A 138,876-nucleotide genomic window follows, 5' to 3' on the forward strand; every position below is an offset into this window, starting at 1 on the left:
TATTTGACACACCAATTAGGTTTTACTATCACAATAACAATTATGATGTTGGATTACCAAATTTGTCAGGGCTTGGCCCATAAAGCCTTCTCTCGATGTATCCGGTATTTGCATTGACAGTTCACCACGTTTTGTGTCTATAGTAAAGATACCTCTAGTTGCAGTGACAGCAGTGCCTGGCTGGGGGGCGCCACTAGAGCAGTCAACTACAGTACGTCCCTTGAAGTTGAACTTGTCACGTTGAGTCACTTGGTTTTGGTTATTCGTCACCAACTTTCACTGTCACACTTCCTCTATTAACATTCAGAGAGAAACAGAGTGGAAGTAAGGACTTTTGAGTTCACACTCACTTACTCAGACAACAACAAAAAACATCTCCTCAAATCCAACATATCAAATCTAATGACAGACATATGAATTGAAAGATGTGATTGACGATCTTGTGCAGTTGGAAATAAGAGCTAAGAATTCATTCATCTCTTAAATTGAATCAAATTCAACAGGAATAATTATTGGTCTCCAATGTAACGTTTTATACATTTTCTAAGAACACAATTATGTACTACTACTATATAAAACTTGAATACCGTTAGTACAAATGCAGAACTCTGAGTTCACCGGGTCAGAGATAATTAATTTATCTTTAATAGCACAGAAATTGACCTTATTAAAAAGGAAAACAAAAAGAAAAGAAATTGACTTAATTTTTACATAGATAGATAGATAGATAGATAGATAGATAGATAGATAGATAGATAGATAGATAGATAGATAGATAGATAGATAGATCGCTTCCTCTCTGCCTATGTGGAGGCCAGCAGCCAGGGGGTGGAGGCTTGTCCCTGGAACAGCCATGCCTGCAGAGTCACTCACATTCCTGGCTGGGATTCAATGACTGAGCCAGACACACAAGCACGGAGGGGAGGGGAGCGCGCGCGCGCGCGTGCGTGCAACCGAGAGACGCAGACTGGGCGAGAGAGAGAGAGAGCGAGAGAGAGAGAGAGAGGAGGGGGAAGAGAGAGAGCTCATCTCCATACAGTCACAGTGAACTGCGGGGGCCGACGGAGCGGTCCTGGAGAGCGGAAAGAGCAAAAGTAGGATTTGAATCCAACTAATATTGACTTTCTACAACCGCCTTTAATTTGTTTTTGCCCTCTATCCTTCGGAATTGGGCGCAGGGAACTTTTTGTGGGGTCTTTTCGGAGTTTGGAAAGCCAGACTCCCTTCTATCCGACATGGACAGTCCGAGAACCACTTCAGGGATCTACTGACCGGCGTTTATTCACTCGTCACGGGAATATAAGTGCGATCTCGCCCACGGAGACTTTTCCCCCCCTTCAAACTAAATGTTTGATGAAGTGCTTCAAAGTTTTGGCCAATTCTCGGACGCGGTGGATTTATCCGTTTCAGGCGCGACAAGCCTCTCGTGGTCCCGGGTCGAAGACAAGAGGGGTGTTCGCTGGTAAAGTTGCGGGGAAAACATGGAGACTGTAAGTCGGCAGAGCTTCCAGCCTCATCCGGGACTGCAACAAACTCTCAAGCAGTTTCACCTCAGCTCTATGAGCTCTCTAGGGGGGCCGGCCGCCTTCTCTGCCCGCTGGCAACATGAGCTCCTCTTCAAGAAGGACGGGAAGGAGCCCGAGCCGGTCCTGCAACATCTGCCGCCGCCAGTGATGCCCGGGCCGCTTTTCATTCCGTCGGACCGTTCCACAGAGAGGTGCGAGACAGTCTTGGAGGGCGAGACCATCTCGTGCTTCGTGGTCGGAGGGGAGAAGCGGCTGTGTCTCCCCCAGATCCTCAACACGGTGCTGCGGGACTTCAGCCTGCAGCAGATCAATTCGGTGTGCGACGAGCTGCACATCTACTGCTCCCGGTGCACCGCCGACCAGCTGGAGATCCTCAAAGTGATGGGGATCCTGCCGTTCTCGGCGCCCTCCTGCGGCCTCATCACCAAGACGGACGCCGAGCGACTGTGCAACGCGCTCATCTACGGGGGCGCGTATCCTCCGCGCTGCAAGAAGGAGGCGAGCGGCGGAGGAGCGCTGGAGCTGGAGCTCACGGAGAGGAGCTTCAAAATCTACCACGAGTGCTTCGGCAAGTGTAAAGGCTTGTTCGTCCCCGAGTTGTACACCAGCCCCAACGCAGCGTGCATTCAGTGCATGGACTGCAGACTCATGTACCCCACGCACAAGTTCGTGGTGCACAGCCACAAGGCGCAGGAGAACAGGACTTGCCACTGGGGCTTCGACTCGGCCAACTGGAGGGCCTACGTCCTCCTGGGCCTGGATTACACGGGCAAGGAGGAGAAGAGCCGCTTGGAGCAGCTCCTGGACGAAATCAAGGAGAAGTTTGATTTCGCCAACAAGTACAAGAGGAAAGCATCGTCCAGGGTGAGTTGGCGTGATTCAGGAAAAAGCTCCGATCTGTTTGAACATGATGTCTGTGCACGTTTAATTGTGCTTGTAATGGAGCTCATACTGTTAATCGAGGGAGTGGCACAACTAATGGTGTCTTCAAAGGCTCTTAAAGTGACATTTGCAGCAATTTGCATCATCTACGTCAACATCAAATAGATGGGTGGGTTCAGGGTGCATGTTTTGCTCTCATATAACCCAAGAACCTTATTACTCTTAAGACAAATGGAAAGTTAACTCTTACTAATGCATTGGTCAAAAGTTGTGCGTGTGTGTTTTAATGAGTGTTTGGCCATCATTGGCACGTTATTGCTAATTATGCCCTATACAATGATGACACTAAAACACCTCTGGTGGCAATAAAGCCATTATTTGCAGGGGGAACACCTCTCAGGCTCAGTTTTATTGGGCCTTACTGTAAATACAATCCCACTTACCAACAAATGCCTCACGAGGACTGTGTAAACACAATATCTGTTTCAGGTGAAATGAAAGAAACCACTTTCTCTGCACGCCAGTGGAAAACTTTATATCCCTTTCATTCAGTAGCTTTGAGTTTTGTCGTGTCTGTGTGTGTATAGTAGTTGGAACTCCCGTGGCAGTTGTTATGACTATGATAGCAAAATATAAGAGACTTGCCGTGAGTAAGGTATAGTGTTGACGATAAATGTCGAGTATGAGCAAATTGACAGACGTGTGGTATGAGTGCATTATAATGAGACAACTGATGTGCCGGTAGGAGTTTGCAGGGAGGAGAAAGAGAGAAGTTTGTGTGGGAGATTGATAAAAGAATCCCACCCCCACCCCACCCCTAGAAAAAAAAAGACTAGTGATGCCATTTGCATGAACTGTTACACATGAATGGGGTTGATGAAGCAGGGTTTAGAAGTATTGTGGTGGAAACATAATATGATCCCAACAAAGAGAAGCATTCAGCAAACATCGGGCCCACCCCTCCCCCAAACATCCACCTACCCCAGGCCAGCGACCCACCTCTGACACACACAAATACGCAACCCACTCAGTGGTCCTCCCCCTCTCTTACCTTCTTTTTACTCCAGTCTGCTTGCCACCAGAGTGGACTCGTGGGGCAAAACACTTGGTTTGATCAGACCTAGAAAGCAAAGTGTTTGTAAGCATCTCGCCTCTTGTCCTGCTCAGAGGATTCTCTCAGAGGAACATGCGAAAGAAAGGGAAATCCGAGAGTCCCTTGATGTCCCGGAGAGTGCCAAAGTCCTGCCATGCATGGTGAATACCCACTCTTGGCACACACGTTCATTCAGGCTAGAGTGGGCGCACCTCAAGGATCCCACTTTCTAGGGCCTCTTCTATTTTTTATAGAAGAGCCCACAGGGCACTCGAATGTTATGCCAAAGGCTCATTTGCTTTTTAATCTGACTTCTTTATCCCCCCCCCCCTCCCCAGCCCCCCAGTACCCTGTTTCAAGAAACGCTAATGAGGGAATACATGCTGGGTAGGAGTTGAGGAAAATTGTTAAACTTACGGCAACAGCGCTCCCCTTTGTCAGCACATTTAAGCAAAGATGAGGGAGGCACTTTGAAAATGTTCTTGGAGCATGTGAGCAGAAAGTGCCAGACTATGCTGCCTTATGCCTTTTTAGCTCCCAAGAAACACTGTCATCTGTGTGCTGTCAGCAGCGGAACTGTACAGCCTCTGTGAATATTAATGAGTCTGTTACAGCAGTGTTAGCAGCAGTCTCGAATGCAGACAGACACAGGAAATGATATTGCCACACTCCTCCTCCCTTGCAGACTCTCCTCTAAGAGCTTCCTTCCGAGACACACGCATGCACAAGTCTGAATAGAAGAAAATAGGCCTTTACTTTCTGGAAGTTGAGTTTGAAGCTTGTGTTTTTGTACAACGTCATATTTGGGCCACATATTAAAATATATACATTTTTTTAGAGGAGGAATAATATTCTGAGAAAAAAAACTCACAAATTTGTGAGAAAAAAACAGGTAAATTTATGAGAAATAAAGCCCCAGATCTGCGGAAAAAAACCCTCCGAAATCTGCAAGATATACACGTAGCATATCAGATGTTTGTGCCAATATTTTTCAGTCGGGTTTTCAATCCGCTAAATTGATGTCTTGAATCTGCTGTTCTCAGTCATTCACCTAAAGTCTGCTAGCTTCTGATTGGTTAGTGTTAGTCAGCTGACAGGGGGTCAGGAAGTGTTGTTACTGTAGCTTGCCATGTGTAACGAGTAAAGTTTAGAAATCCGTCTCTATCCTTGCCTTTTCATTTGATAAAGATTGTTCCATTAACCACCAACGAATCTTCACGTGGTGGACAAAAGCCAGCACCTCGTCCAGACTATAGCTACTCTATAGTTTAGCTATATATATATATATATATATATATAAAACTCTGAAACTGAGTTTTTTTCCCTCACAAACATGAGAGTTTATTTCTCGTAAATTCGCATATGATTTTTCCCCGCAAATTTGCCTAATGTCACAAAACTTTTAGTTTATTTATGGGGGTTTTTCTCAGATTATTACACCCTCTCTAGAAAAAAAATCTTTATACATGGTTGTTGTATTTTTGTAATGAAAATGCAACTATTTATTGTCATGATAAGATAAGTGTAAACATCACAGCTAATGAAGTTAAAACAAGTGAATTTAGTAGTTGACTAGATTTCTCTCTGGTTTCTTGCTAGTTGACATGTGGGAAACACTCCTAAGATTTGTGTGTCCGGTACTGGTAATGATGAGGCTAACATTTAGAGTGTTTCTAGAAATGGAATCGAAAGTTCTTAGAGGGCTCATAATCTGTGTCTGACTGCACATGAGACCAGTAGTTGACCATGGTCCGAATCCCGGATTAGGGTCTTTCTGTGTGGAGTTTTGCTCTTCTGGATATTTGGCCTCTATCTTAAGGGGCCGCTTGTTTCAGGGGCGAGGTTGGGCAGTGGTGCTGCTAGGGGCTCAGAGGAAGTGAACTCCCAGAGGGGACAGCAGTCTATGTCCTATTTCATATGCAAGGCACAGTGTTGGTTAAGCCTGCTGACAGCCAGCCATGTCCACACAGTGGACAGGACAACAGCTGGTGGTTGTGCATTTCAATGGCGGCAGAGGGAATATTTCCATCCTCCTTTTGCTGCAGATCAGCAAATATGACAGTTGCAAACGTCTGCTGCAAATGCTGAATTAGCGGTTGTGTGGATTTGATGCCGTTTTTTACTTTCCCTTCCTTTATTTTTTTCAGGAAAGTAGTAACATTTTGATGTTTTCCCTATATGCTTTGAAAAGGAGGAAGCCACTAATTCAATTAGCTCTCAGAAATGAGTTGCATGCTTGACGAGGCTGTCAGTCTGTGTTTGTAATGGAGGACTGACTGTCAGTCCGCATTGGTCGGGAAACAAAAATGAATGCTTCAGTGGCATTCAAATGTATTTACGTTAAACATGAGTGAAGACTCGAATCTCTTGAGGTTGGTCCGCTCTGAAACAAAGTAGCCTACATTATAGGTTTTAAGTGGCTTAATAACGTCAGTCAAATTATACATTGAAGGGACGACATTCTGAAAACACATTCTTTGCTAAAAACAAACAAAAACAAACAAACACCCGTTTTCAATTACTGAGCTATAATAATTAAAATAAAGCCAGTAAAAAGAATGATATGGTTTAATGTATGTCCTCAAACATTTCCACATTCATTTACAAACATGTGGCTGCATTTTTCTATAAGCATATTTACAACCTTGTCCATAGAAAAGCTCTATTAATATCAAACAAACATTTTCTGAAAATGGCAATTCCTCACTGTGTGTTTTTGCCAAGAGACGTTCATTTCAATGCTTCTTTAGTGCATGTGAACTAAAGCGTCTATTTCATTAAACACAATAGATTGAACATTAAAAGTGATTATTGTGTCCATACTTTTTAAGTGTTTTTTTTTTATTTATAATGCTAGTTCAAACAAGCACAATGGTAAGTACCACGGATACATTGACAGAATTTGCAGTGAATTATTTTAAAAGATATTAAAAGGAACCTTGGCTGTATGGACAAGTTTGCTCTCTCTTTTTTTTAATTTAGTTGTTACCAACATAACTATGAGATTCATTTTTCAAAAATCATTTCAAGTTTAATACATTTTGTAGAAACTTTTTGGACGTACGCCACCATTGTTATTTACGTCGCAACACATTCAGTGCATAGTGACGTAGAATGGCGGCAGGCTCTCTGCCCAGCAATGTGAAATGCTTTTATAGAAAGCAAGGTAAGCCTCCTTAGCGTTCCTAAAACTTTTGAATGCGTCTGGTGAATGACGAGAGCACGGCGTAGGGGAGGTTGGCCCTCCTGATAGCATGTTGTTTCTTTAGGAACGCTACGAGGCTTACATTGTTTTCTTTATAGGCGTTTCACATTGCTCGGCAAAGAGCCTGCCGCCATTCTACGTCACTATGCACTGAATGCATTGCGACATAAATAACAATGGTGTATGTCAGCGTACGTCCAAATAAAGTTTCTACAAAATGTAATAAACTGGAAAGGATTTTTGAAAAAGGAATCTCATAGTTATGTTTATAACAACCAAATAAATAGCAAAGAGCAAACTTGTCATGACAGTTGGGGTTCCTTTTAAGTGATGTAGTCCATATTTAGTTATTTATTTTTATTCAATTCTTTTAAATCTTCCACCAAATAATTATACATGTACAATGGTGCAATGCTTGATTATTACTTCTTTTTTTTAAAATAGTGATATTGCCCAATAACTGTTTAACATGGGCTTCGGATGTATTGTCAAAGCACTGGTTTTATTAAGTTGTATTTTTTTAAACAGAAAAGGGCAGTCCTGCATTAGTATACATGTCAGACCCTACTCCAATCTGCTGGTTGCTCCAACTGACAACAGTCCTCTTGTAAAGCAGACACTACATGTGAAGAGTATTCTGAAAAGGAGCTCAAGCATGTATACAACTGGCTAGCTAGTTTTAGTCCATATCGGACCAATTTCCAGACAAGGCGTTGATAATTGAACTAGGGCGCCAACGCTTACCCCTATTTGGCCATTTTAAATAACATGGAGGATAAATGGCTTGCCATAAAGCAATGCATGACGGCAGTGTTATAGTCAACCATGCATACGAGCTGTCTTGGAATGTGCTGCACGCAAAGCTCAGTGCACATGCGTTTCAGGAGCAAAGAGCAAGCGTGGAAATAAAGTATTTCCTCCCACTAGGTGAAATCCCTGTCAGAATATTCATAGCCCGCTGCTAACAAGCACATTCAGCTCACAGTGTCTATTCTTAAATCTTCGAAGGACCTTAAGCATGTCTCATTGGGATTATTGTAAACGCAGCACGGAAGGAAGAATTTAGTGACCTCCTCCAGGTGTTGCGTGAAAAAGAAGCTCTAGCTCAGTCAGATGGTGCAATTTGATGACTGGACTGTCTGCTGGCTTGTGAACAACACTGTCATTTTTTTTGGGCGAGCATTCAATATTGATGGTAGGTTACCGTAGGCGTTGAGGTCCAGCTTGTTTATTTAATGAGTTGGTCTTTGAAATATTCATCGACACACATGGTGCTTAAGGCTGGCTATAGCTGCAACTACTCTACACAACATATCTTTCTGTTCAACTATTCAACACGGTAAAGCCATTTCCTACCATGAAATGTGGACAATGTCCGAACATGTTCTATGGAGATTATAAAGGATGAGGATTACTCAGGATAAAACACGATTAAACAATTAATTGGTTAAATAATATAATGCTTGTCAGTTCAGTTTAACGTAAACCACCAAGAAAGGGTGCAAATCTGTACTAAAATTAAACATTTATTGATAAACTTTTGTTCTTGACCTAATCAGACACGATGTTAGATGTCTAGAGGCATTTTATTTGGTTCAGGCAAGGAGTGGTGCTTGGCTGAGCGGACGCTATTGACATGTATTTTTGGGGATATTCTTGGGTTTGGATGCTGGTTTTCAAGGGAAAAATCTCCCAGCCACATGCTGCAAAACAACAGTGAACCCTGCCACAACAAACTCAAGCAAACATGGTTTACAAGCTGTGGACGTGCCTTGATGAATTATGTTTTGCTGCAATTCCCAAGCCTCTAAGCCAGTGGTGGGCAACATTTTTCGTTCAAGGGCCACCTAGAGAAAATCAGGATCTATTTTTTTCGACACCCTCCCTTCTTGCTTTGACCAAACATTTTGTTATTATCATTTTAACCGTGCCAAATCCAATTTTTAGTATAGTATGTCGCGGGCCACTGGAAAAACGGCAGGCAGGCCGGAAAAGACCCCCGGGCCGTAGTTTTGACACCACTGCTTATAACCCAAAAAAGCTCAAGAAAATACTGTTTGTTATCTAGCAGACAGTGTCTTAATAATCCTTGCAAATTCATATAAGAACAAATTCTTTTGTGTCACCATGAAGTGCTGAGACTGGCTGACGGCGCTGTATTGATATTTGAAAGGTATCACATCAGATATGCTTAGTTTAGGCACGTCACAATCATCCTATTGTCTTCCGCACGGGAGGTTTTTGTGCGTCAGCAGTCGTAGGCCCCCAAAAGCTCCCGACTTTGACAGGCACGATACACATCATCTTCAAAATGAATTCCTTTAAGAGCTGCCAGACCGTGGAAATGACATATTTTGCGACAGACATGAGATGAATTAGTGTGTGAGTACGTGTGGCGGTGGGTACTTGATACTTTTTTGCTGCATCAGCCCATTTGACAGCATTGCTGGCCTCCCCCCCCCCCCCCACACTCGTGTTCACCCATATGTTTAGAAGAGCAGTCAGCAACACGCAACCTTTCCCTCCCCTAATAAAGAGGTGACCCGCTTCACCCTTTGCCTCTATTATATGCCCAGCCCACCAATCGCGTGCTGCTGTGCAACTCCCACGAGGCAGATGGCTGTCTGAAACACACACACAGACACACAAAATTGTATCCAACAAATTAACATTCACTGGCAGTGTGATGTAACAGAATTAATGTTTGCATGGCGAAGTTGCACTTAGATGTGTGTTCGATTAATATACATGCATTGTATTTACTGTACAAAAACATCGATGCAACACTAGGGAGCTTCTAAATGGCTAAAGCATCCTGTGCCTCATTGGGTGCGTGATTGTGCATCAGTCTGGCCTAGTGTATTATTGGTGGTGTGTGTGTGTTTGCCGCTTGGATCAGCTGTAGGAGCTGTAGCAGGAGATTAGCATGAGCTCACTGCCTACTCGTTTCCATCCCCATCTGCCTGTCTCCCACAGTCATACAGTTTTACCCCCTGCCCCCAACCACACATACACACGTACGCACGCACACAAATACACACTACTGTCAACGTGTAGCACAACATCCGCCAGGAACAATCCCCCACAGTGTCATGTCACAATCCAGTGGTCCATGCCCGACTGTTTGGACAACACTCCCACGGATGGGCAGTTTTGTCTTAAGGGCATTTCTTCAATTGAGTCTAATTTTGGAAACGGCAGGTAGACACGAGCAGATTTTCAAGTTAATGCTAAGCTACGCTAATCTCATTTCTGTCTGAACTGACTTGATTCCTCAGAGGACAAAGCTGCCAAGTCAACCTTACAGCTTTGCAAAATCCCCCCAAGTCAAGGGGATGGGCTGTTGCGAGCAGACAGTCCCTTAAATACTGTTCAGCACTTAGTCTTTATCACGCAGTTTCATTTGGTGGGATAAATATTTAGGTCATGTGCAGACATATTTTGTGTGACAGAGATGGCATTGGAACAGTTTGAGAACTTTTTCTCAGTACTATATTTCACTGATCATTTAAAATCACAGATGCTAAGAAGAATAATTTTCACTAGCGCTGCCTTTCTTTCTTTTTTTTTGTTAGTTTGTCTGGGAAAAAAACACACGCCATCTCCCAAAATGAGCATTTGGGAAAATGCTTGATGTTTAAATATCCTTTGTTGTGCATTAACATAAGGATGAAAAAGTAAGTTGGGCTCACACTGGCTTTGACTCAGCCATGTGGAGTGGTCCACTCCCATGAGCTCAGGGAGGTATTGTTTTGAGAGAACTTGGTGGGGTTGGGGTTAGTATCTGCGCACTGACTGGTTATTCTCACCCCTTTTGTGTTCGGTATCAGCTGTGGGTCTATGATTGTTAGACAGATAGAGGTGATGACCCACCCCCTACCACTGGGTGATCAGGGCTCCCAAAGCGCCTGAATCCCGAGCTACTGCCCATTGTTTGTCTCGCCCCTCCTCCATTCTCACTTGCATCTATTTGCTTCTTTTCCTGGAAGCATCATCGGTTTCCTGCATAGACAAACAAAGTCAGAAAGCTTAGTCATTTATGTGTAAGATTGACCATTGCGCTGATTCCAAATGTATGTCATGCACAATGGCTCCGCCCCCCACAGTTTTAGAGAGCCTTTCATGTGATCAATGTTTTTTTAATAGCTTTTTCCATTTTTAGGGTTTTTAATCTAGTTGATGCCTTCAATGTTATTGTTGACACTCCAGCTGGTCCTCTCTTTTCAGAAGACCCCAACCCCCTTAAACCGGAACATTTATTTCACACACCCATAGTCAAAATGTTCTTAGTTACGATCAGGCCAAGAGGGTTCATCTTTTTTTCAATTTATCAGGAGCTGCCTTAATGATTCTTTAAAGCATTGTCCCGAACACTGACAAAGCCATTATATCCTTCCGTAGATCTTCAGTAAAGTTACTATTGCATTAAAAACTCTTATGGTGATCCCATTACAGCTTTGACTGTAGAAAATACCTTGATACACCAATCCGACGTTGGGAAATGTCCGGGCATTGGTATACACCGTGTGATTAATATATAAAATCACCGTCATAGCGTTGCGGCCGTTGGAGAGCATCTGGAGGGCGTTTTCGGCAGATTCAAAATCCTTGTTGCATTTGATCACTCTGATTAGTTGTTAGCTAGCGAATCGGCGCACAAACAGGAAGTGATGAATATGGATAAACAGCGATGGAAAGCCTTTACAATTTTGCTCATCAATCAATTTTCGCATTTAGACGTAATTATATAGTCCGTCTAGACAGAAGATGATGCAACTGGATATACAAGGTAGGATTCACTTTTTTATTACACAATATTCTGTAAAGGGGAGTACACTTAGTGAAAAAGTTGTACCATGTGAGTATGCATTATTTACGTTTCCATATCCGCTGCCGATGGTATGGAAGGGTTTTATTTCTCACGCATGCACAGAAGATACTCTATAGTCTGCGTCAGTGTTTGTTTGTTGCGGTGTGCATTTCCGTCATTTTTCCGGCCTGATGTGCCGACGGTTAGACCGACACCACAGGCGGTAGGCCTCGGTCACAATTGGCTGATGTTGGATTGGTGGACAGAGGCCTTAATAGAACAGAGCTGCACACTTTTAATTGAGGATGCCCGGACAGAAAAGTTCAAAAATCTAATTGGGGCTTCTTTTTGGGGCAATGATGGGGATTCTCAATTTCCTTCTCAGGAATGAAGTGCTGGAAAGAGGGGCTTACAAAAGGCTTAACATCTTTCCTGCCTCCTGCCTGAGAACCCTTCCTCTCAAAGTCACCCATCTCCTGAATTAATACGTCCCAGCCGCACTCTGAACAATGAAGCATCTATGCAGATGTTAAATAAAACAACACGCTGAAAGTTGATCCCTCCTTTTAGTGTCTCTACCTGCCTTCTTGGGTTCCTGGTGTTGCAGACTTTTTAAGCCAGTTCATTTTCATTCAATCTTCTGTCCTTCCCATCAGTCACATTTCTTGTTTTAAAGTACACACAACGCTCTATATAGACAGGCATAGCTCAGGTATATTCCATCCATAAAATACGCACACTCTTTCTACTCAGAACAGACAATAGACTTCTTCACGGCTGTACCATATAATTAATGTAATTTTAGATGTCTAAGACAAGGTAATGTGTAGACTGTGTGTGTAACCACCAACCACCTTCAACCCACTATGAGCACAAAGAAGTTATTCTCAGCATCTTCCTTCAAAGAATCTCAGCCAAGGCCATATTGAGCAGTCGGACATCTGTTTATATAAAGCTGACTGCCATTTATATACGTCTGCTGTCAGAGTGTGTGTGTGTGTGAGGGGGGAAGGTTGGACAAGCTGATTTATCCCATGTGACCTCTATAGTCTTCTCAAAGGGCTCATCTGTCTGCCCTGTTTAATTATCTTCCAACACACACGCGAGCACATGCACATAGACACACGCGTGTGCGCACACACACAAAGGTCAGTGCTGCAGCTGAACCTCGCCACACCATTGCTACACCCCTGCCGCTCCTTCCAACCTCCTCCCTTCCTCCCCCCCCCCATCTCTCAATTCCTTTGCTCCAGTCATGGCAGGCTGCATGTCTCTGCAGAGGATTAAACCAATTTGACGTAAGTTTGTGCCACTGCACATAAGTTAACGTTTACCACCAGTGTTTCAACATGTCCACAGTGACTCCCCTTGCACAAATAGGCAAAGTGACGCATCATGATTGAGAGCTGCTTAGAAAGAGTTTGCATACAAAACGGCAGAAGGGATGAAAGTTCTTGAAAAATGAATGCCATCCTGTCCTAACCACGCGTGTAAACCAGACAATAATTGCACCCTCATCACTGAAATGCTAACATAACGATCCTATTATAATCAAGCAACTCAAGCATAACTCTGACGCTAACAATTCTTCACATTATGTTAAGCAGTGTCTGCATTCACAGGTGATGTACTCACTCATGTTAGCAAACATCAATTCACATCTGGCTGGCCCAGATGCACTTTAAGCAGAGTTTAGACCAAATCAAGGTCCAAGGTAGACAGCAGCGAGTTAGCTTCATTTTCCTTCCAGGGAGGTTGGCGTTCGAAGAAGAAAATAAGCAGGGAGGTGGTGTTTAGTCTTGGCCCAAGGACAACTCTTGAGGTGTTATGTCTCGCTGTCTCTTTGTCTCTCAGCCTTTCATGTTTTCATGAACCAGTTACTTCCCCTGTGTCACATCTCCTCCCCAACCCTGCCAGAATCTCACATCTCACCGATTTCACTGTCAGCGGCAAAGCCATCCACTCAGGAAGCACCGTGAAACATCAGATTCAACTTCCTGCAACAATCAATACAATCTCCGGCAAGACACACACTCACAACTCCATGCACACAATGCAGTCGCTCTTATAGTACTTGTACTCTTTTCATGATTCACACTTCATGGACACATCGCTGTTAGAAACACTTAAAAACAACAACTGGATCAGACTCTTGCAATAGAGATGTTCCAGTGATGTGTAGTCAGCTGTCAGTGTCCTAATCAATCAGCCACCATCTTTAAGTACTTAGTGCGGAAGCATGTGGCTAGTGGAGCCCCAAACCATCATGATATCCAGTCATCAGATTTTCTAAGGTGAGCAGAAGACTTCAGATGGCCCCCTTAGAAAATACATATTTGGGATGTTATCAAGTGTTGCCCAAATTAACAACAATAACATTTTATTTTCCTCATAGTTCATTGTAAGTAAAATGAATGAATAATACAAATAATGCAATGTAAAAAAGAAAAAGAAAAAAAAGCCATGAGCACATGTTTTCGAATTTCACTGCCTTTCCCCATTGTTAGTTCTCATTCCACATGAGTCTTCTAGCATTCGTTGTGGATAAATGGATGACTTAATGGATCAACTGGTGATTTAGCCGTCGCTCCTTCCCTCTTTCCTCCCCATGGCAGTAATGAAATGATAGATCTTTGATGTTGATGGAGGCAGAAGTGAAGGGATGACCTCACAGCCACCTAATCACCGCAGAGGGACAAGCCGGCGGCTAATGTGTCCATTAGCCTTGCTTCTGACGGAGGAGAAACCAGGCTAGCTGTGAGAAAGGATGGAAAGGAGGACAAGAAACTTCACGGCATCAGTTTGGTCCCTTGACAGACTGATGCTTTAACTCACCTCAATTTGATTCACATGCTGTACTGTATATTCGGCTACTTTTGAGGCATACTGCCTTTTGCTATTGGCCCATATTTTGCATTATTTTCAGGATTGTTGTTTAATTTTGAAATCAACTCAGTATTAAGCCTGTGAATATTGTCATAATCCAGGTCATTGAATGAACCACCTATCCCCCTTCTTTCGTCTATTCCAACCAAACTCAATGATTTCGCCTGTAACAAATAACACAAAGAGTTTCTCTTGACATTTTTTTAATTTGATTTTTTTTACAATTAAATGGAATATTAATAACAATTAATGATGTATTCCAAAGGGATCATACCATGCATAGGTGGGTTTTCCACACCAGCTCAGGCTGGTCAGTCCCATTCTACCTTTTGCATGAACTGATGAAGCCGACTCGGATGAGAGGGGAAACACCGATCAAGTCAATCACAACAGTCCAGTTGCAATCTATTTAATACCCTGAGAAACTCAGTATTGGGGACACTTTTGATGATATTTACTTGTCCCAGTTTGTTCCATCAATTATGCAGTTGAAAAATGATGGCAAAGCCTTTCTTTAAAATCTGAGAGATTCGTGTTGTGCTGCCCACCAGCCCCCTTTGTGTTTGTGTAAATTATCTGCACTGCTCATCAATGGGGTCAGTGAGGTTGTTGGTACTAGGAGTTTGCGTCCACAGAATGCCATACCAATTTTTATCAGGGTGTAATACTGCGATGACCGACACATTGGGCAAAAAAATAAATAAATCAATGAAAACAACTGACCCTTTCCAGTGACACACTACTAAGACAAAATGAGTACAGTGCTTGATTATTAATAATAATAATAATAATACTGCGATTGGCTGACAACCAGTTCAGGGTGTACCCCACCTACCGCCCGAAGCTAGCTGGGATAGGCTCCAGCGACCCCCGCGACCCCTGTGAGGACAAGCGGTTAAGAAGATGGATGGATGGATGGATGGATAATAATAAATACAGACGCTCCCCACCTTACGAACGAGTTACGTTCCGGACGATCGTTCGTAAGGTGAATTTGTTTGTAAGTTGCTTCAGTGCTATATTTTGTATTATAATTTATGTTTAAAGCCTATATAAGTATATTGAAGGTTTATATAAGTATGTTTAAGGCTTGTACAAGTAACCTGCATTGGTTTGTACTGAAAAAAACTTAATAAAATGGAGAGAATACGTACAGTACTGTACTGTACTACGTATGTTAGAGAGAGAGAGCGAGACACACACACACACAGTATGTACATGTACGTAATAAGATAAATAAAATGAAGTTTAACTTACTTTTGGAAGATGTACTCGATGCTTAAGGAGATGATGGAGGAGGAGGAAGAGGAGGATTTTATATCATGAGAGATTCTTCGTCGTCGCTGGAATCGGCTTCAAAAGTTATTTCCTGCTTCATGGGGACCGGCGTTTCTTCCTCCTCCTCCTCGCCACGTTGCTCAGCCTCCAATGAGCTCTCACAGCGCCAATCGTCGGTATTAGCGGCGGAAAGAAGCACTACGCGCAATACAAAATCTAACTTACAGCATTTCTTTCCAAACATTTTTCGACATACTGTACGCGCAGAAATGTTCGTATGTACCGTTGTTCGCAACTCGAATGTTCGTAAGTAGGGGAGCGTCTGTAATAATAATAATAATAATAATAAAACAGCAGATAACTCTGTCAATAAAGACTGAATGAAAATTTGCCCAAACCTGGGGGCTATTTGTAATTTTCTGTTACAGTAACATTAAAATAATTTGAGCCAACGTATCAGACACACAGACCGCTGAATTAAAATGTTTAAAGTCAAGTCAGTCGAAAGAAGTGAGTAAAAGTAAGTCAGAAAATGATGTAGATTGCCAAGGGGAACGAAATGCTTGCTAAATTCAATAAACTTGGACAAACAGCAGACCTCTCTCTGGGTTCAAGGTCCTCTCCCTTCCCTTTAGAAACCATGTGGTTTGACTACTGAGTTAAAGCTCTCCCTCCTTCTCTGCATGTCTCTTTCGCACTTGCTCAGCTCCCAGAGTTCAACAGTGGAACAAAATGTCCGGCTTTGGAGTGGAAAGTGCCAGTGCGTGCTGGCCAGCCAACTTGATTTTGAGGCTTCCCAGCAACCTGCATTGAACCAATGGGCCTCTTTGTGCTCTGCCTTCACAAAGATATACACCACACTGAAAAACAACAAAACAAACAACAAACACTTCTAAAAATGCAGGTGGGGGACCGCCTGAATTCATCCAGGGTCCAATGAGGGGACCTGCCAGAATAGGAGGTTACAAATAAAACCCAATGAATAAGACCAAAGAAAACAGGAAGAGGGTTTTCAGCCAGAACTGAAAAGGCCCCACGTGGTTGACTTCCCTCATTCCTCTTATTAATCTACTAGACCATGATGGCTGGGCAAGTCCTTGTGTACACGGCCAAAATACACACTCACTCTCACCGTTTAGAATAATAACAATCGATATAATGACAGTTGAAAGACAATGTTTGATCAAGTTCACTTACATCCATTATCACATAACATTTTTAATTGTTCATGGTGGAAATTATCAAAACCGGCCATTTCAACATAACTGTGTACATTGTTTATATATATGGTAGTTAGGGTGACCATATTTTCACTTCCAAAAATGCGGACGCTCGGCCCGGCCTCGAGATACTCGAGAGACTCAAAGTTTACTCAAAATTTCCAGACATGACACTTTTAACGTATGGGGAAGAAAATAAAACAAAAAACATAACTCTTTTTTGAAGTCTTATTTGCCGAATGAATACATATGAATAAATAATGACTTTTCGAATCTTTCTTGCTCCCACGATCGACATCTTTTTCTTTTTGTTTTGTTTTTTAATGGGGTGGGCGGGGATCAAACCCATGCCTCCTTCCGGTTTTTGAGAGCGGAGTATTATCAGTGAGCTAAACTGCTGGGCCACTGACAAAGGACAGTATTGGAACACTCAGGAAGTGATGTACATAATCGCTGACCTACATTTTTCTTTTAGAAAAATAAAATGTTTTTTAAATATACAACAATAATAACATGCACACACCTTGTTATCGACTTGGGTGCAGTGCACTCTGGCTCCATTTTGTTGCGCAATGAAAAAACAAAAGTGCACTCTGGCTCCATTTTGTTGCGCAATGAAAAAACAAAAAACAAAAAAACAAACAAGCCTGGACACTATGTTAAAAAATAAAGGAGGATGTTTTGGTCACCCTTATGTTAGCAATGCTTGTTGGTTTTGAACGAGGTAATCTGTTTGTATTACAGCAATACATGAAGAGCTAAATTAGATCTTGGAAAAATGTTTTTGCAATTTGTTGAATATTTACTGCTTACTGCAATGACCCTGTGACTGGAGGTTCACAGATTAAATGTTCAATTATTCAATAGTGCAAACAAGGTTAAAACTGCTGACCAAAAGTCTTTCAGTAGAAAAAACAAAATCCATCGTCGACAAGCGCCTCTGACAATCATGAAGAGATAGCCAGACACAATCTATCATGTTACCACCGCTCAGACTAGGCTTTATTGACTCAGAATATGTCTGCGTGTCTTCATACAGTGGCGCTAATGAACTTTGAGCCTCATTATGAAGCCTTAGCAGCCGTCTGTGATAGTGGAAACACAGCCGGCTGTTGCGTTGATGATGTTTTCTGCCCTTGACCAAACAACCCGAGTATTCCACCCTGAACTCGTTACTTTACAGCCTCATACGCATATTGCACGGGCCACCTCATTGTTGACTGCCGGCTCTGTGCAGGGTGTGTTGAACAAAGTCCCATTGAGACTTATAGAAATAGTGCTGAGGTCTTTCAGAGACACGCTTAAAATATTTTTGTGGTGTTTGTGCTGCAGAGAACAGCCAAGAGCAACAACCGTTGACATTTCTATTTCAGTCTGATTAGGTTGATTGGGGAGTGTGTGTGTGGTTGTGTGTGTGTCTGGGGGGGGGGGGGGGGGGCTGTAGACAGTCAGACACCACCGTGGCATAGAGAGAGGCAGGGAAAAAGCGATAACGGATTGACTTCAGAGCGTGTTACAAGGTGCCAGACAGTCTCTCTCTCTCTCTCTCAAAGTGGGCTAGCTGGAGCATTAAGGCAAGGCTGTCTTCCTTTCATGCTTGGAGAGAGCTGAAGCATTAAGTGAGGGAGACTGGTGGCTAGTGTGAGTGTGTTTATGCTCGTGAGCCTAATGCACCGCCTCCACGCAGCACACAGCTCCCTGGCCCTGCTTTATCCCAAATGCTGCTGCTGTGATTGGAGCGCTAATGTGGTTGCTAAGCAAATGCAGTCATCCTGGACTAAATCAGAATGGGAAAGACTGCTTCCTGACTGCTGGTGGGCTGGGCCTCAGCTAATATGACTCACACACACATAACACGCACATGGGGGTGGCGTGGCTCAGTGGTAGAGTGGTCGTCTCGCAACGCAGAAGTTGTGGGATTGATCCCATGCCATTGTGACCACGTTGAAGTTTCCTTGAGCAGGTTATCAGTAGATGAATGAGTAGTTGAATGTAAAGCGCTTTGAGGTCCTTGTAAGGTGGAAAAGTGCTATATAAATTAAGTACTATTTACATGCACAGAAGCAGAGGTACCTTAGAAATTATGTATATTAGTTAGCTTACGCTACAAAGCTGTATTTGAAAATTGAAAGAACCCACCACTGGTCAATGAATGAGTGAACAAGCACTTTTTGTGACTTATCTTTTTAGATTGCAGAAAATACTAAATATATATTTTTTCCAAATATCCCAAGAAATTATATTCTCACAAGTAAAAATACTATGCTTGGGGGGGGGGGAGCAGACAAAACACAAATGCAAAGCTAAAACTAGCTAAACCTCTTAAGCCTTAACATACTTAAATGTGTGAGCCGACTGTATAATTCATTAGCTGCGCAAAGTGATTCTTTTTGAGAAATATGAACATGTTGAAATGTAAAAACAGTCTGGTGATAGATAGCCAGTCTAACAGCTGATTTTTTTTTATGTAAAAGTACCAAACTTGAGTTATGCAAAGGTAAAGACACTTAAACTTTTGCCAGTTTCGTGAACCTCGCTACGCTCACTTCCCACCACTCTTTGTTAAAGGTACGCTTATATATGGTATTTCAGTATTTACTAGGGAATTGGTCATTTTTAATTGTACCCACTTTTGGTTGCTTCCCAATCAAATGCATAATCCAAACTAAATTGTGCTGTGTCTATTTATCTACAGTCCAGGAAAGAAACACCTTTTTAATCAATCAAAAGAAGACAGTGACATGTTGATTAGTCTAGCTAAAGCCTGTTCCTGAACTCTGGTTACCTATCGGCCCGCCAGCCGCCGGCTCTTATTTCCGGTAAAATGAGATGGCAGCTCAGGCTCAACTGTCTGTCCGAGTAGGACATAGAGGTATAAGATGGTGGGGCGGTTAGGGTTAAGGGTTGGATGCTGAACGTGGCTTTAATTAGAGCAGCAACCGCTAAGGTTACTAGTCAGCACCACACATTCTTGTTAGAAGACCTGAGAGGTCTTGGGCCAGCAATTAGCCTGTGTTGAAGTCAAAAGGTTGTGATGAGTAGGGCCAGGAGGTACCAACATGGATCCACTTTCAACATGTTTGTGGTAGCATAGGCTACTGCAGAAGAGTAAAGTGTCATCTACTTTTAGCTTCACACTTTAAGTGTCAAATTTCCCCACCTTAGGTATAGACGACTGGCTCAGTTTAACACTTGAGTGAAGATTTTACTAACACGTGCAAACATTGAGTATGTTTACGTGCAGGCAATAACTCTTTTAAAACCTGAATATTGGCATATAACCTAGAAAGTTAAAAGCGCAAATGGCGCTCATTTGCATAATGACGTCCGTTTGTCATGCTTTCAAACGGTTTATTCCAATTGAGGGCCACATGTACATAGTACACGGGAGTGGCTCTGTTTGTAACTTATAAAGTGGGTTATCCCGAATGTTTCATAAACCGGAATTTTGACCTTAACCCGAATATTGACGGCAAACGTAGTCATTGTAACAAAAAAAAAGGTCCATGACAGAGTCTGGTGCGGAGTCCTCCCCTCAACCCTATAGAACACATTTGGGATGAACTAGGATGTCACTTAAGTTCATATGTGGGTCAATTCTTTTGGCAATATAGTGTTGTGTATGGTGCTTGAAATCTTGTGAAAACAAATATTTAGGCGCTTTGTAGATCTTTTGTCTAAACGAAAAAAGTTTCTATATTGTTCAATAACAATATTGTACAATTGATATATTCATAAAAACATTAGGATGTCATATTGTAGGATAGAATAGCCAAGATTACACTTGAACGGCTGTTCTGCAGAAAACAATGAAGAAAAATAATACCTAATGATATTAACTCTTTCACTGCCATTGATGTCAAAAATTCAATATTAATACAATTTCTATTAGTTTCACATTTTTCTCAATTTTTTTTAACAAGAGTATGAAAACCTAGAATTTTTTTATTGTACATTTAGAACAGATATAAAATTTGCGATTAATCGTGAGTTAACTATTGAAGTCATGCGATTAATTACAATAAAAACATTCAATCGTCTGACGCCCCTAATTTTTAATAATCTTTTCTTTTCTTTTTTTAATTAGGGGCATCAGGCGATGAATTTTTTTAAAAATTGTAATGAATTATTTGACTTCACTAGTTAACTCAAGATTAATCACAAATTTTACATCTGTTCTAAACGTACAATACATTTTTTTCCTAGGTTTTCATACTCTTGTTAACAAAAGTAGAAAAAAAGTTCAAATTGATTTTTGACGTCTATAGCCGTCAATGGCAGTGAATGAGTTAATACTTGTGGAAAAGGTTAGTGTTAACCAAAGTGTTGAAGTGTTCTTTTAGCTGGTACCATGTGATGCAGTACAACCCCGAAGAAGTGTGTTCTGCTGTATGAGCTGTGATGACTGCCTCGTGTGGGCCTGACCTGATTCCAGCAGAGCATCGCGTGCCGGACCAGAGCGTCTCTCTGTTCTTGTCCTCTCTTTCTCTTTCGCATCCACCCATCCAACCCACTCTCACTTGCCCACTCTCCCCCTCGCTCGTCCATTCTTCTGTCGCTCTCTTTTCCCTCTCTTTCTCCCCACATTACAGTGTGACTCACCACCCATGCTGCTCAATTCACTTCAACACACTCTCTTTCGCGCACACACACATGCTCCCACACACGCTCCCACACACACACACACACACTGGCTCTCCGGACTTGCTGTGCGCTATACCTCTAGAAACTAAACGAACAATTTCACAGGAGCTGTGCAATGGACAAAAAGAAGGGTCAATGTGTTTTGGTGCTTAAGAAGAGCAGAGTACAGTATATCTATGTTGAGGATTTTTACAGAAAATGTCATCAATCAATGCATACTAACATAATGCTAACTGCTAGGAAAAAATGCTTAGAATCTTATCTTTATAGATATGTGTAGCATATTCAATGAGGAGTCTTGAGGCCCCTGCAGTTAAACTTGCCAAGTTGCCACTGGAAGGGCGCCAGCTTGAAGGGGGAGGGCGTGAATACTCTGTCACGATTCATGTTTCACTGGGCAGGTGGAAGGATCATGTGTGTGTGTGTGTGTGTTGGAGCTGTAATCTGCAGTGGCAGTAGATTTTCAATGTGCCAAAACGTGCCCACACACTCAGTCACCAATGACGTTGATGTTTAAACCACAAGAAGCAAATGCTGTGCTTGGATTGTTAAAGGTCTTATATTTTGCAAGCAAGCAAGAACTGTCATGCGCTTCACATACACAAACATCCTGTGAGTGTTGTAATTTGAAATCGAAGAAGCGGTGGTCCGGTCCAGCTCTCAGGTTGTGTCTGTGCTGTGCCTCATTACAAACATTCAGGAAACCCTTACCCCCCCCTTCATCTTTCCGAGGTCCTGTTGTTGGGGGGGATGATGCAAGGCCTGTCATTCCCAATTACCCAGATGTGGGCCTCTATCCCTCTCTCTAATCCCCTCTCCCTCTCTTTCTTCCCTTTCTGTCTTGTGGTTAGGACACAAAAAGATAGCAGGGCATCAACATCATTGTTTGCGAGTCTTATATAAGGGTCATTAAGGTACATGCTGTATGGATGCTGTCTAATCCCGTTGTTTTCCATCAACTCCTCTTTCATATAGTGTAATTACCAGTGCTCATCATAACTCCGTATAGAATGGTAAAATAACCTCAAAATGACATCCTTGAGATGCTAATTTCCCATGAGTTCTCTTACGGGATGCTAAAGGGAAGCAACAGGTAGCTGCTTCAAAAATGGTATGCCCGTTGGAAATCCAGATGGCGTGGAATGAAAATCAGGACGGTGTTCATTTACTGAAAGCAAGATAATCAGGCAAGCCTTACTTGACTAGCACGGCACAATACTGTATGCTTCAAATTATTTGCTAGGTCACATACTTCCTATAAAGATGGGCCAAGTAAAATGTTGTAAAATGATGTTAAACTCATCTGCATTATTTAAGGATAAATAAATAAAATAAAGCACGTTTTTGTGAGATGAAACAAGAAGAGATAGAAAGTGCCAGCAGGAAGTTTTTCCACTCACAGACTTTCACCTTGGACGACACATCATAAAAGTTTATTGCTTTGAAAGATATGGATACTTTTCCTCTTGTCTTTGCTCTCATTTGAGTGTCATTTCCAGCTGCAAGTCGTCTTTATTGTCTCGTGGAAAGAAGGTCAGCAGCACCAAAAAATAGTGACGTACCTACACAGTGGAAATGTACTGAAATTGTGACCCGGTGGCTTTCTTCAGGGAAACAAACAGTATCAGGTTCAACTGATGCTTTTCTTTTGGGTCAGAAGCATCATGTTTACAGGGAACTTTTCTTACCTGGACTTTTTTGCACCACCTGGATCGCGGGCATCCGATGAGGCTGACCAATGCTGGTTAGGGGGAGAGAGGACAGGCTGCCACCAGTGCTGCGTCTTTAAAAACTCTACCCAAGCTGCTTTTCAGATTACCAGGGCTGCAAACTAGGTAATCGCCCCTCAGCACGAAGGGGCTTATATACCAACTGCAAAGTACACACAATTCATTTCCAGCGCCACCTCTCCCTGCTCGCTGCTTTAATCCGATTCTTGCTTTTTCTGTTTTGTTCTCACTAGTATGTGAGTGGGTGCTGTTGTTTACTGCCTATTTGCGTTTAGATGCACTTACGCATATGGTTTTTGTACGTGCGAGTGGCAGTATACACTATGCAGTGCAAGCAGCGTGTTTGCACTCCTGCCAGCTTTGGCACGTATGAGGTATGAGGTTTCCCAAGCAAGAAGTATACAAAGTTCAGCCAAAAAAACTACAGTGTTGAAAGAAAAGTTGTCTTATTGTATTTACACAAATAGTAATAGCAAAGGAAAAAAAACAGTCCCCTATATTTACTATATCTTCAAATGTTGACACAGGAGAGTAGGGCTAGCCCAGAGAGCAGCACTGGGGGGTTAGTTTTGGCACACACACAACGGTGCTGCTCTGGAAAGGGAAAGGGAGCCAAGATAGTGGGTAGGCAGGCATTACATTTTCCATCTGGTGCCAAGGCAAAAATCTTCAACACCACCCCCCATATTGTTTTACAACACAGGGTAGCTCAAAATATTTGCACACGCAGAGAGCTATTGCTTTAAAAACAGCATCTGGGCAAAGACGAGAAACCTATCATCAAATATATAGTCCAAGTAATATATGAGTAAAACTAATAGTCTTCTGTGCTCCCCTGTCACTGTTTGCTATGGTTGCGCTGTGGTTTCATGAACATTTCAAAGTTGCTGCTCAATTAGAAAAAAAACATCCAGGAAAAAGTGAGCTTATTTTCTTTCTTGTGTGTTCTGGAGACAACACCCCCTTCCTCAATGTTCCTCTCTCAGCTCATATGCTTCCCATCAGGCAAAGTGATCTGCATGACGTCAGGGCGTACGTGTGTGTGGTGTGAGAGCATGGAGAATGGCAGAGAATCCAGCCCTGCTTTCCAGATGTGAGAGGAGAGGGAGGGAAATGGGGAGAACAGGATGGACGAAGGCGAGTGTAAGCCACAAACTGTAATGGAAAAACGCTTGCCCCTGTCGTTTCCATTAGTTTTGCGATCAATGTGGAGGTAGCACGGACGATGTCACCTAATGGTGTTAAATCATCTGTAGCCACAACACATCTTTCCCAACACCCAGGCCTGACACTATAATCAAACCACAATTTCCTCATTTGCTCACTTTGCAAGGAACCTCTTATACAAATATTACTGTTCCTTCCTTCCTGGCCCTTAAATATTTTGGCCTCCTCAGAACAAATATCCCTCTCAGAAGCCACGACAGCTTCTTTCTGAGGCGCTCAGTGTTAACCAGCCTGGACCAGAATAGTGACAACTGTAAGTGCAGCCCAAAATTTCTGTTACCATGTTATTCAACCTGACCCCTCAACGACCTCGCTTTGGCCAGGGTACTTGGGCCGTTAAATGAGAGACATAAAGAAGAGCAGTGACCTCTAGTCATTAAATGACATTTGGCGCAATTAAGCCTTTGAATGCCCCTCCCTTGATGACTTCTCAAGACAGTGTTTGTAGAGTGAGCCTGCTTTACCAACAGCCAAGACACAGTCGACCCACTGTGTCTCCCTGCTTCTTGCTTTTTTCACAGTAGTTCAGTCAAGCAGTCGAGAGCTGGTTTGGGCTATTTGTGAGGTCACCACCTTCTATGTCACCTTGAGATGAGCCGTGCCACAGAATTCTATTGTATTTTTCCAATGGCATAATCAGGGAGCTAATGAGGTCCCAGTCCAACCGCAAGCCAGGCAACTTTGTGCGCTATTTGACACTGCAGAAAAATACAATATCCCCCAGCAAAAGAAACAGTAAAACCTGGTTTTACTTGCTTCAGAAAACGGTCAAATTTTGTGCAGAAGGCTGGAAATCAGAGTATTAATGACAGCACTACTCCAATGACTTGATGAGAGTTAGTGTTTGAAGCCTTGTTGTTTTAGACTCCAGGTTTATATGGCTCCAGGGTCAACTGGTCACTGTTTTACAGGGGTGGAGGCTAGTTCACAGGCAGCTCAGGCCCCACTCATGCCATCTGGCAGTCATAAACTCAACCCAGTAAGACTGACTTTTCTACCGTTTAATGGGACTCTGTGGGGCTGAGCTGAGGTGGAAGAAGACGCACGACTTAGTTGGTCTTGTGCTACACTTTCTATCTAACATTCCAAGTGTGGTCTTTTTTCTGTTTTGTGTATGCATGTGGACACGGGGCCTGGCCTATTAGTGGGTTGTCATCACACAATTTCCTTCCTAACTTCCTTTCTTCCATCCGCCCTTCATCAATTATTGAGTTCAAGTAGCAGAACGCGTGATGGAGTTTCAGTGGATGACATTGCGGCCATATTCAACTCAAATTAAATTCCTTCGTTTCTATGTATAATTTTATTTGCTCGTAAAAGAGTGAAATGTGTAAAACTAATTCAGCGATGAACTGGAAGCAACGGGGGAATACAAACAAATAGGATTAACCATTATTAAGCGGTTTGGTCCATTAAATATGATGGCGTGGGGAGCTGATTAAAAGCATTAACACTTCTTGGGTCCTCAAATAGGTAAAAGGAAGAGGTCTGAATTAGGACTGCAGCTATCCAATATTTTGCTATTCGGATATCCTATTGAAAAGTCAATATTTTTGCGAATTAAAGAACAATTATAAATACAGTAGACAACAAAAAAACACATTTCCACTTAATGAATGATGCAAGTAGTTTTCATTTTTATATAATCAACATTTGTTTACTTAAATTTAAACTGTGCTTTAGCGTCACACTATTTTCCTCTCTACAAACTGTGTTTGCAGCAAATTTTGCCGTCACAAACTGTTGCTACCGACGTCAACAACACAACGTAGTCCTGGAATCACGTTCAGTCTCCAATAAAAGGCGCTAATTAAAAAAAAAAAGAAAGAAAAGAAGACTTAATTACGCTGACATTGTATTGTACGGCACCTGTTGCAAGTGTTTATTGACGGCTAGCATTGCTAGCGATTAGCAGCACTCAAGTGTCAGTTACGGCCGTTGGCTTCCTTTTCAAAGGGAGCTTGATAGATGTAAAAGACTGAATTCATACTTTGATGGTGACAGTCAGACACAGTTGCCATTCCTAACTTCCTACTAATCACTTTTTTTTTTTTTTTTTTTTTTTTACAAACCAGACTTACTCAAATGTGCTGTTTTAGCTAGCAAAATCACTATTGTGGTTCTGACTTTACTTTGTGTCATGGACAAAAATCTTTGGGGAGAGGTTCAATTCAGCCGTTATGCCGTGGCACACTGCATACATGTATTAATTGGTAAAGTAAGGTTTATTTTGAAGTTGTTACTGTGTGTTACTGATTGCAATGTTCAGCTGTACTACATCTTCCTGACAGTATACATGTAAATAAGCGGGTATCGTTGGAAGAAAAAAATGCCTCAAGCTTTTTTGTTTTTTAACCAAGGTGCTTGAATTATGTGAGGGTTTGTTTCACCCCGAGACTGAAGTCCAAGTTGGAAGAAATAACGTTAAAATACCCTCTTCCTCTAGTGTTTTTTCACAACAAAGTCCAGAACCAACAAAAATACTGACGTCAGCAAGCAAGTACTCTATGAGACCAGAATTAGATAACACGCAAGTTGTTTTTCTCTGTACTCATGGACTTGGAGCTCTTTTTTCTTTTTTTGACACTTCCTCTGCTGCTTTCTAGTGGAATCACTTCCACATGCAGCCAGGCTTAGCAGACACAGCAGATAAGAGAGTGAGAAAGGAAACTTTTGAGTATTCTCAGTGCCACTAGAAATGACATCCCCATCAGCTAATAGGTCACAGATCACAACTTCTACTCTCAGCCTCAAAGCACAAAATTAGTCAACGATAACGTCAACTATGGATTCATTTCTTGAAGCATGGAGTCTCCTGGCCCCATCAAGCTGCTGTGTGTCCCGCAAAGGAATTCAGAGGCACTCCAAGCAGAACAAATTTGACCAGTCAGAAATGAGGAGATTCCCGCAGAGGAGCTGACTGGAGTCTGCGGCCTTCCAGAGAGGGAGGCCCTGTGCAAAAAAAAAAAGAAAAAAGATAAAGAAAGAAAGCTTGAGGACAGTGCTTTTGTCACAATTACGGCTAATCCCTTTAGCTGCAGAGAAAGTGAAGACCCCCTGCGAGCCAACACTCACATAGGGGGAGTTATGTGGAAGGGAAACCCAAGCTAATGGGGGGATGGAGTAGAGAAGAGAAATTCAGGAACTATCATCTGTCTTTTGTCTTTGCAATCATCTACCCTTTCAAATGAAAACATGCTACTTTACAGCTTGGGTCTGAAACGTGTTAAGCAGAGAGACATTAGCCAGACCAATCCTGTTATGAGCATCAGCATAAGGGGGGTGGGTGCAACCGGGGTGGGCGCAATCTTCTTAAGTGATTAATCACCATGTGAAAGTGAGACCAACTGAGGGATTTCGCCGCCTCAAAACATCAACCACCCTCATTTTGCTATTGTTTTTTAATTGAACTCATTGTGCATCAAATGTTGTAGTTTCTCCCCCAAAAAATCAACAACTTGACTTTATTTTATTTTTTAAACATGCCAAATAAATGCTAAATGCTAATTTTTTTCTAAGAATTTGTTATCTCCAAGGACGAGGGGAATATACTTTTGATGAGACAGAACTACAGCAAAAACAAATGATCAAAAATATCAAATTTATTTGGTATGAGAACAATTGGGTTTTAATGGACAATTATTACTCTTACGTCAATGAGCTACGCTTGAGTGTGGAGTAAACCCCATCCTTATTGCCGCGGTAGTGTGATGGAGGAAAGGAAACCTCCTTTGTTGCCTTGAGCTATGTATATAGAAAGATGTCGGTGGGGCTCTGTGAAGAAAACCAGAAAAATGAGGAGGTGCTGTATATTGCACTGGGGGTCATAACCTCTCCCTGGAGAAGATAGTCCTGACTGATTTAGGTGTGTTATATGTTCTGTATGTCAGCAGCTAATCCGTGTAGGTGCCTGCACACTGTATGCATGATTTATTGCTAAAACTCACACATGTAAAGGTATCTGATAGTGTGTGGGTACTTAATAGGATATTTGGTTAACATCACAGACAAGACTGAGAATATCCAGGTTGATGGTTACATGCAGCAAAAAGTTCTGTCTTCTAAAAGTTGACCATGTGATATTCAATCGTACCATTGCAGCAAACTGATGAATTGTTCCAAGCTATGTAAAGATGGTATTTGGTACCATCTCATATATTGGTAAAGGTTCTCCTTCCCCCACATTTTATCCACAGAAATGTCCACACCACAGTGTATCTGTGACTGTCATGGCAAAGTTACATTTATTTAACTAAATTTAAAGGGGATGTCAATCTTAAACATTTCTTCACAATATTATGTTATATGTGACCTCACTAATCTAAACACGACATTCTGATGAATATTACATTTTGTGGAATATGAGTTATGTAGCAAATTCCTGCCGTTTTTATCCATCTCAGCGGGCGGCCATTTTGCCACTTGCTGTCGACTGAAGATGACATCACAGTTGCTCAGGGCTCAGGCAACGACCAATCGCAGCTCACCTGTTTTTTTTAAGCAGATTTTGCTGGTTAACTCATATTCCACTAACGCAATATTAACCAGAATACCGTATTTACACTAGCGAGGCTGCATAGAGCATACTGTATTATTGTCAAGACTTTTTGGGGGGGTTGACTTCCCCTTTAAATCTGACAAAAGAATAGAGATGACAATGTCCATGCTAGTACTAAACCACCCTCTCTTTTTTTCTTCCATGGTCCTCTGGCATGTTCCTGGCGTTGCTGACCAATAGGTGAGTGTCCTCCTCTACCTTACTTTCTAGCCCAGCACCTCTTCTCACATTTTTCCATTGCTGCAGTCTCAACACTGTGTGAGATGTAGCAATGGCTGACCATTTTCACCTTGATACCACATTACGCATGCTTCCACGGACACTGCTGTCTTTCACGCGATGGTAGTTTACTCGGGAGATGCAATAAAAGACACCACATTTTACAGTCTGACCAAGATAATCTCGCTACATGTAGACTGTTGGATAATTGTGTGTTTCGGGTGACAATAGCTGCTTTGCTGTCTCACATGCAACAATCACTGTCAAGTGAGATTTTGATGGTAGTTTTTGGAGAGAGGTGTTGCAAGCGTTGGGAGGAAGGGTGCGGTAGTTCAAGTACCATTACAGACCGATGTGGGTTTAACCAAAATAGCTGGCTGCCACAGGTTTCGGGGAGATGGAGAGGGTGTAACCACATGCTTCTGCTGTCTTACATATGCGACAGACAGACTGCTATACATGTACACACAGTAAGGTTTCGTCTTGTTCAGACTTATTCCTTACGATGCAAGTTTGTTCGCCGCCAGGTTTCACGTTCTGTCATCTTTCAGCACCTTCAAAGCTTTACAGAGAGACAATTTTGTCTCTCAGTCATTCAAATTCTGGAAAGATCTGCATTTTGTTACCCTCTTAAAATAACTGCCCAAGTCATTAAAATATATATATATTTATGCCTAAATATCCCCTCATGATGCAAATGGTTAATTTTTTTGGTGTTTCCTGAAAAATCTAAGAAAATGACTTTAAGAAGGCGTCAATTATGTTTAGAAATTTTAACATCATTTTTGTCCTCATATATGCATTAGTTTCTGTTCATTTGATTTTGTGTAAAGAAAGTTACATAAAAAGAATGTTATTTTCCCCCATTGTCTGGTCGGATATTCCTGCATCTTTGTATTGGATATAAATAGCCATTCTATACCAATTAAGAGTGTGTGTTGTTGTTTGTCACACAGCAGATGTGGCTATGGCTCCCTTCTCCAAACAAACCTATAGTCACCCACCTTTAAGTAATAATACATCAGTTCATTTGTGAGATGAGGAGGACCGGGGGGAAGGTAGAAGAAAGATTTGAGGTCAAGGGTCAGGGAGGTCCTTTTTATGTGTGCCATTGCACGGGTCTCCTCTTCAAAATGCAAATGAGACTTATAGTGTGGTCATTGCTATCCTACAAAAGGGGCGGAGAGGTCATGTCCTGTTCTGAAGCAAAAACTGCACTCGTGACAGAGAAGACGTGATGTTGACAAATACAAATGGATAAACTCGATTGACTAGCTTATTGGTCGTATCGAGTACCTCGTTGTCATGTATTTAAAAGCTAGATTTTGGTGTAACAATGACTTTTCCTAATTCCTATAAAACCTACCGCAGCCTTTTCACTGCACATATAAGTAAACCTGAGAAAACAGTAATTTGTCAGATACAGTATAATCCGTATTCAGTTTAATGACACTCTGGATCTCTTTATCCTGACATCTTGCTCTAAGCACTTTCAAGCAGAAAGATGCTACAAGAGATTGCAAAGACAAAGAAAGCTGGAAACGAAGAGGGAACCGTTAAGTGTGTCTCTTTGGTATAACGTGAAGCAGCAAGTTTCTGGGCCTACACTTGTGTGTGCAAACTCACTCGCACAAATGCGTATCTGACACATACATGTAGGCTACATATCACACGTGTTTCTATTCCCTTAGGTGCCCTTTCACTCCACCTAGTGTGTGCGTGTGTTTGCAATATATGTCTGTGTGTATGTGGTGGACGGCACGCCCTTGCAGTTTTCTCCATCACTCAGATCCCATTAATTTTTAATTGCTTTCTCCGCCCAGCACACAGCTCTACTTTGGTTCGTGAGCAGAAAGGAAGTGGAGATGGAGAGACAGGGCTGGAGCCGAGAGAAGGAAATGTGGGAGGGATGGGCAAGGATATGCAAAGACAGAATGAAATGAGTGGTAAGAGAAATAAAATGGAGGAGACAGAAGAGAAAGTGGTCGTGAACACAACACCACGAACTCCTCGAGAAACCCCATCTCACTTTTCCAGTTCCCCGCTGCTCTTCCCCCCCCCCCCCCTCAGCTCTCCCATTCTTTTCTGTATTGCATCCCATAGTCTCCTTTATCACTGTTGGTGAAAAAAAATGAAAGGGAAAGGAAATCCAGCCTTTGATGGGAAACAGGAGAGTTTCAGCACACTCGACAGCCCTCTCTACCTTGGAGCTCAGACCACAGTGCAACCCCCCACCCCACCCCACCCCCCATCCCTATGAAACATCAAAGACAGAGGCCTGAACAAGGTGCTGTCTGCACCGCCAGCAATGTCACACTACTTCATCCTTGTTTAAAGTCGCAGAATATATTTTGCATTCTATTCTCTTTTGCCTGCGGTCTACCGAGGCTTCAAGTTAGGACCAAACGAGAGAAGACCGTACTAAGCTAACACAATTCTATAAAATATTCCAAATAACATGGATCACTGCTGAATAGGCTAGCTGTCATTGGTTATACATGGACTACTATTCTTGAAGAATATTGATCAGATGTAAGGCCGTACCCATGTGATATCTGGAGAGTACCCGGCAGTGCTTCCCCAAAGCAGCACCAATTAAGCAGCTGCGAGAGGGCGTGGATGAGCTGTGCAGCTCCGTGCCTGCCACTTTGAGAAAAAGACTGAACACTACTGTTGAGCAGCCGCAGAGAGAGAGCGAAAGAGAGCGAGTGAGAGATGTGGGTATTAGTGGAGGGGAGGGAAAGGGTGGGAGGGGAGGCGTGAGGATGGAACAGCTGCAGTCTGGGATTCCAGCCTACTGGCTAGACTGCTAAAAGTTATTATTGAGCTCCTGACCAGACTGCCTCCATCATTTGCCCATCCTGCCATCCCGAGGGGAGAAAGCTCACACAGCAGGCCTATGGAACTGCGTGAGACTCTATGAACTGACTGTGTACCCAAAAGTAGAAATATGTGTTCTGCATTATTCCTGTGTATTTCATAATCTTGTGCGTGCTCTGGACTGTGCAATTCTTTTTTTTTTGTTGCTAATCATATCTTTTACTATTACCTCTACTGGCCCATTTTCTTAGAATCATTAATGCTATGGTTTTTGCTGCACATGTACTTATTACTGCTACAACACAACAACAAATAATAATAATAAGAAGAAGAATTAGGGGTGTCAAAATTAGTGCGTTAAATTTGTGTTAATTTCAAGTTCCTTTAATGCCACAATTTTTTTTAACGTGCGATTAAGGACGGGCCCTTGGCAAGCCTTTACTGGGAGAACTCCAGTCACAACGCAGCAGTCACGTCACGTCAAAATTTAGCAGTAATAAATTTAATAATAATGCATATATTTGTGGAGACTAAGGTTTACGATTTTAAAAATGTGCAGAATTTCACAAGTATGAAAAGAAAAATGCACTGAGCTGTCACCAGTCTTACAAATGCAATCATGTCATCTAGTGGCAGAAAAATAACCTCAACACAAATCAATATCAAACTAGTTTTTTACGGTACATTACATCTTTTTAATTCTAACTAAATTTTATGAATTTTTATGTAATTACTGTATAAATGATTAAAAGATGCAGCCATATTTCTTAACTTTTCTTCAATTTTTATGTTAACAAGAGTATGAAAACTTGGAAAAATACTTTATTGTACATTTTGAACAGGTATAAAATTAGTGATTAATCGTGAGTTAACTATTGAAGTCATGCAATTAATTATGATAATAAAAAAAAATCATCTGACACCCCTAATAATGATGATAATAATAATAATAAAAATAAAAAAAAAAAAAAAATAATAATAATAATAATAATAATGATAAGCTCAGTCAGGGTGCCCAATGACCCGCAACATATGTCCAGTTTCCATGCCAAAAGAAAAAAAGTACACGTTAATGCAAAATTACTAGTGGAGAGGTGACAGGGACTTAATAAAAGGGAGTGGAGGGTACGGCGAGAGACTGCTGGCCCCTTGACATGTCCTCACTGTATGACCTTCCTCGTAAATAGCTTGTGTGACTTTCCCCTCTCTCGCTCATTCCGTTGGGGCAAAGCTAGAGAACACCGAAATGATGTTTAAGCACTGCCACAAGCCCTTGTTTTATTACTGCCAGTCTCGCTTTTTACAACAAGAAAGCCAGGTGTCACAAATGCTCATAATAGTGAGTTGCTGGCAACATGCATGAACATCCTCACCCCCTCATTCGTCTTGTTTTGATGTGAAGATGAAAAGCTGCAGAGGCGAATGCAAAGAGAAAGTTCCTTGTCAAAACTCCACATAACATTGAAGTTTCTCGCAAAGGACAAAAAAGACAGAACTATTGCCTCATCGCTCACTTTGAAGTACATACATCACTTAGGTCACAAGACTAAAGACATCTTCCAGAACTTATTTGACTGTTAAATAGAGCAGCCAAATTTAATTGGCAGAATATGACATCATTTCTCTATGGAGACGGGGCCAATACTCAGCCTGAAAAACAGATACAGCATTTTTTTCATCAAGTTAAACCTAAAGAGATGGACTTGAATCACAAATTTCCTCAACACTTGCTGCTGACTTATATCACACCATTCAAGTTTAGTTTCGAAAAGCGGCCTGAGCCAGGTCAGAGTATAACGGTTTCAAAGCTTCCGCTTTCCATGAGCAAAAGAATCTCTACCGTTATGCTGCTCCGTCCGTGTTACCTCTTTGTTACCGGGATTCTGTGAGCGCCGGCCCAAGCAGATGGCTCGTGGATTGTGAAAGGGCAGCTCCCACCAATCCCCACCCGCCAACGCAGAAGCACCCACCTAGTTGCCACCTGCTCCTCTTGCATGTTTGACCCTCATGCCCAACACACTCACACCAACGGACCGCATCGATAAAATGGAGAGAAATTTTTCACCCAGACTCCGCTGACAATTCCTTGCCAACACTCGTTTAGTCTGCTCTGAAGAAGTTCAAAGTTAAGAATTGATAGTTGCAAATTGTTCATTTTGCACGGTGTGTGTTGAAGATCCGTGTTGTTAGTTGTTACTACTATCCACGCTTCGAAGATGTCCGGTGTATGCTATTGCTGGCTGAGTCTGATCCTCTGCACACACACTGTGTGCGTCTATAAGAGACTTCAAGGCTGACCTACATTCAGTAGCTAGCTATAGACGTGTGCTTGTTGTCTCCAACTCACCCACACTGTCTCCCCCAAGGCTTTGTCATTCAGACTCAGTCCTATAGGGAATGATGGGTTCATTTATGTCGCAATATGTAACACAATATTAGACGTTGGTACAATAAATAATGTAATTACTTATTTGGGTGGATTTTGCCATAAAAGATTTCCTGAGAAGCAAATCTATCTTCTTGATAACCCAATAAATCGCTAGATAGTAGAGTCATGCCTTCATTTTATTTAGACTATATCTCTGCAGGTAATACATTGGTGATGTTTGTTGGTTTGGAGCACTATTTTACCATTTGAACATTTGTCGTTATCTTGAAATGACATATCTGAAATCTCCTCCAAACATTCTACGCCTAAGTGGCCGTACACATCTCCAGTTTGCAAGTGAAGCATTGGTGCATTCATGCAAGGGATTCTTGTTGCAGGACATTACATGAATTTGAGGTCCTCTCCTTTACAGTCTGATTTTTACAAGGGAGGCGTGGATTACCTCAGTGTGGGCCTTGAATAAGACTACTTGTTCCAAAACAGATGTGGTGTGTTTGTGCGGCGCTAAAACAGAGAATGAGCTCATTGTTTACAGTCAAACCTGGTGCTAATCTTTTCTGAAATGCTAACAGCTGCCCAAGTGTACCCCCTAGCCAGGCTTGATATTGACTTTCACTGTGTGTGTGTGTGTGTGTGTGTGTGTGTGTGTGTGTGTGTGTGTGTGTGTGTGTCGGGCCTGGCGCATTCTCCAACAATTTTTGACAACACAAGTCTTGGCCCTCCCCTGTAAAATATCAGGGCTTACTTTGACTCATGGGTACGCATATACCCACCTTGTTATCAGGTCTGTTAGCAAAAGCCATAATCCGTTGCTATTGTAGTCAATTTAACTACAGTTTTTCTCTCTGCTAAAGTACATGTACGCGTATTCCATACTACGCTACAATAGGTAATGCTGCTATGCTCCCTGTCATCCTCTTATTATGACCTTTTTTTATAAGCAATTGTTTTACAGATCCCCTGACACGCAATGCTACTATGGCTAATGTTGATTTGGACTCCGTTCCAGATTGAGCATGAGGCGCAGTTTGATTCGACATGCTGTAATAAATAGATTTAGTATGTATGTCAGTCAGACTATGAAAATTGCATTTGGTACAAATTCAGCTGGACTAACCTGTTTAACTTTTAGGTTTATGAATCGACATGAAATTAATTTAAAAAAAATGTATTCATAGTGTGGGTGCGAACAAAAATAAGAGTAGAGAATTTGTAGATGTTAAGCTTCAAACATTGCTTTTAGAAACAAGTGCGCGCGCGCGCACACGTACGCACACGCACTCACACAATCCTTTATTGCCTCAACACATATTTAATGAACTCAGGATGAAGCATGAACAGTTAAGGGATAATTGTCCTGCTAATTGACCAAGGGGTCTTATCACCGCTACTGCAGCTCCATCATCTATTTTCCACATAACAGTGGCCTTTGCATTATTCTCTATGAAGTTTAAGCCAGTATGTGGTTTCACCATGATGGCAGCAGCAAAGACGCACGACTTTCTCTTCCTTTAAATGTATTTTTTATAGGTTATGGAGGCTTTTGGCTGAAGTGCGGCCCCTTGTTTGTGGCCAGTGTTTGAGCTCAAGAGGGTTTGATGTGAATTTCCATCCACTCAAGCCCAGGGGCAGTTTCATGGCGGCCTTACCTCTTGATGCGTTTTTTTTTCTTGTGCCTCCCTTTCCCTTCCCCTTTTTATTTGGTTCTTCTGTTTTCCCCCGTATGCTTTTTTTGTTTTCCCATTCCCCCCTTTTCTGGCATTCAGCAGTAATTAAGGGAATGGGTAAGTGAAGAAAATGGCAGCTTACCTTTTAGCCATAGCGTCAGAATAAGGGCAGCCTTCACACAGTGAGTTTTTGTGTCATTTTCTCTTTTCTCTGTTTTTTTTTTTGTGTATGTTGAAAGGGGTTCATCTTCACATGAGGAAGATAAAATGGTGACACAGCTGTATACGGGGAAGAAAAAAAGCAGCAAAAGCTGGTGCGAAGCTCTTGTGCTGCCCGTCTCAACACTCCCCTCATTTCCCTAATTTAAGACGATAGCAGATGTTTTTTCATATTCTACTACTTATTGTGGCAGAATTGCCAGAATGTTGTATTATAGAATAAACATGGAGTTATTATTGATTCAAAAGTTGTTGTTTTTTAAATAACTATCATCCACTTTAATGTCTCATGATAGTTGCTTCAGGTATCATTTGGACAGATGTGAAGCCATCAGCTCAGGCTATGCAGTTTTTGCAAGAATCATCATTACCTTCCCAATTGCTCGGCAGCGTTGCAAAATTGCATCCTGGCGAGAAAGGCTTTTCTGTCCCCGTCTACAGTTGAGCGCCAGTTGGACAAGCTTTATGGCCATCACACTGCTCCAACACATACAATTTCTACTATCCATGGTACGTTTCGGCACTGACTTCAGGTTGCTGATCATTATAATCTTCCTCTAATAGCCTTTGTGTATGTACAGATAAAGCGTAATCACCACCAGATAGACTTTTCCTGGCTTTCAGTTCAGTGTTTCCATCAGTGATTGTCGGAGCAGGCCTTCCTCTGTGTAGTTTATAAAGAACACAGCCATAAAACTTCCTAAACTGACGCTAAACTGCATTTGGGGACAGAAAAAATGTCGGCAATTTTGCAACGATGCTTACAAAACCTGCAAAGCCGAAACTGCCAAATTCTCATGACCTCACATCTGTCCAAATGATACCTGAAACAAAATAGAAAAAAAAGTGAACTAATATTGACTTTTGCGACACCATGTATATTCTGTATATTATTGGACTGTAGCAAAACATAAGTATGCTATCAATTCAACTATCAAAGAGTTATTGAATGCTTTCCTGTTCCTGTTCTTGTGTAAATGTAACTGAACCAAAAAGACAACCAGGAGTATCTAAGGTGTGATGGCCCTTGTTTTGCGTTTAAATGATGATTAAAGAGACGGTGTGATATTATAGCAGTGTAACATTATCTGGACTTTCTCAGCAGGAGACATCAGTCTGTACATTCAGCATTTGATTGGGAGTATTATTGTCTGTGTGTAAAGGAACAGATGAAAGTAACTTGTGTGTTCCACAGTGTAATAGCAAAACAGACTGTGATAAGTCTGTCTGGGAATCTTGTCTTCTCAGCCACAGACATAACAGATGAGTGCAATGTGAGATTGGAGAGAGTCACGGGAGGAGGAGGATATGGGGGAATGTCACATCGTTTACGAAATACAATTATGTAACTGTGTCATGATGCAGGGAAAGGCGGGTATGGCGAGTGTGGGAGGGATCTGTTGAAGAGTAAAACTCAAAAGCTCCTATTCAACAAAAAGAAATGCATCATAAATGGCATAGTAACTGCATGCTTGCCTTTTTTTCAAAATGAGTGCGTTGTTAGAGACGGAAGCACGTCAGCAATGGATGCTTAATGATATACGGAAAGTGCAGAAAGTAGACAGTAACTGACTGAATCCAGAGATAGCTGACAAAGCCTGGGACATTGTCTGCTCGAGTGTGTCTGGCTCTGTGTGTCACGTACACTTTTCTCATTGCCACGCTCGGTGCCCCCCCAACCCCTTTCCCCTTTCCCCTTTCTCTCCTGCCATTCTCCCAGCCCTGATATCCCAGAGGGCTGGGGTTGGCTTGGGGCAGAGGGGCTTCTTGTCCAGAGCGACTAACGAGACTGGCCTATTGGCCTGGCCTTGCCTTTGTCAGCTGACAGTGATTATGTGTGTTTTGTGTGTGATGTACTGTATTTGAACAAATCGTTGGTAGTACTGACAACAAAGTTAATCGATCCGTCGCATATTTTGACACGCTCTTGTGGGGTTGCTGTCTACAGTTATAAGTTGTGGCACAGTTGTGGTAGGGTGGAGCTAGTCAAACATCTGTTAAGCTCTGTCCAAAATTAATGCAATTGGAAGAAAAATGCACCAATATGTATTGAGCACATTATATAATGTTTATTTACATTTCCAATCCAGCTATTGGTATCCCGAGAGCGTGATTCAGATCAGGCTTCCGTTCTAAACTGTACTACCGTGGAAAAACACTAGAAAGTCAGCTTCATTGTAAATGCTTGAAATCTGGTCAACCCAAATGTCTTGAAAGCTTTTTTCAGGCAAGTACATGATGTCACTTTTTTGTCAATAGTTTGCTTTCACAGAATTTCTTTTTAGACCATTATTTCCTCGCATTGAACATGCAGTAAATCCAATCTCATCTGTCATCAATTACATGAAAGAGTCAGCTGACTTTTGGGAACCTAGCGCATTTACATAAGGTTTGGCAAGTTAAAACATTGCCATAATTTGTTGTATTACCCCGCACGTTCCCAACAGAAAGAAAACAAATCATAGTTACACCATACGATTTGAAAGTTGCTTCCTTTTTCCGCAGTTGTTTTCCACTGATTGAGAAATCCTTTCATATGTGCGGGCTTCAATGAACAGTTTGTGTCTCAGGAAATGACTTGGAAGTCAACCTTCCCTTGTCTCAGGCCAGGAAACGCTAAACGTCTGAGATTCGTCATTTGCTCCATCTGGCAGTGCGAGTGGAGGCTTTAGTGGGGCTGGGAGGGGGGGGGGGGCAAAGACTTACATAACTAAAACAAATATCCCTCATTTTAGGGGATTACATCACAAGAACGGGATCAACTTCATAAGCAAAAGCGAGTGTTGTTTGAACCAAAATTGTGTACTAAATGATGCTTTATAGCAGCTTTGTATCGATACACTCTAATGGTCCAACATGGTTTCTTTAAACATTGTCAGCATTGTCAGCATGTAAAACTCTTAATACATTTAGCAGTCTTGCTGAGTGACGTCTTCGTTCAAAACTTTGTACAATCCCCCACCCTCCTTGTCCTCCTGGAATTGCACGAAAATATGGCTTGAGTGCCCAATGAGGAGCGAAATAGTGGGGGAGAGGGGAGGGTGTCATTCGCACACACCAACTGAATGATGGATTTTATTTGGTCGCTGTTTGCTGAGCCTGAACTTGGCTGTGTCGGTCTGTTATGTCGGTTTCTATGGAGAAAAACATGTTACATGCCAGACTTTCTGAGTACTACAAGGAATAATGAAAAAAATGTGTGCAGGGATGAGGAGAGGGGAGGCAATGTGGTAATGGTGAAGGGGTGGGGGTTGGACTCAATTCCAAGAATTCGATGGGTGTGGAAATAATAGAGCAAGACATAACAGAAATACATTACAGTATATCTGCAGCTGACTCAAGCACTGAAGTAAAGGCAGATCTGCAAAAACCTGCTTCGCATGTATGTAGCAAACGTGCAAACTGTCAGCTGTATCTAGAGATTATTCAAAAGCTTCTCCTGACACACACCAGACACACATTATTTCAGCCTGGACAAGATACTAGATTTACTGTATTTTTCGGGCCACACACTTAAAGTCCTTTAATTTTCTCCAAAATCATCAGTGCTGCGCTTCGTATTACGGTGTGCCTTATGTGTGGATGAATGTCGGCTTTAATTCCAATTCCTTTTGATTTTGTTCACGTTCTCATTCTCATCTGTATCTAATCGCTAGCAGGCGTCTATGTTTTTGTTATACTGGAACTCAAACTACTTCCTTCTTCTATATCTAAGAATCATGGGAAATGTAGACCTACTGTGGTCAAACCAACACAAGCTGAGCATTTCTGGCTGCACCTTTCCAATGCTAGTTACTATGTAAGACCGCGGCGAGGTAAACGACGCAGCCATCTTTTAATAGCTGCCATGACAAAGCAAAAAAAGATGGGCGCTTCTGTTAATCGTCAATTCCCGTCAATGACGATGCCCACCTTTCGCCAAGTGCTTCTGCATATTCGGTGAATGCTTTATGATGCAAAAAATACACGGAATGAGAGGGACCGTCTACTCACCTCGATCAACGGACGTAAACCTGCTTCAGTCGGTGCTCAGTCTGTGTATTTTTTCGAGGCTTCATCTCGTGCACTCGCTGAAAGGTGGTCCTCGTAATCAACGGCGAGTGACGATTAAAAGTGCCCGGCTCTGTGAAAAAGTGTTTGTTTACGGCTGTTGAACTGTCAATCACGATAGCATTTAGCATTAGCCAAATTAATAACACAACCACCAGTCACCAAATTGACTCACTTTTGTTTCCGTCTGTCGGAGGATCCCCTCCTTTTTCCCACTCGAAGCAACAACCCGTGTTGTTGCACGGCTAAGTGCTAAATCCAACAAACATATGGTACAATTAGAATAAACTATTTAACAGACAATGCTTCACAAAGATAATACGCCTTATAACCTTGTGTGCCTTATGTATGAAAATGTTTTAAAATAGACCCGTTCATTGATATTGTGCCTACTAATACGTTGAGCCCAAGGGCCATAAAATGCGGTACATGTATCGTTTGTAACATAATTGAAATGATTAATTTAAGGGGTGAATCAAAAATAATTTTGTGAATGTATATATGTCGGTAGTAGGGTCATCATAAGCAACAATTTGAACACAGGAAATTGTTGCTATCGGCTAACCTCATGCTTATGGTCTCCTCAAATGGTTTGCTATAGGCCAGACTAGCCTACACTGGGATAATACGCATACCTTAGTTTTATTCAACTCTTGGAATGAGTGGAACTGCTGCCACAAGTTTTTTTCTTAACTGTAATCTATTGAGATATCAAGTGAATTTTTCGATTCGTTAACTGTGTGAATCTTGCTCTTTAGCGTGAAAAGAGCTGTTGCTTATTCATCAGTTTCATGTCCGTGAATGAAAGATGGGGCGCATTAGCGCACGCTGATGCGTGATTGATCGTGCATGTGTAAAGGAGAGATGGGTTATGTTAGCAGTGACAACACTTTGATTGATGGAATGAATTTTACTTAAGAGATTGAAGTGAGTGAAAGGTCAGCTGCAAGTGTGTGGCTGATTTTTCTACTTTGCCGTTTCCTTAATGAGTGTCCCGGAGTGTGTTTGTCAGAAGGGAAGTGTGTGTCCACAGCTGTGTGAAAAGAAAGGTTTGGCCTAAGTCAAAGGTTTCGTTTCTGCATAAAACCTTTTAGTTTATCATTCCACATCTGTATAGATTGTTTCCATATGCCCTTGCTTCTTGTCTGTTATTAGTCTATCCATCTTCTGCGTGCCTTATAGAATGCAGCTCACTGCGGTAAAGTGCCCATATACACACTCTGTGCCAGGTGTTTTGGCACAGTTGCAATGTGTTTACGAAACCCATCAGTGGGGTAGTTGGCAAACAAAGGCACAGCGATGCATGTTGGTGTATGCACGCGGTTTCACACTTCTCATGGCTAGTGTTGCCTGTCTGCAAACAGCCGAGGTGAGTCACTTGCAGCCTCTTTGGCCCTCCGTTTGTGTGTGTTTTGTCAGCCCACGCGCACACATTGAAAATCTAGCCAAATCCATTAGCAAACAGATGTCACTTTGACCAAGAAAAAAAAGCAACCAACAACAACAGTGTACAAATCTTTGCTTGCAGGTCACAGTGATCTCTTATCTTCAATGTGTCTGTGAGCCCATCGAGTAAATCGCTTGTGGAGGGTCCATTACAGCATGCTCTTGTTTTGACTCTGTAGCAACAGTTAAGTCTACACTTAACAAAAGCAATGGGTTCAACAGTTGCCTTGGTGACGACGCTGGACTACAGCCTGATTCTACGCTTCCATCATTCATTGCCTGCAAGCTGGAAGTGCTCACTTTCTCCTCAGAGAACTGCCTTGACCCCAGCCACAAGGCAGGCCTGGGCTTATCTTGCTTTGCTATGGCCTTTTATTGCAACTAGAATAAATTGCCCTTCGGGTGTTGCGAGCTTTTCTTTGACCCTCGCCCGACCTCTCATTCTTTTGCCCCTCTCGAATCAGCCTAGTTTCCTCGTAAGCAAAACCCCGTCATTTAAGAAATATCGTGCGCAAAGGCAAGCCCTCCAAGCGAAAGGAATGTTGACTTTTGAAGAGTTCGGACTAAAATGCATATAGTCAAGGGTCGTTCATGTCCACAAAATGCATAGAAGTTGCTACCTGAAGCGCATATGTTAGCATGACTGTCTGAAATATTAAAGGCCAAATGTCAAGACCGTCCTTATAGTTGGAAGTCAGTCAGATGGCCAGTCACTGTATTTCCAGGCTCCAGACATCCCCCGTGTCTTTTTAAAGCTAATCTAGTGTGACTTCTGAGCTGTCTGCCACTCGGAAAGGCACGGCTTGCTAGCCCAGGTGCTTGTCTGAGGGGGGCATATAGCTTCTGAGGAAGGCATGGCACTTGACACATCATGCCAAACAAAAGTGGGTTGATGAGACAGCAGGCAATCTGACATTCTAACTTCCACAAGCAGAAGCTGGAAGGCTGCCCGCTCACACTAGCACACTTAATACAGCAAACTAATTCCATGTTATTTATCTATCAACACCTGCAATTAGATCATCCCCGCATTAACATACCATAGTCCTACTGTCACTCCAGTATAACCGACGTAAATCAAATGATTTTGTCTTCCCTAAATGACATATTGTACTGTAAACGGTGGCAGGTAGTAACATGCTGCGTTTACTTTATTTACTTAAGTAACTTTTTCTGACACTTGTCAGAGTAGTTTTAAAGCAACATACTTTTACTTCACTTGAGCATTTCTGTTAAGATTAAAGACCACTTTTACTCCATTACTTTGAGCTACATTACGCTTAGCTACTACTTTTATTTTCATCAATCAATTTTCTTTGCTCCAGCAGAGAAATTTCTGTCACATGACTTTGTTTCACTTATCCAATGTCACCACTGGCGACGCCAACTCAATGCCATCAATCAAATTAGGCCGGGCAATCACATGAACGCAAAGCCTCCATGGTCTCGCCCACTCAAAAGTACGTTTTTAAGTGACTCTGAAAGTATGGCAGAATTAAATGGTTGTAGTTATACTGTTGGGTAATATTTAAATGTGCAAATTCCCATTTTGTGTATTTGCATATTTGACATTCATGCTCCGGTTAGATGTTACTTACCATCAGTACTTTTTCACTGGATACTATGTATTTCTCAAGTAATTATTTGTAAGGCCATTACTTTTGAGTCATGATTGTAAAGTAACAGTGCTCTTACTTGAGCACACTTCTTGCTACTGTACCCGTCTCCCGACTGTCATGTAAAGCAGTTTGAGAATCAGCAGGTCTCTCTGTCTTATAAATTATAAACCCACAAAAAAAAATAGCCGCAGAGCAACTTGTTTTAAGGCATAAAAAATATCCAACTACAGATGGATACTTTTTTGAGAGTATAATTGTAGCACAGCGAGCCCGTCTTGGACAAACACGTATTCTATAAAGACAATCCTTGTTAATGAAGACATATTCCTGGCTGAGTGGAAGTTGCAGCCTTCCCCAAAACATAATCACACACACGGATCCGCAGCACCCTATCATTTGTCCGTGTTGAATTTCCCTTTCTCATTGCCACTTTCTTTTTATTCCTTCCTAAGTTTGGTCTTTTTCTGTCAAAGGCGTGTGCTTCGAGTAAATGACACACTGTAAAAGAGTGTAGAGCAGTGTACATGTGATTGACAGCCAGAAGAAGAGCTAAAAGTAAGATGGCAGCACTGAAAGACTACAATCTAAAAGCTGCACCCTGGTTGACCCTATTTTTTAGTGGTCAGTTGACCTCCCCGTGAGACAACCTTCCCTTTGTGTTTTACGGTGTCCTTGTGTTTCTTGTCCCTTTTGCTACCCCCTTCCACAACACACACACACGCACACACACAGCCACGCCCTTGACGAGCCATTAGTCGACAGAATGGAAAACAGAAAAACAAATCCCAATTGTGGCTATAAACTTCAGACTTGTTTACGGCGTGGGTCTGCTTAGTCACCTTTGTGTGAACTCCCACGACAGACACCGCTGTCCCCTCATGAAGCAGCAAAGAACAACACGACCCCAACTTCACCCTTCCCAATCTGCCCTTTGGGTGACTTGGGACTGCTGGTTCTCACTGCCATGCAATTCTCGCCTCCAAATTGATCATTTTCAACTTTTTCTCCAAATAATCACATCCTTCCATTGCCCATTTTTTGTCAATAAACTAATTCATGTAGCATATCATAATGATGCTTAGTAGTCGCAGTTCAGTTTCAGTGACTAAACATTTGTGACTGAATCAGGTTTTCTTCTTCATTTTTTTCAAAATTATTTGCCAGGAGGATGGTGATTGGCGCAGAAGAGTTTTGGCACACCATTTGTGTGTGATTTGTTGGTAGCGGTTGGGCGCTAATCCTAGCAGGAGAGTGCTTGGCGGTGTTGTCCCATCCTTGTGTCATGTCATGTTATGTCATCTATAGGTAATTTGTAGACAGTCCTAGCCAGTACCTCCAGGATTTCACGGGCATTTTTTATGATTGTTGCGGGCTAAAATAATCAATAATAGATTTTTTAAAATTGGCAATGATATTAAAATATACGGGTGGCACTGTGGATGACTGGTTAGCACGTCCGCCTCCCAGTGCAGAGGACGTGAGATTGAGTCCGGGCTTCGACCTTCCTGGGGGGGAGTTTGCATGTTCTCTCCGTGCTTGCGTGGTAAAGTCACCATTTCAGCTTTCAAGACACCTTTATTGTGACAAGGTCCAACAGCAACAGTGGCTCTAACTGTGCGCAAATGACATGTTCAGAGCTAGTCACCTCACGTCGTCTTGTAAGCTTACTTCGAGCCTTGGATCTAATAAATAAATTGTAACGCAATGCATTTCTCATACAATAATGATAACGGCGTTTCAAATATAGGGAGAATAATTGGTTAGATTAGATTAGAGTTAGGTGTTATTCCCAACACTTGTTACTTTAATTGATTTATGGAACTTAATATTGCCAATAGGCTAACTGGTTTTGAAAATGTATTCACATATCTTTCAGTAAATTCCAGTTAAAAGTTTTCCTTTCTTTCAACTCTTAAAAAAACTGTCGGTCTGCTTTTCTCAATAGCAATGACGTCGATGGCGTCCTCAAAAAGTAATTTCAAACAGGGAGCTCGTTTCCTTCACATGTTCTACATCTAAGGGCAATTTACAATGTTTTTGTTTCGATGCCTTCCTTTTTTTCCAACTTTGCATGCAAATGTGCCGTAATTGCCTGAGCTCCCCTTACTTAAAGTTGTTCTGTTTTGACATGGGGGCTAGCGCCTGAGATTTTAATCTGCTCATCGAGCCATCTGCCAGCGACGTCGGGTTGGATATCTCAGGGATTAAATCAAGAGGATGTGCAGCACGTGTGTTGTTCTCAGGCATACTGTTACACGCCGGCATACGCACAATCGCCGAAGCACACACTTATCAAGCCGCAACCAAAATAAATGACACATTTTGTCGAGCACATACTGCCGGGCATGCACAGGAATAAGTGCACACATGTTGAGCAATGCACAAGTAAAGAATGTGGGCCACTGCCATTTCCCCTGCAGCACAGACTGCCAAACGACCCTCCGTTGCCTGCAGTTAAAGGCTGTGATTACCATTTTATTACACTATGCCATTATTCTGATGCTATCAATGGAAATGAATTGGCCGACAATTGATTTACTATAACCTGCCCCTCCTCTTCGTTGGCCCTCAGGGAGCCTCTGGCGCTCATTGATTTGTTCACCCTATCACGTTGCGGCATTGCAGAGATTAACAGATTGTTTTCTTGATTTCCGATCGCTCCGTTTTTATGATACAGTAATCTTGTTAATTGATTATTAACAAATAGTGTCTTCTGCTTATTGCTCATTAACAGCAACATGCAATGATCTGTATTGTAAAAAAGAAAGAAAGAAAGAAATACAAGCTTTGCGTGCTCATTTATATACACTACTGTATTTATGTACTTCATATCCTGACAGCAACATCAAAATTGTGTTTCTGTCTATATAAGATGCTTATGAGACCAACAGACTGTTGATTTTGTATTTTTATAAGCAAAACCATTTAAACAGAATCACTAAATTTGTCTGCGCTCAGCATGTTTCTACAAGTTTGCATGGCTGCTGGTAAAATTGTTCAGCGGTCTGATTGGAAGTCGAAGGAAAAACTCCCAGCTAGCCACAGGGCATGCAGAACATCATTATAACCAAGTGTCTAAAAGCTGTCGAAAACATTCTCATCACAGCGCAACTGGAGTGCTCGCTAACAACCCAGGCCATTATGCCTCTGCTCTCCGCGTTGGCACTTCAGCACACATTGCACAAGTAGAGACAGACATTCTCTGTCACCTTAGTCCAGTCCATCAAAGGCTTATGCTAGTTTCTCCAATGTGATGCTTGTGAGATTTTTCCTGGACAGTCTTATTTTATGACGCAAAAGAAGCTGTAGCACTAGTTAGTTAGTTATTGCCACTGCCCTGGTTTCTTGTGGATATGGATATGGACATTGCGATATGGACACAATTTTATAGGTGTTTTTTAAATTTATCTAGATAACAATATATATCACAATACAGTATTTCTAAATTCTAAAAGGCTGCCTACCATTTAAGAACACAAGTTTGTCAGCTTGTTCTGTAATGAAATGAAACCTCTTTTAAAAAAATGTGTTGCTTTTATTTTAACTTTCAGGTTTCAGGTGTTTCACAGGCCAAGAGACAGGAAGACACACTTGTCAGCTCTTTCAGGCTGGAGATCAGCACACGTGTACTTTGGCGTAAAAACGGGCACGTCTTGATTTTCTTGCAGGTGCAAGCCTTGTTTAGTGTGTTTGGGAATTTCATTCATATTACATTCATAAATATGACCTCAGTGTGCATCGTCTCCTGAATCATTGTTGAAAGCAATTCATTGAACATATGATTACTATTATTTGTATTATTATTATTTTTTAATCACCGTGATTGGCCGGCACAGTTACGTGGTTCTGCTGCCATTTGAAAATTTGCGATGTTGATTTGAATTTGACAAATTGTTCAGCCCTACTGACTATTGTTCATATCTTGACCAGCCATGTCAGAAAATGCATCTCTGCACGGCCCACTTAATGCCTATGTACAACAAACAGAGCCATCAGTGGACACAACGGCCTTTATATGCAGTTTATAGGGCGCCACTGTCGCAGGTTTGTGAGGGTCCAGTGTACTCAGTGGTTTGTGCTACAAAGTTGCTGGAGATGAGTGGCAGCGTGTGTCATACGAGAAGCCCAGTCAGGAGAGTGGCGAGCCATGATGTCTGAAACAGCTGACAGACAGAACTAATCCTACCCCGCAGACAGGAAGGAAAAAGGCTGTAGCCTGTAGCCATCTGATCTCTGGTCATTGGAAGACTATGTGCTTTGTGTACATCAAGCAGTTGGTCATTGGACACGTTGCCATCAAGCAACATCACATCTAAAAGTGTTATTCGTCTTGAAGTTATTCCTACAATTGTGAACTTTTTGGAATTTTGGAAGAGGACAATCAGGCTTTGATACGGAAGTCATACGCAGGTAGAATGGAATGTTGCAAGCTCCTATTTGACCACAAGCAGAGTATAATGAAGTTATGTTGAGGCACCGGTGAGCATCTGCCTCCAATTCATTGGTAGGTATTTTTGGGAGAAACAATCACTTCAAGGATTATGTTGTTTCAGCTTGTGTGTTGAAAAGCACAAGACCAATAGAGAACACATTGGCAGGAGATTTTAAAGAAAAGGCTTAAGTAACTGAGGAGACAGCAGGGAGAAGACATTACCATCACTTTTGACCTCCGGTGTTGTTGGTTTACATGAACATGAGCATTGACTGTTCCTGTTGACAGGAAATGCAGCAGCCAAGCAGGGGGTTTGAATATATCAGCTTGAGTGCCAACATAGTTATAGTTTCCAAAGGAGAAATATGCTTGGACTTGAAATGATACCTTACTAATGGACATACAGAACTATAGAGAAGTAATGCTTGGCTGGTGACATGGGGGTGGCGTGACTCAGTGGTAGTGGGGTTGTGTCACAACCCAGAGGTTGTGGGTTCGATCCCATCCCATGCCATTGCATCGAAGTATCCTTGAGCAAGATACTAACCCCCCCAGTTGCTCCTGATGCTACGTCATCAGTAGGTGAATGAGTAGTCGAATGTAAAGTACTTTGAGGGTCTTGTAAGGTGGAAAAGCACTAGGGATAGACTGATAATCGGTCCGGCAGATAATTGGCGGCGATATTCAGCATTTTATGAATTTCGGCCTCCTTTTTTGTTTTGATGGCCGATGTATTAAAAAATGTTATTTTTGCTATGATGGGCGCTTTTCTCCTCCGCCTGCGACTAACCTAATAGCTGTTATTTAGCGGCTATTTGGGAGTTATTCCAGGGATAGCTTGTGGGTGAACAGTTAGCCCACAAGCTAACAGCTCGTGAATTTGCAGCTATTTGGGAGTTAGCGTGCGGGTGAATGGTTAGCCCGCAAGCTAACCGGCTAGCTCGCGAATTAACAGCTATTAGGGTAAGATAAGATAAAATAAGATTAGCCCATGAACTAACTGTTAGCTTGCGGGCTATCCTAATAGCCGTTTTTTAGCGGCTATTTGGGAGTTATCCCGGGGTTAGCGTGTGGGGGAATGGTTAGCCCGCGAGCTAACAGTTAGCCCGCAAATTAGTGGCTATTTGGGAGTTGGCATTATAGTTGGTGCAATAGCTGATGGCAAACAAAAAACCTTTAACATTTTGAAAATCAGAAAAGCTGTTTAATAAACATGTGCTTCAAGGCATTTAAGCAGTCAAGTGCTGGAGTTTTTAATATTTTATTATTAAAAATTTTAACACCAACTTTTTTTTTTCTGCAAATGTATATCGGCTTCAAATATCGGTTATTGGACTCCCTGACTACCGATAATCGGTATCGGTCCTGAAAAAAGCATATCGGTCTGTCTCTAAAAAGCACCATATAAATGAAGTACCATTTACCATTCTTTGCTATCTGTGACTTCTTCAAGTATCTAATTGTCACTGGGATGCACACATTATTTGCCTCTTACCTGTCTCCATACCTTTCAATATCCTCTAAACAGGCATAATTTCACCTTTTCTATCTCAAGTGAGAAAACTCTTGATTGTTTATTCATTCACATCTGAACAGCAGCAGAACATTCCATCTGTGAATTAGCATACCACCTCTCCTTACCATATGATGTTATTCAGATGGAAGGATATGGACTAGACTCTAAACCAAATTTTTGTCCCTTCCTTTCTTTATTAAATTTGATAGATGCAAGTTACATTATGGAACAATATTAATCATATGATGCACTACTATAATTTTCCCAAACTGCATATATACTCGTATATTTTATGTACCGGTATTGTAAATTGACACACTTCCTCTTGCATTGCAGTCAGGGTAAAACAAATTCGGAGCAGTAATGGGGGGCGCCATTGCTCCTCATTATCAATCCTTAAAGTACAGGTGTAAATGGGATGAAGACAGAAAGTGCAAGAGGGTATAAGACTGTAATTGGTGGTCTGTCTAGGGTCCCTCTCTGGAAAAGGCTTTAGCAGGCGTAATGATGCCTGTAAGATGAGAAGGGATTTGACTGCAGGCCCCCGCCCTCATTTAAATCCCCTTCATCCGCTACTCTGACAGGAAGATCCAAGCAGGGCAAGTTGCCAGTGAAAGGACACACGATGCACTCACAATAGCAAACTGTTATTAGCAGCCATTGGTCTGTCCCATTTTGAGACTAGCAGGCATGGAGTGTGCCATTCAAAACAAAAAAAATACTCTGGAGGTTGGATTTTAAATTGTAACATAACACAATTCTTGACCACATAGAGTAAACCTGCTATTAAGGTAATTGTAGTGAAAGAGAAAGTTTGAGTTCAAAAGCTCTGAAGCTGACTTGTCATGACAACCATTCTACAATTTTATAACGGAACAAGCAGACACTGTTCATATATCATGCATGTCCCCCCCCCAACCCCCTCAATACTTCTCGAGTTTAACAGGTTATGACTTGTTGGACAGTCTGTAGTGAGGTTGAGAAGTAGGTGCCGGTGTTGCATCCAGTGCCCCTTAAATCGTAATTGGAAATCAAACCGCCGCTTTGCCTGTGCATGCATGCCCTTTCCCTCCTTGCCAGCTGGCACAAGTGTTCATGCCCACACACATTCCCCACCGCTATTTATGTATTTGCTCAGCCATGCGACTTAACCCTTTCACGAGCAACCTCAACCTTAGGGCACGTTAAACGTCAAGTAGAATTACGCCCCGTGTTCCGCATTTCCCCGTCTTGCACATACACAGACACATTCCTCCTCTTGTTAACCATAATTCACATCTGGCCTCTTTTAAAGGAGGCCAGCTATTTGCACTGACGCAAGGCTAAGAGCCAGCAACATATACTGCAACACCCCCCACCCCACCCAACCTTCTACAACTTTTACAAGGGCTGTAAACAAAGGAATTTTTTCTCTCATCTGTCATTCAACAGTTCCTATGCCAAATGTCATCCTTGTTTATCACCACCTCCCAATTAATGTGAAATATAAAGACTACTCATATCGATACTGCAAGGATCAGGCAAATGATTTACAGGCCCATTTTAAAAGGGAAGGTTTTGTATCTGGAAGAAAAAATGTTTGCAAGCTTCAATTTGTAATCTTATATTAAGAACTAGTCTTTGTAAATGAATAATTAACGACAATAAAAGTAACAAAGTTGTTGTACATACGTATGGTCCTAAATCACATTTAAAACATTGCCACATTTTATATACTGATTAAAAAGGCGGAGAACTTCCGTCTATAAATAAACAATATAATAATAATAATAATAATACAAATAGTAATAATGATAACAAATAATAATCATAATAACAATAATACTAATTTCCAAGAAAATACTTTAAGAATGGACTGTATAATTACATATGCCATAGTCAAAAGTCGTTCATTCAGAAAGGCTGACACATGTAGTTATGTTTGATCCAGCTGGTCAGGCACCTTATTTGAAAATTATACGACGCACACACTTTCGCACACACGCACGCACAAGAAGTTTTGAAACTCAAGATTCCGGTTCAAGATGGTTACACGTCAAAAGTTCATTGAAATTGAAATAGTCCACTTTGAATTATTTAAATGCTTAAATAAATGTGTTAAGTAGAGGTATAACAAAAAAAAAAACGGTTTGAACCGGAAAAACGTGCTTTGATATAAAAAGTGCGAGTGCATCAAAATGAATTGTTCCACTCCAGGAAGTGAATATTTACAGTACTGACAAATGTATTGAAATTGAATTGTAATCCCACTTAGTCGGAATCGTTCCACTTTCAAATCAAATCATCTTCTGGGGAGAGATGCACACCCCAAGTATTAAGTATTCTATGTAATCCAATTATCTTATTGTCCAATATGGGATTTGTTTGACGATGCCTCTTTGGGGTTACAGTTCCTATAGAATGAAAAAAATATGATGAACTATAACTGCAATAATACAATAAATGATGGTGCCTAGTTTGATATACATATTAACATCAGTTATTTCATACTAGACTTTCAGGTATGTTACGTTAGTAAATTGAATATTTCTGCTGGGGACTATTGATATCATATTGCCTCTTGCGTCAAGAGTAATCAAATAACATTTCTGCATTCATTTCCCACACTGCTAATTGTGTAATAGCTGTATAAACATTCAAGCCATGAAGTGGATAGAACCATGTCTTGTCACTTGGGGGTAAGCGATGGAAAAGGAACAGGGATGGAAAAGTCCAGCTGTATTTACTTACACCCTCACCCTTCTGCCTGTCTCTATCTTTCGTCTTTGCGCTTTCCCTCTCCTTGGTAGGCGGTTCCATGCCTCTCTCGGTCTGAGGAGAGCCAGTCTCTCACCATTCCCACGGAAACAGTTGCCAAAGCAAATTTGGCGAGAGGATATGGAGACCCTGCTCTCTTTCCAAACCTTCCCGTTTCTTCTCTTCTGTGTGTGTTCCTTTCTGTGTTTTCCAAGCCTGTGGTACGGGAGTCATTCTATGCCTGTTCACTCTTTTATTACATTACTCCTTCTCCTTTCATTCCTTCTAATACAAAATGTCCATGTTTTTTTCTTACTTAAGAGAGGCGGAAATATGGACCACTTCTTTGATTGATTGATAAATAGACATGCAGTGATGTCCCCCGTTACTTTCTATCGAAGCAAGAATGTGTGTCTTTGACTGTTATAATCTACAAAGATTCACTTCCTGGACAATCTCGAGCTTTGTTTTTGTCTTTCCAGCCCTTGTGACCTTTTTTTCCTTCTCTGTTTTTACTGATGTGGCTGAGAGAGTTGAACTTTCCTTCCTTTCGGGACCAGGGGACTAATGTAGCTTCTTGTCCTCTCATTTGTTCCACTGGATCCCTGAAATGTTTGTATAGTTGTTACATTGGACAACAAACGCTGTTACGCGGTATTGTGGAATATCAAATGAGTAGTCGCAGTCAATCCAGTGTCTTATTTTCATCGGAGATATTTAACCTTTCACCCATGTTACGGCAGCAGTAGCAGCTCTAATTTCTCTTCTGTTTTGTCTACTGGCTCACCGGACGTTTCCTGGAAGTAGAAGCTGCTGGAAAAAAACAGCGGACTCACTGCTGTAAAAATGTTCTGGGAACAAAGGATGTGGAAATACATGTTTAAACATGAACGAGATGAAGCTTTTGTTTCTCGGGTTGCGGTGTCCCTGCAGAAAGAGACGTGAAGGTTATTGGAATGACATTTTCCACACTGCCGTGTCACTATGAAAGATGTGTGTTTGTTTTGGGAAAGTAGTCGATGTTTCCTTGATAAGGGCATAACTGATGGGTTAGGTTAGGATGAGTGGTACAGACAGGTATCTAGCGGAACTCTTGCAGTTAGCTAATAGCCTGAACATCTGTCTGTACCCTGACAAACACACACTCGCAGATATCTTCATCTTCCAGACTAAGCATGTTCTACAAGTTAGTTTCACAAAGTTACAGTAGTTACTTATGTGCTGAGCAGAGGAAACTTTGTAACTGTACTTCTTTTATCAAAGTGAATTCTAGATGAGGTCATTTTAAGTGTAGTCAGCAAATCAGTTCAAACTGATGTCAGGAATAAGCCTAAGCAGCCCAGTCTTGAATAACAATCATGCTTAACATTGTAGAGTGCCAGTGGTTTTATGGTGACTACAGAATGCTACTACTTACTTTATTGAATACAGTCACTGTTCTTCTTAGCCAATCCCCAGCAACTGGAAACATGGCAGGAGGAACAAGTTGCCAAGATTGTCACTGTGCATCTACTTTTGATGGCAGGGGAGCTGCCTTTCCCTTTCTTTTGTTTTGTGGGCAAAACTGTACATAGTACATCCATGCGGTTCTTCACATACGTCAAAATGGTATCTCTGCAACAAAACATGGAGATGTTGAACAGACAATATATTCTTTCTCAACCCTTTGGCCTGCCAAATTCGTGTTAGCGGAGGAACTACATCCATGAAATCTGTTTGCCAATGAGCAAGAGGTAACCAGCTCCGTCATTTTTCAACACCATGGGGCCCCCATAATAAGACAAGCAAAGGTCAATGTTAGGTCACAGGCAGGGTGTGGCTCCTTTCACCCTTCAGAGTCAAGAAAGAGCAAAGAAAACAGGTTTCTTTGGCCTTTTCACCTCGGCCTACAAAGGGGGATGTTAAGCAAGGCAACCAGTTTAGCACCATACCAGAAAGGCTGTTTGCCACTTACAGTACAGTCAGGCAGTCTTAAGTCACATTATGCGGTCAAAGCAAGAATTGTTTCCTGTTTAAGGAAATCGTAACTGCGGTCAGTGGAATTTTCAAGCGTGCCCAAGAATTACGTTTTAAAGAGCATCATGGGTCACTGTTAAATTTTCTGTGTAAGATCTGTTGTACTCTTTTTATAAGAATACTATGCTACTTGAAAACAAATGTGATGTTACTTGCTTTCTGGGCAGACAGAATCTTGCTTATTTGTTAAGGACATCCTGTAATCTATGACACAGGAAATGGTCTCAGACAACTTCATGTGGGAGGGGAGGCCCTGGCAGAATATGAAGCAAGAAGGGAGAGGTGGGGGGGGTGACAGAATGTGTCAAGAAAGAGACTGCGTTACCTCATAAAAAGCTGTCTGTCACAAGAGAAGTAGTTAAAGCCACTGGGATTGGATGGCATTTTTGACACCCCGAGCAGTCTGCAAAGTCCTCGCTTGAAAACTTTCCTTAGGCTCTGCCGTGAGCATATTCCCTGAAATGGAGTTTTCAGAAAACAGGAAATCTTCTCGGGCCCTTTTGGCATTATGCTAGCAAAGTTGAACGGATGTAACCTTTCCTACATGTCGGTTGCTTTTCTGACTGCTGGCAAACCCACTGACAAAATTCAAATTCAAATCGATTGTCAACACCCTCAATGCCTGTCTCTCTCACTGTCTGTCCCACCCAGCTCCCATATGTTGGAAAACTTCCATATTCACAGCAAACAAACAAAGAAACAAACTGCTTGTGGTTGTCTCGTGTTTACAGTATCTCTGATGTTACGCAGCACAGCTAATGCTGTACTTTGTGAGTGGTTTGACTTAAAGCTATAACCTTTAGCATGTATCCCACCTCTCTTGCCACGTTAAGATACCAAGGTTACACTGACTGACATCTATTTCGTCCACTTGGGTTTGGTCCTTTTTATGCAAAATAATCCTCACAAGTGCTAGTCCTGTTTGTGGGAGGCTAAAAAGTTGCTGATTATAACACCTGGAGTTGGTGGGTGACCAGTGTTGCAGAAAGCTACAGTCCAGGAGGTCCAAAGAATGCTCAGAGTGAGATGTTCCTTGATTGTATGCTATCTTTACATGCTTGGCACATTACTATTATCATGCCGCTTTTATTTAGAAGGCTAGACTTCACCAGCTACAGAAGGTTTTGTGCCAAATGATGCTGAGCTGACCTGAAGGGTTGTGTTGACTTAACAGTTGTGTACTTTTTAGGGGTGTCCATCTCTCAACAAAAGACAATTCGATAGGATTTGTGCAAAACGGTTCAAAGACGGTTCAATTAGAACGATTCGATTCCGGGATTAGGATTTGATTTAGTATAGTGTGGTACGGCTCTATCTATCTATCTATCTATCTATCTATCTATCTATCTATCTATCTATCTATCTATCTATCTATCTGAAGAATTGTATACATTTCTGAAAACCAAGCATACATGACATTGTAGAAGACATATCATGCGACCTTTGGCAAACATAAGTGGTTTGCAGACAGAGGAAGTGCTATGAAACTCTGAGGGTTTCAGAACGCGCAGACAGTCTTCTTTCTGAGAAGGCTGTTATCACCCCACCCATCCTGTCTCACATACAGCGACACAGAGACATAGTAACAGACATCCATTGCCCGGACACGTGCGCACATAGGAGCCCCCGCACGGCGGGCCCCTGTGGCAGCTGACACAGGGGCCCGCCGTGCCCCTATTTCTAGCCCCCCATCCTTGCAGACAGCAGGATGACACCATTGCATAGATGTTTTAAGGTGTTATGTTGCCGGTATGAGGCGTTGAACCTCAGTATACGGTGCAAAAAATTAATGTCTACCACGCACCCTGCTAATCGGAAACTCTTTATCTGAGAAGTGTGACATCCTGTCTATGTTGTGTGTAATTCACACCAGATCATAAAAGGGTTGGGCTGATAAGAGCACAGGCCATCTTTTTGTGTGTGTGTGTGTCTTCTGCAACCTTGATTTTCATACACACACTCATTGGATTTTAAATGGTCAAGATGTTACTGTAGTGAATTATAGTGTACCACCCTTGATTTGGTCCCTTAAAACTGTTGTTTTTGAGTGAGTGCTACAAGAATGGCCAAGCCTTTCAAAATGAAGACAGTTCCCATTTTCATATCCAACAGTCACTCTTGTTGTATGGAGTTGTGGCCTCTAATACCAGAAGCCGCTCCAAATTAGCGCCATAAATTTTGCTGATACTTAGTTCCCACCACCTCCTCCTCCTCTTAATAGAGCTTTGATTTCTCACTGACGCCCTGCAACCCATAATCCACGAGAAGAGGGCAGGCACGTGGCACGGAGACTTTGCCCAGAGCGCACTCGCGCGTTGCTAGCTACATTCTAGGCTTTATCTGTAGGCACACGCCTCTAAACTAATATGTAGGACATATCTTCTGATCTAGTCTGCAATGCTGGAAACCACAGACAGGACTCCCCGAAGCTATTGCCTGTCTGAGGTCATGAACTGAAACAATAATATCCATCTGACTTCATATCAAAAGGTTAATGGGCTCTACATATTTGTGTTGCATTTGTTTTACATCGCCCACAAAATGCTTGATGGCAGAGATTGTCTAAAAATTGATTTTGAGTAACATAGACAGACTCTATGTGCGTGTGTGTGTGTTGGTGGCAGCTAGTGACAGCCCCACTTTGGAGAGGCTGAGGTCAGTGCCATAAAGCCAGCCTAACACAAAGAAAGAGAAACACAACCCTACTTGTCTGTCTGTATGGGTGTGTCTGTGTGTGACAGACAGACAGGCCCGCACACACACACACGCATGCACCCACTCACACACGTACACACAGTGCCCCGGTCACCTCTTGCCTTCACTCTTGGCAACTCTTGAGCAAACACGTCTTGCAAGATTGGTTTGGTTGGTGACAACAGTGTGACACATTACCATCGTCTGGACTGTTTGTGTGTGCGTGGTCTTGTTTTTGTGACATATTGGGGCCAGTATACCGGGATTTCAAGATCAAAGTGTGCAAAGGATTTTGCCCGCAAGTTTAGACATCTTTTTGAGTGTCAAGACTTGGTTTTAGAGTTTAGGTTTGAATCGGGTTATGGTTGAGGTTAGGGTAAGAAATAGGGGTAGGCAATAATTTTTGCTGGTTGGGGTTAGGAGAAGGGGCTAGAAAATGTCAATGAGATGGTCCCACAAAGATAGTAAAACAAACCTGTGTGTGTGTGTGTGTTGGTGTGTGTGTGTGTGTGTGCGCGCGTGCGTGTGTCACCCAAAGTCAATACCATATCCAAATTTAAACACACTGGCACTTCCAGTTATCAGTAACCTCCTCTGGCACTCCTCTATCAGTCATCCCTGTTTACACACAAACATTTTAGTTTTTCTGGCACAACGTGGTGCATTTGCAGTTCACTGACCTTCGAGTGTGACAGTTGTTGATTGGGTGCCAAGTGGGGAAGACCCTTCTCATGATATTAGGAAAGCACATTCGTTTGGATGTGCTTGGGCCCATGTGATTTTTTTCTTCTTCATAGTTTAAACAAGGACGTCTTGGTCAGAATTTTTCAACATTTATATTAAGTGTGAGAGCAAAAATAAATAGCAAAAATCAAATTATTATTATGATGATTATTATTATTATTATTTTGCACATCTAAAAATTGAAATCCAACCTACCGCTGTATCATTAACCGACCAATGTCCTTTTGTTCAAGGTGTCGGATCCTGTTCCAATCAAAAAGCCCAAATATGAAGACATCCCAATACAATCCCCCGCGGCTGACAAGGAGAAGCAGCTTGACTGGCTACAGTCCCTTTCCATCCCTAATAAGGTCAGTGTTAAGATACACAAGGTAAAATATGTATAAAAAAAACAAACATGTGCAATCTAGATATACCCGGACTGGTCACCAGGAAATTCACAGGGCACTCCAATAACTCTTTCACCAAAATTCTTCAATCCAATGATCTGAATATGGAATTGTCCAACCACATTTTTAAGTTTGGCATATTTTCCTTGAGAATTGGGGGTTCTGGTTTTTGTCTTCATAAGAACCTGGCTTTGGGAATCAGAAACTGGCAATTTTATGACTTGCAATGAAGTCCAAATATGAACATTAATGTTGTTCGACTGATGCCAGTCTGAGCATCTACAATAAATACCCGACTCCTCGTGGCCAACAATCTTCGCATCGCCCCCTTAGAACTCAATTGTCCACGTATATTTGTTTGTGCGCCAATCATAAATTGTTTAAAATTCAATTTCTGGCTAACAGCATTCAATAAATCCCATTTCCCGCATTTCCCCCAGGGCCTCAACTGCATTCAGCCGAGACAGAGGCCATCAGCTTTTAGACCGTGGTCGCCGCACATCTCTGCCGGTGATAAAGAACCCTCCAGTCACCCCCTAGCTCTGCTCAGAGACAAGTAAGTCCATATTTATTTTGGAGGGGGAAAAACAACAAAGACCTGCTTTCCAAATACTCACCTTTGCTCTTCTTAGAATAATTCCAGTCTTTAATGTGAGAGCTGACAACATATTTGTTCCACTGGATCTGATGAACTCTTTCTGACTGTACCACAACCTCCCACACTTCAACATTAATAGACATTTGACACACTCATACTGTTAATACCCACTTGGCATAGTGCTGCCTGTAACATTACTGTAGATCTGGCCTAGATTCTTATAAAGTGGGAGTAGGATGGGATGCAAGTACTGCACTGCATTTGAATCTTTCTTTACCCTGGACTGGTGTTGACTGTGTTCAAAATGACCATTATGGCACCAACTTGATCATAACATTGGGTCTGCTTGGTCTGGCCTCTTCCAGCTTCTACAACTACAAGAGCCTGGAGAACGCTGTAGCCCCTAATGTTGCCCTCACACCGTTGCCCCTGGGAAAGGCGGGCCCAATGTCCCCGTCGGTCCCCAGCACGTCGCACCCAAGCGCAGGGGAGCCCCCAGGCGAGGGCGCCAATGCCAGCTCTAGACCTCGCAAGAGAAGGGCCACAGGGGAGCTCCAGCCGCCGGCGCCCGAGGGAGCCTGCTCCCTTACCTCCACTGCTAGCAAGCCACCTCAGGATGACAAAGACTCAGAGGTGGAGATTGAAGTGGAGAGCCGTGATGAGTGTAAGCTAAGATCACATTATCCCAGAAGTATAGTGAATTTTTGAAGCAATTTATTCAACCCCTCTCTTCTCTCTCTCAACAGTCACTTCGTCTTTGTCCTCGCTGTCGTCACCATCTTTCACTTCGTCCAGCTCAGCCAAGGACCTGAGTTCACCCGGCGCCATCGGGCCCCTCTGCACTGTCATGACGACGACAGCTGAGGGCGCTGCCCCTGCAGCTGCTCCCATCTCAGCCCCTGTCACCCCTCCAGAACTGGGGCTGGAGTCAGAGCTGGAGAGCTTGCGGCAGGCGCTGGATAACGGCCTGGACTCCAAAGAGTCAAAAGAGAAGTTCCTGCATGAGATAGTCAAGATGAGGGTGAAGCAGGAGGAGAAGCTCGGATCTGCCCTGCAGGCCAAACGCAGTCTGCAGCAGGTAGGAGTCTATGACATCTAAATTATTGCATGTGAGAGGGTTGCTTTTAGCGCTGGGTATCGATTCGAATTTCCCCAATCGATTCAATTTAGATTTTTCCAGAGTCGATTCGATTCACTTCATTTCAATTTGATACCCATTCATTATGGAACATCAGTTCTTCTGATAAAAATGCCACAAATATTCAATTCCAATTAAATATTGCAGAGGCATTTTTTATTAATAGAAGTAAATTGTGTTATGCATTACACAAATATTTAAATATTTTCATAATTCAAATTAATTAATTGTAAATCTAAATTAAAAAGATTCAATAAGTCAGGTCTTTCATAAATGTAAGAAAATTATTTTAAATTCATGTGAACAATTTCAAGAAAATAGTACGATACAAAAAGTATTGTCTTTAAAATTCTATTTTTTAAAGAATTAATAAGAAAAGGACAAATTAAAATATGGCTTAATTGTTTTATGAATTGATATCAAGCTAAAAAATTTTTTTATCAATTCGATATTGATAATTTGATTGTTTTTAAACTCAGCCATAGCTGCTTTTGAATTACAGGTAGTTAATCAATAAACTATTTTAAATTGAATCCACAATTTCACTTTTAGGGGCTTTGGAATACATTGGCGCATTACAGTATATTATAACAAAGTAAATCCTAATTAAAAAGATCTAAAAACTCAACCCTAAAGAGTTCATATAAATTGCACATTACGATACAGAACTGGATTACAAATGATAATCAGTGCCTGCAAAGCTTAGCATGAGTTGGCAAGTGATAACAATGAGAGCGGATGTTGCTGCAAAAAGGAAAGGCCAGACTTCCATTTTTATATTTGGTCTTGGACCGGGAACAAGAAAATGCAGTTGAAAGTGTGTGTGTGTGTGCGTGCGTGCGTGTGTGTGAGTGTGCAGCACAAAAATAAGTCTCGAGCAACCCAAAGCTACTCCAGTGCAACGACATACCACTCTCACTTTGTATCCGTGCTCTGAGGAGGCGGCAGGCGAAAGTACAACCTACAGGAACAAGTCAAAGCAGCCAACGAGCTGCAGGCTGAATGAAGTGTGGTCTTACTTGAAACCAGCACCATTCCTGCTGGGTTTAGCTGAACCAACACGAGATGTTGAGATGGGAAGTGTTGAAAGTCGCCCCTCGTGTAAAGCCTGAAGGGCGTGATAAGGGATCGTCTTTTTCTTGGAACCAACAAAACTTGATGACAGACATGTTTGTCCAAACTGTGAAGTTCCCATGAGTAGGCTATGGTTACTACTAACACACACGCACACACACGCAGTCATTTAGAGGAAGGAAATCGCTCTTATGTAGGCTACATTGCCCTAACCCTCGACTTTTTGAAAGTAAACACTGACATTGACACGGCGGCTTACTGAGTTTCTGGAGGCAGCACCAATCTTCTCAATGGCAAAGAGGCAAAAAAAAAAAAAATGGAAAAGATTGTCCGCTACTTTGTTTAAATAGCAACAATCCCAACAAAATGTCTGTTTCCAGGAGCTGGAGTTCTTGCGAGTTGCAAAGAAAGAAAAGCTGCGTGAGGCGACTGAGGCCAAGCGAAATTTGAGGAAGGAAATCGAGCGCCTGCGAGCCGAGAGTGAGAAGAAGATGAAGGAAGCCAACGAGTCGCGCGTTCGTCTGAAGCGGGAGCTGGAGCAGGCCCGGCAGCTGAGGGTCTGCGATAAAGGCTGCGAGGCCGGACGCCTGCGCGCAAAGTACTCGGCACAGGTCAGTTTTACACGCAAATACCTTTTCAACAAGAAAACTTTCGGGTCTGGAATTATGCATGTGTACAAAACATACACTTCACTGCAATTGCGGTGGTTCATGGTTTCGGTCTTTAAGCCCTTTCAAGGTCTGCGCAGAAGGAAGGAAAGAAAAAAAACACATTTCCTTTTCCCCGGTCAAAAATAAAAGGGCGTCGGCCCAAATGCAGAGAGCGAAGTTCAATCCCCCCTTGGAAAGGAAACAGGAAGACATGTCGACTTCCCCCAGGCATCATGGGAAATGCAGATTAGACAAAACAAGAGCGAGGTTGTGCTCTCCGGCTGCGTCTGCCTCCCTGTAGACACTTCACTCCTATTTGAGAGCTTGTTTTTGAAAAGCAAGGCGGCAGACAGTGGAAGTGGAATTTGAAGCATTTTTACCTGTTAAATCTGTTTAAAATACACTTGTTGGGTGTAGGCCAAAAATAAATATTAGTAGCAGTGAATAGAATAAGCACAGTAAAGTAGGGATGTTTGATACCACTTATTTTCTTCAGACCGATACCAGTATGAATACTCAACTCTTGAGTAGTCACCGATACCGATACCAAGTACTGATACTACTAGTAATTATTTTTTTTTATTTTTTCAACAGATAATTTTAAAGAAGCCCTATATATATATATATATATATATATATATATATATATATATATATATATATATATACTTTTTTTTTAAACAACAGATAATCAAAGAAGCCTTATACATCCCAATATTTTGATTAAGAAAATTACAGATAATTTAAAAAAAATCTAGGTATCACAATGTTTAGATTTTTTTTTTTTTAACAAATCATCTATATTTCCCAATATTATCCCTTAAATATACACAAAATGGTAATTATCAAAATTTTTTGCCAGTGTGTTCATAGGATAGATATTTTGTATAGAACAAACATTAATATGAATTTAATAAGTAAAACGAAACAAATAATTCTGTGGCCAGAAGTCCCAATCAAAGTAATCTTTCAGACATGTATGCCTTTTAGTTCCGTAAAACAGCCACAAGAGGGCGACAGATGCTGTAATTGGCCAACGTTGTGAATACGATACTTCGGCCTGATACCGATACCTGCTATTGGTACTCGCCCATCCTTACAGTACTGGGATATGTACGCCATGCATAGTCTTCAGTTTGCCATGATATGACCCAATTAAAAACAGACCAGGATTTTCCAGGCCCGCTCTCAACCAATCAGTGCCCAGCAGCATGTTTAGCTCCACCCTACAACACTACTAGGACTTATTGTCCAACAGTTCACGTGAAATTGGGATTGTTTACAACGGAAAGCCATACTGAATGGAAGCGAACTTCAACTGCGTAGTACTGAAGTCACACTTTCTGTTTATCTGCTGTCTTGCCCTCATTTGATCTTTTCTTCTATCTGATTGAGTCTCGTTTAATCATTTTCCCCATCTTAACTCGTTGCATCTGTCTGGTCTGGTCTGTCGCGTCTCATGTCATGCGTCTGTCTTGTCTGCTCTCATTTCGTCTTTTCCTTTGCCTGGCCTGTCCGTCTGTTTGTCCGCGTTGGGAACGGGGTCAGTAATCGGATCATAGCTCTCGCTGCCACAAACGCTCTGGTGTACGATTTCATCCGAGCCCCGTGATGTTTTCCAGATCGAAGACCTCCAGATGAAGCTGCAGCACGCCGAGGCCGACCGTGAGCAGCTCCGAGCCGACTTACTGCGAGAGCGGGAGGCCAGGGAGCACTTGGAGAGGGTGGTGAAGGAGCTGCAGCAGCAACTTTGGCCCAAATCCAACAGCGACAAGGACTTGACAGCCAAGGACAAGGACATGCCATTGAAAAAGTAATCCGGTAGCCAAGTCCCTCGTACCCCCCTCCATCCACACCTCCAGTGCAGAGAACAACATTTTCCACACGACTGAGGTTACAACACACACCAGTGTTCTTCATGCTTACGGTGAATAACAGCAGGATTCGGATCCTCATCGTCCACGTCCAAGAACAGAGAATGGAAGGCAAGCGAGTCCACCAGAAAGCGCGCCACTTGAACCGTGACTCTCACCTTCAAACTGAGAGGTCGATCGCAAGAGGGAAAATGTGGTTGTGTCAGTATGTGATGAGAAATGCTAAAAGATGATCATATTCCATTTGTCAAAGGGGAGGAGCCTCCACATTTGTCCCTCGTTACAATGAGGACGGAAGATTTTGAAGACATGATAAGCTACATAGACTCTGTAACGAAACAAACATGCAAATAAATCTGAAGATGAACAATACAAACAAAGAACTATCCACATGTGCCGCCATGTTTTTGTTTTCTTTTTAATTCTTGCTTTTAGGGAAGCCAATCCCAACCGACAGGGAGCAAATCATCAAATAATGTTATTGCAAACACAACTTTGTTATCTTCACACAATGAGCACAACTGCTTACAAATTGATATCATCAAATTTGGGATTTTTTCTTGGTGTTGGGGAGGACCCGCATTGTGAAGACAGCCTCCACAAGTGAGCACTTCATTTTGAATAATCAAACGATTTCCACCATCCGTCTTTGTCCCAGTGTTGCTCAGTCCAACGAACACGGGTCAGCAGCCATATTTGTGTCGAAGCATTTGGGTCAAAACCCAGAGCTGTCCGATCTTCTAAAGATGAAATATTCTACATGTGAGCGCGCCCTCCTTTTCTCATCTCATTACAAAGAAAGCTGGCATTCATTTGACTTTAATTAATCATCTTATAAAAACGTTATGACTCTATGGGGCACCCTTGGCAAGAACCACAAATGTTCATGTTCATTAAATTAAGGTATGTAAATATATATTTTTGGGATTTAACAATAATGAATGGCACTTTGTCCTAACAACAAACTGTTTGTATGCGTTGTACTCCAACTTTTCAATCTTATTTTGAAAACACCATCTTATACATGAATGCTACCGTATAAATCCAATTAACATTTTGTTGCTTATATTCATTCTCTATTAAATATTGTTCTGTTTACTTAAAGGCAAAGTATTGTAAATAAACCGGAAGAAAAACAAGGCTTTACCTGTTACTGCCTGATGAAGTTTGGAAATGATGGAATCAATTGCGTTGGCCAAAACATACAAACAGATGACAAATCAAGAGGGAAACTCGTCTATGAGTGGCTGCAGATATATTGTGTCAAATGGTTTAAGGCGTTTGCAAATGATGTCATAGTTTGTGGCCTTGAAAGTCGCAACATCTCATGGCTTGACTTTTTTGGGGGATGTTGGTGTAATGGTGTGAAGCAAGCACAACGCCATGGCTGCACTTTTGCTTTTCCCTATTCGTTTGTCACCAATCAGTATGTTACTAGGGGGATTTCTTAGAGAGAGAAAAAATAACCTGCACAAACAATCACATTTGGATTTTTATTTAAAAAACAAACAAATCAAAAACATAATTAAAAAAAAAAAGAGAGACATTGGCAGGAAGATGCCATTGCAGTGGGTACAATGCAATCAGAATGTACATTATGTTAATGCTTTTTTTCCTTTGATTGTTAATGTTTGAAATGAGATATTTTATTGCTTGTCTGTTATGTTCACGTTTTTGATAGAAAACTCATTTTTGTTTATGCATGAAACTGAAAACTTTTGCCATTCATATCGTCAAATATCGGGCATTTACAGTATACTGTTCATGTGAGGGGTTTGTTGTGTTATGCAATTTGAAGCAATTTGTCTTTTCTAGGAGGAGGAAACCGTAAATAAAAGCAACAAGTTGTATACATGCATAAAAAAAAACCTAATAATTCAAGAAATAAATATATCAAATGCAATGCTGGACAACCTCAAGTGCCTGACACTGGCGAAAGGTTTCCAGAAGAGGAAAGCTGAAGAAGAAGCTTAGGGGGAGACAACTACTTTATAAAAAAGAAGAAGAAAAAAAAAGTCTCTCCCTTTGTCAGCAGCTCTTTTTTTAAAATCAGCCATCCAAGTAAAACCAGTTTACGTTTGTTTTTCAATGCAATTTAACAATCACTATTAACACGTAAAGCTTTTTTCCCCCAGAGTGTGTGCTTTTTATTCTTCATTTGGATTCGATGATATGCATGAGCAAATACTTTTGTAGATGATCTTTTTTGAAAAAGAAAAAAAAAAAGCCACTTGCTTTGGTCAGTTGTTGCTAAAGGTTGTACATAAAGAGTTTTACGTGTTTAATCCAAGTTTGTGGACATGCTGTCCTAAGACATGCATGTTGAGGACAATAAAGAGGACATTGTTATTGTTGTTACTGTGAAAGGCCAGCTCCAATCCAACTGACACTCCCTCTCAGAGAAAGACACTGCGTCTGCCACTTTGGCACGCCTGCAAATTGGGGCAATTTTCTAGTTGCTTTTACACTCAAAAAAGTTGTTAGCCCGTGTGATTTTGTTTATGCATGCTTTTCTACAAGGGAGCCGATAATGTCATTGGCCATTCGTTCTCCCGTGCAAGCAAGATCAGATCTTGTTTTCGAAAGGATTTTGCCAGAAGAGCAATAACAATCCGCATTAATAAACAAATACTTGCCAGTGTATCAATTTGAATATGAATTTACAAAATGTAAATATTTTTTTCATTAACAATATTGTATAATATATGTACATGGTGTTTCCTTTTTTGAAATGAAATCTTTTCTTACAATAGATGTCTTGTTTTATTGTTTTTTAATTTGTGTTTGGAAATGTTTCTAAAACAGTTCATGCAGTGCGTAAGAGACGATTCTCCACATAAACAAGTTGATCCAATTCTTTTCAGTTTTTTTTTTAACCGTAGTCTTTGTATTGCATTTTTTTTTCACCAATTCACGTTTTTAGTCGTATGTTTGGTATCACATAGCAGAACTATGCCTCTCTTTCACACACACACACGCAAGCTCATCTTAATGATTGTTCCCCCCAACATCCTTTTGTATCTGTTTAGCCCTTTGCTGCTGCTAATGCTATATAAAACTTCTAGAAATATTTTTTATGTAAGAGGCAAAATGGAAGCGTTCCCATTTATCAATGCCACATATGCAGTACGAAAAGCTTGGCCCACTCATGTGATCCTCTCGTCTCCGCTCATCTTTCCCCAACAGGACCCCTCTCGCACGACACCGACAATATTGTAAAGTAAAGGACTTTATGAGATTATGTTTGAAAATAGCTATGCTTATATACTGCAGTGACTGAATGTACAGTGTATAGATGCATTACCAGAAATAAAGTTGTTGGTCCAGATTGAATGGCCCAGTTTCTTTGCTGCTTATTTAGCAAAAGAGAAAAAATAATAAACATTGTACATAAAAGCGATGACGCCCCTTCATCTTGCTGAATAAAAATTGGGATTAATAGAAAATATGTTCTCATTGGTTAAAATACAATCTCAGTTGTAAAGCTTTACAAACCATTTTCTCTGCTGAGTTTCTTCCACTCAGTGTCACATTTACAGTCTTTCATTTGATGGTAGGAATGAAAAAAACCCCAAAAAGAAGTGCAACTGGCCCACATTGAAAAATCCAAACTGAGTAAACATCTTTATATTTAATCAACATGTCAATTGACCAAAAAAGAATTTGAGAAGCAAGTAAATACTTTTTTCACGGCACTATTGATTCTCATAATCATCCCGTATTCACAATACATTTCTCTTATTTCAGTCAAACAAGCATCTTTTCCATATTGAGGAATGGTAAATGCCTCAGTGCAATGTCAGTTGCTCGAGTATCAAGACAAGATTTCACACAAAGATATGGTTTTAGGGCATGTGCTGGAGAAAACACCATAATTACTGTAAACTGGCAAAAAAAAAAAAAGATATGCAAGCACTTAACTAGAGATGAATTTGCACTAGTTCTCAAGTTTACGCCCACTCAGCTTGACAGCACTTTATGTAAACACTCATTAGTGTACACACACACTGAAAGCCCCCAACCCCAAAATGAATTTGTTTTGAAAAATAGCAAGGCCGATGTAAAATAAGAAAAATTATATAAATGTGTGATATTGCTATCATTTGTACTGCCATTTGAGCTGAACTATTATATTTATTATATTAAAGATCACAATAATGTGTCCAATTATTTGATTTCTATAATGATTCAGAGGGTTGGGCGTACACTATTCTTATATTTCTGAATGAAATATGATGACATCCACCATGTGCCGTAGCGCAGAATCTTTCTGCCCTCACCTTGATCAAATTCACCAAAATGCAAATACACTCCACGTGCCACGACCTAGACCTCCGACCAGCATGCATAAAATTTAGTCTACTCTTAGCCATCCAATTATCAGGTGCGCCGAGCGATTTCCAAACAAGCTAATAGCTGGCGTTAAGCATCCAAAACCATCGTTGTAAAGGAGGTGGTGAAAATCTGCTATATAAATTGTTTCAAAATAATGTAACCTTTTCCATACAGTTTAAATAATTTTGTTGAACCACTGATTTTCATGCATTTTTTTAAAGTACTTTTATCAGATTCAAGTTATTTCTGCAACCACGATTGTTTTTTTCTTTCATTAACAGAGTGGTACAAACAATTTTGTCCATGTGTGTACAAGAGTGTGCTCACCCCGACCGTGGCAGTCGTGCGACACAGGTCCAGTTGATCAATGACATGTAAAAAAAGAAGTAGACTCAAGCTGAAGTGAAACTCCAGATGTTCACATTGTTTCCACAAAGCAAAAATAATGTATACAGAGTGATAAGAGAAAGGAAAGAAAAAGTTCGCACTGTAGGAAATAAACGTGCTGTGGAAACAACTCAAAATATGCACAACAAAAATATGGTTCAGGAGCCTTGAATTCAGAAACCGTTGCGTTCTTGTCTTTCCTGTCTTCATGCATCTTAAGGAAGTGTTGCTTTAATTTAGCTAGCTAGGCGAGTTAATATATGCTCGACTAGAATTGCTGAACTTGGCATTGCAGTTAGGACGCTGACTCACTCAACTTTCTATTAATAGAGTGCTTTAAAACAACCACTGCTGTTTTCTTAAGATGGAACAGAGGCCCCAGTATTGAACCGTGTGGAACACCATACGTTCCGTTCTTACATGTGAATTTATATTGCACATATTCATTCGACCATTTTCATTTTTGGTTTTACATACTATGAAGGGATAAATAAATAAATAAATCACATGACTTACCATCACAACAGCCGCCAAAGTGCAACAAATTCCCTGCATCACAGATGGGCCGCGCAAAGTAGCGTGATCACCTGCAGCTCATGATGGCAAAGCAAGGCGTAGCATCACCGATCATTTCAGTTGGGTCTGTGTCTTGACTTCCGCCAAACCCCTGAATACTCACTCACCGAACCCCTGGGATTCGATCGAACCCAAGAACCACCCCTCTATAACAACTGACAATTGAACAGAGGGCTCACATCAAGACTGATAGCAAATCATTGTGGGAATTACGTGCGAGAGGACATTCTTGAAGCGTTCCAGCTTGATGTAAGTTGACAGTGAGTGAGAAGCGTAAAGGGATGTTGATGAAGTTGCAAGGTGGCCCTCCTTCAAACTGTCTTGCAGTTAAACGGCGGGGCTGTGCAGCATCGCGCACAAACTGAACTTTCACACCTTTTGCGCATGAATTGTCCAAGGAGCCTGCGGGTGCTTCGGCTCTCTCAATCAATATTTCAGCGCGCCGAGGCGTCGCTCAGCCTTCTTCCAACTTGGAGCGCTGCCAACATCTCGTTTCATTCCTACCAACAGCCGGCCTACGCACACAACCACGGGAGCAGTAGTAATCAGAACACAGCATTTTGCAAAGCTTTGTTCTGCCTTGCCAGGTGCAATCATGAATAATGCCAAAGCAATGCCAGTGGCTTGATATAGTTTGAAAAGTGATACTTGTCAAATAATCATAATATATATAGTTTTTTTCTTCTTCAAATGGGCTCTTAACTTATGGCCCTCTCAAGACAGGACAGCTCAGCTGACGATCATCATATTATATGTTGTACAATAAAAAAAATACAATAAATAATAAATGTAAATAATTACTACTACTACTACAAAAATAAAAATAAAATGCAATACAATAAATAAAAAATACAATAAAAAATACAATGATAAAAAATAAATAAATACCAAATAATAAATATAAACAATTACTACTACTACTAATAAAATAATAAAACATAAAAAATACAATGCAATACAATAATAAAAACTACAATAAAAATAGGCCTACAATACAGTCATTTAATTTTGCAGATTCTTTGACTATGACTCATATAAGAAGTAATGATTTAAATGGACCCTTTAATTGACCTCCTATCTGTACAGTACAGGCTCTTTAACAAATAGAAACTGGTAAATATTAAAAGAAAAATCAATTTTGTGAGCATGTACTGACAAGGATGTGATTTCTAATTGCCCTTTGGCATGAATGTCATACTGGATCTGTTTGTTTATTTGTTTATTTATTTATGCATGTATGTATGTATTTATTTATTTATTTATTTGGCTGGGAAGGGCTCCATTTGGTTTCGACTCTTAAATATGCTCAAGATTGTTGCATAATACTAAAAATGACAGAATAAATGAATTATTCAAGAAATAAAACTGTGACACAAATATAAACTGATCAGCGTCTTTAAATACAAGCGTCATTATTTCGTCGCCCGCAGCAGAATGTATTGAGGAATTGCCTGTTGTGTGCTACATGAATACAAATGTAAAAAAATAAAATAAAATAATAATAATAATAATAATTATATTTTTTTTTTTTTACATAAAATGTCAGACAAAATAAAGTCAGTGATGATCTACTCCAGCCAGAATTTGTATTTTGTTCAAAAGAAGAACACATTTGGAGGAGTGGGAGAAATATCACTGGCCATATAATTTGCAATGATACTTTGACAGCTTCACTCCCTTTCCACTTTCAAGACTCTCATGCCTGAAATGTCCCAGAAAGGCTGACTAGTGGCGAATCTCTGTGGTCTCCAGCTCTTTTTTTGTTTGTTTTGCTCTTTATCAATTTTGGAGGGATTTCTTTATGGATACACATGCCTGCATGGAATATAAACAGCATTTCTCACAATTAACCAGAAAGCCGACATAGCCAACGCAGTAAAATGTGAAAACATCCTGACACATTTGAAAATGTGTATTACTTTCATACATTTTTCAGTATCTTATTATTTGTGTAGCTTATGTTGTAAATTGCAACCAAGTGAATATTTGAAATCCTACGAGATCAGCAGAACTTTATTTGGGCTAATTAAGAATATAATAATAGATGCAGTGACTACCATGGTAGCTTACCGTGGATAGTTCGTAATTGTAAATGCAGCTCCATATATTAAATATACATAAAAGGGATGCTGTCCTATGCAGACATAATGATAGTTTCCTAGTTTCCGGAGGCTGCATTGTTTTCCTCAGTGCCGAGTATTTGCTGAAATTACTTTACCATTGCATGACCATATTGTTGAAGTCATCTGTTGACGCTCCAGCTTCTCAAACAACAGCCACCCTGCAACCAACAGTGGATAAGTCAAGCTAGTATCAAGAGGATTTCACCTTCTGTGCTCTTTGCTGGCCATTTGTTTCCACATCGCTTTCTTTCTTTTCTTCTTCTTCTTCAACGTTTAGTTGTGTTCATGCAAATGTAATAAAACTTCCCAAGGTAGTTTTTTCAGCTCTTGAAATAGGTCATTGATATACTGTTCACATCACATTGAACCTTTGAAACAGCAGAACCAAAGGCTGGTTGAAAACTGAGAACTCTACTTTGGCAATACAAACCTGGCTGCCGCTGCAGGTAGCATTAAAAAAAACAAAGCAAATAGCAATATGTGAACAACAAACTGATCAGTGTGATATAATTACATGACATCCTGTGTAGGATTCATGGTAGGGGTTATTTACAGTATGTGATTGAATCCATTTGAAAACGTGGAACAATTGAACAATTGAAACAATTTGGGTAAAATGGTTTCATGCTAGCCTCAACCAAACTTCAAGGTTTTTTTATGCTTTCTGCCAGATTATATTAAATCAAATGTTGACAAGGGAGATGTTCAATGGCTTATTGCACTCCAATTGTGCAAATGACTTGAACAAGTGGAAGCTCTCTCTGCTGACTGTAAAAAGAGTGTAACTGTCAGTAACATAAAAAGAAAACTGATGTTTTTTTAAAGTTAAGATTTGATTTTTTAAAATTTTATTCTAATGGCAGAGGTGTTTTATTCTTAAGACTAGAGTTGATATTAGTTTAAAACTTTATGTGGTGGAAAACGTTTAAAAACAACAACAACGCCGGCCAATATCCAGCCCGCTGTTATGCATGCACTTACCGGTGAGAACACGAAAGGGAGCCCGCGTAGGCAGGGTTGCGCAAAATTCACAATTTCGGAATTCAATTCAATATATGAATATGCATTTGAATTGACATAACCCTACAGGATGTTAAATTACATTTGATTTACAGGAAGTCAGATGGACTGGTGTGCCGCAGTAATTGTAGATCCCAAATCCCCAAATCGTTGTTGTGGGAATTGGTTCACCAAAATGAGCATAGACAAATCTCCTTTTAACTCTCTGACTGCCAGACGTTTTCAAAAACGGGTTGTCGCCAGTGCCAGCCGATTTAAGCATTTTGAGTGATCTTTCAAGGTCCACAGAAAATGTTGTGTTTGGACTATGGAAACACACATCCGACCAAATGAAAGATTGGACTCTCATCTTTCATCAGAAAAAAAAGTTTGTTTCTACCTTATTCCGTTCTTCAGTAATCAACAATAGAAAATGGTTACTTTCACCGAAATTCTCTGTTTTGAAACAAAAAACGGAGAAAAAGAGCTTTTTGTGAAACAATGTTATTTCATGCACTCTAGTGAATTGTACACTTCTTTTTGTCCATGAATGATGCCACAAACACCTAAATAGTGCTTTACTTCTGTAAAACGCTTTCACCAACAATGAAAAAGTGTTTTTTGATTGCAAAATGCGTTTATTTCCATTCAACAGTGTAACAATTTGACAAAACAATTTCGCAAACTATTTACAAATGTGTGCAACTGTGGTACTACTTACAATTATGTGGATGTTTCAAATACAGTTTTTCCTTTTGTAACGCTCTCCTGCGTGCAAGGAGACGCCAGGACTCGCACAACAGTTTACTTTCACTTTCGCATTGGTCCGTTTTGCGTGCAAACGTTACACTTTCTTGACGGCCTTTTTTTCCGGGGAATAAAAAGCAAGTAGCAGACTGTACACACTTCCTCCGATGAATATGCATTGGACTCGGGGCACTCTCCGTCGTCCGATCGAACGTCCGCCTGTGCGTGCTCGGTTGCGCTCCGCGTTACGACACCGTCATAGCCGCCGCGTCAGCGGTTCCAATTTCGCCGTCAAGCTCGGATTCACCTTCATCATCATCGATGATGACCATCGCTGCCCTCTAGGGGCCAAAAATAGTCATTAGGCTCACGAGACCTGCTTAAAACTTTCAGGAGCTCCGCAAGCCTTCCCAGCACCCGTTTCAAAAAAAATAAATAAAAAATGGGAGGACGTCTTTTAACGTCTTTGGCGCTCCTCCGTAGGTTTTTGCAGAATGTCATTTAACGTCTTTGGCAGTAAAAGAGTTAATTCTCTTTTTTTATATATATTTTTTAACCTGAGTAGGCTTTTAATGTTAATAAAAAACAATTACTACACTTTACTATTTACTATAATCATGTACGCAAATTCCTTATTCCTTCGTATGAAACTGAAGCATCATTGTTAAATACACCTGAATTTGGTGTTATGAATTTATTTGAATTTTATGCAATTTCAATTCTACTTCCTGCAATTCTAATTTCAATTGCAATTCTGCTTCCTGTTTGCCACCTCTGAATTTAGGGGTTATTCTCAATTCAATTCTAAATTTCATACAGCACTACTGCGTAACGTTGCTAGGTAAAAGCTCAGGTTGTGCCCCTGTAGTCGTCCTGGTAACATGATCAGCAAGAGAGGAAGCAAAGCAGGGTGTGTAAAGCAGACAGAAATGTTTTCAAACTCTTTAAATTTGTGTTGGAGAGGCGGGGATGCAAAATATGTCTCCTTCACATTCATTTGATCCACTTCAAAATTCAGTTGTTAATTTGGCGGTACAAAGCCCCAAAGTACATCAGTTCATCACTGCATGCAGCTGACATCTTTGGATGGAAAAAGCCGCTTGATGGCCAAGAGGCAGACACGTCCTGCAGCGCCGACAGTGACAGCCACTGACATAATGATGTATGCAGCAGCCACTTTGACAGGCAGCACGCTGAGATGCTGATCGCTTTTGTCAAGCTGAGATGGCAAAATGCACCAGCGACCCATAAATATTGAACCTGCCTCGTAGGGGGTGGGGCAGTGACCTGCGTGGGATGATTGGGGCCTCTCCAGTGTTTGCATGTGCGTGTGTATAAGCCATCGGGTTAGTATTCATTCACAAGTCTGGAGTCAAGTATTGAAGACATTTTCATTGTATATTTATATCGGGAGGATATTTTGCCTTTTGTGAAAAAATTTAGATGAATCCGACCTTGTATGAATTACATGGTTTTCATTACTGTTTTTATTTTTAAAAGAAATTAGTTCCTAGGCTGGTCAAAATATTTTTGAACTTTTAACTTATGGAATTTGTTGTTTCACAATAATAAGTACATTAGGGTTTTGTGAACTGAACGGTTCAACTGCTCTGTCAAATAGTGGAAAGTTCATAATATGCATACAATACATTTAATTTATCCAGCGGATCTGACATAAAATGTTGCCTTCTTAGGCAAGAGGTTTGATTGTTTTAGTTTCACCTTTCATTCAAAGCTTTGTTCTTCCAAACCATCTCATTGTGTTACCATATTAAGAACTTTGACCTTGTTCTCATTCTGATAACATACAGTAATAAAGTCATTGTAATATTGTACATCCCGTCTTTATTGCTGAGTTCTGTGAAGACAGTGTCGTCCCTAAAATGAAATTAATACAATAATTCAATCCGATAGCTTTGGATGTCAAAGACATCAAATTTTTGGGTCAAAGTCTATAAATAAAATCAATTTGGAGACCGTCCTAAGGGTATTACAGTCAAGGCCTTGGAAAATATGCTGAAAGGTCATAGAGAGGTAAAGGAGTAGTTTTCCTCTTGAATGGTCTGATCAAAGTACAAACGCGCACCACAAATCTCTTCAGGATTTCAATGCATTCACTTTGCTCAAAGGATTTGACTCATTTGATAAAGATTCGATTTTTATTATTATTATTATTATTATTATTATTAATAATAATAGTTATAATAATAATAATAATTTGTCTCTGTGTGCCCTGCGATTGGCTAGCAACCAGTTCAGGGTGTACCCCGCCGACTGCCCGAAGCCAGCTGGGACAGGCTCCAGTGCCCCCCGCGACCCTTGTGAGGACAAGCGGTTAAGAAAATGGATGGATGGATGTTTAATAATAATACTAATAATAAATTATATTATTAAATATAATAACATTATCAATAAATTATATTATTAAATATAATAAATATAATAATGCCATTAGACAAAGTACTTGAAGTTTGATTGACAATTAACATGAATTGTAATTTTAGGCCAGCAGATGCTTCCCTATTGTATTATAAAAAATAAATAAATAAATAAATAAATAAATATAAATATAAATATAAATATAAATATAAATATAAATAAAATAAAATAAAATAAAATAAAATAAAATAAAATAAAATAAAATAAAATAAAATAAAAAAAGAAAGAAAGAAAGAAAGAAAGAAAGAAAGAAAGAAATCTGCCTTTCCTGGTAACTTAATTTGTCTTCTAAAGCAGGGTACACAATTACTGATTATTAGGCCAAAGTTGAAAAAGACCCGACTCACAGTTAACGTTAAGGTCTTGTATTTGATGCACTAATTTATTTTTCCAACATCATGTATGAGCTTTCCCATTGCAAAAATTGGTAATGACATTTTAAATTCATATGCGTGTTTGCCACGTCATTGTGCCTTTACGGGTCATTTGCTCCGGCCATCTAACATACATTACTTCTCATATTATACTACAGCCAGCACGTACTGGTTACAAGTCAGGAGTTTTTGGAACATTCAACACACTTGCTTTAGAACCATTTTGCACATGCAGTAGGTTACATGCAGAAGGTCTATTTTTCAGATTTTGTCTGAATCACTCAGTGGTAAATAAAATTGGCAACTAACTGCATCAGCATCAGGATAAAGACATGAGATGCTCAGAAGATCAGAGAAGATGCCTAAGCCAGACTTCACTTTTTCCATTTCATCAGTTACACAATAGAGTGTGACAAAGTAAGTTTGAATACAGTGCACACTTTTAATTCTTAAAAGAACAGCAACGTGAAAAAAATCAACTTTTTGGCGCTTTTAACCACGTTAAAATGCAAAAACGTAACCAAAGTGGTGTTTTTCTCCATTCACCCCTATTATGAGAAATTCTAGGTCATTCTGCTCTCCAAGCACCAGCCCCTCCCAACCTGAGAAAATGAGCTGTTGGAATTTTTTGACGTCATTAGGTGCCGCCCCACCCCCACACCGCCTCTGCGCACTAAACGTGCGCCCACTTTCTCTGAGACCTCCAGGGGCTAGTAGCAAAAGTAGCCTTTATCAGTAAACATTCTGTCCAAATGAAATTCAAACAATCAATTATCCTTCACATTTGAAATGCCAAAGTTCAATGGAAATTGGCTGTCTTAAAATCCCAGGAGGGTTCTGGCCTCCTCCACTACGATTTCTTGCGGCAAGAAGCCATTTTGTTTTTTTTCCATCCAATTTCCACATATCAAGAAGACGCGGTTGTACTACAACGGCTAGCCACAGCACTCTTGGCAGCAGCCGGCTCGGACGAGAGGGGAGAGGGCGGCGTTTTACTGAACCGGGCGTTTTACTTCCGCATTTGTAAAATAGCCAGCAAAATAGCCAGCAAAATACCTAATATTTTATTTAAAAAATAACATCGCCATGGTGTCAAAGGTAAGATTTAATCATTATATGCCTATAGTTAATTATGGAAGGGCTTAAAATGTTATGATTCACTCCCATTGTTCACCCTTGAGTTTAACTGTTACTCATCATGAGACATTTTGACATTTTATTTAGAGGACAATAATAACTTGGATTCATATCACGCCGATCAATTATGCTTAACAGTATTCCATAGGGTAATTAGGATATACAGTATTATTTATGTACTACACACAGGGAGTGCACTGCTAGTGTTGTGATACATGCTACTAGTATTCGTGCAGATGACGCGACTTTGATTTCCTGCCATGGTTTGTCCCAGGCCTGGGTTAAAAAAGAAAAGAAAAAAAAAGCCATCCAGTATAAAAATTGTGCCAAACTAATGTTGTAATTGACTTGCGGCGTTGAGGACTGATGAGACAAGCTGAAAGTTGCAATAGCTAACAGAGGAATTTTTTTTTTTAATTGTGCACTTTTAATACATGTGTCCCAAAATTATTTTTTGCGATTTTCTTATGCAACGGAAAAAAGTAAAAGTCATACTGTATATCTGATGAGAGATGTGTGCCAGAAAATTAGAAAATACTCTATCCAAGTTTTCATGAATTAAACATGACTTTGTAATTGACTGTACATTATAAAACAGCAGGAGACGTGGAGGCTGAGGAAGACTAAGAGCTGCAGAAAGACTCCAGAGACTAATGAGCTCACTGTGGGGCGTTCTTCCTCATGTGACTGCTGTAATTGGGTCAGTCAATAGACCTGTGCGCTACTGCTGCTCTCTGACGGGCAGACCTGCTCTGCTGATGGCGTCAGTTGTCGGAGTTTTGAGAAGTTTTTACTATACTCTGTAAAAACGACTTCATGTACAAGCTATTTCTTGGTTCTTTACAATAAATAATATGTTGTATGTGTCTCAACATGGTGTTTTGATGAACTGTTTGTGGAATATGAGTTAAGCAGCAAAATCCACCCGTGTTTATCCATATCAGGGGGCAGCCATTTTGCCACTTGCTGTCGACTGAAGATGACATCACGGGTGCTCAGGGCTGAGGCAACGACCGATCACAGCTCACCTGTTTTCTGAAGCTGAGCTGTGATTGGTTGCTACCTAAGATAGGAAAGAACAGGTTGTAGCGAGTAGTGCTGAGGGAGTGATGTGGGAATGGTAATGCGGTCCCCCAGTAAAGAAATTGAGGGCAGATGAGAGTCACAGAAGATCACAAAAAGGTGATGCATGCACACACGCACACACCACAAACAGTCTGTCCTCTGTGGAGGGGTAAAATCAAATTATTGGAAAAAAGCAGGCAGAAGAGTGTGTTAATTCTTCCACTATATAAAACTGGCAAAAAGAAATAATGAAAAATACACGGGCGGTCACACACAAGCGCGAAAGATCAGGAGAGAAGGTATACTTTGCGTACCCTGCCTTTCCGCAAGACACCAACAATTTTTTTTTCACAATGTCAAGAACTAGCAAAACTTGCTCATTGCATTTAAAAGGAACGAGAGGAGCCGCTTGGATTAACAGCTAATGAAGGCAACTTTATTAATATAGCACATTCCATACACAGGGCAACTCAATGTGCTTCACACAACCAAAAACACAACATCTTAAAGCATTAACAAACAGATCAACTGAATACATTTGCAGAGCAAAAAACAAACAAAAATAGCTTATTAAGATGTTACTTTGTTTTGAAAGTCTTAAAATGATACTCTGGTAAATAAGCACCTCTCACCCAAACAAACTATTGATTACAATTTCCAAACCGGGATTGCATCCAGACTAGCTTCTGTGTGAAGATGGGTAAAGAAGCTAATCAACAAAAATGTTTTATCTCGACTAACCAGATCAAGCCATATCTTTATTTAGCTAATTGTAAACACTCATACTGATTTACAGACTGTTAGTTCTGAACAACTAATTGGCTTTACTGTCTTAACATGCACCCAAATGATTGCCTTTTTTTTCTCATCTGGTATGCCAATGGTGAATATATTGAAGAAATCATCACCAAAAACGTCAAATTCTACTAAACAAAGTACACACATACCATTTTTTTTTACATTGTGATTTTTAAATGAGTGACCTCACAAAGGACAACAATCAGCAAACGTGTGCATATTGTTCTTTTCTGTGTGCGTGTTGTACTGGATGACCAACACAACTCACTACTGTACACATATAAATATCTCCACATTGCAAAAACGTGTTTTTTTTTAAAAATTGAAGGAAAAAAAAGTCCTCCAATCGTTCGGCCACCGATCACAACCAGACAATTTTCATGGAAAAGTACGTGACCGGCAGCGTTGCTCAAAGTCTTTCATTGCCAAACGATCAACCTTAGCTTGTACTTTGAAGAAACCAGCCTGTGTGCATTATAGTGTCCCAACTCCACACTTCCCTTCTGTTTCGGCACGTAGCAGCTACAAACTCAAACAAATATGTCTGCCGTGTGGAACTTTATGCAGTATTTTGTGTATTTGACTTTTTGTACTAGTCTCTTGAGAGATTAGTTCAGTCTGTTGAAGATTACCGAAAGCTGTTTTTTTTTTTTTTTTTTTTACTTATGTTTTTAACTGAATAGTTGCTGCATTGTGCCAGCAACGGTTTTATATTTATTCTCTTGAAAAAGTAAAATTTTGTGTGTTTAAATGAATGTGTAATTGATTAAATAAAGACTATAATACTTGATTTAAGCAAAATGATCTGCCAGTAGCACAGGAACCCTTAACTTGACAAAATAATGACATTATAGTATTTCTTATTTCTAAGTTTTCACCCGGAAAGTCACGTTGTTGAGCCTTGGGTCCCGCGTCCCAGCGGATTTTGCCAACCCAATTGTTTTGTCTTGTTATTACACATGTTCTGTCCCGTTTCCCCCCCACCCCATGTGTATGTTAATCACACAGTTGTCATAGCAATTCATCCATCCATTTTCTTAACCGCTTGTCCTCACAAGGGTCGCGGGGGACGCTGAGCCTATCCCAGCTGGCTTCGGGCACTAGGCGGGGTACACCCTGTACTGGTTGCCAGCCAATCGCAGAGCACACAGAGACGAACAGCCACCCACACTCACACTCACAATCACACCTATAGACAATTTGGAGTGTTCAAATTAACCTGCCATGCATGTCTTTGGAATGAGGGAGGAAACCGGAGTACCCACGCAAGCACGGGGAGAACATGCAAACTCCACCCAGGAAGGCCAAACTCCGGACTCGATCTCACGTCCTCTGCACTGGGAGGCGGACGTGCTAACCAGTCATCCACCGTGCCGCCCCGTCATAGCAATTCATATGATAAATACATTAAAAGGGAATTTAACCCTCCTATTTACTTTGCGTTCTCATGCTCATCCACATCTAATCGGTAGAAGGCGTGTTTTCGTCATACCAGAACTAGCTCTTCCTGAGAATCATGGGAAATATTGAGATTTTCTGGTGGCATGTTTCCAATGTGGGACCAGTGCGGAATAAATTACACAGCCAGCTTCCAATAGCTGCCGAGACAATAATGGTTTTGGATCATGGTGAGTGCATTGCTTGTTTAGTGCTGTTGAATTGTCAACCAAGATAGCATTAAGCATTAGCTACAATAATGAAAAGAAGAATTCAGAACGCCTCAAATGCACAGAGTTCAATGAGAAGCTTTCTCTTTTTAAATTATGCATATGCTTACTTCAATTCTTGAAGTATATTTAACAATTCTGATTGTGAGTCACATCAGAAAGAGCAGAGTTCACAGGCAGTGAATGAAAGCTAAATTAGCATGTGTTCATGGGCTTGCACATGGCATGACAGCATCAGTGTACTTTCTTTCCGTCATTGACAGTCACCCCCGGTACTCCTGCTTCTTCCATGTTGCTCCTTAGTCAAAGGGTAGGCTGCTGAGTTCTGCGTTTTTCAATGGGAATGCCAGTAGGCCTTTGATTCATTTTTTAATAGATCCCTGAAGCACAAGCATCATCCTTTGCCTTTTTATGCGTCCCCTCTCCTTTGCCTCCCCTCATTGAAAAAGTCAATAGATCTACCACACCTTTCCCCTCCCTTGTTACTGCATCTAAAGCGCGACAAATGCAATATGGTAGCAATTGCTTTGCTGTATGTGATGCTTCATTTTTGTTTGTCTTGCTCCTGTGCAGAGCTCGCTGCCCCTGCAGGAGTCGTTCTATGCTAATGACAAGAGCGCAGTCAAGTATTGGCAGGAGTCGTCGGGATGCAGCAATGGCTTCATTTGTGGAAATGCTGGCCCGCGCTCATGTTCCTCCATCTCCTCTGAGACCGTCAGAGACGGTAGGAGGAGGAGGAGGAAGGCAGCCAGTTCATCTCGTCCCGCTCTCGTCCTACTTCTCTTTTCATCGCCCTCCCCCACTCCCCCCTTATCCTCGCGCTTTTCCCTCTCAGTCTTACGCCCACACCAGTCGTGCGCCGTCTCCTGCTGCAAAGCTCCATGCTGTTGGGCTTGCATGTAAAGCACTGCACAGTAAAAAGACAACTTATAGGATGTGTACTGTACGCACGTGACTGCGGTCCACTGCGCGCGGCATGAGCGGCCGTCTTGTCTTGTCTGTGACTGATAAGAAAAGTAGTGCTCGCTAATATTGTACTTTACAAAAACATGTATAGTAATAACAGAATGAAAATAATTTAAATAGCAGAGATGGAAAATCCATTTTCTTAACCGCTTATACCTCACAAGGGTCGTGGGGGTGCTGGAGCCTATCCCAGCTGGCTTCGGGCAGTAGGCGGGGAAATCCAGGTCCAGAAAGTAAAAACCCTGCCATAGTTTGGCTTTAGCTACCGGTGCTTGTACTCAACCGGCAGGTAAACGAGGTCATTACGACAAGCATCTGTGGCTAAAGCCAAACTCTGGCAGGGTTTTTACTTTCTTGACCTGGTTGTATCATCTCTGCGTTGCTGTCATTTTTGGTGTTTTTGACCTGTCCACTGGGGGGCAGTATAACACACAGTCACGCAAACACAAACGAAGAGTTTCACAACTACTGCAAGTGACTCAGTAAGCTGTTATATTAGTCATCCAATCTCTGCAAAGGGTGAAAAAAATAAATAAATTATATATATATATATATATATACTTTAAGGCAAAGTAATGTGGGTACTTTAAAGAAATAACATGTCATTCTATTTGTTTCATGTTTTTTATGTGTTTTTTTTCCAGTTAACTCAAACTGAGTGTGGCAAAACACCTAAAAGCCTCCGTTTTGAAGAGTAGTTCACTCTTTGACAAACAGCTGCTAGCTGTGGATTTGAGCTTATTGTTACAATGAAAGAAGAAATGAAGAAGAATTAACTAACAATAGTGCTTGTATTTGTCCATGTACTCAAAAAAAGGGTGCGTACAACCGGTTATCAATCATATTGTTTTAAATCCATCCATCCAAGCAGCTATTTTCATAACCACTAATCATTTTTCAAGTTAATTTACGTTTTTGGCGAGAGTTACTGCCACTGCCACTAATAAATAAACTTTTAAATTAAATTATATGGCACTGATTTCTTTTTGAAAATATATTAAACATATGACCGGGATGAAGAGCTATCCGTCAACGAGCTGCTTCTGATCACCACTACCACCATTTGCAAATGTTCAGGAAGCACAGGTCAAAGAAAAGTTAAGAAAGAATAGATCAGGTTGAAAAACGACGACAACATTATTTCTCTATTTCTCTCTAATTCAGCTTCAATTCAAGTCAGTAATGAATTTAAAGCTTGACCATAGTTGCCTTCATGTTTATCTCAGTGCTGCCCTGTAACTGTTGTGGTTGGCGCGCACGCACGCACACACACACGCGCACGCACGCGCACTCACGCACGCACACACACTCACACACACAAGGGAGGAGTCAGTGAGTGAATGGCTGCATAATTAAAGCGACAGGAGAATTCATCAGACAGTCCCTGAACACTGGCTGTGACAGCGGACCTCTGCAGGCTGCACAGTGGCTCTGGCCTATCATAGAGTATTTGAAGGACAGGGACCAGCAGCCTCTGAGCCAGTCGAGGGAAAAATCAATATGTCTCTGGCAACCACCATCATTATAGACGGAGCTGCTTCGATAGAGAAGTCAGACAGCATAATAACTGAGTTCTGTGCTATAGAGATGCATTGACAATACGATGTGAAACATTTATCTCACCCTTATGCAAACCAACCATCGTTAATGTGATATGCTTTATTTGAGCTTCCTTACACAAGTATGAATGCTGAAAAAAACATGGAAACATTGTAACATTTATAGATCAACTACTACTGCTATTTCATAAATACTCTCTGTTTAAAACTCCCACCTTTTGAAGCCCAGTTGTTATTTGATTATACATAGATCAGTTTAGAGACCACATGTCCATCTAAAGCGGGCGCACGCCTCATTTGGTGTCAAGCAATAAAAAGAAACTGCCCGATAACATAATTTCTTTGCAACACACTGCATACTTTCTATTGTTAGAGATTAACATCAGAGGTGGGCACTTCCTTCTTCCTTGCCCCTGAAAACCTGCTTCACACGTTGCTCAGTCAGTTTTCTAGGCTTCGCATCATAAAGCACTTGCCGAAAATGTGGGCATCCATCAACGGCGGGCTGATTGACATACACTTATAGACTTAAATTTAAACTTAAATAGATTCGACTAAGACAATATTTCGTTGCAAATCCTTTGCTGGCATGAACTGCATCAGCTGCATCAAAGCTTGTGACCTGATGACATCATCACACTTTCTTCTCGTAATTCTTGCCCAGGTTTTCGCTACAGCCTCTTTCATTTATTTGTTTTATGATGTGACTCTCTACAGTCTCCATCTAAGCAGATAAACTACATGCTCTATAGGGGTTAAGTCTGGAGATGGACTTGGTCAGTGCATTTTTTTGTTTTTGTTTTAATGTGTTCTATGGGCCCTCATCTGGTTGCATTAAGAATGAGCAGCAATTACGTTTGGTTTCAAATTGCTTTAAATTGGCAGGCAAAATGTTTCTGTAGACTTCTGTGTTTATTTTGACACGCACGTGTTCAATAAACATTATAGAGTATGCCTTTTTTTAAGTGTAAAATAGTCATATGAAAAGTTATAAATAATAATAGTCAATTAAATTTTAGCATTAAAATACAGTTTGGTTTTAAGAATGTAAATTAATAATGACAGAAACAAATGATTTTGCTGTTAATTTAGGGCAGCCATAGCATAACCCCAAAGAGTGGGGCGGGTCGAATACATTTGGAGAAACCGAGCAATATTTGAAAAAAAAGTTGATATATAAACCATCCCCAGGACTGCTATCTGAGAAAATATTTACATATTAAGCCAACACGCAGCAACATTAGCTTTCATTTGAATCCTGTCCCCGGGGAGATGATAAGGAAGCATTTATGATACTTATCCTCAAGACCATTTTAAGTGGATTCTGGAAACTAAGTTTGTGACATTTAAGTTCAAAGATGAGTGGATAATGCCTCTTTGTTCAAGTTACAAGATATACATAGCATAGCAACATAATCAATTTGCGCTTTGAATGATACAGCTCGACAACTGACAGCTTTTAACACATACATCACAACATAGCGGATGACTTACTCTGGCCCTCTAACTGGCCATAAACAACCGTCAACTGACAGCCATGTTTCCTCACTGAGACACTGCTCACATGTTTTAAACTGTCATGTTGCATCTCTGTAATGTTTTGTTTTGCCTTTCAATGTCAGTTTCCCTGTGCTGCTCTTAATTGCCCCTAGGTGGCGCAGGGAGGAGTTAAGCAGCGACATGCACGCCTGTTTGCAATTGTAATTAACGACCTGTCTTCAGGTGATAATAGCCACGTTTCCACCGCAGGACTTCGGGTATGGGGAGGGGGTTAGGGACTTTAACAGGAATCATCCTCTCAGCCGATCCGCTTGTGGCTGTGTCTCCACTGCGGAGTACCACCCATTTCGCGACGTCACGAATTTCGATCGACACGTAAACGCCGTGCCGTGACGTCACTCAAGCACCGCGCGATGAAAATCACAATGAGGAAAGAGAATATCTTTAGTTCTTGTAAATAGGCAAAGGATTATCAAGAGAATGGTTTTGGTGGAAGAGACTTGAGCTGAGAATGCATCATCATCACGCATGAAAGAAAGATAATTTTTCATACAAAATCATTTTTAGCCAATCAGTGTCATGAAATGGTACGCGTAGGAGAGGGTGGACCCAAAGACAAGGAGGCACATCAGGGAGACAGGAATTGTGAACAAAAGGAGAAACTTTATTGGAACTTTACTGGTAGCCATGACCGGACTGAGCGAGGGGAGTCTGGTAGCCATGATGAACTTGGGAAGCTTGGCTGGACGTGGAGAACTTAGCAGGAACGTAGAGAACTTAACTGTGATGAGGACAACTAGACTAAGACATAGACAACTAGACTGAGACGAGGATTAGCTTGATGCGACGAGAACGAGACTCCCACACAGGACTTCGACAATGACACATAACTTCAACATACACAATGATCCCAAATCGATTGGACAAACACAACAGACTAAATACACCAACACTAATGAGACACACCTGGGGAACACAATAAGGAGAGGGCACCGATTGGTCAAACACACTGGGAAGGGAACAGACACACAGGTGGACGTAATCAGACATAACGAGACAGGGGAAACACAAGACAAACACCAATCACAGAAAGACACAACAAACACATCAAAATAAACGAAACCCTAACCCATACCAAACCAAAACGTGACAATCAGCACGAAAGCCCGATCGGGAGTTTATCGGGCTGGCGGAGTACCTACACTCGAGTAGGACTTCCGCTCGTGCCCGTAAGTTCCTGTAAATGTGGCCCGGTTGGGAAAGCTCCTGCAGTGGGGACGCGCACATACGGGGCTGGCCCCGTAAATTTACCCCGAAGTTCCTGTGGTGGAAATACGGCTAATAGCACAACAGAATGGTGCTGTCAGACAAAGAGGCATTAAAACGTTATTAATTCAGTCAAGCAGCAAATATAGTTCTAAAATAGTAGGATGTACTGTAGTACAAAATCAGACATCAAGGATATGTGCAGCGGCATTTCCAACATCTCCAAAAGCTGCATTAGAGGTTGAAATGGGATGTATGCCATTAGGTATTCGTAGGGAATAAATGTCAATTAGTTATTGGGCCAGTATACAAGGACCAACTCAGGATCACACAATTACAAAAGTTTTGGAACCCCGTTGAAGGGAAAGAAGACAATGAGAAGGTTAGGAGTTAGGGCGGTCTATTGCCAGTCCGACTGTTCCAGTCTCACTAATTCCATCATGGACACTTTCAGACACATAGGTGGCCTTAACATTGCTGAAGAGGGGAGCGGAAAATAGACAGGTAAAATGGATAATTATATGAACAATTAAAATAATTAATTTATACTGATGAATCTAAAGATAAACAAATTAGTGTGGGAGTAGCAGTGTCTAGACCAGAATTCATAATTAAAATGGATAGGCTAAATGGATTAATGGTGAGGTTGTAGTGTTTACAGGGGGGATGACAGCATTACTATTTGACACTGGCAGTATAATGGGTCTTACACTTTTATGCTCAGATTCTATTTCAACATTAAAAAACATACAATTGAGTCAATCAGAAAGCAGACCAGATATAATACTGGAAATTCAACATACAATGCAAATGATGTGGTTGATTTATTTTTTATTTTTTGCTTTGGGTCCCAGTTCACCTTGGTATAATTGGAAATTAGAGGGTAGATAGTAGGGGTGTGCCCAAAAAAATTGATTCTCATAAGAATCGCAATTCTCATTTAGTACGACTCATAATCGATTTTAAATGTCCCAAAATCGATTTTATTTAAATTATTTTATACTGGCTTGCCTTTGTTTGTGTGTTCCTTTATTGGAGCGCTGTTCATGTTGTACTTGATTTGGCCACTTAGGGGCAGTTTGGTTCCACACGGTTTGATACACTGTTAAGTTGTAGCCACATTAGAGAGTAGAAGGAAAAAGTCACAATCAAGTTGTTCCAATAAAAGTTATTTTTTTGCAGCGTGGAGCCGTTCTTTTGAGGGATAAAAGTGCTGCGAGTAGTTCGCTAATTAGCATTAGCGAGTCAGACTGGAGTAGATCATTACGATTCCTTGCACATCTATAAATTGAAGCAAAAATCATTGTCAATCAAATCATTTTGAATCAAAAATCGTTCCCAATCGAAAATCGATTCTGAATCGAATCGCAGACCCAAAATCGGAATCGAATCGAATTGTGAGGCATTCAAAGATTCACACCCCTAGTAGATAGGATAGTGAAAAAGTCAGCATTGCATTCAGACATCGATTTTAATGTTGGTATCAGAACAGAAATAAAAGGGATTATTAAAAAGAAATTTATGGAGGGATGGCAAAAGCAGTGGGATAATGAAAGAATAGGAAGATGGTTTTACAGATCCTAGAAGAGAAGAAGACAAACAAGTAGAAGAAGACAAAGAAGAAGAAGACGAAGAACACGAAGACGAAGAACACGAAGACGAAGGAGAAGAAGATTTTTGATTTTGATTCTGCTCTTATTCACATTCTTTTCATAATACACAGCTCGGCAAGAGCAATTAAGAAGATTTGATTTGATTTTGAAAAAATACATTTATTTGCCGCTCTTATTTACATTATTTTCCTAAACACACAGGTCGGCAAAGAACAATTCAATAAATAGACAAAAAAATAAAATGCTTTCACAGCAGAACATCACTAAAACACAGCACGTCTTCATTCACATCGCACAGTGCCCCGTTAACAGTCCACATGTCACAAAAACTCTCCAGATCTCCTGCTCGCTTGTAAAAACTAAAATCAATAAAAAGTATGGACTTTATCAACTTTTCACACAGAACCGTGGGATCAACTTCTGCCCCATCGTCAACTTTCCTTTTTCGGGACAACCACACACCCATCTTGGCCTGGCTCAAAGAAGAAGAAGAAGAAGAAGAAGAAGGACCGTTATTAAATGCAGGATGGGCCGTAATATATTTGAAAAATATGTGGACCCACACACACAAACTTCCGTGTCCATCAAAGACCTGGAACGGCGTTCGTTATGTGAACAATTAGCAATGTAGTGTTGTTTGAGTCATTTTTGTGTCATTCTCTGTGTGGCCATGCGTAGGCGACGGCGTGCGGTATCAGTGTTTGAGAGAGCGAGTCAGTAAGTAGGCTTAGTGAGTGGTAAGTGGTAAGTGGAGCGGCTCGAAAGAGAGTTGGACACGTGTTGGTTCACCCACTCGCCGGCCCTCTGATGCCTTTTAACAGACTCTTGATGAGCAAATGACTAAAAGTTATGGACGGGAAGATCATTCCACTCATCCACCCACACTGTGAGACTGAGGCTGAGTCAAAGGCGTTGGAATCAAATGTTCTACACACTGTAAAAAGATGCAGTCACACCCACGCCACTAGAGCTAAATTGTCACCTTAATTGTGAGTTGGTGTGTCTAGAAATTCAGTGTCAAGTTGTGTATGAAAACCAAGTGTGTGGGCTCAAATTTGATGACTTTTTAAAAGGGAAGTCAAGCATAAACATTTCTTGACAGTAAATATTACATGCAACCTCACTAGTCTAAACATGACATTCTGTTTAATATGACATTTGTGGAATATGAGTTACACAGCTGTTTTTATCAGGGGCGGACAAAATTTTCCACTTGCTGTCGATTGAAGATGACATCACAATTGCTCAGGGCTCAGTCAACAACCAATCACAGCTCACCTGTTTTCTGAAGCTGAGCTGTGATTGGTTGTTACCCGAGACCTGAGCAACTGTGATGTCATTTTCACTTTACAGCAAGTGGCAAAATGGCCGCCTTCTGATATTGATAAAAACGGCTAGATTTTGCTTCTCAACTCATATTCTATTAACGCAATATTAACCACAATACTGTATTTAGTTCAAATGATTAATAGAGTATATAAAAAAAAAAGGAAATTCATTTGACAATTGAGTAATTGTTGAGTAATCAAATAATCGCTGCACCGCTACACCAAATCGAGCCGAATCGTAATCCTACTGAATCGAACCGAACCGAATCATTCCATTTTAAAATGGAACAGTCCTTGTATCGGATCGCACCCCACATATCGAGATGCGTATCGAATTGTCTTGATTGGAGAGATTTACATCCCTAGTATTTAGACTAGTGGGGCTCCATAGATCATATTATTGTCAATCATTTTTTGGGGGCGTGACTTCATCTTTAACTGTGTTCTCCATGTTGAACTACTCCTAAATGTTCTGCTAAAAAAAAAGTGGACTGAAAAAGCATTTGATCAATTTGGACTCATTGTTCTCTAATGAGTTATTAGAAGCTGTCTCTTTTATTAGTATGTTTTTGTAATGAGTCGTTAAGAATTATATTAAACTTTTTGCAAGTTCCCACCCCCCAGCCTGTATGAAATTTTCTGGCTACACTTTTTCCACATATCTACCATGACGATATAAAAGGGAAAGCATTCTTGCAGGAATCATAAAAACAGCCAAATAATAATGGATAATATATTTTGCTATCATTTAAATGCACCAAGGAGGTTACAGCACCAAAATATGTTCTGAATCATCCAACTTCCTTCTTCGGCAGAATGTCTCCTTTCACCAACTTTTAAAAAGTAAATTACTTATTAATGACAGAGAAATATTTTCAGTGTTTGTTTGAGCTGGTGCTGGACCAAGAAAGGGGAGCCGACTGCTGTTAAATCATAAATCTTACCTTCTTTGAACTCTGCACTTTCTATTTGCTATATGGAAGCTATTACAGACATTTTCCTTGAATAATATAATCGCTTTGCATCCGATTGACAAGAACGCAGCGATGTCCCATGCAAGATGACTCGGCGTTGCATTTTCAGACAAATGTCAGCATGTTTGGGCCGCCGCTCGGCGCTCATTCCGTTTCTGTTGGCAGGCAGCGTACACAACAGCGCAGGTGCGCCGAGCCCCCCCCGCTGATAATGTGTTTAGGGGCCAACGTCCCCCGGGGAGGCTCGGGACTATCGTGTTGCACATGATTAATGCAGGACTCTTGTCTGCTGGAAGCGCTGAAGGAGACTGTGAGCCTCGGGGCATCAACAGACCCGCTTCCCAAAGTGGGACGTGGCCTCATCTCTGCATGCTTGACCGGACGACTTGAGGGTGTTTTGGAAGCTGCGCATAGCTACTGTTGTGGCTTCATGTAAAGATGAAAGCAGTTGACCTTGTGAAGTTCAAAGTTTCCCCTCCCTGTTACCCTCATCTTGTCTCCCCCCCCCCGCCTGTCAAGCTCTCTTTATCTTTGACTTCAGGCTCTCCGTCTTTGCATCCCTTCGTTCCTTCCGTTTGTCTCTCAAGCCCTCCCTGCTTATGCGAGCGGAATATTCATTTCCTTTGTCAAAAGGTCACCTTCGGTTCAACTGCCTCTGCGGGTAAATAACCAGAAGCCATGCCATGCGCTCACAAGACAAAACAGCTCCACTTGTTCACATCCAGCGAGTTTATTGTGTCAATATGACATCTGAAACAGCTTCTTCTGGTTCTGTGGCTTACGGGGTGATTCCGATAATTGTACCACTTCAGATGACACGCACTGCACCAAACTGACAGAAATGATACAAGGTCAGGGGCTTCGTTTATAAAAGTTGCAAATACACAAAATGGAGAATGAAAGGTGCTTGTTTTTAAATGTGATTACATTTATTATACAGACGCTCCCCAACTTACGAACGAGTTACTTTCCGAGCGATCGTTCGTAAGGTGAATTCGTTCGTAAGTTGCTTCAGTGCTATATTTTGTATTATAATTTATGTTTAAAGCCTATATAAGTATATTGAAGGTTTATAAAAGTATGTTTAAGGCTTGTACAAGTAACCTGCATTGGTTTGTACTGAAAACAACTTTTAATAAAATGGAGAGAATACGTACAGTACTGTATGTTAGAGAGAGAGCGAGAGACACTTAATGGAAGAACAATTAGGAAGAAGTTGAGGGTCGAGGAGAAGAAGATGAGGGTTGATGAGTATCTTCCTTGGAGGATTTACTAGAAACTGGCCGAAAGAAGCGATCCAACGACGATTGCACAGTTTCCTTCTTTTTTTTCATCATAAATGATGCGGTAGCACTGTATGGCATCATTCAATTGATTTGCAACCTTTGTGCAACGTTCAATATTTGGGTCTTGCTGCTCGAAGAGTGCGATGGCTTTATCGATGAGCGAAAACACTCGGAAAAAGGCGCGCAATACAAAATCTAACTTACAGCATCTCTTTCCGGACATTTTTCGACACACGCGCAGACATGTTTGTATGTACCGTTGTTCGTAACTCGAATGTTCGTAAGTAGGGGAGCATCTGTACTCTTTAAAATCCCTCAAAAGAAAATTCTACTCACAGTCTGTCAGGAAGCGATAGCAGCATTATGATGATATATTTACATTTTGTCTGCAGCAGGACTCAGAATCTGCAATTTTATAGCCCAAGTCCGTACAGATGATCTACTGCCACGTTTCGCACATCCTTTCATCACAGAACCAGATCAACTAAATTTGTACATCACTTATCACACCAAGCATGCACTTATATAGCCAACCGTAACCATTGAATTTAAGATCTATTATAGATATGAGCTGAGTCATATCTTAAATAGATCAGTCAGCTCAATACTTCGTCCGTCTTAAGCCCCCAAATTTTTATAACTTTTAAAGATGATATTATCATCATCATCATTCATTTTAGTTATCTTGGATAAAAAGATGTATCAATAGCAAACAATCATCGATGGCTGTGGGCTGCATGTGTTTTTTTTCCTCCCGCTACATTAGTTCACTACACACAAACTGAAATATTTCAAGACTTCTTTTGTATCAATTTTGATGATTATGGCAGAAAGACAAAAATAAAAAAATAAATAATCCAGCATTTCACAAAATTTGAATATTTTATGTGACCAACAAAAAAGGATCTCTATCACAGAAATGGTGGCCTTCTGAAGTGTTTTCTAGTCTGGTTGGTGGCCCAGTGGGTGGTGTCTGGTCGGTGCTGGATTTCACTTTCCTTTCTTTTCTTTGGTCCTTCCTCGGGTCTCCTAACGGCCTCACGACTCTGGCTGGAAGTGCTCGGTTTAGGTGAACGGTATGGGATTTTTTAATAGGTTTTAGGTGAACTAATGAATACACACCCACACGCACGCACACCCACATGCACATACAGATACTCACCCACATACAAAATTAAAAATTCAAAAATAAAAAAATAATAAAAAAAGAGAGAGCAATCATGATAACATTAAAAATAAAATAAAAATATAATATAATATATATATATATATATATAATATAAAATTACCGAATGAACAATACTGAGCTCTCCAGGAAATTTTTTAAATAAAATAAAAAATAAATTTGATGATTATGGCAGAAAGACAAAAATAAAAAAATCCAGCATTTCACAAAATTTGAATATTTTATGTGACCAACAAAAAAGGATCTCTATCACAGAAATGGTGGCCTTCTGAAAAGTGTTTTCTAGTCGTATGCCCTCCGTTACCTTGTTGGTCCAACGTTTGGATTAATAACAGCATCAAGACGGCGCGGCATGGTGACCATCAGCCTTTGGCACAGTTCAGGTGTTATTGTAGACCAAGATGCTTTGAAATTGGCCTTCAGATCATTTGCATTTCAGGGTTTCTGTTCCCTCGTCTTCCTCGTGGCAATTGAACCTCAATTTTCAATGGAGTTCAAGTCAGGTGATACTGCTGGTATTCCATAGTTTTGGTTTTGTGGGCAGGTGCCAAATCCTGATGGAAAATAAATCCTTGTCTCCAAAAAGCTCATGGGCAACTTGAAGCATGAAGTGCTCTAAAATGTCCTGGTAGACAGTTGTGTTGACTGTGGACTTGATCAAAGGCAATGGAGCCAAAGCAGAAAAGGACATGGCTCCCCAAACCATCACTGACCGTGGAAACTTCATATTGGACCCGTTTGACTTTTGTGTGTCTGCAGACTCTGGGAGACCTTGATTTCCCAATGAAATGCAAAATTGACTTTCACCTGAAAAGAGGACTTGGGACCACTGGGCAACAGAGCAGAACTTTTTCCCCTTAGCCTATAGCACAGATGATTCTGATGTTGATTTGGATTTAGGAGTAGCTTGAGTCATGGAATTCTACAGCTGCAGCCTGTGTCATGCAGACGTCTGTATGTGGTGGTTCTTGATGCACTTATACCAGGCTCAGTCAGCCTCCCTAGATTTCGGAATCACCATTGCTTGACATCCGCTCCATCCTTGTCACTTGTGCACCTTTACAACATGTTTTACCCTTCGTCTTAAAGCGCTGCTCATGTACTTGGATACAAGGCTCTGTGAGCATCCATCTTCTTTTGCAATTTCTTTTTGAGACCTTTTATCCTTATGGATGGTGTCAATGTCTGCATGTGTCCAAATTCACAAGGCTAGGTCCTGCGAAGGCCAAATTGTGACTCGACAGCATGCACGGACTTATGACTGCTTTGTGAATTTGGACACAGGCAATGATGATTTTTCTGCACAACCGTCAAGTCAGCAGTCTTCTCCATGATTCTGAAGACTACTTAACCAGACTGAGACCATTTAGAGGCTGAGGAAAACCTCTGCAGTTGCTTTGCATGAACTAGCTGACAAGATTGGGATAAAGTGAACCTACAATGTTTAACTTTGTCACAATATTCAAATTTGGTCAAACACTGTATTTTTTAATGTTTATTTTTGTGTCTTTCTGTCATGATCATCAAAAGTGAAGCAAAGGTTTGAAATATTTCACTTTGTGTGTGGTGAACTAATGCAACATGCAAGTTTCACTTTTTGAAACAAATTGTTGAAATAAATGGTCTTCCTCTGTGTTCTAATTTGCTAATCAACATTAGTATATCCATGCACGGTTTTCTATGCTAATCAAACAAAGCATGCACAAGCGGTACTGATCGCCTAGTGTGAGCATGCCCTCAGATTCGGTGGCAAACCATCCAACCCCAACTAATGAGTTGATCAAGTGGCGCATCCCAATACCAATGTCAGTATTTGGTTGAAAAAACACATCTCATTAACGTCATGCTAAAATCAAACTGTATTCTGTAAAACTTGCGCAAGCCCCAAAATGTGCAGTTTCTCGCTACATTTATTTTGTGCTCATCTTGGAATTTAAGTGCTCCTTAGTGCAGCCGTGTAATTAGGTGGAGCTGTGCAGCATATGGAGTTGCTGTGTGCCTGGTGATGAGCGTGCTCTCCAGTGGATGATATTCACTTTCATTTTCCTTAGAAAAAGATTAAGTCCAACATATGGGGCCAGCTAAAAAGAGAACTTTAATTTGATATTCCAAAATATGAATTACTCGAGGGCCTCTTGTTTCCCGTGTTGGCTGCCCAATCACACTTTTTTCCTTTTTTTTTGTTGTTGATGTTTGTGGCTGGAAATATAATTGTATGACTGTATAAACAGCAAAACATGCAGTTTGTACCCATAGAGCTTGTATTCCTCATTCATGTAATGCAGCACTTTCCCAGACATTAAGCATGCAAGGCTGCTGGGGATACAAGTGACACACTGACACAATTACATGACTGGGCTGTGTCTGGTAGCATTGCTCTTATATGAAGTTGGCATAATTGACAACTGGGATACTCATGCCAGACAAAAAGGGCACAACAAATTCAGATATGACATTTTATAGGCTTTTGGTACCCAAAGATGAAATTGTACCCTGCATTTTTGTTTGCTGCGCTGGAAGAGGGTCAGAGCCTTAACTCCAGACATTGTCCAACAACCTAAAACCAACAGAACGTGTGTCCAAATATCTTCCACTCATTGCTTTTGAACAAGAAATGTTGACCAAATTTGTCCAACTTAAGCACTGTACCAAGAATATGGCCTTCAATATCCTCTATTGACCTGACGTGACGGTCACAGCCCTCATGGCAACGCCCCCTACGGGATGCTGGACGGCAAAAGAGCCACTTGCCTGTATTGTAACCATTGAATCTCGTACAGCGTAAAGTTCTTTATCTAATCGATTATCTTATAAAATGTTCATATCTTGCAGTGCAGTCGGTTGACAGACAAAGGAGTAAAACGAATGTTGCTTTGTATCGCATACCTACTAATGAAGACGAACGATAGCAGCAATCAACAGAAAGGACGGGCATCCCACAAAGTATTCACGGATTTGCAGCGATCATTTTTTGCGAGGTTAGTAGATAAATGTTCAAACATTTTACTAGTATACGTACACTCTAAGAGATTGTAACAGAGGTGTCGAATTGCGTGTTTCAAATCACATTAACGAGCCAGATAGTTAGCGTCCGCTCCAACTGCACCAACACACAGCTTAGTTTTAAAACTATTAAGTGCATTTGACTGTTTAATAATGGGGGATTTCGTCTTTGTGCTTGGAGTTTTTCACTTTGGAGCCGCAGTCATATTCATGAAATTAGTGCATACCACTATGATAGTCATTTGTTCCATGCTAGTAAACATAGTAACATAACATCATCACAGCGTTTCAGTATAGGACGGACTGTGTAAAAATAAGTCAGTTAGCATGATAAACAAGTTTTACCTTTGCATTACGAGTTATATTGTCCCCCGGTGTGACCGTAGCATCTCGTCCCAGAGACTCAGCCAGCGACAAGCTTTTAAATCAGCCGGTCCGGTGTAAGGAGAAGAGACGGCATTGACTACATAATGATATAGGTCGATATAGATCGTGACTCGTGCGATGTGAATTCCGGCAAAGTCGGCGATTTGATTAACTTGGTAAAAACAGCAGGCAACAGAAGGTAAGGGGCTGTTTTCAAACTAGCGATCTCCAACTTAAGTAAATATCGCGCTCTATGAGTCTCGACTAAATGTGTAACTTCGACTGACAGGCGACCTTCGGTTGAAGTAATAGATTCCATGGCTCTATGGGCAATAATAACTTTTAATTTGTCACTCCGGGTCACGTCCACTTCCATTCAACAATCCTTTTCTTCCGCCGTCCGTCATAGGGCAGTCACGTGATCACGTGACGTCGGTGCAAATGGGCAATAACAGTGGTCCCCAACCGGGCCGCGGCCAAAGGCCCAATGATGAGACAATACACAGGAGCTTATGACCAAGAAGAAAATGAAGGTGCATGGGCTTACAGCTACAGGTGATTCCCACGCATGATGGGCTCTGCGGCGAGCAAGAGTGTATTGTTGCAGCCTGGAGACTGCAGCTCCTAATTTAGTGTTATGGTGAGTTAGTTATTCATGGTCTTCATATTTGTTCTGTGGTGCCTTGGTATGTTGGCAGTGGCAACATATCATGCCCTTCTTAAATCTATCCATCTCTTAAATGTGCCAACTTGGTGCATTTAAGGAGGGCGTTGCTAATATAGTTACATAAAAATGTGGCTTCACGTTTATTGTTATATCTACTAAATACCCCAGTTTTTGGTGTTGCTCGTATCATTCATAAGCATTACCATAGTGACCTCACCATATTAAAGCGTTGTTTGCTGCTTGTACAGATATATAAAAACACATCATAGTGAATTTGCATTTGTTGCCTTTTATTAATCAGCCGCCGAATAGCCAAGCACCCCACCCAAATTTGTTTACAAACCACATAACACAATTGCAACAAAGTGCTGTACAAAAAGAGTGAACAAAAATAGAATAGAGAGCCTTTATAATAATTCTACTCTAGTGTCAAAAGCATAAACTGTTTTTTTGTTGTTGTTGTTTTTGGGTGTTGGCATTCCAGTTGACATTGCTGTTTATGCTCTTGACTTCTTCTGTATGTGCTACACTTGGTTTGCCTGTTATCGGCCCCGGCAGGCTTATCGCAGTCAGTGGATTGTGGGTCAGACAATGCAAGACTGGGCCACGTCTGTTCTAAAGTCCTGCTGGGCAAGGCCCAGTGCCATCAGATGAGCCGGCTCGGCAGTCACAGTCCCGCCGTGCTCACAGGCGGCAGATGGACACAATGCGTCAGGATGCAAAGCCTCACGTTTTATTTGATCTGATGCTCAAATTTGTTTTTGGACTGTTACACAAGGCCTATTATCGTCACGTCCAGCTCTATATTTGTTTTGCCATAAATAGTAGCAGTGCGCTAGCTAAACTTGCATCTTCATTGATGATAGCACATGATAGCAGTAGCAAAACAAACTCAGAAGTCTTCAGAAACATTTGGTATGGAGAATGATGCAACCAAACTGATTGGGAGATCATTCATTATAAAGAAAATATCATCGAAACACACAAACAACAAAGAGTTCATCAAGGGCGAAAAGTGGAAGGTTTTAGATGGGCCAAGTCGATCTCCCAACCAACACTAACAAACCTTCAAACCATGCATTTTACCTGTTAAAGTGGGAAAGTAATACTGTACTGTTAAACAAAACAAAATAACTCAAGTAGGCTGCGGTGAAAGTCTGGAAAAGCGTCACAAAAGAATAATGCAAAGGTTTGGTGACTTAAATTGGTCACGTTTGAAGCAATTATGGCTGTCAATGCCTTCTGTGATGGCCTAAACACTATTGGACGCAGTAACCTACATTTAGAACCCATCCATCCATCCATCCATTTCTAAAGAGGAAGGGGGACAGAGAGAGATAAAGAGAGAGATAGAGAGAGAGAGAGAGAGAGAGAGAGAGAGAGAGAGAGAGAGAAGGGTAAGTACAGTACTTTTCATTTCACCATTGAGGGATTGTAAAGTGTTTTATAAAGTGTAAAGTTAAAGTTAACATTAACACAAGTCCAATTACAAGTGCACATGGTGTAATGATACCAAAATTCGTCCTGTAACACTTCAGCAGCTTTTTCCAAAATGATTTTTCACACCGACATGATATTTACAATATACGTCTGTACTTCAATTTTCAAAATATTTTGCTCCATTGAATTGAACATCCCTTCTCTTCCTAATCTTATGCTACAATCTTATCTGAGCAAAGCAGGTGGCCAGAGGACACAGATTACAAGTATGTTGACCTACTTGAAGATTCTTGTTGTTTTGTCTAGAATTAAACTGAGTCTTGAAAATAACACAAAATAGGCATTGTCACTTTTTAATATGCACATGAATTTTTTATTAGTCTACTGTCGCACAAGGCTTTATTTAATAAACACAGATTTGCAGAACCAGAACTATTTCAAGTAAAAGACACAGAAACTGATTTAGTCTAACTAGCTGATCCAGATTTGATTGCTACAAACGGTTTTATAATGCTATTTTTTTTTTAATTAAATTGAGATAGAAATCAGTTTATGTCTGCGCATGTACATACCAAAAATTCACACACATATAACCTCTTAGCAGTCATGACCACAGCAAGCTTACACCATAGTAATGACACAGTCGTACGGAAGAGGATTTGGCATTTGTTTTCCTAATATGCAATCATTTTAATTGTACAGTTTTTATTTATTTGTTTCTTTCTAGCAGTAGTAGACTATGCAAGATCAATAATGTACAGGGTGTCCGTAAAGTCTCTTTACCATTTCAAAAATTTATTGAAAATGCAATTGATTAGATATTTTATTTAGATTTTTTCTATTGTAGTCAGCGTTTATTAAAGTTTTTTTTTACCTATTTTAATACACTTCTACATGGGCACCATTAGTTGCACGAAGCACATCAAGACGGTACTCGATTTCTTGCCATGTTCGCTGTAGCATAGCCTCATCGATTGTGGCAATGGCATCAGTAATCCTTTGCTTTAGGTCAGTAATGATTAACACTGTGTGTGTTTTTTTAAGCACTGAATACAATAGAACAAATATGAATAAAATATCTAATCAATTGCATTTTTAATAATTTTTTTTAAATGGTAAAGGGACTTTATGGACACCCTGTATACTGTATATTTTTATAAAACATTTTATAAAAGAACCAAGGAACATTTTTTTTTACAGATTACAACTTGCATATAGCTTTATATGTTATTTAGACAGCCTAATTTATTTTACAGAATACGCAACAAGATAAAAATATTGACTCACTACGTCTTTTTATTGGGGTCACCTCATTCAACACAGGCGGAAAACAATGTGATGTTTTTAGGTCCTTTGAAAAGCTAATTAAGGTTAATGCGCATCTCATTTGAATGAACACATTTAAACTTTTTTTTATTTTTATTATTAATCCTGAACTGTTTTTCATGTCAGAGACCTAAAACTGTGCTTACTGCTCTTTTAGTGTGTGACGTATTCAACGTGCCCAGTATAGCACACCACCTGTAAAAAGCCAGCATGGTGCCAAAGGCCATCCAGACTGCCGGGAAATACAAAGAAGAAGGAAGAGTCATCGTAGAAGAAGATCTCACTAGTAACAACATTGTGGTTGCAAACTCTTCTCCTTGTCATTTTCATTGTTGAGTGAACTAAACTACAGTGTGCATGTAACTGAACTGATTTATTCTTTACCTTCAACATGTTTTTATAAATACAACACTGTAATTGTCATCTAAAAGATGATAAGACAAAAGGAAATCACCAATAGAGATGTGAGATTGAGGGCTGGCCTGGCTCTGCAGTTGCATGCAAGATGGCAGCGATGACTTGGCAAATCATAAAAGGTTTCTCCTCGAGCATCTTATTGCCGAGTATCAAAGACTTTTGATGGTCGACATCCAACTTGAGAGAGATGAAATGTAAATAAAGAACATTTACCTCTCTCTACTCCTTGAATATTTAGTATTTATCTGGATGGCGAACATCGCACTACACTGTTGGCAAAAATGCCTTTTGCCACAGGAAAGGGAATCGCGGAAAATGTACTGTATATTGTGTTTCTGTTTAAAGGAGACATACTGTGCATTTTTGGTCACAATTAAAAAAAATAAAAATAACAGTCCACAGGTGTCTTCGTAAAAGCACTGACATTGTTTGGTCAAAATTACAAAATATGAAGAATTAAAGCACCCATAACATCCACTCCAGTTGAAATTACTCAGTTTGGGGGACAATTCTGTTAAATGCAAATGTTTACCCACACTGCCCTATGAAGTAAATGGGCTTTTATTACAATGAGGATCTGGAAGTTGAGGTAGCTTTTGTCACATGTTGTAATCATATTTGGATGATTAAACATGTCCTCAGCCAATTTTACTCTGCCAGGGTCAAGATGTAGAAGGAGGTGTGCAAGGTTGTCCGATTTTAGGACTTCCACGTTTCACAGGTGAACTGGAGGCTATGTAGTGTACACCCTGAATTTGGGCCAGTCAATCGCAGGCCACATGTAGACAACCATTCGCAGTATTTCACAGCTTGTTAAACGTTTCTCTGTGCGGTATTGGAAGATGATCTTACATCCTAGATTTGGGTTTAACTGTGTATGTCTATTTGACATTTTCCTGTTGAGGCTACCAGAAAGGATTTCCTCTGTTATTTTCTATCATTTGTCACCATTGTATTTTGTCAGTGGCAAATGCATGTCTTTGAGGACCACAAATTGCTTTGTTGCAGTGTCTTGAGCTTATGAAGGAGGAATAGATCTTTGCCTTCTTTTTTCTTTGTCTTTTGAATGCGTTATAAAATAAGTCTCTCACACACATCAAGGACATGCATTAATATCTTTTATGTGAGACATGAAACATGATAAGCCACGTGAGCCCCGCATACAGTTGCCTCAGTTTAACCAAACAAGGGCTGAAGCAGCATATGGTGCGCGTCTGTGCCCAATCCATCTTCTTCCTGCAGAGCGATGCCAGTTTTCCCTTTCTCGCGTCTCAAAGGCTAAATTAGATTTTTCTCTCTCTGAAGTTGTGGCCTCACATGTACTGATGGGTACACTACTACTATACCTCATAGCCACACACGCACATAAATATAACCAAGACCTTCGACAATTTGAAGCATGCATGGCTGAGAACTAACATGCATGCTAAGACATACCGCCACTCTGTAATTTACCATGAAAAGACACATTCAAACACAGTGAGTGTAGCCATTGGAGTTGACTGCCTGTTCAGCTGAGAACTGCAGGAAGCCTTTCTGACAATTGGGACGGATGGGTTTGATGACAACGCGCTGCCTCCTGCTAAGTGCAGTGTGAAAAGGACTGAAGAAGACTGAGAATCAGCATTTTAGTGGAGGGGAGGTCAATCAGGAGGACACTCCAGACTTCGACTGGGCTACCGAGGCAAAACGCACACAAAGTGCCACCCACCCACCCACACACAGGACTTCTGATAACACAGGACAGCTTGTTGTAGGCAACGATGTGGGTGGAGGACCAAGAGGTGTGAGGCAGTAATCAACACTTATTTTTAAGTTGTTGTTATAATTAGTTTGCATCACATTTCGGTGACTCATCTCATTAAAAAGCCTAAAAGAACTTAAAACAACAACAACAACCGTTAGTTAGACTGCTGACGTACAATCTGCAACAATAAAGAACTCAGTTACCACTCAATTGAGTAGATCTCAAACAATAACATAAGGTCATTTGTGATAAACAGTAATAAACAAATATAGAAATTTTCTTCCATCAGTATAGTGGTTGCCCTTCTGTAAGGAGTTGGGGCCCTATTTTTGTGCCCAGTGCAAGTCTAGCGGAAAGTGCAGTTTAATTGTGCACATGGGTGGAGCCTATCTTTCTTTTGGCATTTTCATAGACGGCACATATAAATGATTACACCATTGTGGGAGTGAACACAGTCGACTTGATTCCCGACCGATGGAATCGGCTTCCCTCATTCTGTTAAAATTCAGTGCAGGAGAGGCACGCGGTCTACATGGTGGAAGCGTCATAGGCTTGCTGGATTCCGTGCAGGAGATCAGCGCGCGCAAAGTACAATTATGTGGAACTACCACTTGTGGATGATGCAAAGTGGGCACTTAGAGACCGCTTTCCACCGCTCGATCCTGTGCCGGTGTGTTATGTTACACCACCTGCGCCACAACTTAGACCTGGTTTCATCTGGCTTAAAGTGTAGTCTACTTCCTGTCATCAAATTGTCAGGTGTGCCGGGGGCATGTAAAAGAAAACGACCTTACTCTGCCGGAATCCTTAGTGAGGCACAGCACGGTCTGTCAAATTCCACAAAACTAGACTTAGCCTGGAACAAAAATGAGCTTGTGCCAGTTTTACACTATATATTTTACGCATTTGGACCCTTGGATTCTGTTTCAGATGACACAACCTTGGACTAGATGAGGTATAGAAACATATTCATTCATAGGGAATTAAGTAGATGGACTTTTTTTCTCCTTTTGTCGTTGTAAGTGTAAATGTTTTGCTGCATGTGCATCTCAGAGTTGTTAAGTGTGTCGACTCACGGGGACCTGACTGGCATTTATAGGCTGAATATTCCCACAAGCTGATGTGTAATTAATTAGCCTGCTGTTCTCAGACGCAGCATCATACCAGCCCTCATCCACCCCTGCCTCACCCTCGATCTCATGAGCTAAAGTGGGGATAATTATTTCCACAGGGAACCTTTCATCCAGCCCACCGCAAACTCACATATTACCCCCGAACACATGTTGAACACACACACATGCACACACACAGACACACTCACACACAGCCTAATCATTGCCACCCTTTACACCTTTAAAAATGCTAACTGACACGGCGTGTTACAACAGCTTCCGCCGCCTCAACAGTAATGATGTCCCCATCTGGGCACCGAGGAAAAACAACACTCAGCTGATGTCTGACATTTTGGCTTTGGAACATCAGACACAGACATACATACTGGTCCGACTGAGAAACAGACACTTTAAAGGTCATTATGGTTGAGATTTAACTAGTTCTTAGTTTAGCCTTGATGTTACCTCTGGAGGAATTGAGCTCTTGGTAGACGGCGGAGTGCTGCAGGGGCCCACCTCCTCATTAACCTCATCATGTTCTTCAGTGCAGCTGGCCAGGGAGTTGGCTCCCCCCCTTCTCTCAAGGTGATGTCAATGTATTGCTGACTAGAAATCCCAGTTGTCTGAAAAGGTATTATTTCTGCTCTCCAAGGAAGGGGTTCTGACCCGGGTTTGTTCAGGAGGACAGATTAAAGCAAACGAGCAGTGAGACTAGAGGAGAAGAAAGGCCAAAGCTTTTTTCTCTCAAGCTGACAGCTTTATGCTTAAGCACCACAGGGAGTGAAGTCAACTCAGCAACACTTGTGCTTCTCAGGGCATTTTGTATTCCTGTTGCATTAATGTCTTTCTTTCTGTTTGGTGATTTGGAAGGGCTGCACGTAAAGTTTGCCAATGACATTTGAATAGTTTTTTTGTGTACACAATAATAATTAGAGGGTTGACTAACTCTCTGGTCAAAAGGTTCAGAATAATACAGCATCTCACTGTGGTCCAAAAGGTAACAGGCTTTTGGCAAAGATCTTTTAGTTAAACATAACAAAAATCACACACACTATGACACACAAGCCAATCCAAACATTTTGTTATGGTCACATGGACCAACTTGCCCAACTCACACTCCTCCTTATTTTTTTAAAGAGAACCCAAAACAGTCATACTGTATAATGTGAAGTTGCATTTGACCAAAAAAAAAGAAGCCTTTGCGTAATTTGGTTTAAATTTAAATGAGCAACAATGGTTCCCCTTGTTTTTAAATGGCTATACTACAGTATAGTACAGTACACCTAGAATTTCTCATAGAGGAAAACGTCATTTCGGTGATGTTTTTGGTGAGGAATTAGCATTTTAACCCGTGGGCAGTGTTTTTTCTATTTTTATTCATTTATTTGTTTATTTATAAGCCCAAAACGCATCACAATAACGCCTAGGCTAAAAGCCATGGCTAAAAGCCCCAAAAAGTTGATTTTTCACATTACTGTCACTTTAAAGAACAAGCAGGACAATAAACACACACTTGTTTGCTGTTACCTACTGTATTTGTTTTAGGAGCTTGTTTAGATTTGTATCACTTGTTTGTACCACTGTTTGTATTCTACAAACAGTTAGAACTGTAACATCATGTTAGAACTACTTACTTTGCTTACATTTTTATTAGTATTACTTCTTTTCTTCTTTTTTTTTTACCATTTGGTGTGGAAAAACTCTCCTGGAAGACATTAGGACACGATATGCGCAACCTTAATATTCCTTGTCACATATTGAAGGTCTTCTTTTGGCCTTGTTTTAAAACAGCATTTTAAGGCAGGCAGACGGTATATTTCTACACGTCCTGCCTGCGATGGGAGACTCCTTTGAGAGGCTCATTAGAAACTCTCTGTTGCCAAGGTCATTTGATTAATACTATCTTGTGAATATAATATATGCTGCAGCGAGTTGCCCTGAGGCAATTCTACTATGTATTCTGGAAGCTAAGGTAGATGTGAAGAAAAAGTTGCATTTTGCATCACTTGGCACACCTTCAGTAGATAGATGCATGCCTGATGAACAAATATTAAAATGTTTGTAATTTGTTGAAACAGACATCAAAGTCAAATGGGAATAGAGGGATGTGACAAATATTGTGCTCTAGTATGTGGCCATCCCAAAGCTTTTCAACTCAAGACCCAAATTAGATCCTAACCCTAATAAAATATGTTTTGTCATAGCGTCAACATTCATGATGATTATTTCCCAAGAAGCTTGAATCGTCCTTTACAACCAAGTACGAAGATGTTCAGTACTAGAAATGTGCAAGTTAGCTATGAATATATGCCATTCAATCAATTCTAAAGAAGTACAGTAGGCTATATAGCAGCAAACTGGTAGCAAACTTTGTGAAGATTGAAGGTCAGGGTATTGTTTTTCCACTTTTAATGACTGTCTCTGGCAAATGATACTACAATTACAAAATAGCAAGTCAAATAAAACCTCATTTAACCCACACACACACGGACGAGTTAAAGAGTCACGGCATGCAGAAAGCACACTTAAGCATTCTTGTAGTGTTTCTTTCTTTCCACCTTTTAAACGAAACCAGTCATTTAACACGATGCACAAACATGAATTACTTCACTTTTCTCAAGCGGTTTACTAAGACCAAACACAGACACACTTGTGCAGACATGGCAAATAAGCCTTTCCACTTCCCTGAGGCCCATTTCCTGTTGAACTCTACATTACCTGCCATGTCTGGCAGCCCTTGTTTCACCTGGCCTCCGCTTCACTTAAACCATATGTCCAGACAGAGAGGGCCACTGTTCCACCGGTGTTTCTGTTGCATCAAATATTACATCTGCAGGACCAAATTGTAGCGGTAATCAATAGGCCCTTGTGATTTCTAATGACAAATAAAACAGCTTTAAATTTTGTGGGAACGAACCTTGTAAAGCATAGGTGTCAAACTCCGGACCTGGAGGGCCGCAGTCCTGTAGGTTTTGGATGTTTCCGTTCTCCAACACAGCTGATATATGATCAGCTCATCAGCAAGCTCTGCGTAAGCCTGATAACGATCCTGCTGATTGGAATCAGCTTGCGTTGGAAGAAGGAAACCTCCAAGACCTGCTCTCGAGGACTGGAGTTTGACACCTATGTTCTAAAGTCATAATACATCCACATATCTTATGCGAAATAAGACAAATAGTGGAATGATGAGAATAGAAACGGCAATTGAACTTACAGGAATGTCTTTGCAGTGCTCAGTAAAATGTGGCTAAGTAAACAATAATCGGAGTGCTTGTACAGAGTCAGACTGCATGATCAGCTTAATTGACACCATTTTCTAAGGCATTCGTCCCCGAATGTATTTTGCGCCATACGGTGTCACGTAAAGGTGTCATTGGCGAATACGTTTGTCTGATGATGCCCATTTTATGAATTGTCATGTGGTGCGACCAAAAACAAATAACCAATTTGGGACTTTTATTTTGAAATACATTTAAAGACATGAGTTTGTATCATCCACAAGACAGGCAAGAACACATGTGAGCAGCTATCAGGTTTGTACTGTCGTACCTTTTAGCTTTTAACTGTGGTCATATTTGGAAATCATGTGGTAATACCTGAAAAAAAATATTAATATTAATTAAATATTGTCCAACAAGCATATATTTTCATGATAATTTTACTTTTGTGGCTAGCTAGCTTCTTTTTTTTCTTTTTTTTTTTAAATGTTTAATTGTTAGCCTTATCACTTTAATTTGTTAATAATATGTAGTGCAACCAACCAATATTCGGTGAAGCCATTACAGAAAGCTTTCCTAAATTATAGAGCTCCTAAATTGTAGAAAATAGTAAAATTGAAGATAATTGTAAATAATAATAAAGAATAAATAATTGATGTGGATTTATAATAAATGAACTGTGCTGGGTCTGGTAAAATCCTGATCCGTCAATGACCCATAGACATACAGTATTTTGACGGTGTGAAAAGTAATGATGAAATGATTAAATATACAACTAAGCAACTCTGACTGTAGTTGTCGTTAATTAGTGGAAGCCCTGCGGCGCGCTCCTCCTCGGCCTGCCACTGTGAAGGCAAGACCAAGAAACTCACGAAGCCCCCCCGTGTCGTTGGTGGCCCATCTGCACTCAGCCATGTGACCCTGTGAGCAGGATAAGATATAGAAAAATGGATAGATGGATGGATTCAAAATTGCCATAAGCCACTGTACGTTTTGTCTTTAATGCTTTCTTCACTTCCTATTACATGAACGGCCCAGTTCCAATTATTATTGAATATGAGTTATGACTACAACACAAAAAGGCAAGTACTGCCAGTCTGGGGAAAGAGTCTGTCTCAATTAGCATCATGACTCACATCCTTACTCTTTTGTTGACCTAAGCCATGCAGTTGTAGTTACACGGCCATAAACACTCCAAATTGAAGGTTTAAAAAAAGAGCAACCCCCTGTAAGATATCCACAGGACACTGGAAGACTTGTGATTGTGTATTTGTGTTTATGCTTCTCATATGTTCCCTTCCCCCACTGGCAGATGTACGTACAATTTCAAATTCCTGACCGGAGGCCTTGCAAGAGCACAACATCTCCAGAAGGCAAGATAAAAGTAGTGATTTCCCCCCCCCCCTCCCTCTATAATGGTAGCCTTTTTCATCCACTACATGTCATTACAGGGAAGTGCATCTAGTTATTTGTGTCTTGTGGCTGGATACATGCGCACAGAAGGAACTCATTTGTATGGGAGGCGTGTCGGGCCAAAATGAGCCGCTGATTTCAGATCAGGGAGCTTGCAGGCATCTGAAGAGAATGTCCCAGCACGCTGTACTTGGTGGTGTACCGCAACATAGACAACAATATCTGGTGTCTGGTGTATAAAGGCGTAAAATGACACAGCGTAAGTATTTCTATTTGGAGGGAAGCTTAGAATCTCCTCCTGCCACTGGTATATTTGACAAAAGCTGTCATTGCAGAGGTTTATGTATTGCTACTTGTCTGCTTTTGCCTGAAAAAGTTGCTGTATACCGACTTAGGAGTGTTCCAACATAGCCATAATTTGAGGTACGAGCAAGCTCCGGATATATTGCTGCTCCACTCAAGTGAAATAAAAGCCTTTTTTTGGAATGTAATCTCTGCCAAAGAAAGTCAGACGGCCCTCCTGGGCAGGAAGGCTTCATGTCATTCACTAAGGCCTTCCACTTACTGCTATTTTGATTCATTAAAAGCATTCTATAAAAACGTTTTTTTTTCTTAGGGCTGGAATGAATTGAATTTCATTTCCATTCATTTCAGTGATGGAAGCTGATTTGAGATGCAAGTGATTTGGTTTCAACAGTAATGTATGAATGGCATCTCTATTTCAACATTTTCAATAGTCTATAGAATTTACCTAAACTGTTACACTGTCTTCAAGTATTAAAAAAGAAGAAGATGAAGAGTCCTTCAAAACATTTTGTTTGTTTTTAGTAATAAAATGTACATTGAGTTTACTATAAAATTTTCAAACTCAGAATTTAAAGACACAACAGAAGGGGAACCAAACACATATGCCAGAACAGATGCAGTCCATTGGAATGTGTCGGGTGGGAGTAACGCGGTCTATAAGACCTGGTGATGGGAGGAAAGAAACTGATAGCGCTTGGAACGATGCCAGTCTTTTTTCCCAGCACTGCTGAGGGTTTTGAGGCCTCAGTTTTCCATGTATACAAGTTAAACCTACAGATTCCCTCCAGACTCCAACTAAAATGCATTGTATTGTATTAAAGGCAACCTGCATCAACACACATGTTGTGTGCCGTGACAAACTACATCTCAACTCACGCCAAGCTATCTACCAGACACACATGAACAATAGCCTTAATGTGGAAGAAATCTTGGACCCCATTCTGAAATTCTTGAGCAAAGCCAAAAATATCCTCCTCAAAAAACGAAGACTCTCTTGTTTGTGGCACCAGAATAATGAAGGAATGCTTGCTGTATTTGGCATATCCTTTTTTCTGCCCTTGCTGGCTTGACATCTCTCTTGCCTCCTCTCCGTGAATAGATAGCAGTGTGGGCTGTTACACCAGCGTATCCTGACTGCAGAGCAAGAATGTAAACAGACCTGCATGTTATGTCTAAGCAACCAAGCCTGATTTCATCATCTCTGCTATCGTATACAGCTGTAGGAGGTCAACCAAGATGGCCTAAATTTGCTGGGAAAATGTTGTCCAGCCATGTTTTTGTTTTGAATTTTTATTAACAATAGCTATCCTGCTGCACGGTGGCAGAGTGGTTCGCACATCCATCTACAAGTTCTGAGTTTGAGTTCTGATTATTTATGTATTCATTTATTTGTGTTTTTATTTAATTAAATAATGAATGTACTGCTTTTGCGTGTGTATACAAGAGAAGGGTGCTATGGAAAAAAAATCAATCATGATATAGGCCATTACATTTATTTTGAAGTGATAGGCAACAGACCTGTATCAAATGAGAAATGCATCCCGTAGTGCTGCTATATAAAATTATCAAATGTAAACAGAAGAGGCACAGTAGCCTGCATATTTTTATTATATTTAATTTGTGGGCCCTGAATCTATAGTCTATGAAAGTTTCAGTTTTTGAATGGAATTACGCTAATTATTTAACTTTTTGAGGATTTTCAATTTTTTTGACGAGCATCTGTACTGATTTTATTACTTGACTGAGACAAACACTTTCATATGTGCATTCTGATGAATAAAATAATTTTTCGTTCACCCTTTCGTCATAAGTCAACCAAAAAGGTTTGTTTTCCACGGGGCTACAAATTCTTTGCATTATAATTTTTTTACGTGTTAAAGTCCCGGCTGAAATAATAAGCAATGTCATGGCCCAAATTACATACGTCTTCGATTTCAGACAATACTTGAACAGACATGACAATGATGGAACTGTCTTTACTTGTTGAAGCAATCTTCAGATGAGTAAGGTCTCCAAAACCCTTTTTATCTTTTTGCCTATCGAGGTAATAATTAGTGCAGTCACAGTATTGTGATTCATTAATCAAGCTTTCATCTTGGGCGCTCTGCAGTGCCGACGCCTATGCCAGCTTTACCAGCTTAATTAGCTGTTGCTGCATCGGAACACGTTAAGGCTCCTCGAGAAGTAAAGAAAGTGATCTGAAGGAAAGGAAAAGGGGAATAGGCAGCAGGGAAAATCACATAGATCACTCCTCATCCTACACTAATTCAAACAGGCTTTCGAGATGCAAATATAATATTGTGGGTTAAAGGTAGTGACTGATTATGGAGGAGAAGAGTTAAATATGACAAGTAGACTTTCTATTCTGGTCTCCTATCAGCAGCTTTCTGGTTTTGAGGTTATTTTGTGATGTATTGATTTAGTTACATCCATCCATTTAAAACTCAGATTGGTCAATTGTTGGGCACACTGCATATATTATGTCATGTCACACATATTGAGTACTGACTTTTACACAGTATATACAATATTTAACCATATTTATTTCTTATGTACCTGGATGAAATAGTGAAGCTTGTGGAAAATATATGTGAGTGACATACATACCACAGTCACCGGTTATATTCAAATGAATGGCAGTGAGCCCCACCTTTCAATATAGCTCCATTTTTTTTTTGCAGTGTTCTTACCCACGTCCTCTTTCTGTCTTCCTTGATTGACACTCTTTTTTATGGATTATAAAATGTGATCCTTAACAACATATTGTATGAGGAGCCTCGAATGCGATGTACAGTAGGCTTGCGCAGTTCACATCGCAAAGAGTCCTTATGTGTAATGCGGTAGTCGGGTTCCAGTCAGATTAGGAACTATCGCGCAGTGTACGGAAAAGGCACGTACATGCAAAAGACGAAACTGCATTCACAAAAAAAAGTTGTTCAATTCCCAGGAAAGGCCATCTGCAAGGCATTCGTACGTTGTCCCAAGAAGCAATCAATGCATGCAATATCATCAGTAAGCTATCAATGTATGTGGACTCGCTAGCCTGGGCTTTATAAGGCATAGGTGTCAGCTCACCACTGATTTGAACTGGAACTTTTGGAAAAACTTTGGAATTTATAGACAAGAAAAAAAATTGAATAAAAAAACTAATCTATTCTAATTTTGAGAAATGGGAAAGTAAAACGGTGTTTTTATTTTATTTTTAAATTTGAAGAATCTGAACTCTTATTGTGATACAGCTGCAGTAAAAAAAAAAAATGTTATCGTGCATCCCTAGTTAAGATACTTGCACTTTTACCCCAAGCATTGTTCTTATGTATTTAAAGATTGTTTCTGTTTTCCATTACCATATAGCTGATGAATCACACTAACATATATCAAACTACACTTTTGCACTGATTTCTGTAAAGTACTCAAAATCCTAGATATCATATTGCAAGTAAGTGCTGTTACATTCCTGCCAAACAAGATTTGTATTTAAATGTTCCAGAATCTATGTTGTTTTGGAAGTATGACTTCCTGCACTCCAAATTGTTTTTAATGCAACTTAATTACATATTTTTGACGATCCAAAGAAGATGGTTTTAAAACGCTAACGAAATGCCACAATTATGCGTCTGCCAGAGCTAACTGACTCCTCACAATTTTGTGGAGGATTGGCCCCTTCCCAGCAGATTGAGGTCGTCAACCCATCTCTCAGGGTGAGCCCTGCAGAGCTCACCAGAATCACAACCAGAATCTTTGTCATTATACAAAGTGCAGTGAAATTGTATGCGGGCTCATAAACAGAAAAACAGGATTCCTTTGCCAGAAATGCTGTAAAATTTGGATGTCCCGATCACACTTTTTTGGATCCGAGTCACCTCATTTCCGATACCTCTGCATAAATAATAAAAAAAAAAGTTTTTATCTTTCTTTTCTTTTTAAACAAAACTACTCCAACACCTTTTATATGGTGAGTGGAGCCGTGGTTAAATCAAGTAAAAACATTGAAACCCCCCTTTTTTGGCACATCTGAGTTACTCAAAGGGCTATTATATGAAGGACCAAAACTTCCCAAAATTCAAAATGAGTAAATGACTAAATAAATAAATAAATGACTAAAAGTTGAAATAAAAACGGATATAAAAAAATATAATTAAAAAATTAAATCCAAAATAAATATAAATGGAAATAAAAACAAAAAACAGCAAACTATATATATATATATATATATATATATATATATATATATATATATATATATATATATATATATATAGTATATATCAGTGATGTCCGGTCAGGATAGGCAAGGTAGGCACTGCCTACCCCAGGCTGAAATGAAAGTTGAAACAGTTTGCCTTTTTCTATTTCTTTTAATTATTTCTTTTATTTCTTTCACTATTTTTTAACAAGTGGACAGTATGTGCTGCTTTCTTCGAAGACCCCCTTTTTCTTTTATCGCTCAGTCCATTAGACCCCAATATTAGATTTGGCAGAGGCATCTTTTGTTGAATTACAGTTATAATTCTTTAATAAAGAAAAAAAAAATATATATATACAGTATATATAATATATAAGTTTATATATATAAGTTTTCCTCCAGCAAACATCATTAAGGATATAATTTATATATAGATAGTGTCTGAAGTCGTCTTGTTTATGTACAAATTTAAAACATCATAAATCATGCTGTTTCTACTAAGTACTGTCTCAAATGTTCTCCAACTTTAATACTGTAAATGTATTGGATCGTATGTGGTGAAAAGTTTCTTGGGAGGAGTAAGACAGCAGCCTTGCGGCTTCAAAAGTCTTGGCCTATCAGCTATCCAGCTGTAGTAATATATACAGATCAGTGCAGCGGCCAAAGAACAATGAGCCGTCTCCCGTTTCTCGTTTAAAATAGGAAATTTAAAAACGGAAATCGAGCCGTTATTAGATCCTCTATTATGTCTTAATTTTGCAAAAGTCAGGAAACAAAATGCAACCTTAATTTGTTTCCCTCAAGCTTGTTTTAGCTTCACTCGAAAGACACTCTTCTTCTTTGGCCGCTGCTGCTTTATTGGCATAGAAGAAGAAAATGTAATAGCAGAAGAAGAGTGAAGATAAAACAAGCTCGAGAGACACAAACTAGATCTTATTTTGTTTCCCGACTTGTGCAAAATAAACACATAATGCAAGGTCAGATAAAGACTCGATTTTTGTTTTTCGATGTCCAATTCTAAACGAGAAACAGAAACAGTTCGTTCCCGTTCAATGGACGGCGGAGGAACGGGCCTTAGACACATGTGAATATCTGAGCTCTTGTGTGTGTGAATATCTCGAAACAGCGTGATGTTTGTCTCAAAAATAAATGCACGTGCACTTTTGACAACTTACAAGCAAAAAGTCATGGAAAAGGCACACACAAAATTTTAAAAGAAATGTGAAAATCACGGATTTTGTGGATCTCAAAAACACGTGAAAATCAAAAATTTATTTGTGTGAATATTTTTAGTCAAATCTCTCCCCTCTTTCTGCTTCCCAACTTCTCAAGTGATTCTCATCTTTCCAACTTCAACATATTCCAGAAAATCCTGCCTTCCGGGGTATTCATGTTTTCCCCAAAATCCATTCATTCATTCACATTCTCATTCTCTTCTTCCAGGGCAATGATTGCCAACCTTTATAGAGCCACTTTATAGAACCTTTATAGGCACATTTTAAGTTTGAAAGATTTCACGTCACACCACCAAACGAAAATGTCCCAAATTTGGGGGCCGGATGAAGGACGGCGAACTGTATGAGACATATCTAAACCCAAAGCAAGTTCATTTCACCATGGCAAGAAACATATTAAAGTATGTCTATGCCATGATGTTCAGACATCTGGAAACTGTTTTAAATTATGAAAACAATAATATATATCCTCTGATATGTAGATAAAGTATAGTTTATACAGACCACACATACTTTTTGCAGCCATTTAATCCTTGTTGTTAACTTGGACCGTCTAAGTCAATATTTTTCGTCTCAACTCTGTAACCTAAAAGTGTCATATTTTTCCTTCTTTTCTTTTCTTTTTAGATAATCAACAACAATATTAACATTTTCTAAAACCAAACTATGCCTAGCGAGCAGCACAGCATTTTTCTTTGTAAAGACTTTGCTAAATGAAACATGGCTGGATAATGAGTGCAAGAAATTAAAGTAATCACTGGTTGGTCAATGCAACATTGTTCAACTCAGTAATCAACTGAAGCTGAAGATATGGACGGCAGCAATCAGTAGTCTAGATCAAATGTTTAACATTTTCTTTATTGCATCACACCCAAAAACGTCTTGCTAGTGGCTCCAGATCCTTTGGCAACATTGATTTCACAAGACAGTGAGGAAACATTTGGCGATTAAAGACTATTGTTTTGAACAGTGACTCAGTGTGTCTGACTTGGCTGGTCATTGCATGACTGACTATAATCTTTGCCGTCGTCTTCCTGTGACCACAATTGTAAGAAACAAGCACAGCCATTAAGAAAGTGCATCAACATGTTGTTTTCATTTCCGGATATGACTGCAACTGTTGTTTGTGGAGAACGGTTACAGATGGCAAGTATTGAACCTGACTGCTCTCTACTAAAGGTTCTTCAGAGGCTCATGAGCTTTTCATGAATCTGCGATGCAGCGTTGACTGGGAACGCAACACTTGAATCAATTGTCTGTATTCTATAGTATGTCTCAATGTAAGAGATTGGTTGCACCTGGGACTGAACACCAGTTCATCACATGACCGTCTCCAAAAAAAACAATGAACAAAACTTTTCATGCAGATACTGATGAATTTATTGACCTCAACTGACATGACTGTTTATTCAACACATCATTCCAGCACAGATGGCAACCACAGCCAAACTCACTGATAAACATCAAAGACTACAACTTCTATACACACCAGAACTCATCGCACACGTTATTGTAACAGGACAAACTCGGATAATGAACGTAAAATTTGCAGCTGGTAATTGCCAGGACAGGTGTCAATATGCTAATTACAATGTCATGCTTTAACCTCATGAGTTACGTGGAAAGTTGTTGCTTGTTTTGACTTTGCTTCATTTAAGACATCAAGACATAAAAAAAAGTGACATTCATGTAAGACCACCTTAAACAATTAAAATACTCGGTTGTGAAAGAGTTGATCTCAGCTGCGGTTTCTCAGCCATGCAGTTGAAAGATAATACAACCTCAAATAGATAGAAGGCTATAATGTCTCTGTTGTATATCAATCAGCATGATGTGTCAAATTCTCTTCTTGCCCAAATCTCTCTTTCTCATACACGTAGACATACATCTTCAATATCCATTTCATCTTCCGTATATTATTATAGGGGCAGGCCACACAATGGCATTCCAGCTGTGCTCCAGACAGCACAGCTGGATAGGGGAGCCCTTACACCAATCCCCAACACCTTTCTCCAGACCCCTATTAAACACCCCATGCCTACCTTAGACAGATTCTACACATGCTTCCATCTGCCAGCTGCTACACAAAGGCAGACAAATAAACCAGAGAGAAATCGACAAAGCAGCAATTTGTCATATTTGTAGCAGCTTATCAGCCTTATTTTATGTCTCATACGTACAAATATGTATTTGTGTGAGCACATTAAAAAAGCCCATCTTGAGTTACTGTATATTGATTGCTATTTCTCTGTTTGCATTTAAATGGTAAATGGACTGCTGCCATGTCCACTGGGAGCAAATCAGGGTTCAGTGTCTTGCTCAAGGACACTTTGACATGGTCACCAGGGCTGAGGATCAAACCCACAACCTCACGGTTGGGAGACGCTTGAAACAAATTACAGGCAACTACACAGGTGTCAACACGAGGAGAGGTAGGTCAGATCTGCTCATTTAAAATGCACTCGTATTGAGCATTTCTTATCAGATTGGATTGAATCTGATGACTCAGGCAAACATGTGGTGGATTCTGATCCACTACACCGTAAAAAGGACAGTAGGAAATTTAAGAAAAAAACATAGTGAAATAAGAAAATTATTACTTCAAATAAGCAAAATTATCTGCCAACAGAACAAGAAATGTTTACTTACATTTACCTAAAGGATTTTGAAAAATAAGAAAATAATACTATGCACATATCAACCAATTGAAAATAGTATTTTTAGACTAAAACCAAGTAATATTTACTTTTTTTCAAGCTGTAATAAATATATATATTTTTTTAAATACACAGGTGTTTCTTTTTACGCTGCCTCAAAGTCTGAGGGTAGGCAGTCTACCACTAGACCATTCAGCTGGTACTAGATGGAGGAAAAATGAGCTTATAAATATAACGAAACGAACCACTTAAGCTATATTGCACTTTTGTCTGATTGTTTTCATACTTGTATTTTCCCCATTTATCTTATTTCTAGATTCTGCAAAATCTTAAAATAAGAACATTCAACTTATGAAACCCAGTCCAGGGCCTTTGATGTTGGTTAGTTGTCATCATAAAATGTAGAAAATGCTTGTTTTAAGCCTCACAGTACTTAAAACTGGCTGTTAACTAACAGTATCTTAAAATAAGAGGAATGTTTTTGTCTGACAATTTGATTTTAAGTCAAAATAACTTGTCAAAACAAAATAAGCAAATTTAGATTTAAGAAATTATATTTTACTTAAGATTTCAGTTTTTGCAGTGTAACCGGGCGCACACAAGATTGTGTTTGGCAGACAGGTTCATTTTGCGCATTTCTACCAGAATGTCTAAAATACAGTGAGTAGTCACTGTAAATAGATTTAGGAATTCTGGAATGAAGTATGTGCCATGGCAGATTTTGCGTCTTTAAATACTGCACCTAAAAGGCAAGTGCAAAGGGCGCAGCTGTGCAAAACCATGATGAGGAAGAAAAATGAGAGGTGATCATCGAATGTAAACATCTTTGAAATGCCAGAAACAAAAATGATTGAGACATTTTGTACCACCAATGACAATTCTCTTCATCATACTCAATATATGATGAAGAAAATGGGACTCTCAGACTCCGACATTTGTCTCCAATGCTTACAAAACACTACAGACACTTATGTTCATGTTTTATGGTTATGTACTCCGGTTATGTATTTCTGGACTAATGTCTTAGAAAAATTTTCCGCTGTTTTGGACTGTAGGATACCTTTATCTCCAAACTTGTGTTTGCTAGGTGACCTAACAACAACTGACTTACCACATAAACAATTTCAATCTACACTTGTAGCCCTTACTATCGCTAAAAAAACAATTCTTGTTAACTGGAAAAATAAACAAACTCTGAATATCGACCAATGGTCTAACCTCCTCATAAATCACATTTTAATGGAAATAATATCTGCCTCAAATAAAAAACAAATATCAAAATTTATAGAAACATGGTCTACGTATATAGAATTTTTTTAACCTAATTCTGGTTACTTAATTTTGTCTGTTAGCGAGAGCCACTACATCGTAATAACTTACATTGATGTTTCTGCATTTGGCAATTTATTATTATATTATATTGTTAGTATGGGATTTTTTTTAATGGGCTTTAGGTGAACTGATGAATACACACACACTCGCACGCATGCACGCACACACACACACACACACACACACACACACACGCACATTCACATACTCACCCACATCCAAAAAAAATATATATATATATATATATATATATATATATATATATATATATATGTGTGTATATGTATATATATTAAAAATAATAATAATAATAATAATAAAAAAACATTTATTAAATTTTTTGAATTTATTTGTTTTTTTAAAAAAAGGAGAGCAATGATGATGTCAAATCGAATGAACAATACTGAGCTCTCCTGGAGAAAAAACAACAAAAAAAAAAAACAATGACAATTCTACTTTCAACTCTGCATTTTCTTGCATCGAAGGAATTTCAGTGCACTGTAACAAGTGTTGCCCTCTCCCATAGCAGTTTTAGAGATGAGCTGTCCAAAGTTTTAAACACAGAGTTACACAGGCTGAGTAGATCAAAATACCATGTATGAAGTAAGTCAAATCATACAAAACATTATGTTTTTTTTTGTCTCTTTTACTCACACATTCAAGTCCTTCACTTCAAACTTCATTTTGCACTTGCAGTGCCCTGCTAATTTTCCATCCATCCATCCATCCATTTTCCAAACTAGTCATTCATTCCAGCTTGATGCATATCTCACCCAATGTCGACCAACTAACCTAAAATCATATAAAGCAGTCCTGAAACCTGGAGATTCTTAAGTTAAAAATCAATAACATTAATTCTGAAAGTGCATCCCATACTTGCTGTCACTATTGTTAGTTTCTGTGGAGGAAAGGCATCAGTGAGAAGCTGGCATAAGAATACAGCAAGGACATCTGCGACCCCTGAGGGCCAAGGAAACATATTCAAGAGTTGAACTTGGTAAAAGTTTGGATTCAGATCTTCTCTCCGAGCCACACACTCTTTCTCCTATGTTTTCGCTTCAACTTATTTTTCTTTCACTCCTTCCTTCCTTTACCTCCCACCACCCCGTCTAGCCATTCCTGACTTCAAAGTGATATTTATGCTAAAACTGGCGTTTTCCTTTCCCTAAGGGCATGTTCTTTTTAGGAATTTATACATCTATAACTCTACAGAAGTCGAAAAGAATAGGAAACAAGAAACAACCTAAAGTATTTTTTTTTTTTTTTTACTGTATCATCCTCACAGTCTCTAAATTGGTGTCTAATTATGAAAATCTATGTACACAAAGTGAAAAGTAAAATATTTGGAGTACAGTAAAATTGACCACCAAGGTAATACATTAAAAAATAGTGCTGAAAGTTAAAGCGTTAACTAATTAATTAATCACATAAAATTATTGCCTTAATCATGTATCAACGCAGATTAATCACACAGAATTCAGAAAAGACGTCCTCATAACATTAAATGTCGATCATTTAAATTTGGCGGGCACAAAATGTTGATAAAAAAGGCCTTTTTAATCAAGCTAGTAATTCTATTAATTCTAAGACGTGATTAATTTGATTTAAAAAATATATAATTTGACAGCTCTAATTAAACAACAACAACAAAAGTAAACAGATAAACGGCCCAGATTTTATTCACAAGGGACATTTGCATCAGTCTAGCAGCTAAACTATCAGTCTACGCTTCTTATTGTCTCTTCTTAAAGGTGTATTGAAGGATTTTCTCGAAAAGTAGAAGCCAAAGAAGCCTGTTTGTCACATTTAAAAAAATGCGCATGCGGAAGACCATCCTAACAGCTCACCTGCTCGTCTGTGGGAAACGCCTGTCAAATGTCGCTAATGTGCAAGCTCATCTTCATCATCATCCTCATCATCTTCATCAGTCTCTGCAGCTGGCCTCACTTCGTACGGGCGTACTCAGTGAGCTTGGTGGAGCTACAACAATGAATGGTGAATCAGAAGCTACATGCTACAAACGCTCAAAGTGCGCATGCGCAGTAGGAACGAGTGCACACGACGTCGTTACGGCAAATTGATTGACAGGATCGAGAAACAATCATTACGATGATCCACCCGGAAGACGTAGAGACTTAAAAATCCTTGAATACACGTTTAATGCTGGCCAAAATCAAGTTGACATTTTAATGAAACAAACAGAATGTGCAGCAGCCAAATTATCCTCAGCCAGGTCAAATGTGCTGTGTCGATGGACTGAGCAAAACCATGAATTGAACTGCAAGTATCCCTGATAAGTTAAGGATAAGTTAAGACATCAGAACTGCTTACAGTTCATCACGTCCAAATCCAAGCATCAGATATATTGGATGTCCCAGTGTATTCGAAGAGGACAAAACATACGACTGCCTCTAGCACTGAAAGGAAAATAAGTATGCATTTTTCTTCTTCTGAAAGTATAATTAATTTCTGTGTCTCCGTGGTGTTTTGCATTATGGTGATGAAGCACTGGAGGTCACACAGCTTAGCATCCATTTTATTTAGTGCTGCATCAATAGTGCTCAGTTTGTCTCTCTCTTGAGTCTTTGAGTGTCTCCCTCTCTGCGCTTGCTCTCTTCCTGTCTGTACAGCTGGAATCCTCTTGGTTCTAATTCCCTCCTCTTTCCCTTGTGTGCTGGAACCCCATCCAACTATTCAACCACAGCACTGAAACAAACCAACATCTGTTTGGAAAGCGGCCCAGTCCCGGCCTTTGCCTTCCTGCTGCGAGCATACCAGCCGCTGCACGCTTAACCCTTCGCTGGGCAGACGCAGGGCCGCCATTTGAGCGTAACTCAGCAGAGCATTCCAGGTATTAGCCAGAGATGCATTTGTGTACTTGGGAATTTGAATATCCATCTTTTTATTGCTTGTGGTTATTTTTCTTGTCACTAATTATGCTTAAATTGAGAGAATACTTCAGAAACTCAAAGCAATGATAGTCTGCAGACTCTTGTATGTTTGATGTATACAACTGACAATATAAAATAAATAAAGCATTAAAAAAAAGAGACTAAAATGGCTAATATTTAATTGGCTAACTCTTTTCGCCTTTAGTTTACGGCACTCGGCACCTGCATTGCAATGTGAATACCGCCACCTAGAGGACTGTGGTGGAACAGTTTCACCAGCACATCATGATTTTTCAATTTAAAGTAACCACATCACTTGGACATGTTTTTGATGATGGGTCTTGACAGAGGTATGTATTCTACTCAGTGTCTTTCTGGCAAGATTAGGTAATTATTTGTGAAAGCAGCCCTATCCCTACTTATAGCAGGATGTGCACAGCTATTCCTTTATGCAACCAATTTATTTTTAAAGAACGTATTTTTAATTTCACTTCTTATTTATTTAACAGTGCATTAAACTGGAACATTAACAGGAGGATAGCACATTTAAAAAAAAAAAAATGTTATCAAGTGACTCCTGAGAAGCACTGTTACTTTGGCTCACCACAACATTAGTCATTTTCAAAATGATTTGGTTAATAAGTAGGTCATAGTTGGCTACACAAACAGGTTTGCTTCAAAAATAATATATAAAGTTAAACCCATTTTCTCTCGTTTATTTAACAAGGCATTCTACCATTTTATTGATGCCTTAACATGTGTATGGGGAGCCTATAAAATAACACATATTGTTGGTTTAGAGAAATCCTTTATTGTTATAATAACAAAATATATCCACCTGGGGCCTAATTTGGGAGACCAAAAACACAGATGCACCAATCGGTGAAGCTCAAGCGCGGCACTCATTTTGACAGATCAGAGCCGATGTTCTGTCAGATTAGCATACCCGTTTAGCTGCCTCTATGTAAACCCAACCCTAACATCCAACCCGAGTTATGCTACTCTAACGGGTATGCTGTTTTGTCGGGACACCGGAGAAGTTTTCTAACAATAGTACTGTGACAAAAAAGAAACAAAATAGCTCAAGTATTCAAAGGGTGGTGGGATGTAATTGCTGTCAGAAAATATCTACCGGTATTTTGAAAAGGTAAAGCCTGCTTCACACGGCAAGATTTTAAATTTGTCGGCCGACTTCCAAACCGTGAGAGACGCCACACGTGTCGAGAAAAAATTACGGGAGTAACAGATTTGAACGTACACATCACACACGAACCGATTTCATTCATGAATGTTTCCTGGTTAGACGGGAAGTTTCGCAAAATCGCTCAAGATTAAATGTGACTTCTGAGTAAACAAACATGGAGGACTAGTCGTGATACTTCCTGGTTTGTTTTTAGCCGGAAAAAAAGCATCATAAAAAGAAAAGGTGTTGTTTAAAGGAGTATAAATAGCGCAAGCACGAACTTTCTGTTGCGCCATGACTTTCGATTTTGGATTCCCGACTATCTTCCTTTCCGTCTCGCTTTCTGATTGGCTGCACGTCACCATAAACTGGTTGCACGGGGATTTGTCCTCGGGGTACACTGCACACGGTGAGAAGTCGGGCCAAAACAATACAACATATTGAGTATTTCCCCGATGTCAGGTTAGAGTGGCCCAAACGTCCTTCCGAGTGGCCGATATCAGTCTGAGTCGTGTGTGGTGGCAGGATTATCTGTTAAGAGTATCGTCCTTAGAATTATCGGCAGGTAAAATTCGGTGCTAAAACCGGGCTAGTTCTCCTGCCGTGTGAACCCGGCTTAATCTGAGAATGTAACATAAAAGAAAAAAAATAGAGCATCTAAATCATTTATTTTAAATGAGGTTCAAATAACAAACAGACCAGAAGAATTTGAGCCAGAATCTTTCAAACTGGATGATTGTGACATAAACCCCAATTCTGCACTGTCAGGTTTAGTTGTGTACACCCGGTTTTGCTATGGATGATTGATTATGTTTTCTTATCTGCACCAAAACGACAGTGGCAAATATTTTGCCAATTTAAAGATGTCACTGGTCACCCGCAGCAATCACAGTCCATTGCGTACAACCGTCCTAGTAAACATAGTTTACCTATGTTTGAATTTAATCTGTTAACCAGTCAATTCTGCAGTACCAGAATGTTGCTGGCTATGCAACCATCAAGCCTCTCCACATTTCAGAACGTCCCTCTCGTAGCTCAGTGTGAATAAACGTCACCCTTTCATATCTCCCGCAGACTGGCTGGCACTTTTTTTTTTTTTTTTTTTTTACTTCTTCTACTAAACTAAAGCTCACTGGCCAAACCAGAATAAACAGAGCAGTGAGCTTGCAGGCCATCAACCAATCAAACAAAGCAAAACCAAGATTTCTTTCTTGATGTTTATTCGTTACTGACACAGACATTGAACAGACACACACAAATGGTCTTGATCCTGTTCACTTTACAAAAACGCATTTGTCATTTTCTTTTGCTCTGATAATTAAAAAACAATAATAGTACGTCTGTGATTTACACAGATGCACGATCAGGGGTGGAAGGTGTTCTTTAAGTGCCCACTAACGACCTAATCCACCTCTTTATAAAACCGTCACAAAATAATATGCAAAAACACAAAGTTGTAAATGTAGGTCTGCACTTATGATTATGTTTGGGCCAGCAGAGAAGGTTTTGAAGGTCTTGACTGCACGCCACTGCTTAGAGTGGAGTGTTAAAATGGTTCCCAAAGATAAAAATGTCTGCTACTCCCTTCAGGGCAAATTAATGTGTTGAACAGTAAACAGTGCTGTAAATTCCTCGTTTAAAAAGAGTCATCATATAAATCCTCACTGAATAGCTCTAGATTGCATTCATGTAGCTATTTTAAACAAGTTTAATCAAACAGTGAAGGATTTAATAAGGATATTAATCCAGATGCCTTCATTTGCAACCATAGTCGTGTTTGGAACCAGATTTATCACCTGCTTTGTAGCGGTCATATTGAGGAAAGAATGATGAAATCCTGAGGCTCTCCGTGAGATTGTGTAGAAAGGTTTCGAACCGTAGTGTCTGTTGGAGTTTTCGTTGGTGGTGATGGTGTGTAAAAATTAAAAATAATACAAAAGTATATATATATATATATATATACAGTATATATATATTAATTATATTATTTGATAGATCTTGTCGACATGATCACAGAGCATGTTGCGTGCTAGCCTAGCTTCAATTGAAATGTAGTGACTCAAGTTGTAATCAGTCTCGCAACTACGATGAAGTCTGACATTTGGGCGCAGTTGGTTCTAAGGACGCGGGGAAGATGTTTCAGTTTCATAAGGAACCACAATCCTTCCCATCCACTTTCACCGCGGCAAAAATCTCCGCCGGTAAAACTAACGTTCCTCTTCCATTGGGACGGGGAATAAAGCTTCTGCTCCAACTACTGATGCGTTTAAGGTACACAAAATATGTCGGAATTTGTAACTCTTGCTCAGAATTTTGATAAACTCTTCCTGAAGACTCCAAACTTGCAGCATGTACTCAATGATAGCTGAATTCAAATATACTTCAAAATATAAGTGGAAATTGCTACATGATCTTTGCTTTTATTTTAACTAAGAGCTCGTTTTTTTTTGGGGGGGGGGGGGGGGGGGTTGCGGTCAGAGTAAGGTCCTAATAAGAAACAGGTAGAAGTGTGTTCATAAATTAGGGGGACAATGAAGAACCAAAAGAAAAAACAACAACAACAATCACAGCGTTTTATCAAAAACAAACAATGTAGCTTGCTGATATGTGGCAGTTACAGTAATTGTTGGGTACAGTCCCAATAATGAAATATTACTTATTGGCATTGCAGACAAACAACAGTTTCATTATGTGTGATTTATTGTTTAGTCATTATTTCAACTAAGAATTTTACAATCCCCCCCCCCACACACACACACACACACACACGCACACACACACATATCGACATAGACCCTCTAACAATTTGGATTAATCCCGATACAAATCTATAAATTGATTATTGTTTTTTTTCTTTTACTCAAATTTAGAAAATACTAATCAGTAAACTTGTACATGTACAATGTAAGATTTGTATGGAAATGTATTTATCTGAAATTTCAGGCTTATAACTGAGCCATTGCATTTGACAAACAGGTTGCAGTCTGTTTCATGTTTGAACAGCACTGGAATAAAACATTAAGGCTTAATGTTCCATTAATATAACATTATTCCAAGCTTAAAGGGTGAACCCTAACCCAAAGTAAGACATTTTGTTAAATATTTCCATCAAAAAGCGATGTTTAAAAATCAATTCGGCCGCATATTGAATCGATTCGAGAATTGTGCACTGTAATATCGCAATCTATTGCCGAATCGATTTTTTTAAACACCCCTAGTGGATAGTGCGGGCATGTTATCATGTGCCCCCTTTTTTTTTTGCTTTGAGCACCTGCCCCTCTAAAGGTCACTGCACGCCCCTGTCCAGATGTATTAGGAGCTGCCATGTTCATCTCCTCTTTGTTTCTACCATTCTCTGTGGTTGGGATTGCCTGCGCTCTATTGTTACTTGTTGTGATTTATGGTCTGGTTGATGTTGGGAGTCGAAACGCATGTCTTGAGCTGTGTTGGTTTTCTGTACACTTTCATATTGAGCTCATCTCATTCCTCCCTTACCCACCTGTCATTATTTTAAAAAGGCATATACAGAATTGTTATTTTACTTTTTACAGACAGGCATAAATTTAACAAGCCCGGTAAAAGTCGCAGACTCATGAATCATCCACGTACCTGAACTGAAAGCTGGGTTTTGGTCATCAAAAGCAGTGTATCCCTACCATTATTGAGCCACGGTACTTATTTTACATTTTAACAACTAAACAAAATGGTCCCACAACGACACGTACGATTGGATCTGTGATCTCCCTGGCCAACTTTATATCATCCACCCGTGGAGGTCTGTTTGCAATTCCTCATATAGTGTTCCTTCGCTACTTCACACTTCACTTCTTGCGGATTCAATCTATTGCAAATTTTCATCCCCCCATTTTCAATAGTGAGTACCCCCTAAAAGTCTTTATTTATGCTGCTGTTTTTGTCCCTTTTTTTGTAATGTTAGTAAATATAAACAGCTATTTCTTTTACAACTTTTAATCAAAATATAGAATATTTGGTCAATTAAGAAACATGTATCATGATAAGTAAAAAAAAAAAAAAAGGTTTACATTTGACTTCTTTTAATTCTTCTTAGCAAATCATTGTCCCATCACTGGTGAGCTATTTACTCGTACTTAATGCATGTCTCATTCCTCCGCCCCTCTGTGCACATGTGCACTTACAAGATAAGTTAATTGAAGGCAATTAACTTCAAAGAGGCTGCTCATTTTATGCAACTCCGCAAGAAGAGCTCATTAAGGTGGCAGAAAGTATTAGCGTTATTGGAGGGGGGGTTGGGGTCAGGGACAACTTTTTTTTAACCACCACTACTTTGCGGAAATTCTCCTATTGCGGGTGGGCATGGAACTTAACACCCTCAAAAAGGGATCACTGTAGCTTGTGTGCTTCAACCTGCCTGGAGTCAATTAGCCAGCAATTTTCTTATTTTGCCATGTCAAGGACTGCGCCTCCCGCTCGCCAATTTGAAAGGTAATGAGAGGAGCCGCATCATTTGGCGATAAATCCAATTTGCTGTGCTCACACCCACAACGGTGCAAAACACCTGATTTTAACTGCGCCAAGCTGCATGCGTCTGTGAATCATCTGCCCAGACTTAGATCATGCAGTGGAAATGGAATGGAAATAGTGCCTTGAGACTGAAAACCGTCAAAGGGCAGTCGTTACGAAGTCGTCTTTTTGTCACTAGATGAGTTAAAATGACACTTTAGCTTCTAACATGTAGGGAACTTTACAGTGCTCTTTTTGCTTTTAATTTGTTTGAAAAATTATTTCAACATAAAAAAAGAATTATGTAAAAAAAAAAGAACATGTGACCTGGTGTTGCCAAATATCTTCCGCATAATTATAGAAACCCACTTTTTAGAAGCTGCCACCTCCAGGGAGCATCGGAAAGCGTCTCCAGTCACAGCTGAGAGAGGTGAGCGTCACAATGCCAAGCGGCAAGACGTTTTTTCTATCTTGCTTTTTCATCATTCTAGTCGTGATGTGAATACGGCTGAAAATTAGGCACTATAAGCGGCCGAGCCATGGTTAAAACATCTGAATCTTTTTTTTTCTATCTCGTCCTTTAGCTCTAGAATTTCCTGTTGGCCAACACCTGGGAATGACACACTTCAAGCGGCCTCACCAACTGCAGAGGCCTGTCATAATTTTTTTTTGTTTTTGTTTAAAATTTATAAGAGGACTCCATTGGCTGAATCATCAAACAAGCAAATAAATGAATGATTCCTTGGAATCAGATTACTTTTGTTTTCTGTTACGGACCTTTTCAAATGATAATTGTATTGTACTGTATGATAGCTTACTGCAGTCCTGTACCGAGTTTAAGAAGAGGCTTGAAGCTACAGATATTTACAAGGTAGAATGGGTCTTGAAGAGGGTCTTCTGCCCAGATTTAGTCATAACTGTTTTAATTGCCTTATGTGTCTTTGTGAGTGTTGTCGCGATTTCTGCTGACTGCCGTCGTGGCTGGGAGGCCTCCTCTATTTCCACAACAATAGACCATTTGTCTGTGGTTGAAGCCAATGTGTTAGTATGATGTCTTTAAAGTATCTCATGTCCGGTGAACTCCGGGAAAGTCTTCTGAAATCTTCGCATTTGTGAGAGGCTGCAGCCATTGTATGGAACTCACTTGTGCCCGGAATATTCTGTAGAAATAAAAGCTTCGAAGTAACTGTTCATCGATCTCCAGCCGGCATTCGGATAACCAACATTCTCACTACCCGAAAGAAAACGAACATGCGGAAGAAAAGATCATTTTCTTCAATTGACATCAAGGTCTACACCCATTCCGTTGCAGCCGACATGACAGTGGACATGATATGAGTGATCATGCTTTCTCACAGCAAGGCGTTAAACTGTTTGACAGGCCAATCATGACAGTACCATTCCCAGACTGACATGCGCATCCTCCAAACAATGACCGTGTCATTTACAAATTGCACTTGCACTAATACATTTTTATTTTATCTTTAAACTGATATTAAATGAACAATCACATCTTTTAAGTCATCGTGAATCAAGTCAAGTCCCGAGTCTTTAACTCCCATTCCAAGTCAAGACTCTTTAAGTTTTAAGTCATCAGTCATCGAAACAGTGACTCAAGTCAACTCATATCCAATTTATAAGGGCTGAAGTTCCTATCTGTGCTCAACAACATTCAGTTCTTTGGCATCTTAGACTGCCATGGAAATGGAATTTTGAACAGGACGACAAAGCAAATGGTGGCAGTTGATCAGGCAACTTAAAAGCAGAGGTTTTGTTAACTGTAAGGGATGGAAAAGAGGCCACATGGGCTCACAGTTTAGCTGCTTTTCATGCATAAGAAAACATGTCATACATTTGTAATGCATACTGTACATATGTTATTTTGATTACAAATATTTTGGAGAGCCTAACAGTTCGAGCTGCCCCTCCTGCGGTCTTGTCTGCTTGCTTATTTACTCAACCACAAAAGCCAAAGGAGCAAAATTACTGCTATGCCATTGCAAAAATAGTCAAACGTGTTTCGTAACCATCAACTCTGTGTGCGCAGCTTTCAGTTCTGCCATTAACATTTGCATTTTGTCATGTGCATATTCCTTTGCTTGTCACAGAATTGGTCGACGTATGCAACCAAAATGGAGACAAAATTGCTTAGTAGACCTTCGGTATTCATCTGCGCAGAGCTCAGAGCTTTTTTTTGTGGGTGTGCCTTGTCTATTTTGCTCCACTCAGGGGCTCGGCTATAATTGCTTGTTTAAGGATAATAACAAGGGAAGACTCTCAGAGGAGCCCCACACCGCAATCACCCGCCTTGAGGCGAACGCCACAACCGCAGTGCAGTGTGAAAAAGAAGTGGAAGACGGGGGAGGGAGCATAGGAAGGCACAGACAGATTGGATGGTAATTAGGGGCTTATTTTTTTCCCCTACAGACTGAATGAGCATCTGCATAACTCTCACCTGCACGGAACGGATTTGCTGTTGCGTGTGCGTGTGATCACATTCTTAGAAGCCTTTGTCATTTCTGTAAGGCTATCCCCTACGGCCTATGAAATTTCCCCATTGGATCTGTGTGTGTGTGTGCGAGTTCTGTGTGAGCGTATATGTTTAATGTAATGCGCAGGGAGCAGCCAGCACGTGCAGCAGCTCTCTCAGACAGTGCGAGATAATTAAATTAGGGGCTGAAACCAGCGGGCGGAATGCGATGAAGAGGATTTTAGTGTGTGTGATCCCTGGGATCTTTTCAAATTAAAACTGTTGTTTTGGAGAGTGGAAATGCAACACTCAAAGACACATCTTTTATGAAACAGGTGTACAGTATGTTTCACTCATTCATGATTGGCAGATCACAGGAGTGTCGTGCGTGTTCTTTGCATGAGATAAGGAGTCTGATAACACTTCTCCATAAATCCCGACCAGCAGTGATGTAGTTGGTGTGCGGCCAATGGGCATGGCATGCAAATTGTTTCATTCTTCTTCTTCTTCTTCTTCTTTTTTTTTAAATGCGCTTTTGCTCCTCCATGTGAATGTGGCTCTTTTTAAAATCACAAACATTACATGGCCGGTGTGTTCCCTGTGTGTCTGCGCAATGTAGCATAAACCATAGCGTAGCACCACATAATAACTTATCCCATGACGCTCTCAACTAGGGTTGTCCAAATTGTGGGACCATGCCCAGTAGTCTTCTTCAAATGAATGCATTTTTTTTTCAGACCAGCACCACCATGTGTTGAAACTTGAAAGTAATACATTCAATACAGACACAAGATTAATGCTGGTAAAAAATGAAAAAGTGACTGACTATTTTGTTTGTATTTGTTTTTTATTCAAGCACTTTATTTAAAGCTGCTCTATGTGACAATTTGCCCAAAATATCTTTACAATAGCCTTTTTATTTTACCTTTTATGACTAAATCATCTTCTAATTAGTAGATTAACACATTAACTGTTCACAATGGATATTCCTGCAAGCCTCTGGCTAATAGTTTTCAGACTGGATTCGGGTTCGAATTTTTTTCCCACTGCCTGCGGATGTGATTTGCTTTGTGTATAGGTGAAGAAGGGTGTGTGAAGTTTCATTTTTCGTCAATAGCTGGCAGTAGCCATTCGAAATTGAATTTTCTGCATTCAGTAGCTTTAATCAAACACACAAGAGAGAATTGTCATTAATCAGTCTTCTGTTGATTTAGTTTTGATTAGAGTTGACTTTTGTCTGTCTCATTAGATTGTTGTGTCCACCTGTTCTCGTCATCCCAGTCCCTCGTGTCTTCCAATCAGCTCCCTCAGCCACGTGTGTCTTGTCCAGGGGTCCATTTCACAAAGCATGTCCAACAAACTAACAAGGCTAACCCTGAACAGCGAGTTGACATACCCTGAGATAGGAAACTCTGCGTTTTCGGTTCCAGGCAAGCTGATTCGAGGTACAGTGGTACCTTGGCTCACGAACTTAATTGGTTCCCACAGAGAGTATGTGGGCCGAAAAGTTCGTCTTCCAAACAAGTATTTCCCATAGGAAACCATTGAAATGAGAATAATCCGTTCCCAGGTCCCCATAAAACACAATTTTCTACTAAAAAAGCCTTAAAACTACACAAAATATACCTTATTTTATGTATAATAAATGTGCTATTGTATTGTAATTAAATAAATACACTGTACTGTATAAAAAGTGTTTTTATTTGCAAAACTTGCAACTTGCCTTTGTGATGGTACAGTAGTTGAAGGCTTGATGGAATGGAGTGGGAGGAGGAGGGAGGGAGGGAGTTACTGTTTGGAAGGAGAGTCCTCCGGTGTGGCTTCTCTTCTTTGCTTCTTAGGAGACTCTTTATCCTTGTTGCTGACTAAAAACCTCTTAATTGACACCTGTTGCTTTCTGAGTTGTAAGGTCTTACGAAACTGAGGCATCACATTATCATTCATCATGTTGATGATTCTCATAGCCACAGTCTTTTCTGAATGGTACTGTTCGACAAAATCCTGCACATCACTCCACTTTGCTAACATGGTCTTGATGCTCTCACTTGATGCTGACAAACGCGCACCTCGTTCGTGTTTGTCGATGATCTCCTTCTTCTGCTCGACCGTAATTTTCTTCAATGTCTTCTTAGGCTTAACACTAGCCTTTTGTGGGGTCTTTTTTGGTCCCATGGTAGCAAAAGTACACTCCAAAAGTACTCCAAAATGATCCAAAATGTCTACCGAACACAAACCACGTCCGCACTCAAACAAAGGGGGCAACGAACTGGAACGCCGTGAGCGTGCGTCAGCTTCTCGTGATTTCTCGTGTCGCAAGATTTGGTTCGTCCGCCGAGACAAAATGCTCGCGAATTTAATGTTCGTGAGGCGAAAAGTTCGTGAGCTGAAGCGTTCGTGAGCCGAGGTACCACTGTAGTTATATTAACGCAGAGTAGTTTCACCTGGCGTTGCCACTACACTAAGGCCCCGTCCACACGAAAGCCACTTTCAATGTATCCTCACAAGTTTCTTACCGTTCAGGCTTGTGATGACGTAATGGTCGCAGCTCGATGACGACGCATTGTCGCAGATTGATGACGTATGCGCCAATTCTCGCGTGACTGCGCGCGAACCGTCAGTCTGTCAACAACAATGGCGGCTAGCCGTGTCGTAAAAGCATAAATTGTCCCATTCCTCCCTATTCATTGGATATCTATCCATCTATCTATCTATCTATCTATCTATCTATCTATCACCATCAGGGGTGCACTGTATAGAAATATAAATTGTGGTGATATTTATTTTTATTTTGACTTCATGAGCATACTTGGTATTGGAGTAATCCAAAAGTAATTCAAAATTACTTTAAAGTTATGATTACCTTACTAACTACATTTTTTAGCAGGTAACTTGTAACTGTAATGGAATACATTTTAAAAGTAACCCTCCCTACCCTGATTTCAGGGTTTCTTGACACAGAGTTCTGACTGAACATGCTTTGTGAAATAGACCCCTGGCGTCTCTCATTGTCTCGTCTCAGTTTTGCATTTAGTTCAATGCTTTACTTCAATCTTTATTGGTTCATTATTCTTGTCACGTCATGTTGCAGTTTGTTTGCTGGCTTGAGTGTTTGTCTGTTACTTTGAGTCTTGATTTTCAATGTATTTATTTTTTGATTTTGTGCGTTTGGGATGACTCAAGTACCTTGTTTGCTTTTTCTTTTTTGTTGAATTAAATTACTTCTTTTTTTTTTGTACACACCTGACTCGCCACCTTGCCTCACTGCATGTGGGTCCACTTCCACATCAAAACGTCACAAGACTGACAATTAAAATTAAAGTAGAAGTAAAATTAGATCAAAATACAAAATTGAAAAACATGTTTGATTTGATCACTTTAAAAGGTTGTGTTTATGTGACCTAGAGGTTTTGTAACAAACATTAGTAAAGCCATGTTGTCTTGTTATTAGGTATGTGTCATTTGAAATATACATGTGCAGGCATTAAAAAGATTTGGGTACTTGGACCTGCAGTGTAAATCCTTGTTTGCAAAACTACTACCCTCAAGAGACACAAAATAAATATGGAGTTAATGATTAATTAATTTGAAACTGTAATACTACCTATCACAGTTGATCAATATGCCCTTTATTCCCCACCAGAAAATTACCAAATAGTTTAAATGCCAGTTTATAGAAGGTGCAACAACAGAAGAGACTGCTGGTCCGTGGGTGCATCGTCTTTGAATGACAGTCATCAGAGGCCTGAGAATGGATTTATGCAAATCCTTTGGGAGTCAGGTGACGTGTGTGTGTTGGTTCCTGGTACGTTTTTATCATGTGAAGCTAAAATCCATATTTTGTGATGTTTTATTTGGGTTGCCCACGCCACTGAGCTACACCACTGAAGCAAGTGAATCATAGTATGAAACATCTGAGGAGGTGAATGTGTCATTCTGTGAAAGCTGTAGGGAAATAACGGCACAGACGTTTTCTTTTGTGTGTGTGTGCGATGCCCCAATAGAAGAGTACCAATGATGCCCAAGTATAATGATAACCTTAGCATTACTAATGGAGATTATTATGACATAAACAAAGTGGAATATAATGTATTATGGTGCTGACTCTTGAATACAAAATGATCAAATATCAATTGTATTACAATTTTTTTTTAACAGTTGGTAAATTGCATCACAAATGGCACATTTTTAAAACGTTTCACATTGTTGAATATCGACCACTGCAAATGTTCCTCTCCGTACACACCATAAAGGCCATTTTGATGTTTTAAAACATTTAGTTCAGGCACAACTGAACGAAAGTACAGTTAGAGAATTATTACCAGAGGTTGATTAACTTTTGCAAATATCACTCTAAAGGCAGCAGAGAAGTGTACATCTGGTCCAGCGCTGACTTAGTGGATGGAAAATAGCAAGCGAGTGATGTTAAAAATGTCTTTTGGCAGCTGTGATCAGGTCGTTGCTAATAGCAGCTCAGCTGGTCGGTTTCTTTTTGCCAGTTGACATGGCGAGATTGAGACAGAAATCACCAGCATATTGGTCCAATTCTCTGGAAGATGGAATAGTTTGTCATTTGAGCAATAAAGTCTAGCTGCGGTCCAGACTGACATCATCTTCGGCCTCCTGGACCGATTATTCCCCCACTAGTTGCTCGAGTGTCGTATGAGGGAGAAAATGGATCCTAGGCCAGTGAGACTCACAATAATTATATATGAATAATGTTCAGCTTTTTTGTTGTTGTTGTAAAGAACTGACTTTGTCCAATCTTCTGAATGACCTTGCATGGATGTTTTTGACTTCTTTACATGTAAAGGAAAGTACAAGTGCATCCATGTCATGGTGGGCTTCTTGTAAACTTCCTTATTAATTTAAGTACACTTGCTCCTAAGTGTAACACCTATCGGTAATTACCATGTTGTAGATGCAGCTTAAGCTATTTTCATGTCTTTCTGATGTTTCTCAAGCAGGTCAAAACCAGTCAAGCACCTCATGTATCGCGGCATGCACTGCCACCACTTCTCAAACAGGATGTCCAGACTGATGATCTCTTCCAGGTCTGGGAGAAGATCTCCCAGGAGACCATCTGTTGTCTCATCAGCAGCAGATCCACACATTGTGGGGAGTGCATAAAGGCATATGGAAGCTATAGACACTACTGAGCGACATTGTCGGCCCTTTTTTTCAGCTAGCCGATAACAAATCCTAGGTGCCTTAATAACATGTATGTGATGTTATTGTGCCAAAATACAGAAAAGCTGAATAATAAAAATTAAAAAAAATAATACACCCACTATTGTTTTGAGGCTTTGCTCACTGGTTTCGGTGACGTGAGCAGCCCAATAAAACATCACAAACATGGATCTGTGCTTTACTGCAAAAACTGACAACACTGAAAACAACCAGTGTTCCCATGAGAAAGTATCGTAGTTACTACTAATTACTTGATTTTAAAAGTAACTAAGTTAGATTACAAGTTACTTTGTTAGATGCATTCAACAGATGCGGAAAAACCCGCTTAAAATAAAATATTTTGCCAATATTTAATTGCAAGTGCAGTTTTTTTTTTTGATGTTGACGAATAAAGCATCCTTTTAAATTAAAGATAAACTTTTTTTTCTTTTACTTAAAACTGCTCTCTGTAACAATTTGGCCAAAAATATCTTTACAATAGCCTTTTTATTTGACCATTTAAGACCGAAACATCTTCACAATGGGTACCCCTGCAAACCTCTGGCTGATGGTTTTCAGACCGGGTTCGAATTTTCCGCCCTCTGTCTGTGGATATGACTCCTTTTCTTCCCTCATTGTTATTCACGTTCATGTGCTGAAATGGCACATCCGTGATACCACTCTCCTAAAAACGAATGCTAAATTTTCAAGTCCCAGAATGCTTCACTTCAAGCTGTAAACACTGTAGTCCGCCTTTATGTGAGTGGTTTTCCATTATCATATGCATGGTACATCTGCAGAGAGGTTGACAGAGGCTGCAGAAAAATGATCACAGCTGAAAATTTGAGTAATACTGTATCTCCCAAGACACCAGACGCACACACACAACCTCATGCATAACCACACTGCAGACACAGACCGTCTTCTTCAGCTGTTTTCTCTAAGCTAACACACTTTTAGCTGGTACGTGACTATCACATAGGGATATTGTGTTACTATGTGAGCACTGGTGGATGAGAATCTGTATTGTTTAGGCAGGAATTAGCTCAGTAAGCTCTTGCAGGGTTTAGGGTATCTATGGCAATTTACTTCTCTGAATTGAAGTCACTTTTCTGTGGATATGGCAGTCCATATTTGTTCCGTATAAAAATGCAATATCACTATACTAGTCCGGTAAACACAGTATAAATAATGTGTAACAGATCTAAAAATTGAATATTTAAGGGTAGAGAAAGTACTGAGTACGAGACTTGGTATATAACGCCATGGTTAGTATACTGGAAGTTTCCATGTTTCTTATTAAATATTAACCCAACAGACCCTACATATTTCTTAGATTGCACACACTGTAGTGATTATGGCCCAGAGGGGTGCACAGTATTGTTTGGAATAGTTATTGACTTGTTTGTGAAGTGTTGAGCAACAGCAGCAATGTCTGTGCCTTTTCTGTTCTCACCACTGCGGGTCCATAATCATACCGTTTATAAAACACATAGAATTGAGATTGCTCACTTATAATAAAAACACAAACTTGAGCGAGGGTAAAAGATAGTGAGCAGTGGTTGAACAGGACCATCATTCCGTGGTGTTGATGGTTTTCACAGATTTGAGAGGTGTGACAGCGACGTCAAAACGTCTTCTCCACTCTTCTCCTCTGCAACCAGGACATTTTTGATTGAGTGAGGCTGAAAATAATAAGGGGATAGTTTTCTGTATGTATACACAGTGGACTCCCGCTATTCGTGCGGGTTAGTAATATAGAAATAAAAATAGCAAAAATCCACATATAACTGTATAACCCATTAAAATGCTTGGAATATTTTTTAATTGGTTTTCTGAACAGTAAGCAAACACTTGTGTGCTTGATCCAACTCAATGACTTGGTCTTTCATTTCTGATTTCCATTTCACTTTGAGTTTAACACTGTTGCAATGATAGAGTCCATGCATTGTAGGTCTTTGGCGTTGACGACACACAATTATTTATTTTTTTATTGTGAATAATGAGTATAATTAACATTTATTATTGTTGGCCCTGACCATTCTCTGCGCAAAAAAAAAGTCACTCTTCAAGTACTTAACAAAACAGCACAACTTGGTCAGGATAATCTTTTGAGTCTTGCTATCAGGCTTAAGAAATATTGATATATGATACAACGCCAACATTTTGTCCCAACATGCTGTAAGACAAAACAAATGCTAATGGGAGTTATTAAAAAAAAATCTCTTACACTGTTGTGATATGTTAGGTCATGCAGCATTAGAACAGCTGGGAAGCACTGGAACATTTCCATGACAGAAAGCAGAGAAGTAAATTCTATCTTTCCCACCATAGTTTGTCTCTGCTCCCATAGCGCTAGCCTGTTAAATTACAGAAAAAACACTCACTGCCAAATACTCTGTCTTTGTGCACTGTGGGAGAGGGAAAATATTCAGCAAGAAAGCTTTCAATGATGCTGTGGAAAGAATTCCACACAATATCAACATTCAGTACAGGGATACTTTCGGGGGAGAAAAGTATCCGACTCACTGCAGTTCCTTAGACCTCATGGTCAGTCCTCGCATGCACATGACATACAGTAACGTATGAGATGAATATGTTGTGAATAGAGCAGGAAGGAAATGCTGAGACTGAATTGTTGTCCGACAGTTGAGTCTGTTATTCCTGCACGCTCTGTTGAAACCACGCACTCTGAGGTTCAGCTGGAGAGAAGTGTATGTGATTACACGATGCTCTAGCTTTTAAAAGGAACCCCGACTGTCATGACAAGTTTGCTCTATATTATTTATTTGGATGTTACTAACTTAACTATGAGATTCATTTTCATCAAAAATCATTTCTTTATTTGGACATACGCCGCACAACGCATTCACTGCACAGTGACGTCGAATGGCGGCAGGCTTTTTGCCGAGCAATGTGAAATGCCTATAAAGAAAGCAAGGTGAGCCTCGTAGCGTTCCTAAAGAAACAACATGCGATTTGGAGAGCCACCCTCCCCCACGTCGTGCTCTCGTCATTCGCCAGACGCATTCATGTCAAAACGGGGGGCTTTAGGACCCAGATGCGGGAAGGCAGAGCAAGGAGGCAGGGGTGTAGTTAAAAAAAAAAGGGATTTAATTTCTATTAACAAAAAGGTTTCCAAAGTTCAAAAACATAAAACAAAGCATGAACTTGAACTTGAACAAAAAAAACAGACAGCAACAAAACATGAACTTGAACTAGAACTTGGGAGGGAACAGAAAACAGGGCAGCATGACATGAGGACAAACATACATACCACAATGCACCAACACAGACAGAGGAGAGACAGCAGACTAAATACACCAACACTAATGACGCAACAAGACACACCTGGACCAGACACAAGCGGCTGAGGGCACTGATTGGACAACACAAGGAAGGGCAGGGTCACAATCAACAAGACAAGGAAAACACACAAGGAAAGCAGAAACTGAACATGACAGAACCAAAACCAAAACATGACAGAACCCCTCCGTCGAGGGACGGCTTCCAGACGTCCCTTAAAAAGTTCAAAAACAGGGCGGGCGGAGGGGGCGCGGAGGCGGGAACCTGACACATCCCTCCAGTCTAGTCCGGGGGACGTCCCGGACGCCAGACGAGGGGAGCCCGGCGGCGCTGATCTGGAGGGCGCCCCGGACGCCACACCGGAAGAGGACGGCCGTGGGATGAACATCTCCTGTCCACCCCCATGGGCCTGACGCCGCCATGGAAGAAGCGAAGAGACCCCGCACGAGAGCGGCCGAAGCCAGGAGGCCCGGGGCTGCAGAGGGTGAGAATGCCCGGGGTCCTGAAGCTGCCGTGGAGGCGCGAGGACTTGAGGCGGCCGACGAGGCGCGAGGACTTGAGGCGGCCGACGAGGCGCGAGGACTTGAGGCGGCCGATGAGGCGCGAAGACTTGACGCGGCCGTGGAGGCGCGAAGACTTGAGGCGGCCGTGGAGGCGCGAAGACTTGAGGCGGCCGTGGAGGCGCGAAGACTTGAGGCTGCCGTGGAGGCGGCCGACGAGGCGCGAAGACTTGAGGCTGCCGACGAGGCGCGAAGACTTGAGGCTGCCGACGAGGCGCGAAGACTTGAGGCTGCCGACGAGGCGCGAAGACTTGAGGCTGCCGACGAGGCGCGAAGACTTGAGGCTGCCGACGAGGCGCGAAGACTTGAGGCTGCCGACGAGGCGCGAAGACTTGAGGCTGCCGTGGAGGCGCGAAGACTTGAGGCTGCCGTGGAGGCGCGAAGACTTGAGGCTGCCGTGGAGGCGCGAAGACTTGAGGCTGCCGTGGAGGCGCGAAGACTTGAGGCTGCCGTGGAGGCGCGAAGACTTGAGGCTGCCGTGGAGGCTGCCGACGAGGCGGCCGACGAGGCGGCCGACGAGGCGCGATGACTTGAGGCTGCCGTGGAGGCGGCCGACGAGGCGCGATGACTTGAGGCTGCCGTGGAGGCGGCTGACGAGGCGCGATGACTTGAGGCTGCCGTGGAGGCGGCCGACGAGGCGGCCGACGAGGCGGCCGACGAGGCGCGAAGACTTGAGGCTGCCGTGGAAGCGCGAAGACTTGAGGCTGCCGTGGAAGCGCGAAGACTGGAAGCGCGAAGACTTGAGGCTGCCGTAGAGGCGCGAAGACTTGAGGCTGCCGTGGAGGCGGCCGACGAGGCGCGATGACTTGAGGCTGCCGTGGAGGCGGCCGACGAGGCGCGATGACTTGAGGCTGCCGTGGAGGCGGCCGACGAGGCGCGATGACTTGAGGCTGCCGTGGAGGCGGCACGGAGTCCGGGGACTGTCGCGGAGCCGGCACGGAGTCCGGGGCCTGCTGTGGAGCTGATATGGGAACTTGGAGCTGACGCTGAGCCGGAAGTTGCTGTGGAGCTGATCCGGAATCCTGGGGCTGTCGCAAAGCCGGGACGGAAACCTGGGCCTGACGCGGAGCTGATACGGGATCTTGGGGCTGATGTGAAAACGGGACGGAAACCTGGGCCTGACGCAGAGCTGATACGGGATCTTGGGGCTGACGTGAAAACGGGACGGAAACCTGGCCCGACGCGGAGCTGATATGGGATCTTGGGGCTGACGTGAAAACGGGATGGGATCTTGGGGCTGACGTGAAAACGGGACGGAATCTTGGGGCTGACGTGAAAACGGGACGGAATCTTGGGGCTGACGCGGAGCCGGCACGGAGTCCGGGGGCTGACGCAGAGCCGGCACGGAGTCCGGGGGCTGACGCAGAGCCGGCACGGAGTCCGGGGGCTGACGCAGAGCCGGCACGGAGACCTGAGGCTCCGACGGCCGACGTGGCTCGGAGACCTGAGGCTCCGACGGCCGACGTGGCTCGGAGACCTGAGGCTCCGACGGCCGACGTGGCTCGGAGACCTGAGGCTCCGACGGCCGACGTGGCTCGGAGACCTGAGGCTCCGACGGCCGACGTGGCTCGGAGACCTGAGGCTCCGACGGCCGACGTGGCTCGGAGACCTGAGGCTCCGACGGCCGACGTGGCTCGGAGACCTGAGGCTCCGACGCCGACGTGGCTCGGGGACTTTGGACTTCGGCTGACGTGGTTCGGGGACTTTGGACTTCGGCTGACGTGGTTCGGGGACTTTGGACTTCGGCTGACGTGGTTCGAGGACTTGGGGCTGCCGCGGAGCCGGCACGGAGTCCGGGAGCTGCCGCGGAGCCGGCACGGAGTCCGGGAGCTGCCGCGGAGCCGGCACGGAGTCCGGGAGCTGCCGCGGAGCCGGCACGGGAACCTGGGACTGCGGCGGCAGACGTGGCTCAGGGATCTGAGGCTGTGGCGGCAGACGTGGTTCTGGGACTGGCAGGATAGGGACTTGAGGCTGCGGCGGCAGTCCTGGCAGGGAAAGGGACATGAGGATGCGGCGGCAGTCCTGGCAGAGAGGCTTGAAGCTGTGGCGGCAGACCTGGCAGAGGACTTGAGGCTGTGGCGGCAGACCTGGCAGGATAGGGACTTGAGGCTGCGGCGGCAGTCCTGGCAGAGAAAGGGACATGAGGCTGCGGCGGCAGTCCTGGCAGAGAGGCTTGAAGCTGTGGCGGCAGACCTGGCAGAGAACTTGAGGCAGCGGCGGCAGGCGTGGTAGGACAGGGACTCGAGGCTGCGGCTGAGCCGATACGGGGACCTGGGGCTGCGGCGGAGCCGACACGGGGACCTGGGGCTGCGGCGGAGCCGACACGGGGACCTGGGGCTGCGGAGGCAGACGTGGCTCGGGGACTGAGAACAGCGGTGGCAGACGTGGTTCGGGAACTGGGAACAGCGGTGGCAGACGTGGCACGATAGGGACTTGAGGCTGCGACGGTAGACCTGGCAGGATAGGGACTTGAGGCTGTGGCGGCAGTCCAGGCAGGGAAAGGGACATGAGGATGCGGCGGCAGTCCTGGCAGAGAGGCTTGAAGCTGTGGCGGCAGACCTGGCAGAGGACTTGAGGCTGTGGCGGCAGACCTGGCAGGATAGGGACTTGAGGCTGCGGCGGCAGTCCTGGCAGGGAAAGGGACATGAGGATGCGGCGGCAGTCCTGGCAGAGAGGCTTGAGGCTGTGGCGGCAGACCTGGCAGAGGACTTGAGGCAGC

General features: G+C 41.0%; 2 protein-coding genes across 2 annotated transcripts; one reads left to right on the top strand and one right to left on the bottom strand.

Annotated features, from left to right (window-relative positions):
- The first annotated feature begins 1,013 nt into the window (after positions 1-1,013).
- On the top strand, positions 1,014-66,682 carry skia (v-ski avian sarcoma viral oncogene homolog a). The gene is made up of 7 exons (XM_077579619.1): positions 1,014-2,390; positions 57,860-57,976; positions 58,456-58,571; positions 58,979-59,277; positions 59,360-59,691; positions 61,206-61,436; positions 63,098-66,682. The coding sequence occupies exons 1-7, from the start codon at positions 1,482-1,484 to the stop codon at positions 63,290-63,292; spliced, it is 2,199 nt and encodes a 732-aa protein (XP_077435745.1). The 5' UTR covers positions 1,014-1,481; the 3' UTR covers positions 63,293-66,682.
- Positions 66,683-80,711: 14,029 nt separating this feature from the next.
- LOC144062167 (uncharacterized) lies at positions 80,712-138,665 on the bottom strand. The gene is made up of 3 exons (XM_077583225.1): positions 138,108-138,665; positions 137,976-138,074; positions 80,712-80,903 (listed from the first exon to the last, which is right to left on the bottom strand). Exons 1-3 carry the CDS (start codon positions 138,663-138,665, stop codon positions 80,712-80,714), a joined length of 849 nt encoding a protein of 282 aa, XP_077439351.1.
- Positions 138,666-138,876: the final 211 nt, after the last annotated feature.

The sequence above is a fragment of the Vanacampus margaritifer genome, chromosome 1 (assembly GCF_051991255.1).
Source record: "Vanacampus margaritifer isolate UIUO_Vmar chromosome 1, RoL_Vmar_1.0, whole genome shotgun sequence".
Lineage (NCBI taxonomy): Eukaryota > Metazoa > Chordata > Actinopteri > Syngnathiformes > Syngnathidae > Vanacampus > Vanacampus margaritifer.

Bases quoted from the DNA above. Each gene is read 5' to 3' on its own strand.
- skia (XM_077579619.1), top strand. From the start codon at position 1,482: ATGGAGACTGTAAGTCGGCAGAGCTTCCAGCCTCATCCGGGACTGCAA. The intron at 2,391-57,859 runs GTGAGTTGGCGT...CTTTTGTTCAAG, and splicing joins AGAGGAAAGCATCGTCCAGG to GTGTCGGATCCTGTTCCAAT. The intron at 57,977-58,455 runs GTCAGTGTTAAG...CATTTCCCCCAG, and splicing joins CCCTTTCCATCCCTAATAAG to GGCCTCAACTGCATTCAGCC.
- LOC144062167 (XM_077583225.1), bottom strand. From the start codon at position 138,665: ATGTCCCTTTCCCTGCCTGGACTGCCGCCACAGCCTCAAGTCCCTATC. The intron at 138,075-138,107 runs GTCCCAGAACCA...CCACAGCCTCAG, and splicing joins CTCAAGTCCCTATCCTGCCA to ATCCCTGAGCCACGTCTGCC. The intron at 80,904-137,975 runs GTGCCGGCTCCG...TTTACTGTGCAG, and splicing joins CGCGGCAGCTCCCGGACTCC to TGCTTTACATGCAAGCCCAA.